This window comes from Erythrolamprus reginae, chromosome 2 (assembly GCF_031021105.1).
Source record: "Erythrolamprus reginae isolate rEryReg1 chromosome 2, rEryReg1.hap1, whole genome shotgun sequence".
Lineage (NCBI taxonomy): Eukaryota > Metazoa > Chordata > Lepidosauria > Squamata > Dipsadidae > Erythrolamprus > Erythrolamprus reginae.
Genome location: NC_091951.1, coordinates 43,569,735 through 43,703,161, shown reverse-complemented (window position 1 = coordinate 43,703,161; position 133,427 = coordinate 43,569,735). Strand labels below are relative to the sequence as shown.

Here is a 133,427-nt window from a genome sequence, read left to right as displayed (position 1 = left end):
CAAGCCCTCTTTTGGTATAGCAAAGAGCACTCGTCTCCAAACAAACTGGTAATTTGTACAAGTCCCTTAACAGTTCTGTGATACTTAGCTTGCAGCTGTGAGGCAATTCACAGTCCTTCTTCTTTCACAAAGCGAAACACACTTTGCTCTGGTTTAGTTTCAAAGTGGGGGAAAATCAGCACACAAAAAGTCAAAGTCAGCAAAGCAGTCACGAAACACAACGATCAGATAATCCTCCACAATGGCCAAACCCACAGGCTGCTATTTATAGCAGCCTCACTAATTACCACAGCCCCACCCAACCACAGGTGGCCTCATTTTCTTTGATAATAATCTCTCAGTTGTTGCTGCCTATGCATCGCTCTCCGCATGCGTGGCTGTATCATTAACTCTTGTTCTGAATCCAAGGAGGAGCTAGATAATTGATCTCCTTCTGAGCCCTCTGCCACACTCTCCTCCTCCCTGTCACTCATGTCTTCTTGGTCAGAGGAGCCTTCATCAGCAGATTCCACCAGGGGAGGGGGCAAAACAGTCCTGCAGCATGTGGATGTCTCCCCCACATCCACAGTCCTTGGGGCAGGAGCTGGGCCAGAGCTAACCACAACATATACCACTTCACAGTGCTTTACAGCCCTCTCTAAGCGATTTACAGAGTCAGCATATTGCCCCCAACAATCTGGGTCCTCATTTTATCCACCTTGGAAGGATGGAAGGCTGAGTCAACCTTGAGCCTACTGAGATTCGATCAGATGACCTGGTAATCAGCAGGAGTAGCTTGAAGTACTGCACACTAACCACTGTGCCACTGATAAGAATTAACAGATCTCAAAATTGAGACATCTCATAAAAGAGAAACCTGAAGAATGTAAATTGGAACCTGTGCATTTTGACGTTAGGGTACTATAGGGTATTATACAATCCGGAGTATGATATGTGACATTTACTGACATCTTATTCGGAGTGATTTTAAAAAAAACAACACTGAAAAACTTTGAAAGCTTTTTAAAAAATGGAAATATCAGTCTCAACAGAGCAAATGTGGATCAGGGTGCACAAGTGAAAAGTGCAAAGAAATCTAACAGTAACTTCCTATACATGTTGATGAGGTTGAATTAGTAGGGGGTCAATCAGCCGCCCTGAATAAATAAATAATAAATGCCCCTCTGACCTTCCTGCCAATCAACTTAAAGATCTGTTGGGAGAATTGGTGCTAGACTTATGGTTGGGGGTCACCACAAAATGAGGAACTGTATTAAGGGGTCGCGGCATTAGAAAGGTTGAGAACCACTTCAGCATTCAGACTAGCAGTTTCTGAATGCTGTCCATGCTAAATGGCGTATAAGCATGCAAATTCACATACCTAGATGTTTAAAATAAGGCAGACATCACACAGGCTTCATTTGGGAGGGGGGGAGCTTTGTAAAAAAAATAAAACCACTCTCTCTCACTCATCCCTCAGAGATAAGGATTCCCTGCCTGTAATCTGCATTGGTTGCCAATCAGTTTCCGGTCACAATTCAAAGTGTTGGTTATGACCTATAAAGCCCTTCATGGCACTGGACCAGGATATCTGCGAGACCGCCTTCTGCCGCACGAATCCCAGTGGCCGGTTAGGTCCCACAGAGTTGGTCTTCTCCGGGTCCCGTCGACTAGACAATGTCGTCTGGCGAGACCCAGGGGAAGAGCCTTCTCTGTGGCAGCTCCGACCCTCTGGAATCAACTCCCCCCAGAGATTAGGACTGCCCCCACCCTCCTTGCCTTTTGTAAACTCCTTAAAACCCACCTCTGTCATCAGGCTTGGGGGAACTGAGACACCCCCCCTTGCCTATGTAATTTTGTGCATGATATGACTGTGTGTGTGTATTCTATCTATTGGGGTTTTTTTTCTTTTTAGACTTTGTAATGTAAAACTGTTATTTTAGATTTTAATTATTAGATTTGTTACCAGGTGTTCTGTCTGGGTGCCCCCAGACTTCAACACCAACTGAAAAAAGCAGCCAGACATGCTGGTAAAAGCAAAGGCACTTTATAGTTTGAAAAACAAACACAGAGAAAGCCTGTTCTTCCAAACAGGCAGGCTATGAGGCTTCACAGCAGAGTCATGACGGCCAGACAATACAGCAGACTTCTTGCTGGCACACACACCACTGTAGAGAATAAAACCCACGCCTTCCCCCCCAAGGTTTCAGCCTTCAAGGCCACAAGCCGGAATCAGAGATACCACAGATCACAGCCAGGTCCCAGGACTCCCAAAGATAATACTCCACAATACAGGAAGGGTGGGCCTGCCTTTTCAGCCTTTCTGGAGAGAACCACACCCAAACCCAGCTGTTGCCTATTTAGGGCTGGAAATACCTGGCTAATTGTCCCCTTCGTTGTGCTGCTCTTCTCTGCCTGAGATCGATGATGGCTTGTTCATTCTCATCTAAGGACTCCAGGCTGCTTGCTGGGGAGAGCTCCACCCCGGGGTACTCAGGCTGTTCTCCCTCTCCCTTGGCCTGATATTCCTCCTCCCTGTCTGCCTGAGCCTCCTCCTCCTCCTCCTGTTCCTCGTCCTCCCCCTCTGAGCATGGAGCTGGCAGAGGTCCAGCCGTTCCCTGAGGAGCCTCAGACTGAATCACAACACCAGGTATTGTTTTTTATCACTGTTGTGAGTCTACGGAGAGGGGCGGCATACAAATCTAATAAAATAATAATAATAGTAATAGTAATAGTAATAGTAATAGTAATAGTAATAGTAATAGTAATAGTAATAGTAATAATAATAATAATAATAATAATAATAATAATAATAATAATAATAATAATAATAATCTAAAGGGATGCATTTAAACCAGTGCAGTATGTCCAGTCTCAATGCATGGGAACCATAAGCCACTTCCCTAAATTTTCCCCATCATGGATTTCTCTCTCTCTGGATGACCTGATCGATTAACCAGCCTCTGATTCCATTTAAAAAAAAAACCCTTAGGTTACTCATCATTACCTCCTATTCTTCCCCTCTCCTGCCACCGTTCACCATGGTGACTTGGTGATACACCTTGAGCGGATGCCCACCGCTGGCTTTCTCCCGCTGTCTCTATAGCAACCCTGCCCGCGTAACTATGGAGACAGCTGATCACGATGCGGCTGGTGCCAAGGGCACATACTTAGTGGCGAGCAAAGGGCAGCAGGTGTATCGAATATTCTCCGCACTTCGCTCTCCTGCAGAGGCAACAAAGGAGGCCAAACAAAAGCGGTCGAAAGCTGGGATTGAGGAAGGAGGTCCACTTACAAGCATGTTGGTGAGGAGAAGGGGATCACTGCGGACAAGGGGAAGCCTGGCAACCCAAACTTCTTGGGAGATGAATAACAGGGGGGGGGAATGACAAGAAAATCCTTCCTTCCCACTGTGGTAGCTTCTGTTTACTATGCCACCCTCTGGAGTATCCCTTGCCTCACTCCAGTTCTCTCCACCACCACCACCAATGATACCCAGCACGTGATAACTTCTAAGAAAGCTTAGTGATCCTTGGGCTGTTGTACTTTTCTTTCTTTCTTCTTTCTCTTTCTTTCTTTCTTTCTTCTTTCTTTCTTCTTTCTTTCTTTCTTCTTTCTTTCTTTCTTCTTCCTTTCTTCTTTCTTTCTTTCTTTCTTTCTTTCTCTTTCTTTCTCTTTCTTTCTTTCTTTCTTCTTTCTTTCTCTTTCTTTCTTTCTTTCTCTTTCTTTCTTTCTTTCTTTCTCTTTCTATATTTTTTCTTTCTTCTTTCTTTCTTTCTTTCTTTCTTTCTCTTTCTTTCTTTCTTCTTCCTTTCTTCTTTCTTTCTTTCTTCTTTCTTTCTTTCTTCTTCCTTCCTTTCTTCTTCCTTTCTTCTTTCTTTCTTTCTTCTTTCTTTCTTTCTCTTTCTTTCTTTCTTCTTTCTTTCTCTTTCTTTCTTCTTTCTTTCTTCTTTCTTTCTTCTTCCTTTCTTCTTTTTTTCTTTCTTCTTTCTTTCTTTCTCTTTCTTTCTCTTTCTTTCTTTATTCTTTTTTCTCTTTCTTTCTTTCTTTCTTTCTTTCTCTTTCTTTCTTCTTTCTTTCTTTCTTCTTTCTTTCTTTCTTCTTTCTTTCTTTCTCTTTCTTTCTCTTTCTTTCTTTCTTCTTTCTTTCTCTTTCTTTCTTCTTTCTTTCTTCTTTCTTTCTTTCTTCTTCCTTTCTTCTTTCTTTCTTCTATTTTTCTTTCTTCTTTCTTTCTTTCTCTTTCTTTCTTCTTTTTTTCTCTTTCTTTCTTCCTTTCTTTCTTTCTCTTTCTTTCTTCTTTCTTTCTTTCTTCTTTCTTTCTTCTTTTTTTCTTTCTTCTTTTATCTTTCTTCTTTCTTTCTTTCTCTTTCTTTCTCTTTCTTTCTTTCTTCTTTCTTTCTCTTTCTTTCTTCTTTCTTTCTCTTTCTTTCTTCTTTCTTTCTTTCTTTCTTCTTTCTTTCTTTCTTCTTTCTTTTTCTTTCTTTCTTTCTTCTTTCTTTCTTTCTTTCTTCTTCTTCCTTTCTTTCTTCTTTCTTCCTTTCTTTCTTCTTCCTTTCTTTCTTTCTTCTTTCTTTCTTCTTTCTTTCTTCTTTCTTTCTTCTTCCTTTCTTCTTTCTTTCGTTCTTCTTTCTTCTTTCTTTCTTTTTTCTTTTTTCTTTCTTTCTTTCTTCTTTCTTTCTTCTTTCTTTCTTCTTTCTTTTTTCTTTCTTTCATTCTTCTTTCTTCTTTCTTCCTTTCTTCTTTCTTCCTTTCTTCTTTCTTTCTTCTTTCTTTCTTTCTTCTTTCTTTCTTCTTTTTCTTTCTTCTTTCTTTCTTTCTTTCTTTCTTCCTTTCTTTCTTCTTCCTTTCTTTCCTTCCTTCCTTCCTTCTTTCTCCCTTTTTAAAAGAGAGACGTTGCTTCTTTAGGATCGTTCTTTTAAAAAAACCCTGTTGTCTATTCTTTCCAACTTCAGGTTTGTTTGTTTTTTTACAAACATGCAGACTTCTTTCCCCGCCGCCTTTTAACCGCCAGCGCTGTATTTTTACTCGATGAGTGATTTGATCCTGGATTATTTGAAAACCTTAAATGGAGAAAGGAGCACAGATTTCCCAACCCCCAACCCAACATGTAGAACAACTAGATTAGCTCAGGTTATAAGTCAAGTTGATATATCAGGACGCGAATACATACATGGCCATGATACTTAAGATAGTTTTCAGCTTATATAAAGTTATGTTGCAATAATCCCCCATAGAGCCCAACTTCTTGTAGGTGTTCTGGTGCTTCCAAAAAGAAGCATCAGTCCTGAAAATCTGCTGTGCTTGGTTATGCTGCCATGTTTGGTGCAATGCATCACCTCCTGCCGACAAAATGTGAAGTGTTAATACCACTTTATAAGACCATGGTAAGGCCACACTTGAAATGCTGCATTCAGTTTTGGTCACCACAGTGCAAAAAGAATGTTGAGACTCTAGAAAGAGTGCAGAGAAGAGCAACAAAGATGAGCATTCGCTGGATGGGGGATTCTGGGAATTGAAGTCCAAATATCTTCAAGTTGCCAAGGTTGGGAAGCACTGGTCTAGGCCTACCTCTTTCTCTCTCTATATATATATATATATACATACAGTGTTCCCTTGATTTTCGCGGGGGATGCGTTCCGAGACTGCCCGCGAAAGTCGAATTTCCGCGAAGTAGAGATGCGGAAGCAAATACACTATTTTTGGCTATGAACAGTATCACAAGCCTTCCCTTAACACTTTAAACCCCTAAAGTGTAATTTCCCATTCCCTTAGCAACCATTTAGATCATTACTCACCATGTTTATTTATTAAAGTTTATTCAAAAATATATTTATTAAAGTCGGATTAAAGTTTGGCGATGACATATGATGTCATCGGGCGGGAAAAACCGTGGTATAGGGAGAAAACCCGCAAAGTATTTTTTAATTAATATTTTTGAAAAACCGTGGTATAGACTTTTCGCGAAGTTTGAACCCGCGAAAATCGAGGGAACACTGTACATACACAGAGGTGTAAGCCAGTGCTTTAAACTAACATCAGAAGCATGAAAATGGTAGTTTTGAAAATGAGGAAAACAGAATTTAAGTGCTTCTAGCTGTTCCATTACACCCTGCAATCACTCCAGAAGCAGCCCACTTCTCCTGCCACAAATACTCCGTGACAGGAGGAGGGAATTGGAAGTACCTTACTAACTAATCTTGAAAATTAGTATAATTTGCCCCCCTGTCCCCCTTTTCACTGGAATTAAATGATATAGATGGTGATACATTTGAGGCACCCAACGAAGTATGTAACAAAGAGGGGTAGAACAAATGTATGTTATTCCTGTAAAGTAAAGAATAAAGTATAGCCAAACTGAAAATATTGAAATGAAGGTAGCCCTCCACTGGCAAGTTCATTTAGGGATTGTTCAAAATTACAACGGCATTGAAAAAAAGTGACTTACGATCATTTTTCACACTTACCATCATAGAAACATAGAAGACTGACGGCAGAAAAAGACCTCATGGTCCATCTTATACTATTTTCTGTATTTTATCTTAGGATGGATATATGTTTATCCCAGGCATGTTTAAATTCAGTTACTGTGGATTTATCTACCACGTCTGCTGGAAGTTTGTTCCAAGGATCTACTACTCTTTCAGTAAAATAATATTTTCTCATGTTGCTTTTGATCTTTCCCCCAACTAACTTCAGATTGTGTCCCCTTGTTCTTGTGTTCACTTTCCTTTTAAAAACACTTCCCTCCTGGACCTTATTTAACCCTTTAACATATTTAAATGTTTCGATCATGTCCCCCCTTTTCCTCCTGTCCTCCAGACTATACAGATTGAGTTCATTAAGTCATTGCAACAATTCCCCCGATCAAAATTCAGATGTTTTGAGATGGTTCCTATTTGTTGTGGTTAGCTCTGGCCCAGCTCCTGCCCCAAGGACTGTGGATGTGGGGGAGACATCCACATGCTGCAGGACTGTTTTGCCCCCCCCAGTGGAATCTGCTGATGAAGGCTCCTCTGACCAAGAAGACATGAGTGACAGGGAGGAGGAGAGTGGGGCAGACAGCTCAGAAGGAGATCAATTATCTAGCTCCTCCTTGGATTCAGAACAAGAGTTAATGATACAGCCACGCATGCAGAGAGCGATGCATAGGCAACAACAACTGAGAGATTATTATCAAAGAAAATGAGGCCACCTGTGGTTGGGTGGGGCTGTGGTAATTAGTGAGGCTGCTATAAAGAGCAGCCTGTGGGTTTGGCCATTGTGGAGGATTATCTGATCGTGTTTCGTGACTGTTTTACTGACTTTGACCTTTTGTGTGCTGATTTTTCCCCGTTTTGGAACTAAACCAGGGCAAAGTATGTTTCACTTTGTGAAAAAAGAAGGACTGTGAATTGCCTCACAGCTGCAAGTTTAGTATCACAGAACTGATAAGGGACTTGTACAAATTACCAGTTTTTTGAGAGACAAGTGCTCTTTGCTATACCAAAAGAGGGCTTGGTTTAAGTGAATTTTCATTATAAAGAACATTGTTTTGAATTTTCAAACGTGTGTGTGTCTGAAATTGTATCTGTGCATTTTTGGGAGGATTCTACCAGAGAGCTCGACAGAACACCTATTTTACACCAGGGACCTACACTCACCTTTTGCGATCTTCTGACGAGGCAAAGTCAAAGGGGGAAGCCAGATTCACTTAACAACCATGTCACTAACTTAACAGCCAGATCCACCTAACAATTGTGGCAAGAATGGGGGCATTTGTAAAAATCTGTTAAAATTTCATTTAACACATTGGTCGCTTAGCAACATCAATTTCGGGCTCAACTGTGGTCATAAGCCAAGGACTATCTGTATTAAGGTAGTCCAAAGGTATATATGTGTGTGCGCGCGCATGAGTATGGAGAGATCGGCAAGAACAAGGATCTGTAAGTAAATGCTGCCCAGTTCTAGCAGAATCTTTTGCAAGACTTTATTTTATTTATTTATTTATTAGATTTGTATGCTGCCCCTCTCTGAAGACTCGGGGCGGCTCACAACAGCAATAAAAACAATATAGCAGTGGAACAAATCTAATATTAAAAACATATAAAACCCTATCATTATTTAAAAAAACCAAACAGCACATTCATACCAAACATAAAACAAAGTATAAAAAAGCCTGGGGGAGAGGTGTCTCAACGCCCCCATGCCTGGCGGTATAAGTGAGTCTTGAGTAGTTTACGAAAGACTTCTACTGAATTTTGGAGTCTTGAAAAAAAACAATCATTCGAAGAAGCCAGCCTCCCATTAAGAGCATCAAGGCTGCCCTCTGTTGTGATTCCGTCTGAGGCCCCTCAGGGAATGGCTGATCCTCTGCCGGCTTCCTGCTCAGAGGGGGAGGATGAGGAACAGGAGGTTCAGGCAGATGGGGAGGAGGAATCTCAGGCTGAGGGAGAGGGAGGACAGCCAGAGTCCCCCTCCGGGGAGCTCTCCCCAGCAAGCAGCCTGGATTCCTTAGATGAAAATGCACAAGCAATCATCGATCTCCGGCAGAGAAGAGCAACACAACGAAGGGGACAATTAGCCAGGTACTTTCAGCACTAAAGAGGCAACAGCTGGGTTTGGGTGTGGTGCTCTCCGGAAAGGCTGAAAAGGCAGACCCACCCTTCCTGGCTTGTGGAGTATTATCTTTGGGAGTCCTGGGACCTGGCTGTGATCTTTGGCGTCTTGGAATTCTGGTTTGTGACTTTGAATACTGAAACCTTGGGGGGGAAAGGTGTGGGTCTTATTCTCTACAGTGGTGGGTGTGCCAGCAAGAAGTCTGCTGTATTGTCTGGCCGTCAGGACTCTGCTGTGAAGTCTCATAGCCTGCCTGTTGGGAAGAACAGGTTTTTCTCTGTGTTTATTTTTCAAACTATAAAGTGCTTTTGCTTTTACCAGCGTGTCTGGCTGCTTTTTCCAGTTGGTGTTGAAGTCTGGGGGCACCCAGACAGAACACCCTCCAGCTAGAGCATATATACACTCCGATCAGTGAAAGATTGGAAAATGTGCCCCCACCCTACTGGCCTTCTGGAAAACCGTAAAGACCTGGCTTTTCCAGCAGGCCTAGAATCGTTGATCTGATGGCACACTGTCAGGATCCGATATTTAGAGATATGTTTTTTAAACTGTTTTAATTTCTGGTTTTGTATTGCTTTGATCTGTTTAATGGTTTTTGTATAATTCTTTTTGTATATTTGGTTGTGAAGTCTTCCAGAATCTTCCGGGAGTTGGGCGGCACAGAAGTGCAAATACTGTAGTAGTAAAAAAGAGATAGGCACTTATTATCATCAGTGGTGGACCTGCTCCAAAGCTAAATATTACTGGAACCTAACCGAGAAATGGCTAAAAGAAATAATACAAGAGGAAGTGGGAAAAACTCCAGAATTCTTCCTACTAGGTGTACCTTCTCAAAAATATACGCACAAAGCTGGAAGGATGCCAAAATCCCAAAAGAAGAAATAATTAATAAGATTACTGATTACGCCGAAATGGATATGATGACATGGCAGTTAAAAGGACAAGAAGAATCGGAATAAAATAAATTTTGGATAAGTGTTATGATTGGTTGAACAAAAGAATACTTATGTAACAATATATTTTATATTAGTTGGTATAAAATTCTGTAAATTCTGTAAATAGTAGTAATACTTATAGCTTATATTTTTTCTTTCTTTACCTTTTTCTCTTTTTTAATATGTTTTTTAAGACTCTTTGAGACTTCTGAGAAGAATGGAGCAGCTTGGCTCCTTTTTTTGTTATGTGTTTTGTTTGTTTTGTCTTGAAATTAAAAATCAATAAAACTTTTTTTTTTAAAAAAAGAAAGTGTTGTATCCCAAAGGTGCTTTTTTCCCTGGAGTTTCTGGGTTTTTTTTTGTCTTTTGAAGATGTTTTGCTTCTCCATCCAGGAAGTTTCTTCAGATCTGACAGGATGGTGGGGAACGGAAGGATTCAGAATCCAGTCAGAACTGAAAAAACTACTTGAATAGGAAGAGAAACATCTTCAAAAGAAAAAAAAACAAAAGGAAATCCAGTTGCCTCAAAAAAAGCACCTTTGGGACAACCATGACCTGGATGACTGAGTATCTCTGTAGGCGTTTACTTTGTTGTATTTTTTAAAAAAAAATATTAGATCCTTTTCTTTTGACGTAAAGCTACACCTGTTCTCCAAAGCACCTGAAGGCAGGACAAAGAAGCAATGGACAGAAATCAATCAAAGGAGAGAAGCAACCTAGATGGTGTTGTGGTTCCGTCTGAGGCCCCTCCGGGAACGGCTGACCTTCTGTCGGTTTCCAGCTCAGAGGGAGAGGCTGAGGAACAGGAGGTGCAGACAGACGAGGAGGAATCCCAGGCTGAAGAAGAGGGAGGACAGCCAGAGTCCCACCAGGGGGAGCTCTCCCCAGCAAGCAGCCTGGATTCCTTAGAGGAAAGTGCACAAGCCATAATTGATCTGCGACAACGAAGAGCTAATCAGAGACGGAGTCAATTGGCTAAATACTTTCAGCATTAAAGTGGCAGCAGCTGGGTTTGGGTGTGGTGCTCTTGGGAAAGGCTAAAAGGCAGACCCACCCTTCCTGGCTTGTGGAGTTTTATCTTTGAGAGTCGTGGGACCTGACTGTGAACTTTGGTGTCTTGGAATCCTGGTTTGTGCCTTTGACTATTGAAACCTTGGGGGGGTGTGCCAGCAAGAAGCTTGCTGTATTGTCTGGACATCAGGACCCTGCTGTACTGTATTATATCCTGTCTGTTGGGAAGAACAGGTTTTCCTCTGTGCTTATTTTTTCCAGTTATAAAATACTTTTTGCTTTTACCAGTGTCTGGCTGTTTTTTCCAGTTGGTGTTGAGGTCTGGGGGAACCCAGACAGAACAGATGGGGGCAAAATTTCCTGACAGAAGAATTAATCAGTGGAGATTTTAAAGAGACTGGACAAAATGATAATAAAGAGGACAGGGGGTCTCCAACCGTGGGCTACTTTAAGACTTGTGGACTTCAATTCCCAGAATTCCTCAGCCAGCTTTGTTGAGGGGAGGAATTCCTCAGCTTTGCTGATTGAGGAATTCTGGGAGTTGAAGTCCACAACTCTTTAAAGTTGCCAAGGTTGGAGGCCCCTGATATAGTTTCCTTGCCTAAGCAGGGGAATCTTGCAAGGTTTCCTTCCAAATAAACTCTTTTGTTATTCTGTTACGCCTCCCCAGCCAACAAAACGACTCTTAGAGAGGCTCTTCTCAAGGTCACTCATACCCTTATCACCTCACGGCTGGATTATTGCAATGCGCTCTGCATGGGGCTACCCTTGAAGAGTGTTCGGAGTGTTAGTTGGTCCAGAATGCAGCTGTGCAAGTTGTGATGGGTGCGCCGATACACCCACATTACACCAATTCTTCGCAAGCTGCACTGGCTTCCTATTGGTCTCCGGATGCAAATCAAGGTGTCAGTTATCACCTTTAAAGCCCTACATGGTTCAGGGCCAGAGTATCTTTGAGACAGCCTCCTATCACTTACCTCCCAGTGACTGGTTAGATCCCACAGGGTTGGTCTTCTTTGGGTCCCATCAGCGAGTGTCGGCTGGCGGGTCCACAGGGGGGAGCTTTCTCTGTGGTGGCCCCGACTCTCTGGGACCAGCTGCCTCCTGAGAGCCGCACTACCCCCACCTTATTGGTCTTCTGGAAAGTTGTAAAGACCTGGCTTTTCTGACAGGCCTGCAGGGTGGTTATCAGTGAGGTCGGCCCATGAATGTATGGATGCCTGCAATTATTTTAAATTGAAATGTTTCTGTTGATCCATGTTTATTGTTGTTGTGAGCTGCCCTGAGTCCCTAGGGCAGTTTTTCTCCTCAGGTGCCAAAAGCAGGTGCTTTTTTTCCTCAGGTGCCCTGTCTGGGGAGGGAGAAAATGGCTCCCCCCTCCCGAGGCCCTCTGGAGGCCAGAAATGGCCTGTTTCCTGACTTCCATTGGGCCCAGTAAACCTGTTTTTCACCCTTCCAGGCATCAGAGGCTTCCCTAGAGCTTGGGGAAAGTGAAAATGCCCTCCCGGAGCCTTCGCGTGAGGCGAAAACCAGCTGGCTGACACACACGTGAGCTGGACCTAAGCTAGGGAAAAAGTTCGTGTGCCGGCAGATATGGCTCCACGTGCCACCAATGGCACACGGCGGCATACACTGGCATGCGAACCATTGCCCTAGCTCAGCTCCAAAATGCATGTGTGCGCTAGTCAGCTGATTTTTGGCTCGCACAGAGGCTCTGGGAGGGCGTTTTTGGCTTCCGGAGAGCTCCCGGAGGGTTGGAGTGGGCATTTTTACCCTCCCCTGGCTTCAGGGAAGTCTTTGGAGTCTGAGGAGGGCGAAACACAAGCCCATTGGCCCCATCAGAAGTTGGGAAACATGCCATTTCCGGCCTCCAGAGGGCCTCTGGGGGGGCGGGGGGAGCAGGCATTGGATTATGGGTGTGGGCACTCACGCATGCGTGATAGCGCATACGCGCACACACTTTCAGCATCCGAAGAAAAAAATGTTCACCATCACTGCCCTAGGGAGTTCGGCCTCATAGAAATACAATTAAATAAAATAAGTAGATAAATAAATATTCCAAGTGGTGGGGGTTTTTTTCCAAGTTAAGTATTTTATTATCAAAATTATTACATCTCTTGTGAAAGTTCAAATATTACAGCACAGTGTACAACTCCACTTGAGGGTAGCACTGCAGCCCCCCTGCGCTCCCGACTTCCCGGTGAACTCCTGCCCTTTCCCAGCGCCCTGAATCGGGGCGGTGCTTCATTATCTCTGCCTGACTGACGGTCTCCAGACGGATCCTTGCAATGCTGAGAGGACGCTCGACAACATGATGAGGGGAGGGGGGGCCATGGTTTTTTTTTTTTAAAAAAGAGAGGACGCTGCAAAGCCCAGTGAAGCTGATACACCCCCTTTTTTTAATACAGTATATAAAACACCCACATTCTGGGTGACGGGTTCCATTTCCCCCAACACGCTCACAGCCAGATACTTAATTTTTTTTAAAAAGAGGAAAGGTTTTTCTTGTTTCTTCTCCACTTTTGATTTTTTTTTTAAAGTCTCCCCTAAATTGAATGAACACCTGATTTTCAATGAGTTGAGAAATCTGTAAGAGCCCTAATTAAAAATACAAATGGCAAACAACTCCCCCCCCCCCCCCAAAAAAAATTATAATATTTTTTCGCTTCTGAGAAAGGAGGGAAGGACGAGCTCGCAGCGTCGTCTTGTCCAAGAGGGGAGGAAAAAGGTCCGTGGCAGCACTGAGGATGGGGGGGTGGGGAGGGGCGTTAGACCTGCCTGATTTATTTGCTAACCTACTATGGTTATAACTGAATATAAAATTAGATAAATAAAAACACACGCTTGAGAGAGTAAACAAGTGAGAAAAGCTGGCAACGGTATGGAATTGGGACAGCGCCACCAGTGGGGCTGGAAGCGCCGTTGGACCTCAGAGAGGTGGTAGCAGGAGCCTCTTCGCAAACGCACAAGGACACGCGTGACAAAAGAGCAGCCCTGTCGCCCGACCCAGAAGACGGGGCGTTTTCCTTCTCTCACCGTCATCCACAGACTAAAGCAATCAAACCACAGAACAACTTGTCACACGAAGCTGTTCCCTGTGACGAACCACCGTTTTTCACGCGGCAACCATGCTTCGATGTTGAGAACGGATTTGCCCAAGGCTCCGGTTCTTTGGAGCGACCTTTAGCGCTGCGGCAACACTGGCTTGTGCATCCAAGTCTTCACTCACGCACGCGGACTCACACTTGAACGCACACACACGCACACACACTCTACCACCAGCCCTATCCCATGAGTCTCTGCCCAGAGCCTGGGAGACAATAAATGCTCTTTGCTTACGATTGGAATGATCAGAATGGACTACACCACCCACCCTCCCCAGCCCAGAACATTCTGGGAACCCAACTCTGCAGAGAACACTTTGGGAATTTTTTATTTCTTTTTCTTAAAAAAAAAAAAGGAATAGCCCCGCCCGCCCCCAAATCACCCTTCCCTAATGTTCTGATTTGCACGGTTTCTTAATTCAAGCTTACCTACCTGCCCAGGTGGACTACAAAGCTAAGGGCACAGGCAAGAGACAGAGGCCACGCCACTCAGCACCACTGGCTTTCTCTACAATGTACCCGGGCATCGTGGCCATGCTTTGCTACAGGCTCTGCCACCGCCATTGCCGCCACTTCCTCCTGGTTTCGGAGCCCAGAGGGGGTGGCTGGCGGTGCTTTCGCTTGCTCGTACGTCCTGAAGCCCCGGCGGCCTCTGGCCCCCCCTTTGCCGTTCCAGCATCCTTCCTTTCCAAGCTACTGCTGGAAGGAACAATAGGCAATTCTGTCCTGCCCTATGAAAGGCCCGTCTGAGTCTTGACGCCTGACCCCGGAAGTGGCTGCAGTCTGTACGGGTGAATGCTGCTTCCTCCCCCTCGGTGAGAGTAGTGCTGCGGGTTGGAAAGTGCTGCTGTGGCGGCGGCGGCTCTGGAGCTCTGGTAGAGAGCAGGTTGCCCGGAAGCGGCAGGATTGATAGTCCGTAAGTCCGACTGAGAGGGCCGAGAGGAAGAAGGAGTGCAGCTGGCAGTTCCCAGGCAGGGATGCGACCCTGATTCAGAGGACGGCAAGCAGTCCGCAACTGTCAAATGGGCGGGGCTAGGGGCTGCCGTAGGGGTGGCGGGACAGTTCTTCTTCAAGACTCCATTGCCAGAATGGTGCTGGTTGCTGTAATAGCCGGAGGTCCCTGCAAACGGAGCCGTTGAGTCCGTGGAGCCCGACGGGGTGGAGGACACGGAGGGTTCCGAAGAGCCGAGGGAGGGAAGGTGCCCAGGTCTCTGGGAATGAGGCCGGTGGCTGTATCCAGGGGACGGGACCGGATGTCCTCGGTAGGGTGAAGGGCTCTGGAGAAGAGTCTGAGATTCTGTACGTGGACTGTCAGACTGCAAGAGCTGGGAGGGAAAAAACCAAAAGAGAAAAATATGATATTTGGCTGTAGCTCAACTACCTCCACACTCCTCTTAAAGAAAGTTGTTTGGATCAAGGAACTCCAAACTTTTTGAACCAGAACGTACATCTGGAATCCAGCATCACAAAACTATCTGCGAGACCGCCTTCTGCCGCACGAACCCCAGCGACCGGTTAGGTCCCACCGAGTTGGCCTTCTCCGGGTCCCGTCGACTAAACAATGTCGTCTGGCGGGACCTAGGGGAAGAGCCTTCTCTGTGGTGGCTCTGACCCTCTGGAACCACCTCCCCCCAGAGATCAGGATTGCCCCCACCCTCCTTGCCTTTCATAAACTTGTTAAAACCCACCTCTGCCGTCAGGCATGGGGGAATTGAAACATCTCCCCCTTGCCCATGTAGGTTTTGTGTATGATTCGATTGTGTGTTGTTTTTTATATATTGGGGTTTCTTTTTTTTTTTTGACTTTTCAATCTAAAACTGTAACCTAGATTTTTAAATATTGGATTTGTTGCTATTTATTGTTCTTCACCATTGTTGTGAGCCGCCCCGAGTCTGCGGAGAGGGGCGGCATATAAATCCAATAAATCTAATCTAATATTATTACTATTATTACTATTACTATTACTATTACTATTATTATTATTATTATTAATTAGATTTGTATGCCGCCCCTCTCCGGAGACTCGGAGCGGCTTATAACAACAATCTATCTTTGAGCAGAAACAGGAAAAGCTTTTGATGTGTCCACCAACCTCTAATTTACGTTTTAGTTCTCAATATGTTCCAAACAGCCATTTGTTAAGGTAGTCCTTGACTTATAACCACCTTTTATTTGTTAAGTGAGATTCCCCCGCCCACCATTTTACAACTTTTCTTGCCACAGCTGTTAAGTGAATCACTGCATTTGGTTAGTTAGTAACCCGGTTATTAAGTGAATCTGGGCTTTCCCATTGCCTTGTCAAAAGGTTGCAAAAGGTGATCACATGACCTTAGGATATAGCAATGGTCTTAAGTATGAGCCTGTTGCCATGCCTCTGAATTTTGATCACATGATCATGGGCATCCTTCAAAAGTTGTAACTGTGAAAAACGGTCCTAAAGTCACTTTTTTCAATCTTTGAAAGGTCACTAAATGAACTCCGGAACCGCCTGCTACCGCACGAATCCCAGCGACTGATAAGGTCCCACAGAGTTGGCCTTCTCCAGGTCCTGTCGACTAAACAATGTCGTTTGGCGGGCCCCAGGGGAAGAGCCTTCTCTGTGGCGGCCCCGGCCCTCTGGAACCAACTCCCCCCGGAGATTAGAACTGCTCCCATCCTCCCTGTCTTTCGTAAACTACTCAAGACTCACTTATGCCGCCAGGCATGGGGGAGTTGAGATATTCCTTCCCCCATGGCCATTACAAGTTATGCATGGTATGTTTGTTTGTGTGTATGTTTGGTTTTATAATAGGGGTTTTTATTTGTTTTATTATTGGATTGCTGTTTTTTATCATTGTTGTTAGCCGCCCCGAGTCTGCGGAAAGGGGCGGCATACAAATCCAATAAATAAATAAATAAATAAACTGTTGTAAGCTGGGGACTATCTATCATTTGTATTCTTCTAAAACAAATTTCAAATGCATTTAAAAGACTAGGAGAGGCTGGGTCCCTTGTGGAAAACCTGGGAGATTGATGAAATTGCTACGGGAAGAGACTGAAGTACCCAAATGTTACTGTTTCTCATACCTGGTAGCTGTATCGGGAAGGACTGTAAACAGCTGGCCCCTTAAAGGAAGAACTGGACGATTCTGACAAGTCCCCTTCTACAGCATCTAGAGAACCAACCAGAGATATAAGGGTAAGGAGGGCACATTCTTTTCTGGATCAGGCACGAAAGGCACTTTCCCTCAGAAAAGGCATGAGTTGAATGAAAGAATAAACTGAAAGATCCTCCATCACTCATTCATCTTGCATGCCACTGCAATCATTCAGACGCTTGACAATTTACAAAAATATATATATATAATTGTTGTGGTTGGCTCTGGCCCAGCTCCTGCCCCAGGGAATGGGGAGGTGGATGCAGGGGAAACTTCAACATGTCACAGGCCTGTGTTATTGCCGACAGAGTCAGTTCAGAGTTTAGTTTCCTCGGACTAAGAAGAAGGTGGGAGTGACTCAGAAGAGGGGGGCTTGGCACACAGCCCAGGCAGTCAATCTCCATTATCTTCCATTGATTCGGATGATGACATTTTGGACCCACGCAAGCGCAGAAGAGACCAAATAAGGACATATTACAGGAGATAAGGGAGGCCACCTGTGGTTGGGTGGGGCTCCAGTAATTAGGGCTGCTGCTATAAATAGCAGCATGTGGGTTTGGCCATGGTGGAAGAGTATCTGATCACAGTTCGTCAGGAATCCTGTGTTGCTGGTTTCTGGACTTTGTTTGTTGATTTTTCACACCTTTGAAAACAAAGCAGAGCAACCTGTGTGTGTGTGTGTCTCACTTCCTTGGAAGAAGAAGGGGTGTGAAGTTTATTCACAGCTGCTAGCTAAGTACTTAATGACTGCTTAAAGAAACTGGTACAGACTACCCGGTTGTTTTGGGAAGAGTGCTCTTTGCAATACAAAAAGAGTGCTTAGTTTATTTTGACTTTTGGGATAAAGAACATTGTTTTGAATTTTCAAACGTGTGTGTGTCTGAAATTTGTACCCTTGAATTTTCGGGAGGCTCCTACCAGAGAGCCCAGCAGAACAATAATAATGCAGTGAAAGCATTTGTGGTAAAAAAAAAACCCCTGCCTGAATTAAACCAAATTAATAAAACATCAAAGCAAATATTAACTTTAAAAAAAAAAAAGAAATAAGGTGAAAAAATGTTTCTGTGAGGAAATATAACCTCAAGAAACTTTTCCTGTCAGGAAATGTAACCTCCAGTCCTTTTCCTCATGGACTCAGGGTGGCTTACAAGAATAAAATATAAACAAAGATAAAATAGTACAACAATTAAAAAGTTAAGAAAAGTTAAAAACCATGTATAAAACCAATCAGTCATCCCTCATTCACACTACTGGCCGCAGGAAAGACTATTGTAGGCCCCAGGCCTGCTGGCATGGATGTCATGAGAACAATGAGATTCTTATAGATCAGGGGGGTGTCAAACTGGCGGCCCACGGGCCAGATGTGCCGCGTGCAGGCCACGCCCACCACAGCTCTGTAAAGGGGGGGGGAAACATTGTGATATGTCACATGACGGCAGCGTGATGTGGCAAGCTTGACACCCATGTTTGCCAGCCAAAAAGGCTGAATCAGATAGTGACAGGATTGGAGATGACCAAGCTATGTCCGTCCAGTCTGAGGACTGAGTCGTGACTGGGGATACCAGGCAAGGCGGAGCCCCAAATTAAAAATTAACAGACTTCAAGTCCTCAGCTGATTGGACGTGGTCAACCCATCCTGGATGATAGCTCCACCCACAATGGAGAATGGGAAGATACACAACAACTTCCTTTGGCCTGCTCTGTTAACAGAAAGAAAGGGAATAACTACTGGAAGAGTAATAGCTCCAGAGCAGTTCATAACAATGGAAACAACCCGCAACTCATTTTGTGTTTCTGTTCCCATGACCACACTTTAAAGGTGGAACATGGGTGTGGGGGGTGTGTAGAAAGATACACCCTTCATTCAAAATGGTGACAATGTTGATTGGGTTAGGATTAGGGCTTTTTAAACCCTCTTTTCAAACTAGGATTTGTAAGATGCATGCTCCTTATTTAAGTGACTGTGACCTGCTACTGTGTGGGAACAAGTGGTTACTTCCTGCCAGCCCTGTGATTTCCTTATGGTCCCTTTATACTTATGATAACAATGGGAAATAGGAAACAATGGGTGAAAAACATTGTTTCACCTTTGATTGGTGAAACAATGTTTTCCACCAAAGGATGAGTTTGCAGACCGTATCTTTCAAGTAAGAAACATTGTGCAGAAAATTTACAGCTAGCTGTGTAGCATCCTTAAAAAACTAGTCGCCTTTAAGTGGGTTACACATTTCATGCGGACGTGGTTCCACATAGAATAGTGACTCCACAAGTAAAGTCCTAATGTATTTTCGGATTTCCAAGTTGATTCATTCTCAGGGCTCCTTTCTGATATACGTCCTCACTTACCTACTTCTCTCTCCCCTACGCTATCTCGAGAAGGCGAGGGTTCTCCTCTCTGACATATTTTTGCACTGCTACGTAAAACCTTCTCCAAAATGCCACGTCCTTCTCGAAGTCGCTCAACAGAAGTGGGCACCATCCTTTAACACGAGACGAGAGAGAACATGAAAAAAAAAAAAAAGAGTGAATGTGGGAATTTCAAGTTTTTTGTGCAAATAAACTCTTACTAAGTTTACAGTAATTTTAAGGCTTGTAAAAAGAGCAAATTTCATGTTGTTTACTGAAAACATTCAATTCTAAGGTGGGATCAGGTACCTACATATACTTTCACACGCAGGTGATGCCACGTTGTTGGCTGAAGACACCAATGATTTGCAATAAATATTAGACCTGCTGCCAAACACAATGAGGACTATGGATCTCAAAACCAACGCATTCAAGAAGAATGGATTGAGAGAAGGGGGGCTTGCGAAAGTCATAGAAACATAGAAACATAGAAGCCTGATGGCAGAAAAAGACCTCATGGTCCATCTAGTCTGCCCTTATACTATTTTCTGTATTTTATCTTAGGATGGATATATGTTTATCCCAGGCATGTTTAAATTCAGCTACTGTGGATTTATCTACCATGTCTGCTGGAAGTTTGTTCCAAGGATCTACTACTCTTTCAATAAAATAATATTTTCTCATGTTGCTTTTGATCTTTCCCCCAACTAACTTCAGATTGCGTCCCCTTGTTCTTGTGTTCACTTTCCTATTAAAAACACTTCCCTCCTGGACCTTATTTAACCCTTTAATATATTTAAATGTTTCGATCATGTCCCCCCTTTTCCTTATGTCCTCCAGACTATACAGATTGAGTTCATTAAGTCTTTCCTGATACGTTTTATGCTTAAGACCTTCCACCATTCTTGTAGCCCGTCTTTGGACCCGTTCAATTTTGTCAATATCTTTTTGTAGGTGAGGTCTCCAGAACTGAACACAGTATTCCAAATGTGGTCTCACCAGCATTCTATATAGCGGGATCACAATCTCCCTCTTCCTGCTTGTTATACCTCTAGCTATGCAGCCAAGCATCCTACTTGCTTTCCGTACCGCCTGACTGCACTGTTCACCCATTTTGAGACTGTCAGAAATCACTACCCCTAAATCCTTTTCTTCTGAAGTATTTGCTAACACAGAACTGCCAATACAATACTCAGATTGAGGATTCCTTTTCCCCAAGTGCATTATTTTACATTTGGAAACATTAAACTGCAGTTTCCATTGCTTTGACCATTTATCTAGTAAAGCTAAATCATTTACCATATTACATATTGGATGAAATGGATGGGATTCTCAAAAAAGGGAGTGTATGAAGCACCACATGGGTTTGGTGCAAGAAGAGAATGGTAGGCAGAGGCACAATGAATGGTGTGGTAAAAAACAAAACTGATTACTATAGTTTTTCAAACTATAAGATGCACTGGTGAATAAGATGCACCAAGATTTCAAAGAGGTAAGCAAGGAAAAAAGTTGGCAAACAACTGCAGCATCTTGGGACCACGCGATTGCCATTTGTGACCTCTGCAGCTGGATTTTCAACAGGGAGACTCAACGCAGAAGCCGGCATAAAAGTTGCTTAACATGACCCACGGCTTAACTCACTTCCAGCCGCAGCCATTACGTGAATCACAGGTGCTTTATGACCTGTGTTGGCTCACGTAATGGCTGCGACTGGAAGTGAGTTAAGTCAGTCATGGGACTTTTCGCTATATGGGTCAACCCTGAAACTGACTAGACGGTGGTCATCTTTCTATTCTAGTGAGGGTTTTCTTCTTCTTCTTCTTCTTCTTCTTCTTCTTCTTCTTCTTCTTCTTCTTCTTCTTCTTCTTCTTCTTCTTCTTCTTCTTCTTCTTCTTCTTCTTCTTCTTCTAAGCTTCACTGCTGACCCAGACAGGAGATGAGGGGGAGGGAGGGAGGGGTGTAGAGATAGCTGGGGTGCCATAACCAAAACAACGTTCTTTGACCCTGGGAACCAAGGCCATATGGGCAGGTGGTTTGGGAGGTGAAGACTGGAGTCATCCAACGTCTGGACTGTATGCTGATTCTACCATGTGACTGATGCCTTGGGTGTGTGTGTGTGTTAGTTCAGAGGTGTGTTAGTTGGAACCCTGACATTATGACCGGGTCACTTGGCGGAGGAATTACTAATCCCAATTGCAATCAGTAAGTGAGGACTATTCCGGATAGCTGTATTTTTCTTCCTTTTATCTCATGGACCAGGATCTTTGACCCCATATTTAATTGCTTCCTTTCAACACTTTGCACAATGTTGCTTAACCTTATTGGATATGTGGGTACCTCGTAACTATTTATCTGAACCAAGCTCTGGTTTGCCTTCAGTGAGGCAGTTCACTGCTACTTCTAGTTTTCTGGATTAGATAGGTTGTGAAGGCCGGTTCCCAGCCACAGAAATCTACCCCACCAGTACCACCCTCCCCATTTGTGCTCAATAGGCCACTCTGGTTCCATAGGGCAACTCCTCTTGTGAGGGGAAGAAGAGCAGGAAGGGTGGTTCTTGCCAGGAACCCCATTAGCTGCATCCCTGCTGTAGAATTTCTGCAGAGTGACGCATTCGTTACTGGAAAGCCAATCTGGCCCTTGTGCTGCCCGTAAAATGCTTAGCATTGAGGGATTCTTCCCCAGGCTACAGTAATGTAACATTAGCAGCCCTGGAGGTAATCACTTGGCCAATAATGTCAGCCACGATGGACAAGATTGTCCTGCTGTATTGCACAGAGGGATTTCTAGATGGAGGATGGGAATTGCATAGGTTTTCTTCTAAAGACTGGGTAATTGAGTCTCAGCAGAAGGGCAGCATGGTAATCAAATGAATAGATAGATAGATTAGATAGATAGATAGATAGATAGATAGATAGATAGATAGATAGATAGATATAGATAGATAGATTAGATAGATAGATAGAAATGATAGATAGATAGATAGAGATTAGATAGATTAGATAGATAGATAGATAGATAGATAGAAATGATAGATAGATAGATAGAGATTAGATAGATAGATTAGATAGATTAGATAGATTAGATAGATAGATAGATAGATAGATAGATAGATAGATAGATAGATAGATAGTTAGATAGATAGATACAGATATAGATAGATGGATGGATGGACGGACGGACAGAGATAGATAGATAGATAGAAATGATAGATAGATAGATAGATATGGATGGATGGATGGACGGATAGATAAGAGATAGAAATGATAGATAGATAGATAAGATAGATCTCGCTTACCACCTACTGCTGATGCTCTCGTGCGATTTGCAGTGACTACTCGTCGCTCTCGGCTCTGGGGGGCTCACTTCCTCTAGATGAGACAGGGAGGAGTGTGAGGGGGAGAAGCCATGTTGTGGAGACGACAGGGTGTGACTCCCGGAGCTTGGCGCAGCCCCAACGTCCATTTCTGGCCCAGAGCTGCTGCTACTCAGTCGATTAGATGTCACTGCGCATCTGGCAGGGTCCCCGCCCTCCTTGGCATCTTGCTTTCGTTTGCGGTACTCCAGCAGGGACACCTAGGAGGGAAACACGGTTATCAGCCTAGCTGGTGCCGAGTTTCAGTAACTTAAGGATGATGCAATTGACTGTTTTGCACTGCAAATACTACAAATGCCTTAGAAGTAAATTTGGAATTAGCTTAGCAGCTGAGTTTTGCTCAGATTTTTAAAAACAACAACAACAACCCTATTTCAAGCCCACAATCCCTTCAATGCTCCTTCGCTTACTCTTTTCTTTAAGGAATGAACATTTCTGCTCCACACTCACCTTTTTCCTCCCCTTATTTCCCTCCCACTCTCTCTCTCTCCCCCTCTCTCATGCACGCACTCTCACTCACCTTTTTCCTCTGGGGAGGGTTCTGGGGGGCCGGTCTGATTCCTTCACAATGGGCCACCGAGCCACGTCCCGCTTCTTTAAGCATCACCTGCTCGTGTCTGCCGAAGTATCCCTCTGCAGGAGAACTGCAGCTGCCCATATCTGGATTCATAAGCTTCCCGTCGGCCATCTGGGGAGACTCTCTTAACAATCCATCGGCCCGGGGCATCGCGTTCAAAGGGGAAAAGGCATACATTAAATTAAACTCTGTCCGAAAAGCTTGGTCAGAGTTTCTGAGAGGAGTCTGGGTTTCCATGCTCTTTGCCAGGAAGGTGGCCTCCGAGGGCTGGGATGCTGCGTCAGGATGTCCCACGGCGAGTAACGAAGTTCTCTCCAGGCAGTTGTTAGCGCCAGCGTCCAAGAATCCCGCCTTTGGCGTCTCCAGGTCTGTCCTGAGGCAGAGCTACAGTAGCCAGCAAGAGGGCACGGGAGGGCAGGAAGGGAGATCGAACAGGGTGGAGAACCAGGGAAAAAGGGACACAGAGAGAGAAAAGAAGAGAGGTTGCTATGAAATATTTCCCCCATTGGCAGAAACAGCACACGCTACTTCCCCATTGCTTGCTCTCTCTCTCTTTCTGCTCTATTTAGCTTCTTCACCTGTCCTTCTACCTGAACGGTCCTTTTTTGTGTGTTCCTCTAGGCAGCAGATTTATGCACAATCTCCCTCCCCACCCGGGATGAAAATGTCAATGCCCCCTCCCCCCAAAATTGCCTTGGTTTATTTATTTATTTATTTATTTATTGCAAGGTCACCCATTTCACATATAACATCACAACCATTTCAATAAAAGGGGAAGAATCAAACACAAATTTCAAGGCAAGCAACTGCGCCACGCACCAGGTGTTCTGATCAACCCACTAATTTACGGTACGACTATGGCAATCATGCAGCACGTAAAGCACACCTTTTTCTCACACCACATCATTCAGGAATCTCAACACAAGAGACGGACAAGAGCGGGTGGTAGAGTACAAGATGATGGAATCCTGGGGGGGTTCTCTACGTAAAGAATGTTAGCCTGTCACAATGATAAGATTCCTTTACCGGAATCCTCCCTTAATATCTGTAGAATGGTTTTAACTAGCGTTCGAATCAAAAGAGATGCTACTTTTGCATCCTGTACTCCCCCCCCCCCCCGTGGCTTTCAAGCCCCATCTCGATCCAAGCTGTTATAAAAGGTCTCTAGGGTACCGCAGAAGAATCAAGATATGCAGGCCTCAGTGTTTCTCAACCTTGGCGAATTTAAAGATTGGTGGACTTCAACTCCCAGAATCCCTCAGCCAACATGGCTGGCTAGGTAACTTTGGAAGTCCACACAGCTTAAAGGGGCCAAAATTGAGAAGCATTGTTCATTTTACTATTTAAATTTAGAAAAAAAAAATATTTGAATTAATCTCTCCAATCTAAAGCCATGCAGAATTAGTGGGGTACATTATCATTATCTTTAACCCATTTAGTCTTTTAGTAGCAAACCTCCGGCAGACGTGGTTGGTAAATCCACAGTAACTGGATTTAAACATGCCTGGGATAAACATATATCCATCCTAAGATAAAATACAGAAAATAGTATAAGGGCAGACTAGATGGACCATGAGGTCTTTTTATGCCGTCAGGCTTCTATGTTTCTATGTCTCAGGAACAGCAGGCATCATAAAGGTACCAAGGCCTGCTGGCTAGTGTCCTGCTTATCATTGGTATATTACTACATCTCTTCTAGAGGTGTAGGCCATTTATCAGGATCTACCTCTAGTTTTCCCTTAACAACCCCCCCCCTCGCTTGCCGTTTTGCTACGTTTTCACAGAGCCCTTTCATCCCAATGCTTTGTTTGCAGGCTGCCAAACTTCAAATGTCGGCCTTCCCTCAGCTAAGAGCCTCCCTTGTGGGAGGCTTAAGTTCTTTATGCAACTTGGCCTGCCTGCATTTATACTGGGATCTATCACGGTTGAAGAGGTGTGGGAACTGAGAATTTGCTCAGAAGTGGCATTTTTCTAAGCATGGCTCAACAAGCTTCTGCTGGCTATGGGTAAAGCCACCGTTTTGGTTTGAAATAAAGGTAGACAAACACAAAGACCACATAGGATATCCGGGTAGGTTACAAAAATGAGAACACCATACAACAACCACAGCAAAAAAATTGGCAATTTCTAGAATACAGACAGGCAGAGCGAAATGCCATCTTAAACAGCTTATTCTTTAAGCAGAAATATTAAGGCTAACCCCTTTAAGAGGCTTTCCTAGTCTGCTGGCCAGCTCAGGTATCTTAAGTGTTAGGAATTTAGAAGGCAGCCTTGAAAGCTTCATAAACACTGTCTTAAGCATCTGACCATAGAAAGATCCTTTTGATCTTTATATTACATTACTTAAGCGTTCGTTTTATGACTGAAACTGACATAGTTTAATACTAGGCAGTGAAGTGGAGTTTAATCATACAGGTTGATATGAACCTACACTAAAACAACCCTCCCACCCACCCACCCGGCATCTGCAATAGCGAATCAAACTAATTATCCCTTTGAATTCTATTATGTTTTTATCTCAGATCCCTCAAAATCTAATGAAGACTTCCTTTGTGTTCCCTAAAAATGGCATTACTAATTTGTATCTCGAAGAATTTGGACCTGGGGGTAGAGCAGGGGCAGAATAATCTTTTGTTGTAATTAAACAAGGAGAATAAGGGGCTGATTTGAGCTTACGCCATTTTTGTTCAATTTTCCCCCCTCTCTGCTTCAGGATGGATGGACTAGCGTGTATATCTTATGTCCCCCTGTTTTCTACCCAACCAGAACTTCAAAGAAAGCGGACTTCCTCTCTTCCTCCCCATCGTTTTCCTTCTTCTCGTGAAGCTTCCTCCCACCCACCCCCAGCCCCCCTCCCTCCGAGACACACATTTGCTCAACACACAAACCCAAGCGCACGCACTCTCCCGCCTCCAATTGAGATGGTGTGATAACTACCTCGGGCGACAGGGATTCGGGCCTATGCGCAGGGGTACTCTCAGGGGAGGATACGTTCTAGGAGGGAAAAGCATCTTGTTATTCATCTAGTTTTACAAGTCAAGAGGCAAAATAAAATGAAGTGAGAAAACAAACAAAACCCCAAACGACAACCTCCCTGCACAGAGGTTAGCCACAGCTATTCTGGAGCGAAAAGAAAAGGAAAAAAAGGAAAAAAAACACTCCTGGGCAAGTCCTCAGCAGTTGGGGACGATGGGGGGGACGGGACTACAAACATTACACAGACTTTAGGATAAGAGTTATCACATCTCATGATAGGCCCAAGTCAAAGGACCACATAGAAATCAGGATATTGTCTGGGTTTTGGTTTTTTGTTATAAATTAACATTATGTCTAGACCTCAGAAAGTCAGCTTGGACTAGCATAGGACACCCTTGAGTGACAAAGTCCCAAACAAACCCCGACTTATACACAGTGGAGTCAGAACTCACTCCACATAAGAGTCTTGCTGTCAGGGAGGGACTGAGTAGGGGAGCTTTTGCTGGATTTGAGTCAAAGGGCTCCTAAAAGAGGAAGCTTAGAACATGGAAATGTTTCGTGGAGCTCAGAAACTGGTATTGGGAGACAAACCTCCTGACACTGAAGGCAAGGGAGAGCATTCGTCGACTAGTGAAGTAATATGTAGGAATGATGTTACTTCTCCTACGGGCAGCCACAGTAGACATGAAGTTAGCATATTTACTTCACAGTGATGGACAAGATAGACATGATGTCTAAGAGAGGTTTCAGGGGGCAATGCTGCTGCATTAAAGCTTCCTTCGTAGAAGCATTCAGTTATTTAGATGTATACAGGGGTTGGGGATATTCTTTCTAGTACGAATTGTATGCTGTGGGGGAGTGAGGCTATCCTCAATATCTGCTGTCAGTCATGAAAATTAGGGCACAAAATTAGGACACTCAACCCTAATCTTCACTTTATGCTTTTGTGTGAATCTTCATCTTATGACCCAACCTATTTCATAGGACTTGGGGGGTGGAGGGGAGGTGTTTAAAATTGAAGGCTGGAATACAGGTAGTCCTCAACTCACAACAGTTCACTTAGTGACTGTGAAGTTTCAAGGGCACCAAATAAAGTGACATGGCCAATTTTCATACTTATGAACACTGCAGCACCCCCATAATCACATAATTTACATATGGATGCTTGACCCTAAATAACTCGACCCTAAATTGATGATGGTTACCATGTCCTGGGGTCATGTGATCCCCCTTTGCAACCTTCTGATTAGCAAAGTCAAAGCCAAATTCACTTAAAACATGTGACTAATTTAACAACTGCACTATTCGCTTAACAAACATGGCAAGAAAAGTCATCAAAGGGCTCTTAACAAATTTCCCCCTTAGCCACATAAATGTGGGGCTCAATTGTGATCGTAAGTTGAGGACTACCTGTACTATCTATGTTGACTTGAACTTCTATAGGAAAGTCAGAAAAAAGTAGTGAAATAATTAAAAATATAAAATCTGAGAATAGGGGTAAAACAGCAAAATGTTAAGCTGTGTAAGCTGTTAAATTACATTACAAGAGATCTTGTTTTCACTTTCTTTACTTCAAGTATATCCCAAATGTTATTAGAGTAATTTAATTCAAATATGGGGGCCCAGGAATTCATTATGTTAGAAAAGAGATTTCACACTGTAGGATTACAACAACTGATTTATCCCTAAGCATAGTTTCCAGGACTGTACAAATGATATACACAATATAACATATGGGAAGATCTGCTTAAGATGACCTCACACTGGCTCTAGGCTAGTTTGGAAATTTATTTCACAACTAGATAAAATAAGGGATCAGGCAAACACTTAACTAATAGTATACATTCTGATGATAAAATCTTAACTATTGTCATGTTTTAATATACAGTATGGCATTTTCTTCAACAGTAGTACAGTGATACCTCTACCTACAAACGCCTCTACTTACAAACTTTTCTAGATAAGAACCGGGTGTTGAAGATTTTTTTGCCTCTTCCCAAGAACCATTTTCCGCTTACAAACCCGTGTCTCTGAAACTATAACCGGAAAAGGCAGGGAGAAGCCTCCGTGGGGCCTCTCTAGGAATCTCCTGGGAGGAAACAGGGCCGGAAAAGGCAGAGAGAAGCCTCTGTGGAGCCTCTCCAGGAATCTCCTGGGTGAAAACAGGGCCAGAAAAGGCAGGGAGAAGCCTCCGTGGGGCCTCTCTAGGAATCTCCTGGGGGGAAACAGGGCCGGAAAAGGCAGAGAGAAGCCTCTGTGGAGCCTCTCCAGGAATCTCCTGGGTGAAAACAGGGCCAGAAAAGGCAGAGAGAAGCCTCTGTGGGGCCTCTCTACGAATCTCTGGGGAGGAAACAGGGCCGGAAAAGGCAGGGAGAAGCCTCTGTGGAGCCTCTCTAGGAATCTCCTGGGAGGAAACAGGGCCTCCACCCTCCCTGTGTTATCCCCAATCACACACTTTGTTTTTACATTGATTCATATGAGAAAAATTGCTTCTTCTTACAAACTTTTCTACTTAAGAACTTGGTCACGGAACGAATTAAGTTCGTAAGTAGAGGTACCACTGTATATGTTAAATTAAATGTGACACTAGCTATAAAACTAGCTTGTTTCCTCAAAGTATGTTAGCTGATTTTTGTGCAGTCACTGCATTTTGTGCTTGTTTTGTATAGTTGATGTTTTTGGCCTGGTTTAATAGCTATTTGAATTTCTTCAATGCTTTGGGGCAGACTAATAATGTTTTACTCAATGTTTATTTTAAATTACATCCATACGTATTTGTTTTAATTTACACTGGTCATATTTATAAACTCGTGTGCTGCCTGTATTTCTAGGCAGCATTTTGGAGATCTACAGTTTAAGGATTGAACAGTCTTGAAAAGGCAGCAGAGAACAGTTTAAATGAAATAAAATGCCACAATAAGCAGAATAAATAGCAAAGCTTCAATACAGAAAATGTAGATGGGAGAAGTTTAATGCACCCCAGATATTTCTTACAAAAATATGGGATGGGAGGACAAAAGACTCACTGATACACAGTAAAAAGCAGTAATTTTGCTTCTGCTAAAGATGAAAAGCTTTGTAAATTGACTAAGACTGATTCTGACAAATTCTCCTCCGGTGCCAATTTCAAATTAGAAACATTTCAAATTGGGAGCACAAACTGCCTCAACATACACCTCATCTATAATTTCTTCACATCCTCTCATGTCAATAGCTATAAGACTGGCGGAGTAAAGAGGTCTGAGTGAAATGTGAAACTACGTATGGAACTACCACAACAGCACATTTATTTTTAAAAATGAAACAAATATGCTTAAGAGCGTAACTCCTAAACTCATTTTAAAAGAAAGAGTTCTTAAGTATTTCTTTGGGAGCAGTTTTGTGGTTTTCTTCCACACATGAAAATAAGTTTTGAAAATATCTGAAAAATACAGAATGAAATGTGAGAATGCAGAGGTTGAAGAAGAAATGGGGACCCCTGCTGTCTTCTGGGTAACACTAAGAGAATAAACCACAAAGAACTAGTTAAAAACTGCCAATTCTGGAAAATAAAGGAGAATACAGTGGTACCTCTACTTAAGAACTTAATTCTTAAGTATCCCAGCGGCCGTATCCCAGTATCCCACGAATCCCAGCGGCCGATAAGGTCCCACAGAGTTGGCCTTCTCCAGGTCCCGTCGACCAAACAATGTCGTTTGGCGGGCCCCAGGGGAAGAGCCTTCTCTGTGGTGGCCCCGGCCCTCTGGAACCAACTCCCCCAGAGATTAGAACGGCCCCCACCCTCCTTGTCTTTCGCAAATTACTTAAGACCCACCTTTGTCGCCAGGCATGGGGGAGTTAAGTTATCCTTTCCCCCTAGGCTGTTACAAGTTATGCATGGTATGTTTGTGTGTATGTTTGGTTTTTTATAATAAGGGTTTTTTAGTTGTTTTTATTAATTGGATTGTTCACATTGTTTTACCACTGTTGTTAGCCGCCCTGAGTCTGCGGAGAGGAGCGGCATACAAATCCAATAAATAATAATAATAATAATAATAATAATAATAATAATAATAATAATAATTCGTTCCCTGAGCAGGTTCTTAAGTAGAAAAGTTTGTAAGTAGAAGCAATTTTTCCCATAGGAATCAATGTAAAAGCAAATAATGTGTGCAAACCCATTAGGAAAGAAATAAAAGCTTGGAATTTGGGTGGGAGGAGGAGGAAGAAGAGGAGGAGGACAGTCGCTGTCGAAGGAAGAAGGGGAGGGGAATCAAAAAAATCCAAAACTTTAAGGCTTTAAAAAAAAAAGAGGGACTCTGAGGCTGCGAGGAGGAACACGTGCCTTCCATACACCCGGCGTGAGGCTGCCTCCCATACACTGCGGAAGAGAGAGAAACCCAGGGGGAATGGCAGGAAACTGGCCGGGCCTTCATGCCGCTCTCAAATTTCCTAGGAAATTTTTCTGGGCTCGAGTTCTTAAGTAGAAAATGGTTTTTAAGAAGAGGCAAAAAAAATCTTGAACACCCGGTTCCTATCTAGAAAAGTTCTTAAGTAGAGGCATTCTTAGGTAGAGGTACCACTGTTTTAGTAGCTCAGCATCTGTGGCACTTTCTTGCAGATGTTTCATTACCCAAACTAGGTAACATCAATGCAATAATATCACTAGCTGGGTTTGGATATTGAAATGTCTGGGAGAAAACAAGCAAGCTCAGAGAACACTAAGGACCCCTCAATTCTAAAAAAAATAAGGGTTTTTTGCAATTTAAATATAACAAATAAGATTATGAAGTCATGTAGTTGTTTTAATGGGGTTGGGTTTTTAAAAAAAATAATTGCAGAGAAGTCAAACCCATCCCTAAGTGAGCAGCTGAAGCTGGATCATAAGCTATGCTAGCATCTATAAAAAACAAGGGTCAAAACATCTGAATCTTCAGTGAGGACTGAGTCAGCAATCTAGAGCAGTGTTTCCCAACCGTGGCAACTTGAACATATCTGGACTTCAGCTCCCAGAATTCCCCAGCCAGCATTTGCTGGCTGGGGAATTCTGGGAGTTGAAGTCCAAATATCTTCAAGTTGCCAAGAAAAACTCTAGTCCCTACACTACGATTGAGTTTTTAAGACTGAGCTATTGGGGGTAGCTAAGGGGCGGAGCTAATTATTCTAATTTAACTCAGTCCCTAACCAATCAGGCTGAACTCTCCGCAGCAGTGCATTGGAGAACCACATCTTACAATGCTGAAATTTCAAATCCGCCTCACACAACAGATGGGGCATAACCATGGGAGACTTGAGAATGAACACATTGAATTTTGGGTTATTCTGTTAAGAAACCTACAAAACTACTAAATCTTCCATGTTCACATCGTGTCTTAAAATCTTAAAAGTTTCCAAAAGGTTTGAAAAACAGAAGCAAATATGAAGTGGATGGTTATCTAATGACACAGTCTAATGCAGACGGCACAACATGGGCTCAATTGCTGGTTTGCTAGGCAATGCACATGGGAGAGGATAAAGGATTCTCTGAACTTGACAATATGTCTGAAAAGCACCAAGAGAAGGAGGGAGAAAAGAGTTTGAGCAGCTCTTATGAGAGGAAGCACTAAGACCAGTGACTCTGATATACATAGCAATAAGGGAACAGATAATTCACCCTATTAGTACAAGCAGTCCTCGACTTATAACCATTCAAAAGTTGTAACACACTGAAAAAGTGACTTTTGATGGTTTCCACCCATAGGACCACTGAGTCTTCGGAGAGGGGCAGCATACACAAATCTAATTAATAATAATAATAATAATAATAATAATAATAATAATAATAATAATAATAATAATATCCCCAGTCAGGTGTCCAAACTTCAAACGCTTGTCAACTGGCATATATTTTTTGCAGTCGCAGCGTCCCAAAGCCATGTGATCCTCCTTTTGCGACCGACTGAACAAGCAACATCAATAGGGGAAGCCAGATTCGTTTAACAACTCTGTTATTACAAAGTCATCCAGTGAGCTTCCGGGAATTCTAATATGGCTTCATCCAGTGTTTCCCAACCTTGGCAACTTGAAGATATTTGGCAGCGATTCACTTATGGGCTGCAGCAAGGGAGTTTGTAAAGTGGGGCAAAGCTCACTTAACCGTCTTGCTCAGCAGTGGAAATTTGGGGCTCAGTTGTGGTGGTGAAGTCGAGGACTACCCGTATCTAATAAAACCCAGAAGGTTCTCGCCATCCGTACGCCTCTTGTGTTAACTGTTCTTCTTCCAAATAATTTTGATGCACGTTCTCCTAAGTTTTTCAAAGCAGAGTGGCTTCCCACCGGCCTTCTAGCTCGGCTTACCTCAAACTGTAGTGGAGTATTGCAGCGACTAGCAGCCAAGGAAGGGATTGGGGAGAAGATCACACCGCAGCCGCTGCGACTCTCCTCCTCTGGCACAGACGAGGAGGACGTGGTGAGGTGTGGGCTCAGCGAATCTGGAACCAGGGAGTCGGGAAGCGGAGGAGTGACCGGAGACAGCGGCCGCAACAATTTAGTGACGCTCTGCTCCATCAGGTAGCGAGACTTCCACTTCTTCAGAGGGCTCAATACGTCTGAAATTCAACATACGATCTAGATGACGTCCTCCTATTATAAAGCCCTCATCTGTGCTCAACATTTAATCCCTCTACACGTACCCCGTGGCATTTTACAATTTGGCTCCTGCCACTTTAACAATCACTCAAAGCTAATGCAAAAGTTGAAACCAGGGACAATGTTCAAAAAAGAAGAACAATCCCAGGACTCAATGGATGTTTTCAGGAATGAAAAAAGCACTCAACTGGAAAACAGTCAAATTCAGGCCCTTCAGTAGTTTTTAAAAAAAGAAAAAGCAAACAACTCCAAATGATTTGTTTTTTGAGACTAATTCAGCAACAGGAACCTTGTCGCAATTCAAAGCTGTAGTCAAGACGGAAATACCTTTATACAAAACCAGGCTCGGCCCTATTCCTTACAAATTCATATTCATTTTCTTCACCTTCTGAGATGGAGCTCAGCTGATGGAAAAACTGTCCTGGACGTATACATCAAGGCTGAACCAGGAGCTAACCACCAACCTAACACCATGCTTTTAGCAGCCTATTCGTTTATTCGATTAGGCTCATATCCTACTTTCCCATCTCCAATTTTCCTCACAACCAACATCACATAAAGAGAATGGACTGAAAGTGACTGACTGATAGATTGACTGACTGACTGAGCCAAAGTCATCCAGTGAGCATCCGAGGATTCTAATATGGCTTAATCCAGTGTTTCCCAACCTTGGCAACTTGAAGATATTTGGACATAGAAACATAGAAGACTGACGGCAGAAAAAGACCTCATGGTCCATCTAGTCTGCCCTTATACTATTTCCTGTATTTTATCTTAGGATGGATATATGTTTATCCCAGGCATGTTTAAATTCAGTTACTGTGGATTTAGCAACCACGTCTGCTGGAAGTTTGTTCCAAGCATCTACTACTCTTTCAGTGAAATAATATTTCGTCACGTTGCTTTTGATCTTTCCCCCAACTAACTTCAAATTGTGTCCCCTTGCTCATGTGTTCCCTTTCCTATTAAAAACACTTCCCTCCTGAACCTTATTTAACCCTTTAACATATTTAAATGTTTCGATCATGTCCCTTTTCCTTCTGTCCTCCAGGCTATACAGATTGAGTTCATTAAGTCTTTCCTGATATGTTTTATGCTTAAGACCTTCCACCATTCTTGTAGCCCGTCTTTGGACCCGTTCAATTCAAAGCGAATGCTGGCTGGGGAATTCTGGGAGTTGAAGTCCAGATCTCTTCAAGTTGCCAAGGTTGGGAAACACTGGCTTAATCAATAAAGCATTACAGTGAAATTCTTCCACAGCTGAGAGTATGCTGGACCTTAGAATTCCCTGATCCTAAACGAAAATCTCATCCACCATATAAGCAATGGCTTCCCTGCACGTCCTCCATTACTCTTCTACAGGTAAGTTCCTGGTACCGACAACCGGGCTTCATTGTTGCACTCTTTTCAGCTCCCAATTAATTTGAACTTTCCTCAGGATTTCCCCCCCCCCTGTCAATCCCAACCCCAGACTCCACTCAATGAGCTCTTAAATTTCATTATCTCCTATAATAGTACTACAGTACTATTTTTGGGATAAGGGAAACCACTTCTTGAGGACAAAAAGACTTAAAGGTCCCAGCCTTTTTCAATGGAGGCTGTTTTCCTTGGCACCCAACGTATCTAAACTTTCACAACAGACCCAAACCTTTCATATAACTCCATATACATCCAGAAACATTTTTTGGACTTAAAAAAAAACAACTCACAGCATTCTGTCCTTATACGATCTCTAAAGAAAATTGATAAAAATCCACGCAATCGGCCCTGATTTCCATCGCTGGATTATTTACAACACTTTGCCAGCTGTGCAAGCAAGCTGTCTACAGGCTCCTGGGCTGCCAATATGGGAATTCCAATTTCTCCCTGTTGCAACGAGACTTGTTAACTCCCCACTGGCTGAAACACACAACGAAACAGGATTGTTCCATTGCTCTCAGGTTTGTCTTTCTACTGGTGGTGGGGGGCAAAAAAATTGGTTCTCATCCTCCACAATTCAAACTCTTGTTCAACAGAGGCCCCTAGATACCTATGAATGCAAAGAAAGACGTTAACTACTAAGACGTCTTCTGTGGAATAGCTCCCCAGCCAAGTCTCATTAGTTCCTATTTCGCTAACTGCTGCAAGTACTTTGAGATGTTCCTCTCTCTCGAGATGCTGCCTTTCAGTCTACAAACAATCTTCTCTAAACAATCGTTCACCCAGCTTTCTTTCATTCTTGGGTCACAAAATCTCCTCGTGGTTACACATAAGCTGCTCTTCTCAACTATGCACCAACACACTAGAATATAATATAAATCTGAGTTGGGACAAAAGACAAATATTTGTTGAGGGTTTTTTTTTTTAATGCCACCAGACAACTGCAGCGGGTCTCTTAGAAACCACTCCAAATTCACACAAATCTTTTAGATCCCGAGAAAACCGTCTGGATTTTCCTTTTGCTCTCACTCACTCAACATTGCAAATTTGCCCAAGAACTGGTGCTTTGTCTACTTTAGATGGCTCTAACCTTTGTGTAACACACAGTTATCTGTAAACTGCCTAGGGCCTCGTCTGACGTCCTTGGAAAACTGATCCCTGACTTGGGTAGTTCGCCACCCTCTTCCTCTGCAAAGACAGATGTAAAGTTACTATTTTTAAAACTCAGCTTTTTGCTTCGCTCACAGATGTAGCAAGGTAGCTGCTCTGCTGCAGAGCGGCTGCTCTGTAACCAGGTGCCCACTGGTTAATCAATTATCTCCCTAGAAAGCGTTAGGAGAAAAGCATTAAGCATCAAACTCTTTGACTTTTCTTTCATGCAGTACACTTTCTGTTATGAGTGCCCATCTCTTGGTCTTGATGGGAGAAAGGGGGCCCTTTTACGCATTAAAATGTATTCATCTCACCCAAGGCAACCGCCCAGCAAGAGGAAAAAGATGCCACCTTGCACAGGTTTCCCACCTGTCTTTACGGCAGCAGCTTAACCGGTCAACTAAGAAATGCAGAGCTGCCCACGATCGTGTAGGGCAGGATTTAAGCAATTGGGCTTTTAACACTCCTAAACTCTCCCTTGTTACAAAATCTGCATGTCTTATCTATATTATTATTATTATTAACCTACAATTGTGGCAAGGTGTGGTTTTTTTTGAAGTACATGGCGGCCATGTCTGAATAGCTGTAGGACTCTCTCTTTATAAAAGGTGGTTTTAAACTTTTTTTTTAAAAAAAATCACTGTTTGGGACTTAACTCCCAATAGTTTTCCTCCTCGTTAATGTTTCAATGGTGAGAAGAATTCACAACCAACCTGTATTTTCTGTGCAAATGCCAGAAACGCTACTAGTCTCGTTGCTTTGGTATAGACACTGGGGTTTGTTCTCCTGGGAAGCAGGTGACGTCTGAGTCATTCCTTCTTCCAGAGCCTGCTTTATCCAGCGCTGTGAAAGGGAAAAAAAGAAAGGGGAAAAAAACATACCCCTACTGAATGCATAGTCTTTCTGAAATTTTCAGCACATGGTCTTAATTCTACTGGTAGCATCCACTGACACCTTATCCCAAAGATAAGTTAAACGTTTAAGTGACATCTCATTTTGTACAGCTTCTCTTTCTCTCTCCACATTTATGTACAGTGATCCCTCGATTATCGCGAGGGTTCCGTTCCAAGACCCCTCGCGATAATCGATTTTTCGCGATGTAGGGTTGCGGAAGTAAAAACACCATCTGCGCATGCGTGCCCTTTTTCCATGGCCGCGCATGCGCAGATGGTGGAGTTTGCGTGGGCGGCGGGGAAACCCCGATCTTCGTCTGCTCGCTGCTGCTGCGGCCGCCCAGCAGCTGATCTGCTCAGCGGCAGCAGCGAGGAGCCGAATCGGGCTTTCCCCTTTGCGTGGGTGGCGGGGAAACCCCGATCTTCGTCTGCTCGCTGCTGCTGCGGCCGCCCAGCAGCTGATCTGCTCGGCAGCGCAGCAGCAGCGAGCAAACGAAGATCGGGGTTTTCCCGCCGCCCACGCAAAGGGGAAACCCCGGCTCCTTGCTGATGCCCCCGCTCGCCCGCCCGCTCGCCCGCCGCCCACCGCCCGCCAGCAAGAGGGGGAGAGATAGAGAAAGAGAGAGAAGGAAAGAAAGAGATGAGAGAGGGAGGAAGAGAGTGTGAGAGAGGAAGAAGCAAGATAGAGAAAGAGAGAGAGAAAGAAAGATGAGAAAGGAAGGAAGAGAGTGACGTCATCGGGTGGGAAAAATCGCGATATAGCGTTTCGCGAAGATCGAGATCGTGAAAATCGAGGGATCACTGTACTTAGAATATTCATTTGACTTGGCAAATTCTGGACAAGGAATTAAAAACAACGAGGAAAGTAGCAATAGCTTTAGTGTAGGGGAATCCAACTACATGGAGTTGAATATGGAAAAATAATCAGCGCAGACCTAGATCTACTGCTCCACAAATACAAAGCAAGTGACATTTCATATTTATTAATGCTTTTCTAGACACATTTTTTAAAAAATGAAGAGACTTTTAATCAATGGCATTACCAGTTTGTGCTAATGTGTTGTATGACCAAATTTTTAAAAAACCACACTGCTACATTGAAAGTCTCAAGGTTGCAAAACCAGAACCACAACTTTCTCGTTTTAATGAAGCATATGTTTATTTTAAACCTGTCTCTCTCAACTTAGGGACCACATAAATGCACTGGAATTTAAAGAGTCAAAATTCCCAAAAGGATTTGGAGTGCAGATTGGAAAAGGCTATTCTAAACTAAAAACAATAAACACAAAGAAACTTACTGGTTCATGCCCTAAATCAATGAGCTATTTAGTAACCAATTTCATATGGAAATTTGAATTTAATTCAGCAGAGGTAACTAATCTTTTTATGTCAGATTTCATACAAGCCAAGAGAGCTGTTTACCATTCAATTATGTAAGCTAGAATGCAGCATGGAACATACAGGGGAACAGGGAGAAAGTATGTAAATCATATTGGTTCATGTGTATTCTTAAGTGTGATATGAGAGAGATTGTCTTTTTTTTTAAAAGTAAATAAACGATTGACATTTATCTTTAGAAAGTTTGAAAATCCATGGAAGGGAATGTGTAACTTTTGGGTCAATGTACAGAAGTTATCAGTGTTCCCTCTATGTTTTTTTGGGGGTGGGCGGAAAAGTATAGTGTCTGAGCGGCAGTCCCTTTGGGACTGGGCGGCACAGAAATAATACATGAATGAATGAATGAATGAATGAACGAACGAACGAACGAACGAACGAACAAACAAACAAACAAACAAACAAACAAACAAACAAAAAACCCACCCTGTTTTGCCTCAGAGAATTTCAAAATAAAATACTGTACTGTGTGCCTATAACAGTGAGCTCATAATAGGGCAACTCTATCAATATCAAAATGCCACTTAAATAGTTGAGCTAGTTTCAAACTAGATTTTGATTTTCTTTCTCTCTTCCTTACTCCCATTCTTTTTCTTTCTCTTTTCCTTCCTCTCTTTTTTCTATCTGTTTCTCTCTCTTCCTCTCTCTCTCCTTCCCTCTCACTCTTTCCCTCTCGGCTTCTGGGCAGGTTTGGAAAACTCTGAGTTGATGATGATTTTTAAGTGAGCGATTGCTCACTGCTCAGCTTAGAGGGAACTATGGAAGTTATGACTATTTTTGATTGCACCTTTTCCCTATAATGCTTTAAAAAAACACCTCTTAATTTGCTCTCCTGCTTGATCCTTTCTAAAATACACTGCTCAAAAAAATAAAGGGAACACTTAAACAATACAATATAACTCCAAGAAAATCAAACTTCTGTGAAATCAAACTGTCCAATCAGCATATTGCCCACCTCAGAAGGATGGAAGGCTGAGTCAAACTTGAGCTGGTGGTGAGATCTGAACTGCTGAACTACAGCTAGCAGTTAGTTGAAGTAGCTTGCAGTGCTACAGTCTAACCACTGCGCCACCTCGGCTATTGTATCGGGATTTTTTTTCCCCTTTGCTAAACGGGGTGTGGGAGTGGCCAATGCGTGACACATCTGGGCTGAGAGTTTGACGGCCCTAATATAGAGAGATATAGAAACAATATTCTACAGTTCCTGGACACCAAACAACATGGTTTCTCATGCAACACATTAGACATACATCTGGAACAATGTTTCTCAACCATAGCAGCTTTAAAGCATGCAGATTTACACTCCCAGAATTCCTCAGTCAGCATGGAAAATGAGTTGAAGTCCACATATTTTAAAGCCACCAAGGTTGAAAAATATTGGCCTACAAATGTAAGTCTGAAGTCTGATTTTGATTTAAAACTCGGATATCTATTCATCTTTTTTAAAAAAAATTATGGGTTTTTAGCTTTCTAATTATTGAATTTGTATTATATATTGTTTTCTGTTGCTGTTGTGAGCTGCCCCGAGTGTGCGGAGAGGGGCGGCATACAAATTAAGTAAGTAAGTAAGTAAGTAAATAATACATAAATAAATAAGGAATCATAAAACAGCAGTCTCCAAACTCTCTGGCTTGGTGGGAGGTGGGTTCTACTTGCCTTCCCCACCATTTCGCATTGCAACGGAAGTGCATGTCTCCACGTGCTATTTTGCTTCCACGCATGCTCAGTAGCTTGAAATCAGCACAGAACATAGCTGAGGAGCTGATCAGCTGGGCTTTGGAAGTATTGTTAATATATTGTATATAAATATGTTGGGTGTTGCAATACAGAAGTTAACAATGTAAGTTTATAACTGTACCTTTAAGAGTCATTTGCTGGTTGGCCATAAGAGGGCGCCAACAATGTTCCTCTTGGGGGAGTTATACTAGAGAGATTTATATTTGCTGTGTGTATATTTTGCTGTATGCGTTAACCTGGTTTGTAAACCATTATTAGGATTATATGTATATGATATTGGACTGTGTAACTATTATTATTTGCCTATTTGAATATAATAATTTGTATATAATAAAAACAAGGTTCAGGAGGGAAGTGTTTTTAATAGGAAAGTGAACACAAGAACAAGGGGACACAATCTGAAGTTAGTTGGGGGAAAGATCAAAGGCAACATGAGAAAATATTATTTTACTGAAAGAGCAGTAGATCCTTGGAACAAACTTCCAGCAGACGTGGTTGGTAAATCCACAGTAACTGCATTTAAACATAACTGGGATAAACATATATCCATTGTAAGATAAAATACAGGAAATAGTATAAGGGCAGACTAGATGGACCATGAGGTCTTTTTCTGCCGTCAGTCTTCTATGTTTCTATAATATTGTTGTATTTTCTACTGTCTGATTCATTGACTGATTAACCCACATTGCTACATTAACTCTACTTAAAGTTTCTTGAAGGTTTATTATATTACCTAGACCAGTGTTTCCCAACCTTGGCCACTTGAAGATATTTGGACTTCAACTCCCAGAATTCTCCAGCCAGCGAATGCTGGTTGGGGAATTCTTGGAGTTGAAGTCCAGATACCTTCAAGTGGCCAAGGTTGGGAAACACTGACCTAGACATTCTAACAAGTATAAACCCGGGAGTGGGAGGGAGGGCCCTCTTTCAAGCAGCAGAACAGGAAAAACCTTCAAAAAAGTAAAAAAATCCTCCACCCCCACACGAAATGGCAGCGCCCACAGATCCAGTTCAGTGACATCATCAGCGGGTTTGGGTGCTGATCCAAACCAGGAGGAACTTACCACTGCTCGGTGGACCAACGGTGGTGGCAGGGAGAGGAGAAGGGATAATAGTTTTGTGTGTGTGTGTCTGTGTGTGTGCGTGTCACTTTCATATATACAGCTTCACGTGTATGTACGCACACACAAACACACACACTCACCCTTCACTTTTGCAGTCTGATTCAAAATGGGCCGTGGCCTGACGCTGGGCCCCAGATCCGTGTTATAAAGCTTTCTCCTACTATGTTGTGTGTGTGAAGTGTGTCAAGGTATTAAAAGTGTAGACACAGTGGAAAAATATACCTTTTTACAAGAGCTGTAATTCCCATCCAGCTGAAATGGCTGCCTTCGCCTTTCTGGGTTGAACGGAGAGCCAAAACGGATATAATGTTTAGGGGTGGTACAAATGAGTGGGGAGTGAACAAGGCCTGGCAACATGTTCAGGGTGGTAGCCAGCACAGTTGGGTCAGTGGTGATACGTAAAGGGCACTCAATGGGACACTCCTGCTTCTCTGCTTTGTCATTCAGCCACTCTGTAACCAGGTACTAGAAACAGAAACAAGACGTATTTTACTATATAAAGTTAATAAGAATGTACAAGCATTAGTGGGATAATGAAGATAGGCAGAAATGTTGTGGTGTCAGCAGGGGATTGGAATCTGACTTTTTCAAAATGTATTTATTTATTTTGTTCATTCCTGCCTGTCGGCGACTACTTCAGCTTCAACCACAACAACACAAGAGCACACAACAGATTTAAACTTAATATTAACCACTCCAAACTTGACTGTAAAAATATGACTTCAGTAACCGAGTTGTCGAAGCGTGGAACTCATTACCGGACTCCATAGTGTCATCCCCAAACCCCCAACACTTTACCCTTAGATTATCTACGGTTGACCTATCCAGATTCCTAAGAGGTCAGTAAGGGGCGAGTACAAGTGCACTAGAGTGCCTTCCGTCCCCTGTACTATTGCTCTCCTATATCTCCTATACCTTTCTTCTATTCCTATATTTCTTCTTCTATTCTTTCATTGATATGTTCTATTACTTCATCTTCTTTTCTATTATTTCTTAGATATATTTTACTATGAGTATTTCCTCTATAACCTTCATCATGTATTTTATTATGTATATATAGATATATACCCACTAAATCCCTCATTGTGTATTGGACAAAATAAATAAATAAATAAAATAAATAAATAAATTAAATGTACAGGCTGCCATCTCACTCTGAAAATGACTGTGAGGCTTGCAGGTGTAATCATAAATATATAAAAATAAGATGTAGATATTAAGTTTGGAACTTTGCCTAAAATTGGCTTCATCGTTACTTCCCCCATCGACTTCACAAGTTGATCTTTTACTAAAAATTCTGACTTACAGGGATCTCTCAGAACCACAATGTTTTACTTCTTTCAGTCAAATCCCCATTTTGAAGCAAAACCAACTCAATATCTTTAAAAAAATGACACTAAGATATAATTAAATGCCACATTGATCGATTAATGAAGTTCAATGTAATTTAATTTTGTGTTCAAATGTAATATTTACTTATGCAGCTGATTCATTATGGTGAAATAATTCTCATAATGGATTTAATTCAAAATATAACATTTATGCAAAAAGATTTTATATTCATATTAATATGCCAGTTCCTAGGTCTTCCATAAGCCTTCCAGATCTCACACAATAAGGATAACCTGATACATTTTCCCTCATATTGAATGTTATGTGTGTTACAGTATTTTTAATATCACTCTGTGGATTCTATAATCCTGGAGGCTGCATATTTAAAGTTATTTTAGACATCACATGCATCATATTTAAAAAGATATTACACTAACTATAACTAAAATATAAAGTGATGAATTAAAATCTGATTATGAAAATATCCTCTTTGATGTTTGAATTAAAAAAAACCATGTCATTTTTCCTTGGCTTCAATAAATCAAGTATAAGATTTCATTAGAGCACTTGCTTCCCAGTTCAATAATTCTTGAGTTGGCATCACTTAAGACTATTCAGAGTCTTGGATCAGCTTTTACAATTCATGCTTTATTTCATTCAACATTGCCTTTCATAATTCTGTGGGAAACTGCTGATTTCTGTGCTGCAGTGCCAAAAAAAAAAAAAAATCTTGTGGGGGGAAAAAAGTACACCAATGGCATCTTTTTTTACATTTTGTAAAGTTCAACTTTAACACACTCTTTGAATTAACACATTGAGAGTATCGGTGATCCCAGAGCAGTTGCAACAAATTTTAGATGCAAAAAAATGGTTGCAACTGCTCTGGGATCACCGATACTCCCAATGTGTTAATTCAGACGTTTTGGTTTAGCTGAACGCTGCTAACCTTTTGGTTTTCTAATTAAGACTGCTGACTAGTTATAAAAATCAGTGGAGGAAGACTGCATCAAATCAAGAAGTATCCTATAAAGCCCTTCATGGCATCGGACCAGAATATCTCTGGGACCGCCTTCTGCTGCACGAATCCCAGCGACCGATTAGGTCCCACAGAGTGGGCCTTCTCCGGGTCCCGTTAACTAAACAATGTCGGTTGGCGGGTCCCAGGGGAAGAGCCTTCTCTGTGGCGGCCCCGACTCTCTGGAACCAACACCCCCCGGAGATTAGAACTGCCCCCACCCTCCTTGCCTTTCGTAACCTCCTCAAAACCCACCTCTGTTGTCAGGCATGGGGGAACTGAGATATCTCCCCCGGGCCTATACAATTTATGTATGGTATGTTTGTACGTATGTCTGCTTAGTAATGGGGTTTTTAAAATATTTTAAATTCTAAATTATTAGATTTGTTATGAACTGTTATATTCTGTTGTGAGCCGCCCCGAGTTTATGGAGAGGGGCGGCCTACAAATCTAATTAATAATAATAATAATAATAATAATAATAATAATAATAATAATAATCCAAAACTTTACATTTTGATCTCTGTGCCCCCCCCCTCCACACACACATTCTGGTTTAGATTTAACAAACATTAGTAAACATAAAAGCAAGCAAGCAAACTAAAGCAACAGGCCACATTATAGGAGCTACATGAAGCAAGATTATCTTCTTGCTGTTACAAGGAGAGATGCCTTCACCCCATCCTTTTCCCATTCTGCATTTACCTTTTTCGTTTTAGGGTATTTGGGTGCTGCCCGGTTGGCCTGGGATCCTGCAGCCGCTGTCACCACTGGATCACAGTTCACCACCTGTGGTCTCCCCTCTCCTGGGCCTTCTACCCTGCTCACTTCCGCTGCTGTGCTGGTACCACTTCCTTCCTCTGGAGCAGCTTGAGAAAGTTCATTCTGCTGGGCATTGGCCGCTTGTTTTTGCCTTCTTAGTCTCTGGGCTGAGGTGCTCCGATAACGCGAGAAGCGGCTTTTGGGCCTGGGCCGCGGTGTTTTTGGTGGTGCCGGTTTAGGGACTGGTTTATCTATACTCGTCTCCTGCAATGTAAACAACTATTGAAGGCAAGGAATTCTCAGTTTACGCTGCACGTTTTGGCGCTCTGTACTCCTCAAAGAGCTGGCTATACAGGTTTACAGTATGAAGGCAGCGTCTTGAACTTTAGGATCTAAGCTTGGAAAAGACATTCTAGCCCCCCCCTTTTGAGGGACTAAAACCACGGAACGATGAATGAATTATACATCCCAGGAAAGTGTGCACAACTTTTCGTTGACGCTTTCCCAACCAAAATGCCCTGATTTCTAATCTTTGTAGACAGAAATTCAATTTCACAAGGTGAGATAACCTTAAAAAAAAAAGACCAACATGATAGATGAAACCGCTTCTCCAAACCTAGCATTCGTTTGCCAATGGTGAATTGTCTGTGCCAGCTCGGTAACCAAGCTAAGGACTCATAGCAAACTGCCTTGCTAAGAAAATTCCCCAGCAATATTTGATGGGAAGACAGGAGACAGACCAGAAAACCGAATTATATTTTCCAAACAAGTGGCTGGGTTTTTTTTTTACTCTGCCAATGAAATCAACCCTCCAAATTCTGCAGTTTTCCAATCTGATCCTCAACAGTTCTATTGTTCTTCTTACCCCAGCCTGTGAAGATCTCCGGGTGTTCACCCCGACGCTGCTGACACAGGTTGGAGCACTTGCCACCGGGACAATTGAAGCCGAACTGTTATCTTCGCTTTCATTTGGCACGGGTTTCACTTCTTCTGGTTCTGGGGTCTCTGCGGTAACCACGATCTCTGCGTCTGTGCTGCTCCTGTCGGACGACGGCAGATCTCTCCTCCTCTTTCTCTTTTCCAGATTCTCAAATACATGCATGATAGCTTCCACCTTTCTGTCTTCTCGGGTCTAGCAGGCAAAAGCAGAAACCGAGATTAACACAGCTCCGAGGGGAAGAAAGGGAGGAACGGGGCATAACTCAAACCACAGATTATGGAGGGCATAGAGATAAACTGTAGAAACAACACCCTAATACCCAGACTTCCTGTCAGAACAGTGACGATGACAACAGAAGATATGCACTTTTAGGTATGTACTATATTACAAAGTAATGGACACTTAGCTTAGTTTACAGTTGTTCTGAGAGCAGGGAATACAGAATTAGTATTGTTTGAAACAATGCATATAAAACAGACACACACTTTTGAAGTAAGTGATTAATGGTTAGGGCTAGACTGGGGGTTGTAGGCCTCCCTTAACCAGGCAAGCCAGCTGAGTGATTTTAGATCAGTTATTTTTTTCTCAGTCCAACCCACTGCACAATGTTGTTGTAGTAGGGGAAACAGGCGTCAGGAGCAGAAGTTATATCTGCCTTTAAGGTGATTGTAAAATATAAAAGGCAGAAGTTATGGTTGGTCACATAGTCAGCCAGATGTTTAGACTGGCTGGGTCATTTTTATCCACCTATCCAGTCCTTCCCAAGGATCTGGGATAAGTAGTTGTTATTTAATGTTATCAAAAGTATCGTTGCAGGATGTAAACTTATTCCAAGGGAAGCTGCCTTTTGCCATTGACTTTGTAATACCGCGATGGTATTCTAGATGTTTTGGAATTACACCTAAAGCACTTATTACTATTGGTACACTTTCTTTTTTCTTCTCTCTTTCCTTCCTTCTTTTTTCACAGTAAATCTATTTCTATTTGTAGGTATAACTATTTTCCCCCTTTCTCTTCTCTCCTAATGCCTTCCTGGTATGGCAATGGCTACTATGCAGACTTTATTTTTGTCTTTCTTATCAACAACTGGTAACCCTGGGGTATTGTGTGGCAGATGCTTGCTTGTTTAAATTCTACTAATCCACATCCTGATTAACAACCAAGCCTGCAGGTAAGTACTGACTTTCAAAAACTATCTGGATCCAAAGTCTTCTGGAGTTGATTTTTCCTACATGTTGTCCTACATATTGTCTAAGTAGAGCAGTGTTTTTCAACCAGTGTGCCGTGGCACACTACTGTGCCGCGAGACATGGTCAGGTGTGTCGCGAAGAAGGAAGCTCAGGTTCTGGTCTTGCAACTTTTTGCTGAGAGAGAGAGTAACTGTGAGATAAAGAGAAAGAAAGCAAGAGAGAGGGAAAGAGAGAGAAAGAAAGCAAGAGAGAGAGAGAAAGAGAGAAAAAGAAAGCAAGAGAGAGAAAGCAAGAGTGAGAGAGAGAGAAAGAGAAAGAAGGCAAGAGAGAAAGAAAGCAAGAGAGGGAGAGAGAAAAGGAGAGGAAGGGAGAGAGAGAGAGAAATGAGGAAAAAGGGGAGGAAAAAAGAGAAATGAGAAAATGATTGAAACAGAGAATGAGAGGAAAGAGAGAGAAACAAAAGAGAGAGAGAAGTGACTCTTGATTTAAAGCATATGATAAACAGCACCCAAAGAATAAGAGAGAACCCCACCCCCCCACCCTTCACCTGTTTTTGGAAATGGTTGAAGAGTGTGTATACACACACACATATACACACACAAGGGGGGGAGGAGACATGGATGGAAAAAGAGGAGAGTGTCTTAGAGTATCATTTTGTATCATTTTGGTTGGTGGTGTGCCCCAGGATTTTGTAAATGTAAAAAATGTGCCGCGGCTCAAAAAAAGGTTGAAAATCACTGAAGTAGAGCACTGGTACTCAATCTTTCTAATGGAATATATGGAGAAATGTAACTCAGCAACAACCTATCAGAAAATTCTAGGAAATACCTATGCCCAATGGGAGACAATAGCCATCACAAAACATTAGAATAAATTAAATATTTAAGAAATACTTGCCCGTCTGCCCTGGCCTCCCAGCTCATCGGCAGCAGTTTCCTTCTCCTCTTCTGGCTTCTCTTCCTTATCTGCAGCCTAAAGAGAAAGAGAAGAAAACCTCAAAAGCCGTCACAACTGCGAGTAGCTATGAGGAGCCAGATTGTTAGGGCAATAGGATGACTCTATAAACAGCTCAGAGAGAGCTGTAAACATTGTGAAGCGGTAAATAAAGCCGTACGTTTTATTGCTATGAGGATCAACGCTGAGACCTTTCAGCTTTATCCAGGAAAAACCCCCAATTCATTCTGTGATTAAGTTTACCTAGAATTAATTACCAATTCTCACTTATCCAGAGTAATGGGGACATTTACCTCATTATCACTCACTGCAGCCGGACCCTCAGAGACTTCCTCGTTTTGGGGATTGCTGTTCTCATCTGAGGCTGCACCCTGCTGCTCCAGTTCCTTACGCCGGGCTTTCCGGCGCCTAGTTTCTGCTCCAATCAGAGTGTCCAGAATAGGTGGAGGTAGTTGTTCCACGGGGTTCAGGCTCCGCTTTTGCACAGGACAATTCCGGTTTCCTTTGTGGCAGGCACAATCCACTTTATAATTGCTGTTCCACCATGAAAGATATAAAAGCGTTTTTAGTACCATTCTTCAAAACCTCAAGAAATTATGCTATTTATTTCTTTAAATCTATATGCCGCCCAATTCACCATCACACAACCCCAGGCAGCTTATGACAAAATAAAAGTGACATTATGAAAACGCTACAACAATAAATTTGAAGGTTAAAATTATTTGGCGGCAGAAAAAGACCTCATGGTCCATCTAGTTTGCCCTTATACTATTTCCTGTATTTTATCTTACAATGGATATATGTTTATCCCAGGCATGTTTAAATTCAGTTACTGTGGATTTACCAACCACGTCTGCTGGAAGTTTGTTCCAAGGATCTACTACTCTTTCAGTGAAATAATATTTTCTCACGTTGCTTTTGATCTTTCCCCCAGCTAACTTCAGATTGTGTCCCCTTGTTCTTGTGTTCATTTGGGCCAAATGTCTAGGAAGGAAGGGGTCCTATTGCACAACATGCTTCAGAACCCAACCACCCCTAAAAATAAATAAATAAATAAATAAATAAATAAATAAATAAATAAATAGAAAGTAAAAAAGTATAAATATGTAAGGAGTAAGAAAGTAAAAATATGGAAGGAAGGGTAATAACAAGGAAACAACACCAAGACAACTTACCAGATACTATACTCATAATCAAAGGCAATGGTGACCTCTGCATCTTTGGCAATGGAAGCGACCGCATATATGCACAGGTGAATCATCCCATCTGCAATCACATGACGGACCTGCAATATAAAAGCAGCACTGCTAACACACTACAGCAAGGCATTGGTCTTGCTGCAAAGGTGAATTGTAAAAACCAGCTCCTGCAGAGTGTCTGGTTATTCCTGAAGAGCAAGATTATATACACACACACACTCACACACTGCATCTAAAACTGAAAAGGAGTGCTTTGCCATCCAACACAGAATTTTATTAATGAGAAATGCACCAGCACACATACAAATCAAAATATCACCTATTAATGACACCATAAAAGTACGAGTCCTCCTGCCTCCCCCCGCTGCAGCAATCCCACGAAACTATTTTCCTCTCTCTCTCTACAGCTCCGGCATTATAAAATTCACAGGGCATAGTCTGAGTCCTCTGCGCTTAATTGGCATGGGATTATCTCTGCTTGATTTGTAGAGCATAAACTCAAAATCACACTTGCCAAATACTCAAGGCCACCTCAGCACCGCCGTTTACCTCAGCGTTGGGTGTGCAGGAACGCCTGATGAATCTGGCATCATTTCCGAAAGTGCGGGCATCCACACACATCTCGACACCATTAAATTTGGAGTAAAACAGCACAAAGGGATACGGCCTGAGGAAGGTAAAGAAGAAGGGGGGAAGGTGAAAAAAAAAACAACAACAACAGCATTTTAACCTCGTGGCAAACATCACCCACTCGGTACAAACTTCACAGACGACCTGGTGCACCCCTGCATGGATTTGCGCATGCGCACCTGATCTTTTAGTTCAGCATAAAATTCCCTATAGAAAAAAAAACAACCACTGGCTGACGTTATCTTCAACTAATTCAAAATCTCAGTGGGAGGGCATCGTGTTTGATTTTCAAGAAACGGCAATGACAGAAAAACGCTTACTTTTTGAAGAAGTGACCATTGACCTCGAATTGCTGCCTTAGCATCACCTTCCCACGATATTCAATGATAAGGGTATCTGCAGCCAAATCTCTCGCGGCCCTCAAAAGCTTTCGGTGCTTCTGAACCCTTGTGACTCTTCCCAGCTGAAGCTGTACGGTTGAAAAAAAGAATGGAGGACCCAAATTCATTTAAAAAAAAAACCCCACAAGCCTACTTCTCTACTTGAAAACAACCTTATTGAATGTGTAAGGTTGAATTTATCTATCTATCTATCTATCTATCTATCTATCTATCTATCTATCTATCTATCTATCTATCTATCTATTTGATTTGTATGCCGTCCCTCTCCCCTCTCTGTAGACTCGGGACGGCTAACAACAATAATGAAACAACATGTAACAAATCTAATATTTAAAATAATTTTCAAAACCCTGATTTAAAAAACCAAACATACACACAAGCATACCATGCATAAATTTTATAGGCCTAGGGGGAAGGGAATATCTCAATTCCCCCATGACTGACGACAAAGGTGGGTTTTAAGGAGCTTACGAAAGGCGAGGAGAATGGGGACAATTCTGATCTCTGGGGGGAGTTGGTTCCAGCGGGTCGGGGCCGCCACAGAGAAGGCTCTTCCCCTGGGTCCCGCCAAATGACATTGTTTAGTCAACGGGACTTGGAGAAGGCCAACTCTGTGGGACCTAACTGGTTGCTGGGATTCGTGCGGCAGTAGGCGGTCCCGGAGATATGAATGTGGATAATTATACCACTTCACGGTGTTTTACAGCCCCTCTCTAAGAGGTTTACAGAGTCAGCCTATCACCCCCAACAATCTGGGTCTTCATTTTACCTTGAGCCTGGTGAGATTTGAACTGGTGAACTGCAGTCAGCAGATGCAGCTTGCAGGACTGCACTTTAACTGCTGCCCCACCAAGGCTCAAAATTATTGGTATAATAATTAAACCTCCTTAAACTCTTTCAGGCAAGGAAAAGTGTGCATCTAAGTGCAGAAAAAGCATATTCTCAATTGCCCCCCTGTAAGAATACCACTGACTTCTCTCTCTCTCTCTCTCTCTCTCTCACACACACACACACACACACACACACAACTTTTGGATAGACTTCTTACCTGCATCTGGGATCCAATGACCGTGTTGTTACAGGCCAGTTCAGTCTTATTGATTGTGTCCAGCACAGCCGCCTTGCCCGCAAATTCTTTATTAGCATTTAGATGACGCTCTAGGAGATTTTGCACGTCGGCGCTGTATTGGTTTGTGAAGGCTTCTTCATACTGATCAGTCCAGAGTCTAATGCGGTTTTCCCACCCCTCTGTGGTATTCTCATCCAGGGCGTGGGCTTCTGAAGGAGAATTCTGTATCAAACCACAGAGTCAGTTCAATGGCTGAATGGTTTGGGGGCCCTATAAAAGACACTAAGGACTTTTTGAAATGGCCCTTTGCTTTAAACCAGTGATTTTCAACCTTTTTTGAGCTGCGGCACATTTTTTACATTTACAAAATCCTGGGGCACACCACCAACCAAAATGACACCCTAAGACACTCTCCTCTCTTTTTCCATCCCTGTCTCCTCCCCACCCTTGTGTGTGTGTGTATACACTCTTGAACCATTTCCAAAAACAGGTGAGGGCTGGGGTTTTTTTCTCTCTTATTCTTTGGGTGCTTTTTATCATATGCTTTAAATCAAGAGTCACTTCTCTCTCTCTTTTGTTTCTCTCTCTTTCCTCTCATTCTGTCTCAATCATTTTCTCATTTCTCTTTTTGCTCATTTCTCTCTCTCCCTTTCTCTCCTTTTTTCTCTCTCTCTTTCTTTCTCTCTTGCTTTCTTTCTCTCTCTCTTTCTTTCTCTTTTCTTTCTCTCACTCACTCTCTTTCTCTCACACACTCTTTCTCTCTCTTGCTTTCTTTCTTTCTCTTTTCTTTCTCTCACTCACTCTCTCTCTCACTTGCTTTCCCTCTCTATATCTCTCTCTCTTGCTTTCTTTCTTTCTCTTTTCTTTCTCTCACTCTCTTTCTCTCTCACACTCTCTTTCTCTCTCTCTTGCTTTCTCTCTCTCTCTCTCTCACTCTCAGCAAAAAGTTGCGAGACCAGAACCTGAGCTTCCTTCTTCGCGGCACACCTGACCATGTCTCGCGGCACACTGGTTGAAAAACACTGCTTTAAACAACAACAACTATAGAAACCAATCTCCTCAAATAATTAGCCTTGATCAAGCACAATTTAAAAGCTCTCCTGAAAAACCGGCAAGAGGTGAAAAACTACTAGGAAATTAAGAACTGGGAGAAAATGCTTGCAAACTCATCTCCAAATATGATGAAATATCCCCAGCCATCTTTACCGCTGCCTCATTCTTTCATATGCAGCAAGCAGGATATTTTAAGTCCCTGACAATGACTTACTAAATTAATGCTAACCAATTCCATGTTACAGAGGAGCTTTTAAAGTGATGGTACTATTCATAAATCAATGGCTGACATATGTAGTCTATTTAGAACCTGGTTGCAAAGGTGTTTATTAGGTTTATGCATGGATACTCACCTTCATCCGCAAAGATTTCCGTGAACCTTCTCTAAAAGCCTGTCAAGCGCAACAAGAGAAATCACTATCAGTATTTATATCCTGGATGTCTGAGCTTCTGTTCAATAAAGGTTACATTTTCTTTAATATATAAGGGGAGGGGCCGAGAAACTACAATGCATAACACTGGAAAAGCCATCAACCTCAGTCTATTTTCATTATGCTCCTTCCACACAAAAAATCCTTCTCTTCCAGGACTTCACCACCCTAGAAATATTGATGGCTCTCTTTTCATTTATGCTAATCGTCAAATATCTGTCCCATTAAAAAAACAATTATATGCAGGAAGAATAGTGTACAGGTAGTCCTTGAGTTATGACCACAACTAAACCCAAAATTGAGGTTCCCAAGTGAAAAATGTGTTAAGAGAGTTTTGCCCCTTTTTCACAACTTTTTTCTGCTTAAGTGAATCACTACAGTTGTTAATTGAATCTGGCTCTCACCCATCACCCATCCAAATATGAATCACATGGCGGTAGGGGTGCTAAAATGGTCACAAGTGTGAAAAATTGTCATAACTTTTTTTCAGTGCCACTGTTAACTTCGAACGGTCACTGAACCAACTGTTGTAAATCACCGACTACCTGCATTTCACTCCATTTTCCCTATGAAGCCTCCTTCAAGCCCTGCTATGCTACATCATTGTGGCCTTTGGATAAATGATTGAAGAACACTAGAAGCAGATGCCAAATCGTATATACAGTGTTCCCTCGATTTTCGCGGGGGATGCGTTCCGAGACTGCCTGCGAAAGTCGAATTTCCGCAAAGTAGAGATGCGGAAGTAAATACACTATTTTTGGCTATGAACAGTATCACAAGCCTTCCCTTAACACTTTAAACCCCTAAAGTGCAATTTCCCATTCCCTTAGCAACCATTTAGATCATTACTCACCATGTTTATTTATTAAAGTTTATTTAAAAATATATTTATTAAAGTCGGATGAAAGTTTGGCAATGACATATGACGTCATCGGGCGGGAAAAACCGTGGTATAGGGGGAAATCCGCAAAGTATTTTTTAATTAATATTTTTGAAAAACCGTGGTATAGACTTTTCGCGAAGTTCGAACCCGCGAAAATCGAGGGAACACTGTATTCCCACCAAGGTCAACTGACGTGCGAGGCAAATTTTGTCCCATTTTACAACCTTTCTTTGCCACAGTTATTAAGTGAATCACTGCAGTTGTTAAAGTTAGTAACATGGCTGCTAAATGAATTTGGCTTCCCCGTTGAGTTTGCTTGTAAGAAAATTGCAAAAGGTGACCCCATGACCATTGTCACTGTTATAAATACGGGTCATTTAAAAGTGTCCAAATTTTGATCACGTGACCATGGGGATGGCACAATGGTCATAAGTGTCAAAAACAGTCATGACTCACTTTTTTCAGTACTGTTGTAAAAAACGGAATGGTCACTAATGAACTTTGTATCTGTATTGGGCAAAAAGCTACTGAAAGATGCTGGAGGCCGATTATTATTTTAGTGATAATGGCAAATACATAATTTCTAACTGTTCAAAAGGAGGGCAACGGTATATCACTCCTACATTTTACAGGGAAACCACATGAAGAGGCAAGATAAAATGATTGACAATATTAGAAACATAGAAGTCTGGCGGCAGAAAAAGACCTCATGGTCCATCTAGTCAGCCCTTATACCATTTTCTGTATTTTATCTTAGGATGGATATATGTTTATCCCAGGCATGTTTAAATTCAGTCACTGTGGATTTATCTACCACGTCTGCTGGAAGTTTGTTCCAAGGATCTACTACTCTTTCAGTAAAATAATATTTTCTCATGTTTCTTTTGATCTTTCCCCCAACTAACTTCAGATTGTGTCCCCTTGTTCTTGTGTTCACTTTCCTATTAAAAACACGTCCCTCCTGGATCTTATTTAACCCTTTAACATTGGGTGACCAGCCCTCAGGTTGTTAGCATTCAACATGCTACTGAGGAAGGGCTGAAAACCTTTTGGAATGCTAACCATTGTTTAATGTCCTGGAAACATTCAGGTTTTTGAGACGTCTTGCTGTCAATGTGGCAAACCAAAAAAATAAAAAGAAAAGAAGATCTGAAGACACAAAGACAGAATTACAGTGGGAAAACAAAGCGTAAGAAGCATGAACATGAGAAAGCTCAAGCCAACGATGGATTAAGTGAATCAATTACACATCCACATCTCAGGAACCACTGAATCGAAATGGACGGGAATTAAGACATTTTTCAGTCAGAAGATCACACTGTTTTACTACACAGGACATGGAAACAAAGAAAAGAAATGGCACTGCTTTCATAGAGAGGATACAGCAAATGCAATATTGGGGTACAACAGAGTCAGTGACCATATAATATAAATCAAAATCTACAGACAACCCTGCAACATAATGAAGGCCCACATTTATGCTCCAACCACTGTTGGAAAAGAAAAAAAGAGGAGGGAGGAAGGTTGATTTTATGGCCAAGTTCAATCTGGTAAAAATCGTGCAAACAAGATATGTTTCTTAAGGTTGGAGACTCAAATGCCAAAATTGGAAGTAGTAAGGAGAAAAAAATGCTGTTGGAAACAGCAGGAAAAGAGTCAGAAAAATGCTGGCTTAGGAAACAGAAATTAAGCAGGAGAATGACTACCCAATGATTTCTTCACTGCTAACACAGCTTTAAAACAACCAAACCCACAACTAGCTAACATTGCCAGATGGAATACCCAGAAATCATGTTGACCATGTTATTGGTACCAAAAAATGAGGTGGAAGAATTATTCTCCTTTCTAATAGCAAAGATGTGACCAGGGGCTGGATTGTGGGATTCCAAGCCAAGCTAGGGAAAAAGAACAAAGCCAACCAGTTTTCCACAATAGGATTTTGAGCACATACCCACCATTTTCAAGAAGAACATCAGGAATCACTCTGAAGGGCTGAACCTCATTGATAGGGAACCAGAGGAACTGTGGAATGAAATCAAAGAAGCTGTTAAGGATGAATGTGAAAAGAAAGCGCCAAAGACCAAGAAACAGAAGAAAGCAAACCGGGTGTCAGAACAGACGGTGGAAACTGCTAAGAGAAGAGAAGCCAGAATGAAGAAAGACAAAGATCTCGGGAAGAAACGTAACAAAGAATTTCAAGGGAGCTGTTAGAAGAGATAAAAAGCAGTATTATAGTGGAGTCTGGAAACGTACTGAACATGGCAATATGGAAAAACAAGAAAAGTTTTCTCAAAGATCTCCAAACTCAGAAAGACGTTCTAATATCAAATTGGTATGTTAAAGGATACCAATAGGAACTGATTCTAAGAAAATAAAACAATGATGGATGGAATATATTGAAATTATGTAGAGATGTCATCAATGATTTAGAAAATGTTCCCTATTTACAAGAAAATCTAACACTAGTAGTTGAAGTCAGAGATGTACTCCAGCCATCACCAGTCAGAAGGCTATAGAAATTGATGGAATGTCTACAGAATTTTGGCAAGCAACAGAAGAACTGGTAAAGGTTTCAACCAAATGATGCCAGCACGTCTGGAGAATTACACCATGGCTAGGAATTTGGATGATTGTTAGTCAACCAATACCAAAGAAAGGAAACTTAATTTAGTGTCCAAAATATGCTAGCAAAATAATGCTTAGGATTAGGCAATGTAATTTAGAATCCTACAGAAAAAAAGAGATCCTAGATATTCAAATTGATTGCGACTATTATAGATAGATCTTCATGAGCACATCAAGTTGACAGGCATCCCATAGGTATTCTGATTTCATTGTCCTCACGAAAAACCCATATATAAGACAGGAAGTCACAGCTCATAACATAGCAAAACAGACTGGCTCCAAGTTAGTGAAGGGGTGAAATCACAGTGTAAACTCTATTGGCGCAATTTATATCTATGCTGAAAGTAGCTGAAATTGGAAGATGAGCATGGTTTTAAAACTGGAAAAAGACATATAACACCACGCACCATGCTGGCGGCACTGTTCTGATAGCTGAAAATACAAATGAATCGCAAGCTCCAGTAATGAAAGTCCAGGATCACAATGAAAAATGAAACTAAGAATAACCATAATTTAGGATTCACTATCAACCATAAAAGAACCAGCAGACAAGAAGTATGCTGCAGACTTAGCGCTTGGTAAATTAGCAATGAAGCCTTTGAAAAAGCTATTCAGATGCCATGATGTATCTATACCTACAAAGATCGGGATTGTGCTGCAGGCAATGGTTTTTCCTCTGGCACTCTACGGAAGTGAAGGTTAGATAGAAATGACAGAAAAATATCAATGCTTTGGAACTCGAAAGAGAAAAACCAGCAGCAACGTGGATAAACTTGAGTACAATGTGACTGACACATCCCTGGGAGACCCGAATGGCCAGGCTGGGCATCCAGAAAGAGGTCCCTCCATGCGGTTGCTAGGAATCAATCCCAACTTTACACACAAATTTGAATCAAATCAGACAATTCATTTGCAAAATGCAATACTCGAACCAAAATATTTTATAGGATACATAGCTTCTACTAAATTAAACAAAGCTAGTGCCTGTGAGCTGCTGCTTGATGTACTAAAAGCAAATTAGTTTACAGGCAGAACCAGTAAAAATTTGTTTACTTTGTAGCTACAATTCTAATAGGTACCAACATAACAAAAGGCACCTGCAACTGCCTGTTGCAGTGATTGTCCCATTTTCTAAACTGGAAAAAAAAAACGGAGTTAGAATGCATTGCAAAGCAGCAGTTTTCAGTACATCCTCATAGAAACATAGATGTCTGACGGCAGAAAAAGACCTCATGGTCCATCTAGTCTGCCCTTATACTCTTTTCTGTATTCTATCTTAGGATGGATATATGTTTATCCCAGGCATGTTTAAATTCAGTTACTGTGGATTTATTAACCACGTCTGCTGGAAGTTTGTTCCAAGGATCTACTACTCTTTCAGTAAAATAATATTTTCTCATGTTGCTTTTGATCTTTCCCCCAACTAACTTCAGATTGTGTCCCCTTGTTCTTGTGTTCACTTTCCTATTAAAAACACTTCCCTCCTGGACCTTATTTAACCCTTTGACATATTTAAATGTTTCGATCATGTCCCCCCTTTTCCTTCTGTCCTCCAGACTATACAGATTGAGTTCATTAAGTCTTTCCTGATACGTTTTATGCTTAAGACCTTCCACCATTCTTGTAGCCCGTCTTTGGACCCGTTCAATGTCTAAGAATATCTATGTTTAATCTAGAGATATTTTCAGAAAATAATGTGTGACCACTTGGGGGGGGGGGGAATGAGGAAAAGCCAAAGGGAGCAAATAATAAATACTGTATAGGATTAGAAAGTAGGGAAGGTCTCAGGGACCGAATGGTGGACCTTCAAAACCCTTCCCGACACTCCTCCAGTTTTCAGAGAAGTGTATAAAATTCTGTGCTCCAATCCTTCTCTGCACAGGATGGCTGTTTTCAGGTGCTCCGTGGTTGAACTACAATGATGGAGGGGGAAGAGCAGGAAACAAACCAAGGGCCCCTCAAGCCGCTGAGGGTGGAAAAGGGAAGGGCGAGGCTGGTGTTTATCATCCCTCTGTTCACTTAACAGCAACCTAGCAGGGTACTCTTTTCTGACTGGCTGGTCAACCAGCCTGCTTTTCCAAGTATCACATCCTTGGGTTGTTTTTCCCCCCTGCTCTCCACCCAGAATATGGGTTTTGGGTCTAGACAGTCATCAGAGGACGTAGTACATAATACCTGAACAGAATCAATGATTAACCAGTTTATAAGGTTAAGTCTCCAAATGGCTCAGTGCTTCTAAGCACGAGCGCTTAAAAATAAAATAACAATAACAACAACAACAACAATAATGGCATTTTGTTCTAATGACAAAGCATGATAATATAAATCCAATAAATAAATCATCCTAAAATAATACGATGGATAAGGATATCAAAAAAAACATTCCCTCTGGAAGAGTGTTTATTTCTTGTCACAAATTAAAAACATGCTTAAAACGTTTGTCATGAGCTGGTGCAAATGTAAGCCGCTCACCAGGCACCAGAAGACACCGCACTTCTTCTTACTTTGTATATTTCCAGACTTGAATAATTAAGCTTACAGAGATTAACGTCACAATTTAAATGCTTTCGAATGATAGCTGTTATTAATGCAACTCCTTTGTGAAAGTCTCGGCTGCATTTCTATAGCTTGTGCTCTAAGAATTTATCAATCATTAGCTTATAAGCAAGTTTAAAATTGCAAGGTTGAGACACTAATCACTTTACATTCTTCTGTGCTCCTGCTGTATACATATTTGCTTCCTAGTACCTACTGTGAATGGACAGGACATATCAACACAACACCGAAGGATCTTTTTTCCCAATGTTCCAGTAAACTTTGCAATTCCCATCAAACATCATTTTTGCAAGCAATAAAGGCAACATTAAGAGACCCCTGAGGTCATTAAGTTTAACTTCCTGATTGGTGCAAGAACCCAAATTAATGCATATACTAAAATTGGTTGTACAGCCTCCATCTAATCTCTGCAAAATTACTTTTTCTTTCAAACTGCTGCTTTGTGGCACCTCTATTACTGTCCATAATTATTTCTGAGACACCTTTAGAGACATTTAAAGCATGTGCTAGGCCAGTTTAAGAGTGTTTTGTAACACAGGCCTCAATTTATGTCATTGCTGGGCAAACTACTTCCAGGTTTACCCTTCTGGGAAATGTGACTGCCCACACCCATCATGAAATAATGCTGTGATCCTGACAGTAATTTTATGAATGGGTAATTCCAACCATCCACTCGCCCACAGAGCCACAATTTCCTCAGCATGTCCACGAAATTTTATTTGAATTCCAAATCATTATTATTTATTAAATCCCATCCTACCATAAGGCAACTTTGGCCCCAAAGTATAAACTTTCAAAATTTGTACTTGCTACATCAGCCATAGTATGTATTCACCCTTTGGAAATTCAGATCAAAAGTCTGAAATTTTGATCTAAAGAATATATAACAGGGCAACAGAGGGTGCAACTAGGGAACAAATTTAAATGACAACATTATATTTAACCATTTCCCATTGAAATACTGGTAACACACTCAAAAAATCTGCAAAGTGCATAGCACTAATCTCAATAGACTAAAATCGTATTAGTCATTTGTCAGGTTATTCTTATAAAAATATATATAAATTATGCTTCTTTTTTATGAAGAAATGTTCCTTCTTGGCAAGCTATGCCCCCTGCCCTCATTTACAGCTCTGCAAGCGGTCCCCTCCCTCGCCGGTCAAAATGAAACACAGAATCATTCTTGTGCATTTGGTCAGTAATGTTTACTACTAGTCCACATGAAGAGAATAGGCGTTGATTACTTACCTGAACGCCTCTTCTCGTACGGTGAGCGGGTACAGCAGTCACATGGGTTGCTCATGTCCAATCCGGTGGAACTGAGCCTAGTATTAAAAAAGCTTGCCGGATCCGCCCCTTCCCCAGAATTCGCGAATCCATAGACTAGGCTCAGTTGTGAAGCTCTGTAGTGTTCAACTCTCATTGTTAGAGGAAGAAAGATATAGAAAGGTAAAGAAGACACATACAAGGGCGGGAAGTGACTGCTGTACCCGCTCACCGTACGAGAAGAGGCGTTCAGGTAAGTAATCAACGCCTATTCTCCGTACTGAAGGAGCGGGTCCAGCAGTCACATGGGACATACCCAATAGATGGTCCCTAGGGTGGGATTAGCTTGCTATCGTGTGAGATAACGGATTGGAGTACCCTTCTGCCGAAGGCAGCGTCCGCTGAAGCGTAAGAATCAATCTTGTAGTGCCTGATGAAGGAATTTGGCGAGGCCCAAGTGGCTGCTTTGCAGACCTCCTCCAACGGGGCTTGAGTCGCCCAAGCGGCCGAAGTGGCTGCGCTCCTGGTGGAATGCGCTGTGATGTTCCTTGGAACTGAGAGGGAGGCCGACTCATAGGCCTTAGATATAGTCCCTCTGATCCAACGGCCTATTACTGTTGAAGACACTTTGGCCCCCATGACTCTGGGATGATAGGCTACAAAAAGTGCTTCTGACCTCCGAAAGGGTCCTGTGCGTTGGATATAGATTCTCAGCGCTCTGGTAAGATCCAGGGTGTGCCATCTAATTGCCAAGGGATGGTCTCGTTGGAGGCAGAAGGAAGGTAGGACAATATCCTGAGCTCTGTGGAACATGGAACTGACCTTGGGTAAGAAGGTGGGGTCCAGTCGCAAGACTACCTTGTCCTGATGGAATTGGCAAAGGTCCTGCCTGATTGAGAGGGCAGCCAGCTCCGAAATGCGTCGGGCAGAGGTAATAGCCACCAGGAATGCTACCTTAAAGGATAGGTACCTGAGGGACGCCGATTTTAGGGGTTCGTATGGTGCCTGCGTGAGGGAATGGAGAACCCGTGGCAAATCCCAGGATGGGTACCTGTGGACCTTGGAAGGTCTGAGGTTGGCTATGCCCTTGAGGAATTCCTGAACTTCAGGGAAGGATCGGAGAGGCTGTCTGCGGGGACCTCCTAGGACAGATGAAATGGCTGCCAGATGACGCCGGAGGGTGCTGGTGGAAAGTCCTTTGTGGAAGCCTTGCATAAGGAAGGAAATTATTCTGTGTATGGGGATGCACAGAGGGGAGAGACCTTCCTGTAGACACCACTGGTGAAACTTGGACCACGTGTGGTCGTAGATTCGATTGGTCGAACCCCTTCTGGCCTTTAAAATGACCTCCACTGAATCGGGGTCATGACCACGCAGTTCTAAATCTCTCCTGATAACAGCCAGGCGGTGAGGTGGAACCACTCCGGGTCTGGATGGAAGGAGGCCCCCTGCCGCAGCATATCCCCCGAAACGGGGAGTCGCCAAGGGTCCTGGACGGACAGCTGTTGGAGATCCGCGAACCAGGGCCGGCGGGGCCAGTGAGGGGCGATTAGGATTACTCGGGCCCTCTCGGTGAGGACCTTGTGAATCACGTCCGGGAGTATTGGAATTGGAGGAAATGCGTAGAGTAGGCCTGGAGGCCATGGACTCCGGAGGGCATTGATTGCTTCCGCTCCCGGGGATGGAAATCTGGAATAGAAGCGAGGGAGTTGAGCGTTCGCATTTGTTGCGAAGAGATCCAGAATTGGTAGGCCGAATCTGAGGGTGATTTGATGGAACAGGTCTTGATGGAGGTTCCACTCTCCTGGGTCTATCGTTGCCCGGGATAGCCAATCCGCCTGGACGTTGAGACTCCCCGAGATGTGATCGGCTAGGAGCGACTGGAGATGTTTTTCCGCCCAAAGGCCCAGCTTGAGGGCCTCCCTCATGAGAGCCTTGGATCTCGTGCCCCCCTGTCTGCAAATGTGGCTTTTCGTGGCAATGTTGTCGGTGAGAATGAGAACGTGCCGGTTGGGAAAGCGAGGAGAGAAATGCTTCAGAGCCAGGGAAACGGCTCTTAACTCTAGCCAATTGATTGGCCTGGAAGCTTCCTCCGGGGACCACGTGCCCTGGGCTATCATCCCCTGGGCGTGGGCGCCCCATCCCGATAGACTGGCATCTGTGGTGATGACAAATTGATCCGGGCACCTGAACGGGGATCCTTTGTCCATGGCCGGAGACTTCCACCACTTGAAGGATCTGCGAACACTCAGTGGGATGACAATGCGTCGATTTGAATTGCTGTGCCCTGATCTCTGAAAAGGTAACAGGAGCCACTGGAGTTCCCTAGCATGAAGGCGAGCCCAGGGAATGATGCCTATGCATGACACCATCTTCCCCAAAAGGGAAGATAGAGTGACTATGGGAACTGAAGAATTAGATAAAATGCTAGAAATTAACTCCACTATACTGAGTTTTCTCTCGGGAGAGAGAAAAACCTGGGAAGATTCTGAATCAATAATGGATCCCAGGTGAGAAATGGATGTGGAAGGTTGGAGGTGGCTTTTATCAAAGTTGATGGAAAATCCATGGTCCTGAAGGACTGACATGGTGACAGAAAGGTCTGATTTCACTTTCTCTAGGGAGTTCCCATGAATCAAAATATCATCAAGATAACATAAAATGTGGATGGGAAACGCCCTGATATAGGCCGCCAGGGACCCCAAGAGCTTTGTAAAGACCCGAGGGGCCGAGGAAAGGCCAAATGGCATCGCCCTATACTGGAAATGCCTGCCTTGAAAGGAAAAACGTAAAAATTTTCTGTGGCATTTGGCTATAGGAATGTGAAGGTAGGCCTCAGTGAGGTCTAAGGAGACCATAAAATCTCCCGAGTGAATGGCGGCCAAAATAGAAGACAAGGAGTGCATCTTAAACTTCCTATATTTGATGAATAAATTTAGTTTCTTCAAATCCAAAAAAGCTCTCCAACCTCCGGAGGACTTTGGAACCATAAATAGGATGGAGTAAAAACCTAGGCCCTTCTGACCGGAAGGGACCGGTTGAATGGCTCTGATGGACAATAGATGAGAAATGGCCTCCTCCATACGGTTACAATCTGAGGATGACCTGGGAGAAGGGCAGGAAATAAAACGTTTAGGGGGAGGAGAAATAAATTCTAAAAGAAGGCCTGTTTGAACAGTGTCAATGACCCAAGGGTCCTTGGAGGTGAGACGCCAATTAGAGGCGAAATGAGCTAGGCGACCCCCTATGGGAATAGAGGTAGGATTACCATCTAGGTTTTTTTTGAGGCCCTGTTAGAGGAAGCTCCCCTTTGGAAGCGAAACCCTCTACCCCTGGAGTTCCTACCTTGGGAACGAAAGCGGGGGGAATACTGACCTGGAGATCTCTGGTAGGAAGCCGCTTGATCTTGCTGGCGTCCTGGGCGACGAAAGGACTGCGTTTTGGTAGCCTTTTTTGTGGTTGGACCCAAAACTTTCTTCTTGTCCGTGGTTTCCGTGAGGAGTGGATCCAGAAGATCACCGAAGAGAAGGTCGCGCTTTAAGGGGCCCTGGGATAACTGCCACTTTTGGCGAACTCCCGCTTGCCAAGGGCGAATCCATAGGAGTCTTCTTGCCGTAGTAGAAGCTGCAATAGACTTAGCAGAAAATCTAGTAGATTGCAAGGTGGCATCAGCCACGTACTGGGCAGCTGCAAAGACCTTGTTGAAGTCTTGTTGACCTCTCAAGTCATCGGGAGGAATATGCTGTTGAAGTTGGCGAAGCCACAGCAGCATGGCTCTGGAGAAAAAGGAAGCCGCTGCAGAGCTTTTAGTGGCCCAGGAATCAGCGGTGAATCCTCTTTTGAGCATTTGCTCAATGCGCTTGTCCTCTGGGCGGAGGACTTCCTCCGCCTCGCCTGGCACAGCCGCTGCCGAGTGAAGAATTTTGACAGGTTCATCCGGTTTGGGAAAGGATAGAAGCTCTTCATAGGAAGAGGAAAGTTTGTACAACTTTCTGTCCTTGGTGGAGGGATTAAGGCCAGAGGTTGGAAATTCCCACTGTTTGAGTAAAGCATCTTTAAACAACTTAGGCATAGGAATTACCTCGTTATCCTCCTGTTCCTCTGTGAAGTAAGGTAAATTCTCCTCCGGGGGATCAGTGGAAGTGGAGGCTTGTTTCTCCTGGGCCGCTAATCCCGTAGAAATTCTAGCTTTGAGGAGGAGAGATTTGAATAATTGAGAAGGAAAAATAGTAATTGGAGGAGGAACCTTTATTTGGGATTCCTCATCATCTGATAGGCCTTGAAAGGCATCCTCATCATCCTCTATATCCTCATATTCATCCTGGGAGGAATCTGAATCTTCCTGAATAGGAGCTCTGACCGCTGGGGGAGAACCCAAGGGGCGGGAGGAGCGAGAAGGAGGAAGAGGTAAGGGAAGCTCATTGATGGTGGAGAGTTTGGCATCAATGGCTTTGGACAACACAGCAAAAATAGACTGGAACTCAGGAGGTAAGCTGGAAATATCAGCAGAAATGGCAGAAGAATTCCTAAAGGCCTGGGAGGATCCTGGCTGGGGGGAATCTTCAATAATATCTGGTTCCTCTGGACCTATGCCCCATAGGTTAGGTTGGGGTCTGTCTAGGTTTGGCTCATCCAGAGATAACACAGGGACCCCAGAAGGAGGAATACTAGAAGCCTCTGGTGGGTCTTGACTACTGATTACTTGGGCCTGCACTTTCAAACGTTTTGCTGATTTGTCATGAATTTTTTGTAGGGCTAGGTCCCTTCTCTTCTCGGCCCTGGTGACCTAGGTCGAGGGGCGGGCCCCTGGAGAAGAGGAGGAAGAGGCCTGGGGGATACTAGTAATCTCATCGCCTGTAGGCCTGGCCTCTCTGGGACCTTTAGTTGTGCCTCTCTTGGGAAAAGTAGCCATAGTCTGACAATTAACAGAAGACAAGGCTGAGCCAATAACTGAATAAATAAGGAGAAGAATTTCAAGGACTTCCCAAGAGGAATGGATCCTGCTTCGAGGCCTCGAAGCTGCTGAGACGTGAGGACAATCTGGGCAAACCCAGAGTTCGTGCCCCCAAATCCAGCGGGGCCAGCCTCCCTAAACTTTATAATTAAGTAAACCAAGGCACTCTGGTTGGAGGCTTAGCCGGTGGAGAATTTAGCCTGGGACCCCCAAGGCCCGCTCCGGGATCCACGCGGTGGACTGAGGCCTACGCGGCTGGCAGGAGGCCAACACGAGAGGCCTAGATTTAAAAAGGGCGCGAAGGCCTTCGCGCCGAAAAAATCGCTCCGTAATTTCTTAAAGGGGAAGCGATCGACTAAGTCCAGGAGACTAGAAGGCGTCTCACTCCGCAGGAGGTATTTTTTAAGCCCTTAAATATATTGTATACAATAAATAATCAATAATTCAATAGGATAATACTTGCACCAGGACCTCCAGGCCAAAGGATTAGAAGAATCCACAAGCGGCCGCAGGAATCGTAACCGGCAAAACCGCCGGGGGAAAACGAAACCGCAACTTCTCCAAAGGAAAAAAGCCGAGCCGCAAACGGCTGGCGCTATTGGTGCAAGTAAATAATAATGATAAAACAAATCTTACTACTTTTGAAGAAAAGGAACGAAGGGAAGGTGTTAGAATGTTGAACGAGCTATCACAATACAACCGCAGGATATGCGAACTGAGCGAATTCTGGGGAAGGGGCGGATCCGGCAAGCTTTTTTAATACTAGGCTCAGTTCCACCGGATTGGACATGAGCAACCCATGTGACTGCTGGACCCGCTCCTTCAGTACGGAGAAAGTCTGGCCAACCTAAAAGCTAATACCTGTGAATTTATTCTTTCTCCGTAGTGGAAGGTTATGCATCACTCAAGGAAGATGAATGAGGGGGGGGGGGGGGGGGAATCTAAGCCAAACTCCTGATCAATTGCTTAGCAAATGCCTTGAGACTTCGACAGCCTTTTCTGTTCACATACCTTGATTTTTTTAGCTTTTGGTGCTGTACGAGCTCTCTCTGTATTCCTTTTTCTCTTTTTAGGTTTGGTTCTACAAACTCGATTGACTGTCAGAGTGATGCTCGTAGGAGTGTGTTGTGTAGCAGTATACAACACTGTGGAGGGAGAAAGCTCCTCATCCCAGCTCTCTGTTGCACTGCTGTCTCCACCTACAAAGGAAAATATCACACTGACAACTTTCATAATTTGGAGAAATCGTCACACTGCTCTTCAACTTGACTTTAAAGAGGAGATGCCACGCTGCCCACCTTTCATGATAACAACTTGAACTGTATTACCATAGGGAAGGAGACATAGTAAATACTTTCTACCAGGACAAATGCTGATTCTTAAATCTCAGTGATCTGTTTGCAGTAAACAGACTGAACTTACCAGACACGTTGTCTTGCTTCCGGCGACGAAATCTGATTACTTTCCCCCTGGCAATTCCCCTACAAAAGAAAGACAGACATCTGATACTGGTACTGCCAATGGCAGCACTGCCTAAAAATGAAAGTGGACTAGTGACTTGGATCTTCAGTGGAATGCCAGCTGACTTCATCTTCAAGAATTACATAAACCTTACATGCCTTCAATGGATATTAGCATAGAAACATAGAAGTCTGACGGCAGAAAAAGACCTCATGGTCCATCTAGTCTGCCCTTATACTATTTTCTGTATTTTATCTTAGGATGGATATAGGTTTATCCCAGGCATGTTTAAATTCAGTTACTGTGGATTTATCTACCACGTCTGCTGGAAGTTTGTTCCAAGGATCTACTACTCTTTAGCACTTTATTTATCAACATGCTAGGCCAATTAATGAGTTATGCAACCAAAGCACTTTCCATACTCCCAAAGAATGCTGTCTCCTGATTCTAGAAAGAAGACACTCATCAGCTTAAAGAGTATGAAAACATGACACTTAAAATATTCTGGGCTAGGTAGGGATAATCTGAATGGGTAGGAAAAATTCCAAAGTGTCCCTCTGAAACCAAGACTCCAATTTCACCTCTATATGAAAATTTCTAGTAATGCTAATCCCTTCTTGAATTGTAATTCTAAATGTGATTTTAAAAATATATCTAACACCACAATAAAATAGAATGTCTTTAACACTGCAGAAATCTACAATAAATTGCTTTACCAATTATATTTGGCTGGCTGAAACAAGGAAGTATCTTGCAAATTTCATCCAATTAAATTGCACTGTTTTGCCTCTTGTGTTGTGGAATTCTGTTTTTCTTTTTTCTTTTTAACTTGCTGCCAATGAGTTCTTTTGCTCCATACCACAGGCTGAGTCAATGGGAAATTAAGAGAATGGTCCACAAGATATAATCATGGAAACCTCCTTCACATTTCTCATCGAGGTGGTTAGCCACACACCTAGAACTTACTTGCATTTTTCACACTTGATGAGGAAGCCATCTTGGGAGAGACTGCAGTGACACCAGCTAGGAATAGATTCTGCCTCTGAAGAGCTCTCTGTGTCACCAGAATTCTCCTCATCATTAGAGTGCAGGCCATTCAGTTCTGCACGTGGGATGATGGTCTGGACAGGGGGAGAAGCAGGAGGGGTCGGAGGAGGTGGAGCTCCATAATTATGATCCTAAAAACAAAGGTTTGCATCAGTGCTGTTTTAAATTTCGGGGAAGGGTAACAGTAAAAAAAAAAAGGAAAGGAACGGCTTACAAAATTCCACAAGCTTTACTAATGCATTGCAAAGCCTAAAGGAGCTCACAGAGGTTTGGAAGGTGATCAAAATATATGATAACAAGGATCATATACTTAATCTGGGATTCAACCTAGAACTAAGTGAATAATTGTGTTTCCTCTGTTCAACCCAAGGAGTATCCTGAAAAATTAACCCATTTTCTAAGCACCTAAGCAAAAGGGAACCAAAAAAAAAAGGGAAAAGAAAAGTGGACTTTGGGAACTTCAAGATTGGTTTAAAAATGCACACAAATACACACACACACAAAGCTAGCACATTAGGAAAGGAAAAAGCCCACAAATCAACTGAATCAGGATGGTATATAAGTAGGAGTACATATTAAGATGCAAGAATTTTGCACAATTGAACATAAGAAGCCTGCAAGCAAAAGTCACACAAACCTCCTGATTCTGAAAAATATTACGGTTTATGATCACACATAAACATAAATATTTTCCTTTTAAAATAAATAAATAAATAAAACAGCTCCTAGAAATTCCCCTATCGCTTTTGTCTCGGTAAAACCACAAAAATGCCTCTTTTGTCTAAGCTAGTTTGCAATAAAGCTTTCCACAAAATATATAATTTTGGAGGAGAGAATAATCTGAAACTACACTGCAGATGCCCTCAAAAAAAGATCTCTAGCTCAGTCATGTTGAAGCTGGGAGGGGAAGAAATGGGCTTGATACAAGTACGAATCTACTGCAGATAACAGAGAAGGTACTCACTGCATAAGGCAGCCCCCGGTAGCTGTGCCTCTGGGAGGCCCCGTAGCCGTGATTTGCATACACATTCTTCTCACTAACAGCTGGGCTAGCTTCGACAGACTCTGGGCTGCAAAAAGGGCCAACAGCAGATCCCATCAGTAGAGGAAGTGGGTCTTTCCCCCCATAATTAGCCAGATCTCAGTAGCTCTCTCAGGATGCTAAATCATCATCTAGCCAAGAAGGGACACACCTTGGGAGAACAGGAGGGACAGAACCCATGAAGGCTATGGCACAAGGAAGGGAGAAAAGGGCTCAGGACTGACATATATGGTTTCAAAGTTGGTATGCAGTAAGAAACAGTGGGAAAAAGGTACTCATACCGATCTTTGAATGGTTTGTTAGTTGCTTATACATTGCACCGGAAGATGGATTTTGAATTATTTGTAATCTTTCTCATCTACAGTGATACCTTGTCTTACAAACTTAATTGGTTCTGGGACGAGGTTCTTAAGGTGAAAAGTTTGTAAGATGAAACAAAGTTTCCCATAGGAATCAATGGAAAAGCAATTAATGCGTGCAAGCCCAAAATTCACCCCTTTTGCCAGCCGAAGCGCCTGTTTTTGCGCTGCTGGGATTCCCCTGAGGTTCCCCTCCATAGGAAACCCCACCTCCGGACTTCTGTGTTTTTGCATTGCTGCAGGGGAATCCCAGCAGGGGAATCCCAGCATCGCAAAAACAAGCGCTTCGCTGGCAACGGAAGTCCAGAGGTGGGGTTTCCCATGGAGGGGAGCCTCAATGGAATCCCAGCACCGCAAAAACGGGTGCTTCGTTGGCAACGGGAGTCTGGAGGCGGGGCATCCCAGCGGCAGCGGTGGGTTTGTAAGGTGAAAATAGTTTGTAAGAAGAGGCAAAAAAATCTTAAACCCCGGGTTTGTATCTCAAAGAAGTTTGTATGATGAGGCGTTTGTAAGATGAGGTGTCACTGTACTTGACTTATTTTGTTAATCACAACTCTGTATCCAGTCAGGTTACAAAGTTTATAAACCTCTGAATGTGCTGATTATTCCCTTCCAGGCCACAAAATCTTCCCCTTAATGCATACGTGTCCAGATACAGGTTTCTTAGTGACGGGAATTTGAGTGAAGTTGGCAAGAACAGACCCTGAATATTTCATTTGGTAAAACCTGCAATGTGTGGAGTAATCCAGCTTTCTCACACAATCATGTGAGGAACAAGGGTGCCTGTAATCTCTACCACTGGGAAGAGGAAAAAGCAGGTTTCTACCACAAGAGGGCAGAAAAAAGCAACTTAAAATGTACAAAACTAGCGGGTTAGTGAGAAGCTACGGGAGTCCTTGTGGCAGGAAAGGAAGCAGGGAAAGCTTTAGAGGAGGAAGCCAAAGCTGGAAGCTAGAAGGAGAAGCTGTTCTCTGTGGAGGATGGGTGGGAGAGGAAGAGAGACGACTAAGAAGAGGGAGAACAGCCAATGCTGCAAACACACATTGGGAGTGGAAGTCCAGAGAAATGTCCCTTCTGCCACAACAGTACGTTTTCAAAGGCTATTCCTATGAAGAAGAGAGCTATAATTATACCACAGTTGTTTACTTGAAATCTTTTCCCTCTGCAAAATCTCAGCATCACTTTTATCTGTAATCGTTGCTTTAGTAAATCAAGGCAGGTTATGCCTTTAAAGCGCAACTGATCAATCGTATACAAGGCTTTGTTTTGAGGCTCTCTGAGGTTCCTTCACAGAAGGAGCCTATCCAGTTACAGGCCTTTGTTTTATTTATTTATTTATCTATATAGTGTTCCCTCGATTTTTGCGGGGGATGCGTTCTGAGACCACCCACGAAAGTCGAATTTCCGCGAAGTAGAGATGCGGAAGTAAATACACTATTTTTGGCTATGAACAGTATCCCAAGCCTTCCCTTAACACTTTAAACCCCTAAATTACAATTTCCCATTCCCTTAGCAACCCTTTAGATTATTACTCACCATGTTTATTTATTAAAGTTTAAAAAAAAAAATTTAAAGGTGGACGAAAGTTTGGCGATGACAAATAACGTCATCGGGCAGGAAAAACTGTGGTATAGGGGGGGAAAACCACAAAGTATTTTTTAATTAATATTTTTGAAAAACCGTGGTATAGGCTTTTCGCGAAGTTCGAACCCGCGAAAATCGAGGGAACACTGTATTCATATTTATTTATTAATTTTATTTATTAGATTTGTATGCCGCCCCTCTAATGTCCGGACATTATGCTAGAATAATTATGTAGCTTGTCCTGTTTTTCAAAACTGTTTTTATTTGATTGAAAATAATTAGTGGATCGTGGCAGAATGAAGAACTATAGGCTGATAGACCTTATACCAACAAGGATATGAAGTTTAGTGCCAGGGAGTTTTTTGTTTTTTTAAAAAAAGGTGACTACTATTTGTAGTCACCGCTGTTTCTACCTCCATATTCCTGAGAAAAATGATAGGAGTTATAAATAGAAAACGGCTTTCTCGGGCCAGACGACAAGATGCAAAACCCACTGCAACTGGCAGTTATCATAAAATGCCACCTCGTATGCTCTTGAGCAGCCCAGGAGAAAACACAGCAAGTAAAATGAATCGGAGTGCAAAAGCCCCCTATGACGACAACAACAACAGCAGCAGCAGCAGCAGCAGCAACCAGTATTAAATTAACTTCTGAGCTGGGAAGAAAAGATGTGCATCTGAGCTAAACCTAGCATCAATCAGTAGTAGCCTCAGTTGGGATTCTAAATGGGATTTTTCTTTTTCCTCCTGCAGAGCACACAGCTGAAGCTGCATTGGTTAAACCCTACGCTTATCAGATTCAGGCTATGAAAACAAACCAGAAACAATGCCTGCTCATACTTTGCATCCACTAAAAAGAAGCAAGGAAAAGGAAAGCTCTGTGTATGCAGGGGCCTCAAAGTCTAGCAAAGAGGGGGAGAGGGAGGGAGGGGGAGAGAGGGGGGGAGAAAGAGGGAGGGAGGGGAGGGAGAGAGACTATATATACACATAAGGATTAGTCCGCCTTGAGTTCAGACTGTAAAACAGATGGCTCAAACAGGATGTCTGGCTTTCTAAGTTACGCTGCTCACCCTAGTGTTACAAATTGAGGAAGACAAGTCTAAGAACATAGAACGTCCATCTCATTTTTGGCCCTCCTCTTTCCTATGGACACTTCACTTGGGTTCCTCCACCAGAGGATGTCCTTGGCAAGCCACTTAAATAACCCTTCCTGAGGAAAAGAACGCTACACACACACACACACAAAAAAAGGATGAAAATCCACGTTGAAGAGTTTGAGCTAGGCAAGAGGTCTGACGAGGCCTAAAAGATCCTCCTTACCCACATCACACAGCCGTCTGTATCAGCAGCGCCCATGCAACAGGAAATTAAGGGTACTGCCAGGGATCATTTCTTGCAAGACTCCTAATCAACCAAGGCGTGTGACGCAACAGAACGGGGAAATAAAAGACCTTTGGGAAAGCAGTGTTCTAGCAAAGTGCTTTTCCTTGAATGCAGTTTGGAGGATGGAGAACAGCTTCTCCTTGGTGTTTCGTCTTGATCTAACTTGTATAGGATAAACCCGCAAACCGAGGCAGCGTCTGCTGCAAAGCTAAATGCTTTCTATTATCCCAGGCTCACCGGAAATAGCCGGGATATGAACACCAAGTTCTGAATCCATACCCTCCACGTTTTCAGACAAGGAAGCACTTACTCAGATCCAGCAGCCATATCTGAATAAGATGTATCTGGTGTAGTGACTCCCAGAGGGATTGCAATGCTCATGACGTTTGTCAGGGATCACGGAGTCCAAAGGGTAGTGACTGGCAGCTCCAAGGGCGGGGAGCAGCCGCAAAGCCTCGGCCAGCACGTCACGGACATGGGTGAACCTGCCAAAGGAAAAAGAAACAAGACACTGCACTTGTGTTCCTCACAGCCACCGCCATAGGATTTATCCTGCAAATCATGCTGGAGTCGAGTGAAGAGCGAGAGCGAAACAGGAAGCAGTAATTTCAAATGAGGCATGTCGTCTCTTGCCTGAGAATCCACACGCTTACATAATTTTCACTCTTAACATGGCCACCAATTTCATACCCAGATTTTTCATAGAAGAGAATGCTGAGCAGAACAAAAGGCTCGGAGGCCTATCTTGCAAATGTCGGCCGTATGGTCAAAATTACTAATATTGAAAGGGGAGAAGGAAACACACCTGAGGTGAAAATGACAATGGCATATTTGTTAGGGGAAAAAATGTAATTATTTTAACTGGAAAAAGGCACAGAAACAGACATCAGGAAAAGAATCAGGGTTAGACTTCCATTTTTCATGTATGCTGCTGAGAAAAACCAGCGGCAAATACACAGCATTCAAATATGGCATGAAATTTAAGAGGCACATTTTTCACACCATAAGTATTTAAAAAGCCACCTGAGCAGACAGGCCAATCAGGAAGAAAGGGGCACATGTTATGAAAGAAGAAGAGTGTATGTTGCAAGTGGTAGTAAATGAGTCCAATCTCTCTGCACCGGCCTGTCAAGAGCTGGGGATGGACAATAATAATAATAATAATAATAATAATAATTTATTAGATTTGTATGCCGCCCCTCTCCGAAGACTCGGGGCGGCTCACAACAAGCGATAAAACAATATTGTACAGGCACAAATCTAATATTAAGAAAAAACTAAAAACCCTATCAATTTAAAAAACCAAACAACACATACATACCAAACATAAATTATAATAAGCCTGGGGGAAAGGTGTCTCAAATCCCCCATGCCTGGCGGTATAGATGGGTCTTAAGTAGTTTACGGAAGACAAGGAGGGTGGGAGCAGTTCTAATCTCCGGGGGGAGTTGATTCCAGAGGGCCGGGGCCGCCACAGAGAAGGCTCTTCCCCTGGGGCCCGCCAGACGACATTGTTTAGTCGACGGGACCCGGAGAAGGCCGACTCTGTGGGACCTTATTGGCCGCTGGGATTCGTGCGGTAGTAGGCGGTTCCGGAGGTATTCTGGTCCAATGCCATGTAGGGGAAGGAGAGGTATCTTTTTCTACCTTTCAGGGGCTAACTACAGCATGAACCCTGCTAGGAAGAACTAGCATGGCTATGGCAGACTTCTGAACACTTGTGGGAATGATTCAACAGGAATGCATGGATTAAAGCATTTGTTAGTATTGCCGGTTTGAAAACTGCAATGGTTGCATTGCCCCAACTTGTTTTGTCAAACCAATATTTTTTTTCTCCCAAGACGATCATGCAAATAACCAATCATTTGTTTATGAGGCACAATTTCTACCCTTTCTAAATAGCCTTTCAAGTATTTCCCTATCTCTACCATCTGCCAATAACGCAAGGCCAACGTGTGAGACGAGCAACAGAAATTTTCTCTTCTGTCCTAGAATAAATGACAGCGTTTCCTTTCAGCTCTGTACAGCCATTTGCGCAAGAAGCCGGGCTCTGAATTCTGTAATGATTCCTGAGATAAATGTTGAAAGCTGGAACTTCAAACACATCCCATTTCTCAGCAAGCAAGACACGTCAGACCGAGTATCTCTTATCTGATAGGTCAGCCTAGAGAAGGCTGTTATTTGTTCTCTCCTCGGCGAGGGTGGAGACATAAGATCACCAGCCTGCTAAGAGGGCTGGGAATTCCCTTCAGGACATTTCTGCACAGTTGAGAGCTATCTGCAGCCATAAAAGGAACACCCATGCTCAGGGGCTACGTTAGACACTGTTCGTATTTCTGAAAAGGAAACATTTAAGTGGGGCTACATTAGAGGTGTATTTGTAAATATGTACATGTTTACATGAGAAAAGCAGGTAAGGCTGCAGATCCTTTCTGAAAGCTCTCTGTACATCAGTGATTTTCAACCTTTTTTGAGCCATGGCACATTTTTTACATTTACAAAACCCTGGGGCACATTGGGGGAGGGGGGCTAAAAAAAGTTTGGACAATTTTTTCTCTCGCTCTTCTTCCCTTTCGCTCTATTTCTCTCTCCCTCCCTCTTCCTTCTTTTTTCTCTCACTCTCCATCCCTCTTTCTTTCTCTCTTCCTCCCTCCCTCTTTTTTGCTCTCTTTCTCCCTCCCTCCCTCTATGTCTCTCTCTCTACCACCATCCCTCCCTCTCTTTCTCTCTCTCTTTCTTTCTCTCTCTCTTGCTTTCTTTCTCTCTCTCTCTTGCTCTCTCTCTTGCTTTCTTTCTCTCTCTCTCTTTCTTTCTCTCTCTTGCTTTTTTTCCCCCCCTCTCTCTTTCTCTCTGTTTCTTTCTCTCTTCTCTCTCTCTCTCTCTTGCTTTCTCTCTCTATCTCTTTCTCTCTCTCTTATTTTCTTTCTCTCTCTGAGCTTCGCGGCACACCTGACCATGTCTCACGGCACACTAGTGTGCCGCGGCACACTGGTTGAAAAACACTGCTGTACATCACCATAAAACTGTATACGTGAACTATACTAGTACTGAGAGAAAAATGCTACTTCATGTATGCACACCACAGGAAATCTGTGTGGAAAAAACCCCTAATGAAACATTTTGCTCAGATCTGGCAAACAGCCCAAATATGGTGCTCTTTTGATGCAGTCCTGCGGAGAACTGGCTACCACCTGATACAAAAGGTCTGTTGTCGTTATTATCCAAAAATAACCAACTAGAAATTCATGAAAGGAAGGACATCAAATCCACACTTCAGAAACAAATGAAATTTGTAATATTGTATCATAAGGACTTTGGAAAGAAAATGGGAGCTGAATCAATCTATATCCCTGGTCAATCTGGAATTCCAATAATTGTACTATGTAGCATTCAAAAAATAACACCAGCTCTGTGTGAAGGAAGGCTCAGACAATACAAACGACACAAAGGATAAAGGAGAGAAAAACGAAAGAGATCTTGGTAAGTAAATGTCAACAGCATCTTCTGGCTCTTGCAGATAGAATGCTGCAGAAAGCCTCAGTTTTAGACAGGCTGGCATAGCCCAACTGGAATTTACCAGAAAGCTTTACCTATGCTGCAAAATCAAGTTACAGAATAGCATGGATAGCGGTTTAAGCCAGGCTGGGGGATATATAGGCAATTGATTTGTATAGGGAAAAAAGGTGGTATATTCTGAACAGAAATGGGCCCATATAAATGGACTGTCCAATAACCAGGTAAACAAATATAGAATCTAAAGCGTCCACAGTGTTCAAGATGTGATCAGAATAGTGTGATCTTTGTTTCAACCTTTATTCTCCATTGGGTGGGTGGGGGGATTGAAGACGAAGAGCTGGCTGAAGTGTTTTGTGTATAAAAACAATAAAGACAATGAAGCTGGGTGCCCCTTTGCCTAGAACAGCCCCAGTTCAAACCAAAAGAGCTGCTCTGTGGGGGATTAATCCCCTTTGCAGAATCCCACAAGCTGCATCTCTGAATTCGCAGAGGCTGGGCTTTCAGCACAGATTGAGCCCCAGACAGGACAACAGAAGGATGCCCCGTCAGTCATTAGTATTCTCTCGTGCCTACATAATACATCAAGAACAAAGCACTACGTTCCTTAGAAATATTTAATGTCCAACAAAGGGTGATATTTATCCATCTTTTTTTAAAAAAAACAAAAACAAAAAGGAACTCTAGGTTGCCAATCACAAGGCCCACAATAGGAAATGGATCCCAATGTGTTTTCTCCTGATCAACAACGAAATGGACTTGGGAAAATAAAATAAAATGTTAATCTACATACAATTTCCAACAGCGATCTCACTTCATCACTTGCCATTATCTGCAGAAACATAGAAACATAGAAGACTGACGGCAGAAAAAGACCTCATGGTCCATCTAGTCTGCCCTTATACTATTTCCTGTGTTTTATCTTAGGATGGATATGTGTTTATCCCAGGCATGTTTAAATTCAGTTACTGTGGATTTACCAACCACGTCTGCTGGAAGTTTGTTCCAAGCATCTACTACTCTTTCAGTGAAATTATATTTTCTCATGTTGCTTTTGATCTTTCCCCCAACTAACTTCAGATTGTGTCCCCTTGTTCTTGTGTTCACTTTCCTATTAAAAACACTTCCCTCCTGAACCTTATTTAACCCTTTAGCATATTTAAATGTTTCAATCATGTCCCCCCTTTTCCTTCTGTCCTCCAGACTATACAGATTGAGTTCATTAAGTCTTTCCTGATATGTTTTATGCTTAAGACCTTCCACCATTCTTGTAGCCCGTCTTTGGACCCGCCGTTCAATTTTGTCAATATCCAAGTATTCTATGCAATTTAATTTATTTGACTTCTATGCCACCCAATCCCGTAGAACTCAGAGCGATCGTGTAAATCATGTAAAATAACCGATTATTTTGTTTTATTTTTCAAGTCTTTCTGACTGTGTGACTAACTTGTTGCTTGTATCCTTACGATTTATATTAATATTGTTCCCCGATTGCTTATTTGCACCCTATGACAATCATTAAGTGTTGTACCTCATGATTCTTGACAAATGTATCTTTTCTTTTATGTACAATTAGAGCATATGCACCATAGACAAATTCCTTGTATGTCCAATCACACTTGGCCAATAAAGAATTCTATTCTATCCTGCAGTAAAATTAAAACAAAGGCAGCTTACAAATTCACAGAATCATTTGAAAATATTTACAAATCAAAAAGCCATCTTCCTAATTTCTACATCAAGCACAAGTTAATCAAGTAGATCCTGATGTTACATTCTGGAGAACATTTTTTTAAAAATTAATACAACAGTCAGATGCCTCAGATTGGCATACTTACTAGTAATATTTGAGGCTGGTAGACACATCTGGAAAATATTAAGCCGAAGATGCAATTTTTTATTCTATAACCCACAAAAACTCCCACTAGTACATTTTAGGGATAAACTGGGCCTCTTAGAATATTACTACTTTGTACTTATTCAGTTGATGAAATGCTATCATAAAATCAAGTTTCATGGCAGTTAATTCAACTTTAGTGTTTTTTAAGGCAGATATTATTCCTGTTTTGGGCATTTGGTCAGCTAATAGTAGTTGTGGAAGAATCAACTAATGGGTCTCTATTTTCATAATCAAATGAAATAACTGATGATAAATATATTTTTTCATACTATTCTAAATTATCATATATTCAAAAAAATTGGGGAAGGTTATGAGAGTGAGATAATGGTAGCCACAAGTCATACACTACCACCTCCACAGCTTGAGCCAGACCTTATTGTACCCTTTTTCTTTTTTCACCCTTAAAATTATTATGTCACTCTTCAAAATCGTCCAAGTAAACAATTTCTAGTTTCTGTCTCTAAAACTTATGCAAGGATTTTTCCCTAACCATGCCTCAGCATACTTCCTGTTTTCGTGTCCCTACTTTCACTCAGATTTCTTGTATGTAATGTGCATATGAATACTTTTTCTGTTTTCTCCTTGTCTAGATACTCCCTTTGCTAATTTATTTATTTATTTATTAGATTTGTGTTCCGCCCCTCTCCGTAGACTCGAGGCGGCTAACAACAATAATAAAAACAGCATATAACAAATCTATTATTTAAAATAACTAAAAATCCTTATTAAAAACTAAACATACACACAAACATACCATGCATAAATTGTATAGGCCTAGGGGGAAGGAATATCTCAATTCCCCCATGCCTGACAACAAAGGTGGGTTTTAAGGAGCTTACGAAAGGCGAGGAGGGTGGGGGCAATTCTGATCTCTGGGGGGAGCTGGTTCCAGAGGGCCGGGGCCGCCACAGAGAAGGCTCTTCCCCTGGGTCCCGCCAAATATTGTTTAGTTGACGGAACCCGGAGAAGGCCCACTCTGTGGGACCTAACTGGTCGCTGGGATTTGTGCGGCAGAAGGCGGTCCCAGAGATATTCTGGTCCGATGCCATGAAGGGCTTTATAGGTCATAACCAACACTTTGAATTGTGACAGGAAACTGATCAGAAACCAATGCAGACTGCGGAGTGTTGGTGTAACATGGGCATATTTAGGGAAGCCCATGATTGCTCTCGCAGCTGCATTCTGCATGATCTGAAGAGAAATGACACAGCATTTCTCTTCTTCATATATCTTTTATAAGAATACCATGACGTATTGTTACCCCCAAAATGAAAATTTGGAAAATTTTGTTGATATAGCGTAAAGTAAAAACTAAATGGGAGACAACCGTGATATATAAATGTCATACAACAAACATGTTTATGCATTCATACCGGTAATTTGTGCAGAAATTGGAGGCCTGGTTCAATATCAACAAACAACTAAAAAGTCTAAAATGACAAATCATTAATACATAATATCCTCAGCTTGTTGGAAGTTAACTTAAGATGGAGAAATATCCAAGGATTGTTCTGCTTCAGAATTTAGAACCACAAGTGAATATTTCTCTGTGTCATGTTTTATTGCTATGTTTCCTAAAATGCTCCACCCAATGCTTCCGTATACTGTATATCTTTAGTTCTCCAGGCCTAACAAAGCATCTCATTAGATACAATGTTCACTATAAGTATGAAGAAAGACTTTCAGAGAGAGGTATTCTGCAAACAAATATGTATCAATGCAAATTTCAGTTCAAATCTAAAATTCTTCTCTTAGAAAACATGGGTTCAATGAACAAGTACATGATGTTTGATACCTGATTGTCAATGGTTCTTTTAAAAAGGTTCTTGAAATAGGCATTATTTACGAGTAGACTGAACACCACTATCAGTTATAAATTTGCATTAAAAGAGGCATCATTAATTTTATGTTTATTAACGTAAGGATTGGGAAGGTGGCGTTAACAAAGGCAGCTGTGTTATGCATGTACATGGAGAGTCAGCTGAGAGCCGATTTCAAAGCAGCTGCCTGATCCTGGGAAGAAGTTGAGGCTGGCTTGACCACCCCAAAAGTGATGCTTCATGTGTGTTCCCTTCACTCTACAACACTTCCTTCCAAGCATCTGCACTGTGCTAATAGTTCTGGGACCCTGTGTTAAGTCAGATTCCATTTCTAGTGTTATGTTTACTTCTGGATACCACAGCCTTCAGTTACTTTGACACAAACTCAGAACAGAGCAATGAAAATGATTCGGAAAGAGATAAAGTCTTATGAACCAAGTTGGGTCATGATCTGTTCTATATCATCCCAGAGAGAAGGCAGGGGATAATGGCTCAAAGTTATGGGATGACCAGTCTGGTTGAATGGGGTTTTTTTTGGTGTGTGTGTGTGATTTTATACTGTAAGTTTATAGTAAGCAGCTCTAATAACTGTCTCCAATATGTTAGAAATCTAATACAGTGGTACCTCCACCTAAGACCGCCCCTACTTACAGACTTTTCTAGATAAGAACCAGGTGTTCAAGATTTTTTTGCCTCTTCTCAAGAACCATTTTCCACTTACAAACCCGAGCCTCCGAAACTGTAACTGGAAAAGGCGGGGAGAAGCCTCCGTGGGGCCTCTCTAGGAATCTCCTGGGAGGAAACAGGGCCTCCACCCTCCCTGTGGTTTCCCCAATTGCACGCATTATTTGCTTTTACATTGATGGGAAAAATTGCTTCATCTTACAAACTTTTCTACTTAAGAACCTGGTCACGGAAGTTTGTAAGTAGAGGCACCACTGTACTGCAAAGGAAAACGTATTCTTTCAAAAGGGCTCTACTTCTCCACTCTTGTTTCTTTCAGTCCCTTGCACGGTCTCCGAGTTTGCTCCTGAGAGTTGGGAGTATCTTCCAGAGCACCTTTGAGGAGATGTAGAACTCTGCAGAGAAATCACTGCTTTCTATTTCCATATATGAGGAAAGCCTCATCAAGTTGAAAAAGTTTGTGCAATAATTGAATAGAAATGTTGAAGAGGTTGTCCAACTTTCAAGGTCTAGTGATAATTTAAACATAGTCTGCATAACAATCACAAAGAAAGACAGAAACGTAACTAGTTATGTAAGCAGTGATTTTCCACAAGGTATACCTTAAAAGCTTTTGCAGTTCTGATAGTTCTGCAAAAATCAATAGAACAAACAGTTATTTTGACATAAGCTTTAGATTCTTTGTCAAATCACTTCTGAAAGGTGATACTGAAAACTATATGGAAGCAAACAAGAAAGCGAGGCTGAGAAAAAAAAGCAAGAAAAAAAATCAAAATAATGACTACTGTGTCAGTCAACAAAAGAGACACCATATTGTATTTATTTATTTGTATCCCACCTTCATTATTCAGGAATAGAAGAAAAAATCAAGGCACAAACATACCTAATGTTCCTCCTACTATTGTCCTCACAACAATCACTTTAGGTGAGTTGGATTATGAAAATGACTGGCCCAAAGTCACCAGCCCACGCACTAAATTTAACGAGAATGGAAATTAGAGCAACTAGCAATTTTAGACACAGCTCAGACTAAACCCAAGACATGTTTAACCAACTTTTAACAATGAGGCAAACGGTCCATATACAGGTAGCCCTTACAAATAGTTTAAGTGACCGAAGTTACAATGGCCAGACTTATTACTCTTTTTTCCACATTACAACATTGCAGTATCCCTATGGTCACATGATCAAAATTCAAATGCTTGGGAATTCACTCATGCATATTAATATTTATGATGGTTACACTGCCCCAGGATCATGCAACTAACTTGCAACATTCTGACAAGCCAAGTCAATGGGGAAGCCAGATTCACTTAACAACCGTGTTACTACAGTGATTTCTCTTAATAACTGTGGCAAGAAAGGTCATAAAAGGGGGAAAAATTCAGCTGTCTTGCCTAGAAGAGATTTTGGGCTTCACTGTGGTCATAAATCGAGGACTAATTATAAATCCTTTAATGACTTGAACTTTTATGAATTCTGATGCTACTCATATTTTTTAACTAACTAAGAAACTACTTGCACATCTCTCAGGGACATGAACATGAGACTTCTGCAATGCAGAAATAAATGCCACATGTCCTTGTTTTTTTATATCTGAAACCTTACTTAGAATCTGTTTTTTACATATAGGTATTAGATGCACAACTAGCACATAATGCAACATTTGTCCTCATATGTACTAAACCATATGCACAAAATTAATATTAACTTTCAAACATGTTTTAAATTTGGAATACATAGGGCAATGTCACTATGGGTCTGAAGTAGATATCTGGCAATCACAGATTTACAATTCATTCATAATTGTATAGCTATTCAAGATTGTTTGCCAATAAAGGAATGAAACAAACCAGGGTTGACTATAAACCAGAAGAACCACCCAAAATTAGACCATATTTAGATGAACCTATAAAAAGGACTGAACAACTTAAAATATTAAAGACAGAGGTAAAAATATTTTGGATGCTTGAGGACTGCAACTTATTATTCACCTATTTAAGATCCATCCTTAGTATCCAGAATATGGTATTGTATTTATTCTACAGCATCATCTACAATTTAACCAAGTGTATTAGAACTGAAAAAATGATTAATTTCCTTTAAAAAAAATTCACCTTCAGACTAAGAAAGGTATATTTACAGATTCTGCATGTTTTGTGTCATTTATAAAATAAGAACTGTAACAGTAACAGTTAAATAGTAAACATTCCTGTGTCTTAAATCTTTTAGATTAACAAAAATGAAACACAAATAAAAGGATTTAATAAAACAATTGATTTTGAGTGATAGACCATGTAGCATCAGGACTCAAAAATTTGTCCATTTTGTCTGATAAGATTACTATTAATTTCCCCAAGGAATAAAAATCACAAACATATTATTGAATAACATCACAATTATTTTAAAGGTTTTTTAAAAAGAAAATTCAAGTATGATCAAGGAAATAACTGAAATATGATATTTTTTGATACATTCTACTACAGCGAAAAACGCACAAGGCTTTTAAAAGCAAGAAATGTAGGTCCCTGGATTTACTATTACTTTTGCAAATGTGAATTCATTAAAAATCGGCAACGTAAAATGAATTTGAGATTTAAAAAAAACATGCAATAGCCTGGGCTATGGAGAAATGTTGCAATAAGCCCTGCCTGAAAGCCAAGTTCTTATTAGCGGCACAAGAATTCCTTATGCTGGACTTAGCAAATAATCAGATACAACGCCACCAACCATAATGTAAACCCATATATTCCATGTCCTCTACAGCAGTGTTTCCCAACCTTGGCAACTTGAAGATATCTGGACTTCAACTCCCAGAATTCCCCAGCCAGCGTTCGCTGGCTGGGGAATTCTGGGAATTGAAGTCCGTATATCTTCAAGTTGCCAAGGTTAGGAACTACTGCTCTACAGGACTGACTGGTTGCTGGATGAGAAAGGAAAAGGCTCTGCATCTATTAGTCTGGCTTTGGATTTTTTTTTTTAAACATTCAAGGACATCATGTGACAAGCATACTGGTTGCTTGGCCACTCCCAGAAAAGGCAAACAAAACAGCTCCGGAATAAATTCCAGCAGGGATTTCAAAGGCAGACGATTGCATCAGCCAGGTGTACAGGAAGCAGCTGGGATTTGAAGTCCAAAGAGCATCTGACCCACTTGAGAGTCTCTCAGAGCGAGGCCTCTTTCCGAAGCCCCGTGGGAAGGAGGAGCAGGAAGGAGGAGGACCCGCTTCAGCAACCAGAACAGGCCGCATCTGCCTTTGTACAGCGCTCCCGACCCTGGCTGCTCTGCCAGGGATGATGCAATCCCGGGGAACAAGGTCTCTGCGCCAGAGAGGAGAATGCACAGCCCAATGCAGAGGGAGAGCCAGCCAAAGAATCTCTGATGACAACACGCCCGAGCCAATCGGGAAAGCGGCGCCCGCCCTCCCTCCCCCACACACATTACCCCACCCCAACATTTGCTAGAGAGGACGGAATCCCACATTTCATGTCATCAAGCCGTGACTGAGGGAAGACCACAGAGGGGGGTGGGGGCAGGAAGCAGAAAATTCATCCTGTTTTAAAAACCCTTCCCCACCTCCCTTCAGAAGGGGAAAAAAAGGAATGCTGTAGAAAACGGGCCCATTTGGAGGGTGGGAAATACCCAATCGCCACTTCTCCTTTTAATCACTTCCCTGCCAGCACAAATCTCCCGAAAACACGTACGCAGCGGCCGCTGCTGTGAGTGGCTGCCTTGCCCCCATTCTCGGAAATCATGCAGAGACACAGGCCCTGGGAACCATAGCAACACGACACAGTGCTGCAATTATGGAGCGGTAGCAACCGCTCCATATGTAAAGTTCAGCCCCTGCTTCCATGAGAAGGCTGGTTTTAACCCTGGCTTCTTCGTAAAAAGTTAGCGGCGAGCCTTCCTTTCGCTTGGCCAGGCGGAGGGCTTTGCATTCTGCAGAGGGAAGGGAAAGCATGACCAGACGCACGTACTTAAAACCTTACCCGTCCTCCTACATTATTTGTCCTGGTCTCACATGCCTTTCAAAGACCTACGCTGGTATCCTGATATTGCGTATACATAAAGTAGTGCATGGCTCTCAAGAGTCAGCTTACCGCATCCCCCTCCCTCCTGGTTCCCCCCCCCTCACAAAAGCTGTAGGAGGTCATCTGTAGTGTGAGAGAGAGCACGTCTGGCCATAGATACTAAGTGACCTTGTGGGGCTGACCGTGGCGTGCTAAGAACCAGGATCTCTCAATGCCTGTACTAACCAGGGAGACCATGCTTAGCTTCAGAAGCCAGTCCCAGCCAGATGCCACTAGCTGAGACTATTCAGTACACTTAGGAAGGCTAGACAGAGAGGAAGCTGAGTGCAAGGAAGGGGGTCATGTAAAACAAAATTAAATGCCTAGCTGTGGGGAAATTTTCTACAGGGTCCCTCTTATTGTGCTGCCTAGCATTTGTTTTAATGATATGAACACTTTCTCTCTCACCAGAGAGTTTGGTTTCCATTCTTCCTGGAGTTGAATGGAGATTATGTTGTTGATGAATCAACGTCTAAGCATTACATTCTGGTCAAAACTATTTGAAAGTTTAATAGAAGGGATGTGCACACACACACGCATGCAAAGTCAGCTACTTCTAAAATAATCACATAAGCTTTGCAAATGATATGAGGGCTATTTCAACCATTCAAAAAGAGGTGCCTTGTATGAGCTTAGATAATTGCAAATCATCCATTTGGAAAATTTTGCCCTTTTCTATTTCACTGAATTTTGCTCTGAAATAAGAACTTGTTCTTTTAGGCAGGTTTTTGAGAAATGATGGTGTTTCTATGTGGTTAATACAACAATGCAATTACATACAGTACTGTATGACTACATAACCAAGCACAACAAAACTGCTCAAATCAACTGCTAACAATGGAGAATATTTTGAAACAAATTGTCAAAGGCCTTTTAAACAAAGGTTTGGAAGGCATGGAACAAATGTACCTGTCCAAATAAAAACCATTTCCTTTTAAAAATACAAGGGGTTATACAAGAGAACTTGCCTGCAGTGAACCCAAGCGGAGGTGAGGCAGCATCTGATTCTCCAGATGTTGCCATGACTAAACTATCAGAGCCCTGGATCATCTGGTCCTGTTCCCACAGTGGCCAACCAACTGCACAAGAAAGCCCACAAATCTCCTGGAAAATGACCTTCAGAGATGGTTGCATTGCCATCAAGGTTAATACCTGTTAATCATTATCAGCTACTTTCAACAATGTCAATGTATGTTGAGGAGCATAGAGTAACATCTATTGCAGTGGTCCCCAACCTTTTAGACACCAGGATCTGGTTCAGCGGGGAGAGATTTTTCTGTGCACCCGAGGGGGCATGTCAGAGCCAGGTGTTGGACCATGGACTGCGGGCCGAGGACCCCTCATCTATAGAGTATACCTTCTTCATACCTGGCTGAAGCCAAAAGCTACATTAGGACTAGAGCGATAAGAAACAAACTTTCAGTGTTGCTAAAACATCACAAACTTTACACCGCTTTTATCCCTTAAATATTAGAATTGTATATCATTTCTTCCTTCAAATCAGATTTTTTAATAAATATTTTAACGTTTGGGAATGGTATCATTAATACACACTATCCTCATAAAAAGTGATTTGAAAAAGTATCACTAATGCAATGTTAGATAGTCCAGCTTCTCAATTATTGAAATTCAGACTTCTGATCTTAAGCTGAAAAGAATAACTGAATTATGTTTACATTAGTTATTAGAGTTAAGATGCTGTGGAAATATTTCACTACAAGAACATTAAAATATTTAGTGATTAACCATATGTAACAGCAATTGGATCATCTGCAAAATCGCCACGTTTTGATGTAGCTTCTTTGTTCTCTCAAAAGTCAGCAGTAATTTAGCTACAATAAAAATTAAATGGGCGTGTATTTTACAGAATGTCTTTTTTGTTTTATTTCAAGTTTTTTATTTTGTTTTATGTACATATATCAATGCATGAACAGTGTGGCACCTGGGTGTCATCCATTCTAATAGAAACATAGAAACATAGAAGTCTGACGGCAGAAAAAGACCTCCTGGTCCATCTAGTCTGCTCTTATACTATTTTCTGTATTTTATCTTAGGATGGATATATGTTTATCCCAGGCATGTTTAAATTCAGTTACTGTGATACAAATAAAACTACAGTAGTTGAAATAATGATTATTACATTCAACCAACTTTATATATTTCTAGTAATAATACACATTTATATTAAGTTATAGTCTATCATTATTTAATTAGTCCATGTTTTTTTTCATTTTGTCATGTGAAAGTCTATACACTAATATTCCCCTTTCTCTTATTTCTCTCTCATTCTAACTTTTAATCATGTCAACCTATTAAGATGTTTTCTTTCTATCCTAACTTCTAACCATGTCAACTACCTTAAAAAAGGAGAAATAAAAAAGCAAATCAGAACTACAAAAAAGAAAAAAATCATCTATCCATCGTGTCTTGTCCGCTTTGCGTCAGTGCTTTAGTTGCTATGCTTTTTCCCCCCGACTTGCTTCCCATATTCCTCTCTTGGATCTTGATCTGTCTGCATCTACTTCTTGACCAGGGGTCGGCAACCTTAAAAACTCAAGAAGAGCCATTTGCACCTGTTTCCTAGAGAAAGCTAAACACCTGGAGCCACACAAACTGGGTGGGAGTAGCCAACTCAACGTCATTCCCACAGTCACATGAAACCCCCCCCCCCCCAGCTATACCTATCCAAGGCAACTACAGCGCTGCTTCTCTCCTGTCCTAAGGATCCGGCCATTGCCTTGCTTTGGCACCCCGTGCCCGCATGAGGAGGGGAAGGAGGGTCAGTGCAGCAAAGGCAGCCTTCGCTTCCTGTCATTTCGGGCTGGAGCTTACGCCCACCCCGCTCGGCCAAAGAGCTGTGGGGGGAGGGACAGGACACAGCAAGGCAATGGCCAGATTCTTAGGGCAAGAGAGAAGCCACATCCAAGAAGCCACCTTAAGCAAGCAGCTGCCCACCTTCCGAGCACGCCTTTGCTGCAGACTGGAGCTCGCTTGAAGATCTCCCCACGCATGCACCCACTCTGGGCCCAGCCACAGCCAGCCATGGAGTAGCGAAAGGGGGAGGAGGGTCGCCCGAAGAGAAGCGTCGGCCAGGGTGGCTATGTTCTTCAACCAGTGCCAAAGATTCAGCCATAGCCGCTTCTCCATTCACACCATTGCCCTTACCTTCTCAGGCCAGGGGAGGGAGGGAGGGAGGGAGGGAGGGAGGGTGAGGCCAGCCAGTGATGGGACAGGGAGCCACATCAGGGGTCCAAAAGAGCTGCATGATCTGGAATTGTGGGTTTCCGACCCCTGTCCTCGGCTATTCAATCTAAGTATTGCTCCCATCTTTTATTATTATTATTATTATTACCATTATTATTATTATTATTATTATTAATTAGATTTGTATGCTACCCCTCTCCGTAGACTCGGGGCGGCTAACAACAATAATAAGACAATATAAACAAATCTAATATTTAAGTTAAATTTAAAAACCCTGATTTAAGAAACCAATCATACATACAAACATACCAAGCATAAATTTTAAAAGCCTAGTGGGAAGGGAATACCTCAATTCCCCCATGCCTGACGACAGAGGTGGGTTTTAAGGAGCTTACAAAAGGCAAGGAGGGTGGGGGAATTCTGATCTCTGGGGGAAGCTGGTTCCAGAGGGTCAGGGCCGCCACAGAGAAGGCTCTTCCCCTGCATAATTTCCAAACTTTCTGCCCAAACCCCTATCTCCCTTTCAAAAGTGTCCTCCTTTATCTCTTTTCAACTGTCTTAAAATATTTCCCCCTGGTTTAATTTGTCAATCACTGTAATTTTCATTATCTCCTCATCTTTTATTCGCTAGTTCTTTGGTTCAATCTTTTCCTCCATTTCTTCTGTTAGTTCCTCCTTTTCCTGAATCTCTCAGTCTTTACTCACCATCCCTCATATAGTACTTTCCATTTTTTCCATAATCTCCTCAAATCTTTTTCAAGATGTACTTTGCGTTTTGAAAAAGCAACACCATCTCCTTCAAGGTTCCACATATTTCATCCTTATAAAGCACCATATTTTGTTTTTTAAAATCCAATCTTTGTCCAGTAGTCCAAGAACCATTTATTCAGTCCTAAACTTGCCCTTCAAGGAATACAGTAATCACATATACCATAGGTAAATAATCAGTTCCATTTAAATAGTCCCAGAAGTTATCAAAAGCCTCTTTACGTCCCCTTTACAGATTCAATCTTCTAGAACAGTGGTAGAGAACATTTTAGGCACTGAGTGCCCAAACTGTATGCATGCGAATGCACAAACATGTATGTGTGCAAATGTGCGCATGCGCAGACATGCACACCTATGCAGCAGAGACCCGAAGAGCAGCTGGCCAGCAGGAGGTGGGGCATCCCAACACTGGCAACATGGCAAGAGGTAAGATTTGTTGTGTGTGTGTGTGTGTTTGTTTCATTTGCAGGGAAACAAGCTCACAAAAGAAATGCCATAGAGATCTGACCTGGGGTGATGGCGCGCATGTCAGTAGAAAGGGCTCTGGCATGCGTGCCATAGGTTTGCTATCACAATTCTAGCATAACAATCCAGGGTCCCTTTAATTAAATAACTTCCTTGTTTTCAAATTTGAATCTCCAGTAGCCATGGGGTAGTTAGGTATAATCTAGTAAATATTTTCACAGTCCTTCATTTAAGTATTTCCAGACTTGTATATTTTCCTTCCATCGGCAGATGGTGTTTTCAACTTAAATTTCAGTGTTGCCATTAGTCAATCATTATTGTAGTTCGATTATAAAAGCAGGGTAATGCATGTCTGAATGGGTATGATTGATTTTTTAACAAAATTTAGGATTTTAGTTTAGTTTATCTAGTTTTAATTAATTGGATTTAGCTATTGTATTTCATTGTCTCCTTTTATATATTGTAAGCTGCCCTGAGTCCTCAGAGAGAGGAAGCAAGCAAATAAATAAATAAATAGTTTTTAAAATAAATAATTCCAGCATTTTAAAATGCCTTCCCATTACATCTTCCTAGTTTAAGAGTCCAATTTTCTGTACATTTAAAAAATTATTATTTTTCTCTCTTTGTATATTTTCCTTCCAGTCTGGTATTTTCTTCAGAAGGCCTAGCTGCCGCTTTAATAAATAATTCTGAGCAAATAGTTCTAAATGATTTCTTAGGGATAGGTTTTAAACAAAAAGGAATCCTCTCCCCCAGTTCCAGTCACTGTTCACCTACTTTGCTCTAGCACTAGTCTTAATGTTCCTCGGTTGTCCCAGCTTCGTGGCAGCCACCTTTACGCTGCCTCTTCTCCTTGCTGGGGCCAAGAAGGAAAAACAGCCCTGAGTTAAGAGAGCACCCCTCTTCGCTTCACTGCTCCTACAGGGTGGCTTTGGTTTCTTTTGGAGCCCACTGGCAGGGAGAACTTGGCACAGGAGTGTGGAGACCCGTCCTGCGTGCCCAATCCTGCCGCGATGTCAACCGGAAGCACTTTATAGAATTTCTAATAGGTGTCACGTGGCTAAACAGCTAGCAGATCTTATGCTTGTAAGAAAAGTTTATTCTCAGAATTTGGAGCTGAAGTATGAAGCATGGCTACAGCTCTGGTGGAACTGACACAATACAATCGAAGCACCATAAAAGGGAACATAAGGGATAACCGGTTCTAAGGAAACTATGGCTGGACAAAATGCTTTCCCCCCTAAACCTATTGAGAATTTAGTATTGCTGTTTCTAGATCTTCAGCTGGTAGATACAAAGGGAGTCAAGTTAATGGCTCGGAATGTTTAGGTTACCATCCTATTTTCTAACGGTCAAATTCCATTAAACAATATGGCACCGATCCAAATGCAAGCAGAGGCACAAAGGAGACAGAAGCGAAAGAATCCAAGGAGGTCATATATCCGTTTACCCTAACTGTGTCTCAGTTGCTTTCTTGGAATATGGAAAGATCCAGACTAATCTATGTCATCATTTATTTGTCAAATGTATACAGGCTAAGTACATAGACAACTGCTGAAGGAGTAACTATTGATAGCACAACTAGAACTCACCATTAACAGTAGTCTAAGCAAAGTATTTAACTTTAATAAGAAAAGCTCTGCTGAATCAGACTGAACACATCGAGTACTTTGTTTCCCACTATGATAAATCAAACGCTTTTGGAAAAACAAGACATTAAAGGCCCTTTGGAGTTGCTTCTTTCCCAATGAATACCATTCAGGAGAAAGTACCAATATCTCTCCTTATGATAAGTAGCCTCAACAACTTTATTTTTTATAATACTCTACAAAATATCTACAACTATAATATTCAAATACATTTAACTTTATTCATTCAACTTTATTTTCCATAAAATTGTGTCCAATCATCTAAACATCTTCTACATTTGATGGATATATTTTCATTTGTCTGTTGCAGTTCAACCTTTCCGTTTTCTGTGGATTTCAATATAATAAAAAAGAGCTCAAAGTTCACATTTTAAAATATTTAGTGTTACCTGTCATTTGATTTAGTATCTTGACCCCAAGTTATTTATGTCACTGATCATGCTTATTCAAATTAAAATTAACATCACACTGAAATGATGAATTTATTTAATTTATTTATTTAATTGGATTTGTATGCCGCCCCTCTCCGAGGACTTGGGGCAGCTCACAGCATATATAAAAACAGAACAATAATGTAATCCAATTAATACTACAATTTAAAAACAATTAAAAGAGAAGATTAACCAAACAATTAACTTATTAACCAAACATTCAGCAGTCATACTAAGGAATTCAGTGGTCAGGAGAAGATCTAAAAGTCTCAAGCCTGGCGGCAAAGATGAGTTTTTAAGCTCTTTCGGAAGGCAAGGAGGGAGGGGGCAGTGTGAATCTCTGGGGGGAGTTGATTCCAGAGGGCCGGGGCTCCCACAGAGAAGGCTCTACCCCTAGGTCCCACCAACCGACATTGTTTGGTCGACGGGACCCTAAGGAGGCCAACTTTGTGGGACCTCACCGGTCGCTGGGATTCGTGCGGCAGAAGGCGGTCTCGGAGATAATCTGATCCTATGCCATGTAGGGCTTTATAGGTCATAACCAACACTTTGAATTGTGACCGGAAACTGATCAGTAGCCAATGCAGTCTGTGGAGTGATGGTGAGATGTGGGCATTTCTTGGAAGGCCCAAGATTGCTTGCATGGCTGCATTTTGGACAAGTCGAAGTTTCCGAACACTCTTCAAAGGTAGCCCCATGTAGAGAGCATTGCAGTAGTCGAACCTCGAGGTGATAAGGGCATGAGTGACTGTGAGCAGACTCCCTGTCCAAATAGGGCCGCAACTGGTGCACCAGGCGAACCCGGGCAAACACCCCCATCGCCACAGCTGAAAGATGGTGTTCTAAAGTTAGCTGTGGAGTGAGGAAGACGCCCAAGTTGCGAACCCTCTCTGAGAGAGTCAATAATCCCCCCCCCCGGTAATGGACAGACAGATGGACGTGTCCTTGGGAGGCAGTACCCATAGCCACTCCGTCTTGTCTGGATTGAATCTGAGCCTGTTGGCACCCATCCAGACCCTGACAGCCTCCAGACACCGGCACATCACTTCCACTGCTTCGCTGAGTGGACATGGGGTGGAGATGTACAGCTGGGTGTCATCAGCGTACTGATGGTAACTCACCCCATGCCCTTGGATGATCTCACCCAGCGGTTTCATGTAGATATTAAACAGCAGAGGGGAGAGAACCGACCCCTGAGGAACCCCACAAGGTAGGGACCTAGGAGAAGACCTCTGGCCCCCCACTAACACCGACTGCGATCGACCAGAGAGGTAGGAGGAAAACCACCATAAAACCGTGCCTCCCACTCCCAACCCCTCCAATCGGTGCAGAAGGATACCATGATCGATGGTATGAAAAGCCGCTGAGAGGTCAAGAAGCACCAGGACAGAGGATAAACCCTTGTCCCGGGCCCGTCAGAGATCATCCATCAGTGCGACCAAAGCAGTTTCCGTGCTGTAGCCGGGTCTGAATCTTGACTGCCAAGGGCCTAGAATGCAATGCAATACTGTACATTTTCTAAAAACTAGCTTCTTGCTTATGCCAACATTTTAAAATATATAATTTAAAGAAGGCAAGTTCATAATTGAATAGTTATTTCTTCTCACTTTCAAAATAAATTGTTCATTATACAGTGTAGAAACTTAAGCCAGAGGAAAGAGGCGGTATCTGCTTCTACTAAAGACAGACTGCTTAGCTGACTGATGTTCTTTCTTAACTATATTTGGTATTAGGAAACTACATCTGTCATATTAAAACTGCTTTCCATCCCTAGAGTACAATATATACTCCCTTTGTGTACATATATTTATATCTATCATAGAACAAATCATCTCTCTAAATAGTAACTGGGTTCAAGTTTCATATTAAGGCATACTAGCTTAACAATGGTTTGATGAATATGTCACAATTAGCTGAGTTCACAAAATACACTAGGCTAAAAACTGCATTAAAGCAAATCATTTTTAATCTTAATGAAATGTGTGGACCTAGCTTGAGGGATTTTTAGGCATTTGTTACTCAGATCCCCCTTTAGTAAATAGTATGATCATAAATTCAGTCTCTTCTGTTATTCATATACCAGTCCTTTTACATAAGAGTCAACAGAATTGAGATTTGTAATACCATACGAATACTTACAATAGTAACAGCAAAAGGGTAATTTTTTACTTTAAGAAACAAAGCTAATTTCTGCATTCATAGCTAAGATTGATCACACAAATGTCTTTCATGTCTTCTAAATGGATGTATTCTATTCCCTGAAATGAATGCTTTTTTCCCTGGGAAGGAAGAGCTGCCACACTTGTACTTTAGTTGCTGCACAAGTACTGATTGTAAGGCAGCCAATGCACTTCCTAGTCTACTTCCTTACCTATTCAGATGGTCTCATTAACTGGGCCCACATCTAATCAAAATGCCCAAGGCAATATAACTTTCTAATATGCATTTTTAAAACCTGCACAGAAGACAACTATTTTCACCAAGCTTAATTATTGGATATCCAAAAACGAAAAACAAAGAAACCCAAATGTTTACTTTTATCAAATGCTTGTTGTGAAACTTATAAGGATCTGGATCTGTACCTCCTAGATAACTGTGATATTGCCAAGTATTCCTTGCAATACCACTTGTAGCTCTTTGTTCTAATGGTTTGAATTCTCAATGCAGTAAATCAGTCGACTAAACAATGCCGTCTGGCGGGACCCAGGGGAAGAGCCTTCTCTGGGGGGGCCCCGACCCTCTGGAACCAGCTCCCCCCTGAGATTAGGATTGCCCCCACCCTCCCTGCCTTTCGTAAACTCCTTAAGATCCACCTCTGCCGTCAGGCATGGGGGAACTAAAACATCTCCCCCTTGCCCATGTTGTTTTGCCATTTGATTGATTGACTGTGTGCCTGTTTTTTAAATTGTAATTAGATTGGTGGGCATTGGATTTGTTATTATGTACTGTTTTTTATTATTGTTGTGAGCCGCCCCGAGTTTGCGGAGAGGGGCGGCATATAAATCCAATAAATCTAATCTAATTTAAATCTAAAAGCTACCTGGTTCATTTTTCTTAAGAATATGAATTCATATTCAGTTACAAATCTTCAGAGAAATGAAGATTTTTGACCGAGTAGAATTGCAGCTTTGATAAGCTGCAAATTAAAATGAAATCAACATATAGGCCGTAAACAAATTGAATATATACAGCAGGCTAAAAATGTGACATTTGAGAGAAATGTACAGTATCAAAAAATTTACTAGGCCAAATCTTCACCACCTCTTAATGTGAACAGTACATTATTGAACAATAATAACTATTAAAGGGTGGAATGAAATCTACATCTGTACAAGCACCCTGTCTTGCTCTCTCATCCCAGTTTAAATCCTCCATTCCTTTATACATTTTGTGAATTTGATGAAGCTTATGCAGTTTAATAAAATCTGTTAATCAGAAAAGATACTACTACAGTATATTCATTCTGAACATGGGTTTCCTTCCACAGTAATAATTCTGTTTAATTACCAACCATAAATAACTGTAACATGATTGATGTAAAGGGACATGGTGGCTCAGTGGCTAAGACGCTGAGCTTGTCGATCCGAAGGTCGGCAGTTCAGCGGTTTGAATCCCTAGTGCCGTGTAACTGAGTGAACTCCTGTTACTTGTCCCAGCTTCTGCCGACCTAGCAGTTCCAAAGCACACAAAAAATGCAAGTAGAAAAATAGGGGCCACTTTGGTGGGAAGGTAACAGTGCTCCATGCGCCTTCGGCATTGAGTCATGCTGGCCACATGACCATGGAGACGTCTTCAGGCAGCGCTGGCTCTTTGGCTTAGAAACGGAGATGAGCACCACCCCTAAGAGCCGGAAACAACTAGCACTCAGATGCGAAAGAACCTTTATCTTTGCCTTAGACCAGTGGTTCTCAACCTGGGGGGTCGGTACCCCTTTGGGGGTCAAACAACTGTTTCACAGGGCAGGGGAAAAGACAAATTTCCCATGGTGTTAGGAACTGAAGCTTCTGTTCTGGCACCTTGGAACGTATTTTGACAATCTGACCAATCAGGTGTTTACAGTGGGGGTGTCCCACTGACCTTCCTGCCAATCAGCTTAAAGCTCTGTTGGGAGAATTGGCGCTTGACTTATAGTTGGGGGTCACCACAACACGAGGAACTGTATTAAGGGGGTCGCGGCATTAGAAAGGTTGAGAACCACTGACTTGTGTGTAAATTTTGCTTTTTGGGATATTTGTTCAGTTAAGTATCTTCAGTAATGAATCAAGCAAGTAGTAAAATAGATCCTGGTGCAAAAAACTTTAGGTAACATTTGTTGTGTCTCTTATGACTCTACTGACTAATTTTCTTAAAAGCAAGTTTCATCTGACACTAATTTTAAATAAAGAACTAATTTAATATCTTACAAGTTACAACGAAAGCCTAGACAAGATTTGCATATGAAACACCACTGTTAAGCAAATGGTTGGTTTTACTTGAGAAAATATGAGCCTACATGTCCCAGCATGCAATGTGTTTTAAGGCAGAGTTCAACATGCTTGGATTCGTAGTGTACATTAGCCAAAAATGCAGAAGAAAAACAAGCTACTACAGATCTTCTATAACCATCATTTTAATTTAATCTTGTTGAAATTGACCCATTTATAGCAGAGAGTAATATTTAGTATCTTGGGCATCATTCCCTACTAACCAGAAACATTCATGGGGATAAAATACAAAAAACCTGTAGTTGGAAACATCTGGCAGCAAAAAGTTGATTAATAAAGTATAGACATATTTCAGTATCTTTATTACAGAACAAATGAGGCTGTACTGAAAACTCTTCCACTTGTATGCATGATAGTTTTTTCATGCTGACTGAAAAAATAAGCCACATAAACAATGTTTTCATATCATGTTAATAGAACAAATGGTTTGTTTCACTTACAGCAAACAGAGTTCAAAATCATAATTTCATTTACTGGCACTGAACACAAAAACCCCCCTCTAACCTATACAATGCAAGTAAGACAAAACAACCATTTTTAGAAACGGGGGTGGTGGTGGTGATATTTGCTCAGCATAGTAAAGCTGACCCAGCTAGAAACTGGAATGGCTTGACCAGAGAGCCTGTAGCATTCCAGCAAACAGGAAATGTTGACTAACAGCTATATAAATCAACTGGTAGAACCCTTTGTTTGAAAATGTATTTCTGTTTTAGCTACACTATTTAAATGATAGCAAATAAGTTAGGAATTTTTTTATATTAAAAAAATAAGCTATCCAAAATATCAGCATTACTACTTGTAGTTAAATATAATTCACTAAATGAGAATAAAGCATGATAATACAGTACTAAGAAATTACCGTAACTTCAGTTTCAGGAACCAAGTTTCAATACTAGTGTTCTGGCTCTGAAAACAACCTTCTAAAAAATTCACAACTGCTTTAACACGACTTCCTTGCCAATCCATTTTGTCCAAATTTGACTTTGGTTACAAATCTTATGACAACATTCACAAATAGCTAATTTTTAATCTCAAATTCAAAGTGAGAATTACAAGATACACTACAGTACAATGATTAAAAGGCAACATAAACTGTCATAAGTCATTCAGGAAACAGCAATAATTTTGAGATGGGAAGGAAATAACAAAGTTGTGATCATTTTTGAAAAGAACAAAGGACTGACTAGTATTCACTTAGTAGCTTGCTTCTCAAAAACAATTTGTTGTGAAAGTTATAAGAATAGTCAGTTTGGTCTAATGGTTAAGGCACCAGGCTAAAAATTAATAGTTTAGCCATGAAAGTCAACTGGGTGACCTTGGGCCAGCCATTCTCTCTCAGCCAAACTCCCAGTACAAAATTGTTGTGAGGAAAATAGGAGGAAGGAATATTATTATTTATAAAAATAATAAAAAGTGGGATAAGAAATCTAAAATTAATAAAAATGAATTTAAAAATTCAATTCTCACAAACATCGGTATGTTGGAATTGATTTTGTGCTTTGAAAACAGTTTCAGATACATGCAGATTAAAAATGGTGGTTTCAAGCCATAAATCAGGCATATTTAATCTAAACTGAGCTTTCCTACATACCATGCAAATCAAGGTAATTTGAAATTTGAGAGCCAGTCTTTCAAGTTAATGGGGGGGGATTGGTAACTTTTTACCTAAAATAAGTTGATATTAAGACATTTTTATTTATATCCAGTGAATAGAACATAAGACAATTGTACAAGTGACTTGAGAATAAGAAAATGCTCACTTCAACCTTCATTGTCATACTCTCACATATATTCTCTCTAAAGTCCAGTCCAATGCAAAATTTGTATATCTATATTATGACCTATATTATATAACTTGATGTCTCACATATAAATGAAGCATGATAACTTGGGACAAAAGTCTTATTCGCCTGGATTTTAGCCTGGTGCCTTAACCCAGTGATTTTCAACCTTTTTTGAGCCGCGGCACATTTTTTACATTTTAAAATCCTGGGGCACACCACCAACCAAAATGACACCCTAAGACAATTTCCTCTCTTTTTCCATCCCTGTCTCCTCCCCACCCTTTTGTGTGTGTGTGTGTGTGTGTGTGTGTGTGTGTGTGTGTATACACACTCTTGAACCATTTCCCAAAACAGGTGAGGGCTGGGGTTTTTTGTCTATTATTCTTTGGGTGCTTTTTATCATATGCTTTAAATCAAGAGTCACTTCTCTCTCTCTTTTGTTTCTCTCTCTTGCCTCTCATTCTCTGTCTCAATCATTTTCTCATTTCTTTTTTTCCTCTCCTTTTTGCTCATTTATCTCTCTCTCTCTCTTGCTTTCTTTCTCTCTCACTCTTTCTCTATCTCTTTCTCTCTCTCTCTCTCTTGCTTTCTTTCTCTGTCACTCTTTCTCTCTCTCTTTCCAGTTGTGAGACTGGAATCTGAGCTTCCTTTTTCGCGGCACACCTGACCATGTCTCACGGCACACTGGTTGAAAAACACTGCCTTAACCATTAGACCAAACTGGCTATTTTTGTATAAAATAAAATAAGTTAAAATTTAAACATGAGATAAACTTTTTAATTACTTCTAAACATTTCCCTTTAAATATTAAAATTATTTAGTTCAGCTGTCTTTCTATTCACAGAGTGGGTTTTCAGTGAGAGCAATCAATCAGAGGTTTACTTTTAAGCTGCAAGTTTCATTAAAAAAAATATTTTTTCAGTAGGCATCATTAGAACAAAAAACTGGAACAAATTTAATCTCTGGAGAAATAATATGAATGTACAAGCCTTCAGCACAACGCATTTGTAAAAGAAGGGCATCTATAAAAATTTTAAATCATGAAAAAAGTTAACTTGAAGATTTTGTATTATTTGGGTATGTTTTAAAAGTAGGCTGATATCCTAGCAATTCATTCAAGTCCTTAGGGTTAGGTTTACCCTTAGGCTGAGTCCAGTGGAACAAACATTACTTCTGAATATTGTTAATGGGAATGAAAAATGTCAAACTTCATTTATGTGACCTGAAGACTAAAAATGTTCAAAAGGAAAGATATATATATTCCTAAATTTGCGAAAGCCTTCTAATTTCAGCCACTTGGACATATAGAAGTATATATTCTAACTCTGTAGTCAGATCAGATTTAGTTATTTTCAAAATTTTGCTATGGGACTTTTGAAGCAATAGTACTAACTTTCCATCCATGAAGTGGAACCAACAGTTAGAAAATATAAAAGATGTCCATTACTATCACAGAAGCAGACCGGAATGTTCTCCATTAAGAATCCTGCATCAAGTAATATATCAAGATATAGGTTTTTTGTATACTTACATCAAGATGCAAATTACAGTCTCAAAAATGAAATCCAAAATTTCAGTAGCTCCTTTTGCAAGTACTCAAAATCAGATTTTTAACTTAAAAGTTTAAAAAAAGTTTAGGCCACATGATTTATTTAATGTAGACAGCCCTCGTAAAGAAACTAAAAATGTGATAACTATATCAGTTAAAATATATTTCTGTCTTTTTAAGGCAAACAAATTTAAGTTGCCAACCTTCAGAGCTAATCTATCATAAATTCTGAACACTCATTTTTAGTTAAAGTATTTAATAGTTACTTGCGATTTTCATTTAGTTTATTCCAATTTATATTTTATAAATTTGTTTCCCCCCCCCCCCATTAGATATAGAGGTGAGTTGGATCAACTCTCCAGTTCTAAGAAATATCCCAAAACAGTACTTCTATTACCATATTCTAGTTCCATTACAGCAATGTGCTCTCTGTATAACGGAGTAGTGATCCAGAACTGTCTTTAATATAAATAAATAAGATAGGTTAGCATGGTGAAGCTCTTTTTGAGATATAGTCAGCTTTACGAGCTTGATAAATATATTTCCAATTTTCCAAATACTGTGCATTTCTTTCAGTTCCTCATCCCTTCACATTGGGAAAGAAATGATTAAATCATTTCTACTGGTTTCTACCATCTTAATTTTTGTAAACATGATTAGAAGTTCCAAAACAATGCATTGTTATAGTTTCAAGAACCACAGCGTCCTCAAAAGGTGAGTTTAAGGATTCATTAAGGACACACGTAGCCTTTTGGACAAGTTGGTACACTTGAAGTGCAGTGAGAGTTCTTACAAAATGGCTGCTATGTCTGTTTCCCAGTTCACAAAGTGATAATCAAGGAATGTGTTTGGCTCTCAAATGCTCACATTTTGGGGGAAGGAAACCTGGTGGAATTCATATCAACTCTTTTTCCTAGTCCTCAAGGATTCAAATTGTTTTTTAAAGCAAAGCTTTAGGCTGAAGCCATCCTCCATTTCAAATTTCTAAGGAAGCCTCAGCCATTCTTTGAAGTAAATATCAAGTTGAAGAGTTTATGTTTTGCTTTGCAGAAAGAAGCTGCAGCAGGGGAATAGGCAGGAACTAGGAGGGATGAGTCAGTGGCCACTTTGGTATCAATGGGCATCAGGCTGCCTGCCTCTGTTATGAGCCTGATCAACTAAGATTATAATCTCATATTTCATTTAATATTTTCATTGTGGTACCTGTGATTTTAGGGAGAGAAAGGTAATTCAATTTAAAAGATAAATGACAACACATATGCAATTCAATTAGTATACTGTACTTTTCTTATACTTTCTTAGTAAACGGCTAATTAGTGGCCATGCTGACAAAAACCAAGAATGTTCATTATGATTAAAAATAGTTTTCTTTCAGTTTTCTCAACCACTTAAGAAGTTACTTCCAACCCCCAACCCCCCTCCCCACATTGATACTATTACTGCCTGCAGACAGGCTCCCTTTACACCATTCCTATGATGAAAATCCAGCCTGTGTTTAATCGGCACTTCATAGACTAAGCAGGCCACCAAATATCAAGGAAGAAGGAAAATTCACTTATCAACTATCAGAGTTTTCTTAGGAAGTCCCCTCCACCCTATTTGTCTCTGGAATGAAACTAGGATAATTATCAAGATTTTGAGACTTTTGTATAGTAAATCTACAAGACATTGCCACTGAAAGCACCAGAAAGATACTATAACTATTGTTTTGTACTTATGAGATAAGATCAGATATCAAACCTGGCATAAAGCAATGCAGCATACTGTTGTCTAGCTAGGTGTAATTCCCCTTCACATTCATGAGACTATGTTCTTATGACATTTGGAAGGGCAAGATGTGCTATATTTTGGCTGCACACGCCACAAATGGAAAATCTTCTCAGTGCAAAACTTGTGTCTGCTGTACACACCCATGACACAAAGCAGAAATTCCTCTCAATAAGGCAAGTGAGGCCCAGGCAAAGCAAGGGGAGGAAGGAGACCTACAAACAATAAGGAAAGCATCTGGCTTTCTGTTTACTGGAGGGAGGGTGAAGTCAGAGAGAGACTGCAGCTATAGGGACTGTATGTCTCCAACTTAAGAAATATAGTATCCGATCAATTCTCACGATCCTGGATCTTGCAAATGAGAGAAGAAGACATGTCTTGATTTCTAAATGACATCCAAATGAAATTCAGGAAAATATTTGTGCAGGGAGTAGGAAAAGGCATCTTCTGGTTCTGAATTTCATGCCCTAATGAAAAATCCCTTTTTCAGTACGTGAACCAGCCATCTCCTAAGTGCAGCACTAATGGAGGTTGTGCTGTTGTCCTTCCCTAGAGACAGCAGCCAACACTATTGAAGCTTCTCACATAGCAACCAAAGCTCCAGAGCCAACATTAGCTGCTTGTCACTGCCTTGAACACACACACCCACAGGACACAAGGCAAAACACCCTCAGTCACCTCTGTGCTGTAGGAGACAGCTGCAAAACCTACTTCCTAGGCGAGCTGTGTTCCTGTGTGGGAGGGGCAGTGTCTGATGTCATCATCTTCATAGGTGAAAAGGGATAATCCTACACACCATTAAGGAAGTAATACAACTTTGTCTTGCCGTGACCCATATCCATAGTCCCCCTACAGAAGACTCAATTAGAAAATGCTTCGGCAAGCCAAGAGATATTTGTAAAAAAATTAAAATAAAACTGGAGCTGCAGCCTCATCCCCCTCCGCCACAAAATCAATATATTGGCTCTGCCTATGAACCTGAAATACTATCAGGGAGAGAATTTTCAGGAGGCCACCCTGCAAGGGCTATTATTTACTTAAAGAAGGAAATTAAAGCAGAAGATTCAGTAGTATGTTTTTGTTCTTTATTGCAAAAATCTCACTGAACAGGGGGGGGTGAGAGCGCCACTTCTTTGATACAGGTCCGTCCCCCCCAAATTAATTTTATGCACCAAAACGTCGCACATCTGCCTTTCCCTGCCTCCACAAACCCCTTCCTTCAAAACCTCCAATTCCAAAAAAAGACTCTCCCTCAGGCTCCCTTTCAAATCTTAAGCTGGCTGGCAGCACCAAGGACAACTGTTGGGAGACTAAGGGGGCTCTGACGACCTTGCTTCAGCACTATTAACCGTGTTTACAAGGGAACCACCAGAGTCGCCAGTTAAAAAGTGCGGGGAATCCAGACGTGCCAACCGAAAACAGTTTCCTTTTTAAAAAAAGAAAAGAAACACTGTACAACACAAACGACGAAAATCAGGCCACATATTCGGCTTCGAACAGCAGAGAGGGGGAGGAGGGGGAAAAAAGAGACACACAGAGAGAGAGAGAGGAAGGGACGATTGAAGTGCTCCACCATGGCTTACACTAGCACCATGAGAAAGCAGAAAATGCAGGTCAAACACCTCCTCCTCCCCCCACTGCCTGAAGGAGCCAGCAAGTCAGAAGCAGACAGGGAGGAAGGGAGGGAAGGAAAGAAGGAGGGAGGGAAAGAGGGAGGGAGGAAGGAGGGAAGGAGCAGCTCAGGGGAAGCTGTTTCAGCACATGGAGGAGGAGGAACGAGGGGAGGCAGTGGTGAACTCGCCCATGAGTAACCGACGCACGCGCACACGCGCACACTTTCCTGGCACACCAGCTGCTTGGAAGCGGGAGCCCTCTTCCCTCCCTTCCCCCCCCGCCTCCCCAGCCTCGTCCCAAGGAAGAATTTCCCCACGTTTCCCTCCCCCCTCCTCAAGACCTCTCCCCCCACAATAGCAATAGACTTATATACCGCTTCCCAGCCCTCTCTAAGCGCCCCCCAACAATCTGGGTCCTCGTTTTACCTACTGATCGGATTGCCGTGCGATCGGACTGGGCTTGTTTCCCACCTCCCCTTGCACCCAAGTCTGGGAACCCGCGATACGTTATACAGGACGTGCATGCACTGGGTTCCCTTCAACCCAGCCTCCCACTCACTCACCCACCCACCCACCCCACGTTCTCCTTTCCTCCCCACCACCAGCCCACCCACATCCACACACACGCCCTTTCCTCCACCACCACCACCAGACACCCCCCCTCCCCAAAAATCAAGACAGGTGGAGGTGGGGAGGGGAGAAAGCAAGGCTGCCCTGCCATAACGCAATATGTGTGTTGTGTGTGTGTGTGTGTTCTCATCCCCAGCCCAAGGAAGGTGGTGAGGAGGGGGATGGGTGGGAGCAAAAAAGGAAAGCAGCAACTCTACCTAAGACGACCCCCCCTCTTCCTCCACCTCCTCCCCCCCCGTCCCCGACTTCCCTCCGTGAGGGGGCTCGGCGGGGATTCCCCCTCCAGCCTTCCCTCTCTTTTCATTTCCTCCCTTCCCCCTACCTCGCCTTCTCCCCCTCACACCCCTCTCTTCTCTTCTCCTTGCACCCTCCAGACGCCTCCCAGGCTAAGGAGGCAGACGAGAAAGGGAGCACGACCTCGGCTTTTCCTCCACCTCCTCTTCTTCCTCCCACAAAAATGCAAGGGGGCTCAGTTTTCCCCCCTGCGAAAAAAAACCCCCGAATCTTTTAAATACTTGGCTCCCTCCACCCCACGTTATACTCAATTCCTGGGGTTGTGAGGAGGGGAGAGCCATAAGGGTGCATAAGAGAAGCGGCCTGAAGGGCTGGAAGAGAAGCAAGAAGTCCCCCCTCTAAAAAAAAAGCCCCCCTGTAAGTTTCCCGCCCCTCCCCCTCCGCATCCCCCTGCTTCTTCCCAAAGAGTGTCCGGCCTCCCCCCTTCAGCCCCCCACAGGCACCTTTCCTCCTCTTCAATTGCTTTTGGCTGACCTGTCCGGGCCCCCGGCGTTAGGCCCTGCTCGGCGCCACGGCGTTTCCTAGAGAGCTCGGGCCGGACGGGAAGCTCCAAGCTCTCCCACAGAGCAACAGCTACGGCCCCTCCCCCCCTCCCCTTCCGCGGCAACAGTGAGGCAGCCAGCAGCTCCTCCTCAGCAGGCCGGGCGGAAACGGCACTGAGCGCACGGGGATTCCCAGCGCTGGCGCCAGGGGCGCCCCGGGCACGCCCACCGGGCGGGTTCATTGGCTGGCCTGCCCGCGCGATATCCGCCCACTTCGTTCTTCTCGGCAACACCTCCCGGCTCTTCCACCCGCCTCCTATTGGCCACGTCTTATCCTCCTTCTCTAGGGGAAAAAAAAAAGAAACGGCTCTCCGTAACCCGAGCGTCTCGGGCAACCTCCGCCCCGCCTTAACGGAACCACGACTCCATTGGCCGCTAGAGCTGCCACTCTTTCCCGCGTCCGCCTCGGCAGCGCTATAAAAACAAAGTGCGGGTCCTTTCCCCACTTTTACACAACCAAGCCAGCGGAGGTGAGAGCGCCGGGCTTGTTATTAGGAGCGAAGTGTTGGAAACGGCTCTCCGCGCCCGGGTCGCCTCCGCGCCTTTGCGCACGTGGTGCCGCTGCCCTACGTGCTCGAGGGCGAGGCGATCCTCTGATTGGTTCGGCGGCGGCCAGTCCCACGTGGGACCGAGTGCTGCTTGGGGACACGTGGCATGGAAGGGGAGCGGAAAAAAAAAGAGAAGAGCGGACGGGAGGGGCCGGTTTCCAGTCCTGGGCTTTTCCGGTGCATGCGCACACTGAAAGGACCGCTCCTGGGAGGTAGAGCGGGACGGCGCATGCGCGAGCCTGGGTGGCGGACGGGGCGGGGGACTGCGGGGAAGATTCGCGCGCCAGGAAGGAAGGGGGGGGGGAGAGAGAAGGGGGTGTGGGCTTATTATGAGGTTTATGCTTGGACGTGCTTTAAAGGAAAGAAGGCAGGTTTAGAGCCTGGCTGCTGCAAAGCCTCGCGGGTGACCCTGAGCTTGTCCTTTTTCCGACGTGGCTTTGGCCAGCTCTGCGGGCGGCGCGCCCTTCCTCCTCCTCCTCCCCGAGCTTGCAAGTTCGATCCTGGCTGGTAGCAACAACCCCCCCCCCCCAAGCTCTGCGGAGAGGCCCCTTGTTGCATCCAAGATGGTAGCTCGTAGCATGTATTGCCTGCTTACCCGGGTGCTTTCCACCCCACCTCCCCCCGTTCTGGATCCGCTGGGCGGAGATCGGGCATAAAAAAAGAGTGTGGGGGGGGGGGAGTAGGACAGCTTGACTTCCCTTCGGTACAAAGTGGGAGCTTTTGAGAGCAGCCTTCCGGTTAACTTGCAGTACTTCCCTCCCCCCAACTCTAGTTCTTGGCGTTGCGTGTTGTGTGCTGCAGCTGAAAAAGAAGAGAGGGGGGAAAAATCCTCATGGGCGTGTCGGGATTCGAACTGCTGGGAAAAAAAAAAAAGGCCTCCCCCCCCTCCTCGGGTTTTTGCCCTGCGAGGACCGCCGGGCCCTTTTCTGAGGCTGCACCTCGTCAAAGGTGTTAGTTTTTAAGATTGACGCGAAATGCTTAATAATAATAATTATTAATAATAAGGACCGTGGTGAAGGTTTCACGCCAAATGTTATAAATAAAGGTCGGGCGTTGGATCGATCTTGACATTTAAGGCGATCTGTTGCCTTTATAGGCGGGCAGGCAGACGTTGTTTGGATTGCCATATTATGGGAACTCCCTCAATTTAGGCTTGAGTTCTTAAAAAAAAAAGAAATCGCATTTAAATCGGGTTTGCTGTAGGGCGCGCAAGTCTAGTTTTAAAAGTCACGGTAAACACATTTCTGTTTTAATCTTTGGTGCAGTTTGGTTGAGTATCTTGGAGCCAAAAAAAAGCTATAAGGCTTTTAGCATTCGAAGTAGTAATAGTAATTGTTATCATTATTATTTAGCAATAATACTTATTATTTAGCAATAATACATATTATTTAGCAATAATACCTATTATTTAGCAATAATAATATAAGCTAAGCATTATTATTGCTAAATAATAACTACTATACTAGTATACTATATTATACTATACTGAATTATAATATACATAGAAACATAGAAGATTGACGGCACAAAAAGACCTCATGGTCCATCTATATTATTTCCTGTATTTTATCTTAGAATGGATATATGTTTATCACAGGCATGTTTAAATTCAGTTACTGTGGATTGACCAACCACGTCTGCTGGAAGTTTGTTCCAAGCATCTACTACTCTTTCAGTCAAATAATATTTCCTCACGTTGCTTCTGATCTTTCCCACCCCAACTAACTTCAGATTGTGCCCCCTTGTTCTTGGGTTCACTTTCTTATTAAAAACACTTCCCTCCTGAACCTTATTTGACCCTTTGACATATTTAAATGTTTCGATCATGGTCCCCCCTTTGCCTTCTGTCCTCCATTCTATACAGATTGAGTTCATCAAGTTCCCTTTAACAATAGGTAGCTGTGTAGAAATGTGCCCTCTCTTCTTTTGATTTTGTTTTATTCCCAAGAAATCATGAAAACTGAATTCTGCTGGATTATTGATAAGGCTGAGGTGCTTCTGGATCAAGTGGCATTCCAGTAAAATTTGCACCCAGTAAAATTTGCATCCATGTAAGGCACAGTTGCCATCCTAAATGCTTACCCAAGAGGTTCCTGGTTAAAACTCCATTGGAGTTTTTAACTTCCGTGTGCATCTCTGTAGACTTGCATCAGAGAGAGCCATGATGCACTACGATAATTTGAACTGTGGGTTTATCTTTAGGGTGTGTGGCAAAAGCTTGGCAGATGTTGCTTTCAAATCCCAGCCCTAAAATATTTATTTATTCATTTATTTGGACTTATATCCCGCCCAACTCCCAAAGGACTGCCAACTTACAACCAAATACACATAAAATGTAACATAACCACCCCCCCCCCTAAAAACAGCTCAAAACAATTTAAAACCAGCAAATTTTTATTATTATTACAACACTGTATAGGGAAAACTACACTGCTCAAAAAAAAATAAAGGGAACACTTAGATAACACAATATAACTCCAAGTAAATCAAAGTTGTGTGAAATCAAACTGTCCACTTAGGAAGCAACACTGATTGACAGTCAATTTCATTTTGTTGTCAGCATACAGTATTCAACTTTCTACAGAACAAAGTATTCAATGAGAATATATCATTCATTCAGATATAGGATGTGTTGTTTAAATGTTCCCTTTATTTTTTTGAGCAGTGTGTGTGTGTGTGTGTATATATATATACTGTATATATATATGCCTTATGAATTTTTAAAGATTTTTCAAGAGAAAAGCCGGCGCCGAAGTTGTAGCTCTCCCAAAGTACAGAATGTAAGCCTGGGGAAAACAAGACCTGGGAGGAAGCTACTGCATAGCAAACTGTATTTTTCTCAGCCGGCCATTTTCAAAGGTCTGCTGTCCCCTTTCATAGTTGTGTCCTCAACACTGTGTTACCTAAGGCACACTGAACCGACTTAATTCTTAAGGCATGGAAACTGTAAGGAGACCGACACATCTTAATACTCTGCAAGTATTGGGAGTTCCTCTACAGATGCCTTTCCTTATCTATTTTGTGTTGGCAGTCTTAAAAGAATAGTTGGCTAGAAACTCAAATCCTTGTAGTCTGATGCAATGTATGCGTAAGGCTTTTTTTTTTGGTCTTTGAGGACTACTGCTTTTTTTTTAAAGCTGGAAGCAAAATCATTTTTAAAGCTAGAAGCAAAATCAGAACATCTTTTCCCCCCTGTTTTTATGCGTGGGAGGAGATCCTTGGGAGAGGGGAACTGATATTATTATTGCAAGCCGCCCAGGGTCCACTGAAATGGGGCGGCATATAAATCTTATTAAATAAATAAATCTGCTAAAAGCCCTGGGCAATTGTGTTCCCTCCTCCATAAATCAGAAAAAAGGTACAACAATTCTTCAATTTAATGATTTAAGGCCTTATGGAGTTCGATGTCTCTCAGAACAGCAGTATTTTTGGGTATGCGTCTGACTTATTATTAATGATAATCATTAAGTGTTGTACCACATGATTCTTGACAAATGTATCTTTTTCTTTTATGTACATTGAGAGCATATGCACCAAGACAAATTCCTTGTGTGTGCAATCACACTTGGCCAATAACGAATTATATTATTATTATTATTGTTATTATTATTATTATTATTATTATAGAAACATAGAAGACTGACGGCAGAAAAATGTCACTCATTATTATTATTATTATTATTATTATTATTATTATTATTTAGATTTGTATGCCACCCCTCTCCGAAGACTTAATGAACTCAATCTGTATAGTCTGGAGGACAGAAGGAAAAGGGGGGACATGATCGAAACATTTAAATATGTTAAAGGGTTAGATAAGGTCCAGGAGGGAAATATTTTTAATAGGAAAGTGAACACAAGAACAAGGGGACACAATCTGAAGTTAGTTGGGGGAAAGATCAAAAGCAACGTGAGAAAATATTATTTTACTGAAAGAGTAGTAGATCCTTGGAACAAACTTCCAGCAGACGAGGTTGGTAAATCCACAGTAACTGAATTTAAACATGCCTGGGATAAACATATACTGTATATCCATCCTAAGATAAAACACAGAAAATTGTATAAGGGCAGACTAGATGGACCACGAGGTCTTTTTCTGCCGTCAGTCTTCTATGTTTCTATACAAGTGGGTGGCTGTAGTGGCCTTTAGAATCAGCACAGGAAATGCTGAAAAGCTTGCATTTTGCAGGGCTGAGAATACTGTGCTCCTCCCTTTATTTTTAATACTAGGAAAAAAAAATCCCACATCAGCCCGCGTTCCTCCCTCCCATTTCAGATCCACAATGCAAGAGAGCCGCCAGGATGTGGTGAACAGGAAGCTGGCAGAGCCGTTGACCATATCTGCGGCCCAGCAGACAGGAGAGACACCTGGTGGCTGAAATGTCTTATATGGGCAGCAGACCCAGATAATTTTGAAAAGGATAAAATGTTGGAAAGGGGACCCGGGAGGACTTCCAATCCGACCCCCCCAGCTCAAGCAAAGAAACCCCATCCCATTTCAGAAAAATATTTTTAAAAAGTGTCTTGCCTTTAAGAAAACTCACACTAAATAGGTTAGTTTTTACTAATACTGCCATTTCCTTAGTAATCGTCCATTTTATATTATTTATTTATTATTTATTTATTGGATTTGTATGCCGCCCCTCTCCGTAGACTCGGGACGGCTAACAACAGTAATAAAAAACATCATACAAATCCAATACTAAAAACAACTAAAATACCCTTATTATAAAACTAAACATTCATACAAACAAACATACCATGCATAAATTATAAAGGCTTAGGGGGAAAGAATGTCTCAATTCCCCCATGCCTGACGACAGAGGTGGGTTTTAAGGCGCTTACGAAAGGCAAGGAGGGTGGGGGCAATTCTAATCTCTGGGGGGAGTTGATTCCAGAGGGTCGGGGCCGCTGCAGAGAAGGCTTTTCCCCTGGGCCCCGCCAAGCGACATTGTTTTGTTGACGGGACCCGGAGAAGGCCCACTCTTAATCCTATTAATATCCTCTTGCACTTTTTGCCAAAAGTTCTGCACCAGTGGGCATTCCCAGAGCCTATGCATAAACACTCCTTTATCTTGACACCCATGCCAACAGATGCCTTTAACGTTCTGAAAGTGTGCAAGTTGAACGGGAGTATAATACCACTTATGTAATATTCTCCTTCTCATTTCCCTAACTCTTGTATTCTTGATTTTCCTTATATTCTCTACTGTATTTCCTTATATTCTCTACTGTATTTTCCATCTCTTGCACCTCTACTTGTATCTAATTTTGCCACCATAATCCATGACTGCTTAGGCACATAACATCTGTGATTCAGAACGGGATGGAGAAAGAAAATATCTTCCTTTTTCAAATCCACCATTGGCTGGCCAGCAAATACACGTTTAATTAAACTGGTACAAGATTCAGCAGCATCAGCAGTTATGGGTGCTGCTATAATGAAGGACAGGTGTTACAACCTCTGTTTCACGACCAGTTTGCTTCCAAATCAAGATGCTGATTTTGACCTGGCATGGGGCCAGGTGAAGAGGCTTGCCTCTCCCCAATTATATCTCCCCACCCCAAACAGGGCCCATCAGGAGATGGCATGCTGTGGATCCTGCCTGAGAATTCCACCTGATGATGATGGGACTTAGGACGGGGAGCTTTTCACCCACCCTCTGCAACATTGTCCGTGTCTCAACCACCTGTAATTACAGGCTAATTAGTCCAGGAAGACACACACCACAGGATAGAAGGAAAACCCAAAAGTCTTTATCAACAGAAAAACCGAAACAGCTCCCTTTTTAAATGTCAAAGGGATTTTCTGGTACACACAAGGCACAGGTGAAATGCCATCCAAATGCTCACCCAATAACTGGGAAATTGAGTCCAATTCTAAAGTCCAGAAAGTCCACACACAATCTTGAACAGCAAAAACCACGATCTTGACGAAAACTATGAATCAGATAAACTGCCATGAGGCTAAACCAGCAGGCTGCTCTTTTATCTGTAGCACTAATTACAGCAGCCCCACCCAACCACAGGTGGCCTCACTTATCTCCTGTAATAATCCTTCAGTTGTTGTCTCCTATGCATCACTCTACGCATGCGTGGATGTGTCATACATTCTTGTTCCGAATCCAGGGATGATAAGGATGATTGATTTCCTCCTGGGCTGTCTGCCAAGCCCCCCTCTTCCAAGTCACCCCCACCTTCTTCCGAGGAAACTTCACTACCTGACTCTGTCGGCAATAAAACAGGCCTATGACATGTTGATGTTTCCCCTGCATCCACCTCCACATTCCTTGGGGCAGGAGCTGGGCCAGAGCCAACCACAACATGAACCTTTGAGGTTTGGTGGCCCAGCCGTTACTGGGGGAGAAAGAGGGGAACTGGGTCGCATGAATGACAGGCCAACACACACAGCTCCACTAACATGAGTGGCAGATCAATGCACATATATGCACAGCTGGATTGCCGGCCCACCACTTGCGCGAATGGAGCTTTGTGCAAACGCATGCAAGCCTGCCATTCATGGCCTTCAGCCCAGGGGTTTGCCTTAAAATGTGCTTTTTTAAAACATCTGGGGATCCCCTGGTGGTAAGGAGCTCATGGATGACTGCATCATGTACCATGTTTACGACTGGTAAGATCCCACACAATTGGTCTCCAGATCCCGTCAGCTAAACATTGTCGGCCAGCAGGCCGGCAGGGAAGGGCCTTCTTTGTGGCTGCCCCGGCTCTCTGGAACCAACTACCCTCCGAGATCCACTACTTCCACCACTCTTCTGGCCTTCTGGAAAGCATTGAAGACCTGGCTTTTCTGGCAGGCTTGGGGCCGTTGATCTCGCAATTTTACGAGGTCCAGCCTGAATGAAATGTATGTATGTGATTTTTTAAACTTTTAAATCTTTTACGATGTTTTTAAATGTATTTTCTATTTCCTGTTGTAAGCCACCCAGAGTCCTTTGGGAGTTGGGCAGCATAAAAATACAATAAATTAAATTACATTAAATTAAATATTCTCCCACTTGTGATGTTTACTATTTTAATTGGTTTGCAGTATATTATATTGTACCTTGCCCGGAGTCATTTTGTGTGAGAAATAAAACTTGACAAATACTTACTACTCGTTAACATTAAGCACAATCCATGGGTGTTTTTTGTTTGTTTTTTAATGTTGACCACTCTTGTGTAGTCTATTGAGTAGGCAGTACAGATTACTGTAAATAAATGAAATACACTGCTCAAAAAAAATAAAGGGAACACTGAAATAACACATCCTAGATCTGAATGAATGAAATATTCTCATTGAATACTTTGTTCTGTACAAAGTTGAATGTGCACAACAGCATGTGAAATTGATGGCCAATCAGTGTTGCTTCCTAAGTGGACAGAAATTTGATTTACTTATATTGTGTGGTTTATGTGTTCCCTTTATTTTATTTTTTTGAGCAGTGTGAATGGAATCCTGGTTAGCACCACCATGTCAAGCTAATTGAATACATGGGGTACCAACCCCAGGGCACTGAAAGTACAGTGACAAATTTCCCATGTTGTTAGGAACTAAAGCTTCTATTCTGGTGCCTTGGAACATATTTTTAAAATCCAACCAATCAGGCGTTTACAGTGGGGGTGTCCCTCCCACCTTCCTGCCAATCAGCTTAAAGCTCTGTTGGGAGAATTGGCGCTAGACTTATGGTTGGGGGTCACCACAACATCAGGAACTGTATTAAGGGGTCGCGGCGTTAGAAAGGTTGAGAACCACTGGCTTAGATGCAGGGTCCAAGACCATACGGACATCTTTTTGTTACTAAATCAATTTGGGCCTTGGTGCAAAAATGTATTAAAAGATGTAACCTCCCACAGCACAAAAATAAGCAACTTTTCAGTCTATACTTAGCTGAAAAGGGAAAACTGGTTTTTGGGTGTGTGCACGTAACATACCTTTATCCTGTCTAGCACTGCCTGTGAATAACTTGTTTATCTTGTGGCAGGCATCCAAGGAAATCAAGGCTGGGTTCAGATAACATCCTAGACCTCGGTTAACAAGATATAATTGTTGTGTTCACATGCCTTGTTCAAACAGTAAACCCTGAGCAGATTGTAGTTTAATATGGTGGTTCGGGTTCGTGTAACCGGCTAAACCACTGGGGTGTGTGTGTCAAACTCGTGATGTCACATCACTGTCACATGACGTTTCATGGTGTTCCCCCCTTTTGCGGAGCTGAGGTGGGCGTGGCCTACGTGTGACACATCCTGCTTGCGGGCCACCGGTTTGAATCCCCTGGGCTAAAGTGAGCTTAGCCTCATCTTCGTCCAATGTGTTGTATGAACCAAGCCCATGGGGCTGTGGGGTGGAGGAGTAGGAGAAATAAAGACAAAACACCTAACAAAATTATTTTTTCAGACTGCTCAAGGTTCCCACTACATAGAAACATAGAAGATTGACGGCAGAAAAAGACCTCATGGTCCATCTAGTCTGCCCTTGTACTATTTCCTGTATTTTATCTTAGGGTGGATATGTTTATCCCAGGCATGTTTATATTCAGTTACAGTACTGTGGATTTACCAACCGCGTCTGGTGGAAGTTTGTTCCAAGCACCTACTACTCTTTCAGTAAAATATTTTCTCATGTTACTTCTAATCTTTTCTCCAACTAGCCTCAGATTGTGCCCCCTTGTTCTTCTGTTCACTTTCCTATTAAAAACACTTCACTCCTGGACCTTATTTAACCATTTAACATATTTAAATGTTTCAATCATGTTCCCCCTTTCCCTTCTGTCCTCCAGACCATACAGATTGAGTTCATGAAGTCTTTCCTGATACATTTTATGCTTAAGACCTTCCACCATTTTTATAGCCCGTCTTTGGACCCGTTCAAAGTTTCTGTAAGTTTCCCTTAAGGTTACCAAACTGTTACTTGAAAGAATCCTCTCTTCTGGATTCAGCTGATGAGGAAGGTTAAACCTGGAGTACTGAGTGGAATTTTGGCCTTGTAACCAGGCATGGCCCGAGTTTGCAGGATTATGCTCTTGTGTTGAGACCACTATTGACCTGGTAAAATACACATGGCAAATGCAATGATTAATGCAGTGAGTAAAGTTCCATGCTTTTAAGAGAATCCACTTATCATCAGAGGGGGTGTGGCCAATCTCACAGCGCTAGGGGTATCTTCCACACTTTGCGGGAAATCCCGAATCCCAACTGTTTGGAAACTTGGATAGAAACATAGAAGACTGACGGCAGAAAAAGACCTCCTGGTCCATCTAGTCTGCCCTTATACTATTTCCTGTATTTTATCTTACAATGGATATATGTTTATCCCAGGCATGTTTAAATTCAGTTACTGTGGATTTACCAACCACGTCTGCTGGAAGTTTGTTCCAAGCATCTACTACTCTTTCAGTAAAATATTTTCTCATGTTGCTTTTGATCTTTCCCCCAACTAACTTCAGATTGTGTCCCCTTGTTCTTGTGTTCACTTTCCTATTAAATAGGATAAACTATAGCAGTGATGGCGAACCTATGGCACAGGCGGCACACAGCCATACCTGCTGGCATGCAAGCCGTTGCCCTAGCTCAGCTCCAACATGCATGTGTGTGTTGGCCAGCTGATTTTTGGCTTGCACAGAGGCTCTGGGAGGGTGTTTTTGACTTACAAGAAGCCTCCCGGGGGATGGAGGAAGGCATTTTTATCCTCTCCCAGCTCCAGGGAAGCCTTTAGGGCAGTGTTTCTCAACCTTGGCAACTTGAAGATATCTGGACTTCAACTCCCAGAATTCCCCAGCCAGCATTCGCTGGCTGGGGAATTCTGGGAGTTGAAGTCCAAATATCTTCAAATTGTCAAGGCTGGGAAACACTGCAGTAGGCGACTCCATTCCGGTAGCAGCCACCAGATTGCGCAATTTGTGGGCGACCATTCCATTGCCTATCCATTGGGCACAGCCATCTTTTTTGCTTCTTGTGCACGTGTGGAAGTCAAATCGTGTGGGGGACGCAGGCGCCCCCGAATCAAGAGGATGCGCACTCAATCGTACCGATATGGCGGTAAGTGCAATCTGCCGCGGCATTATACCATCCATCAAGTCTTGACGAGCATGTTTTTTAGGGTGGGGAGAACCCATACAGTTGTTATTTGCAGTTGTGTAACAGCAACATAAGGAAGCTCACACACATTTCAAATAATAGTTACGCTGAATTTAGTTAAGGCAGGAGTCCCCAAACTTGGCAGCTTTTAAGACTTGTGGACTTCAACTCCCAGAATTCTCCAGCCAGGCTGGAGAATTCTGGGAGTTGAAGTCCACAAGTCTTAAAAGCTGCCAAGTTTGAAGACCTCTGAGTTAACCGCCACGAGTCTGTGGAGAGGGGCGGCATACAAATCCGATAAATAATAATTAAAAAATAATAATGGAAGGTCCCATCAAAAGCATTCTGCTATATGTGTTCAGAGGGGATATTGTGACCCAATTTATCCATCCATCTGGAGTGTACCCCTCCTTCCAGTTTCCTTGGCTACGTGGTACCTACTGCTCAGCTGTAGCTAGTGCAACCCCATACACTGGGTATCTAGCAATCACCCAATAGAAACAGCTACATTGATTTTCCAAAGTGCTAACGTTTATATCACTCATGGAACGGGAGATGGCTGTAGTAATGCTGTCCCTACACCCCTACCGTGGTGTCAAGAGGAAAGGATTAAGTTCAGCCTCAGTCTTAACAGGAAGAGGCGGTAAAACGATAGAGAGGAGGACTAGTTTGTAAGAGCAATTGTCACAGTTCTGCTTGAGTGTATGGAAGGAAGCTGTAACGATCCAAGTGGGATTTCCTGCCACATAAACATCAGATTCCACAAACGCTCGTCACCTTGGCTGTTAAGAAAAGTATGAATGGGTCAGCAGCCAGATCTTTTAGATTGGGGTAAGTGTTATATATTCTCTCCCCCCCCCCCCTCACCCTTCTTTGCAGAGTCTCTACATTCTTCTAATTGGCTGCTTATTTGTACTTCCCACTTAATGCTTTGGAACAGTGTTTCCCAACCTTGGCAACTTGAAGATATTTGGACTTCAACTCCCAGAATTCCTCAGCCAGCACATGCTAGCTGGGGAATTCTGGGAGTTGAAGTCCAAATATCTTCAAGTTGCCAAGGTTTGGAACATAAAAGGCAAAGCAAAGAGAGAGAGAATATGCCACCTCCTTTCAGGGGCCCTAAATAGCCCAGGCAATTTGTTTCTTTACTTTGGAGCTACAGAAACTTAAAACGTCAATTGCATCCCCACTAGCAGGATTTACTCTTTTGCAACTCACTTCAGACCACGGTGTGTGTGTTGGGGTGTGTGTTACAATCCAGCCATAAACATCAAGTCTTTATTTTCAAGAGGCTCTTAACCTACATGCAGCTTTTTTAGTCTTTTCCTGTTGGTCTGCAATGTGGGGTCCTGCCAATAATACGTGTGTTATTGTGTGGCCAAATACTTGACTTCAATGGCAAGATTAGAGAGAGAGAGAGCGAAACTAACATTGCTATTGGAGGAAAGAAAAAGATCCATCCAAGAGCTTCATACTCCCATAAACAAGGCCAGGGGAATAATAATAATAATAATAATAATAATAATAATAATAATAATAATAATAATAATAATAATAATATGGGATCGATTGTTTCATCTGTTTCTTTACAGAGTCTGCACTTTGAAAAATCAACAGACGATCCAAAGTGCAGACTCTGTAAAGAAACAGATGAAACAATCGATCACATACTCAGCTGCTGCAAAAAGATTGCACAGACTGACTACAAGCATAGACACGATGCTGTGGCACAGATGATCCACTGGAACTTGTGCCGGAACTACCATTTACCAGTGGCAAAGAACTGGTGGGATCATAAGCCGGAAAAGGTGGTCGAAAATGAGCAAGCAAAACTACTGTGGGACTTCCGACTTCAGACTGACCAAATTCTGAAGCATAACACACCAGACATTGTGATCGTGGAGAAAAAGAAAGAATGGATCATTGACATCGCAATCTCAGGGGACAGCAGAATTGAGGAGAAGCAGCTAGAGAAATTAGTGAAATACGAAGATCTAAAAATCGAGCTGCAACGACTCTGGCATAAGCCAGTGAAAGTGGTCCCAGTGGTACTTGGCATGCTGGGCGCAGTGCCAAAGGATCTCAGCGGACATTTGAAAACCATCGGAATTGACAAAATCTCCATCTGTCAATTGCAAAAGGCTGCTTTACTGGGATCGGCACACATAATTCGCCACTACATCACGCAGTCCTAGGTGCTTGGGAAGCGCCCGACCGGTGATGAAATACGAAATCCAGCATAGTGATCTCGTTTGCTGTGTTGTACTGACATAATATAATATAATAATAATAATAATAATAATAATAAGTAGTAGTAGTAGTAGTAGTAGTAATAGTAGTAGTAGTAAATAAATGTTATGTTTAGGTCCAGGGTAGGCAAAGGTGGCTTTTATGACTTGTAGACTTCAACTCCCAGAATTCCTGAGCCAATCATGCTAGCTCAGGAATTCTGGGAGTTGAAGTCCACATGTCATAGAAGAGCCAACTTTGCCTACCCATGATTCAGGTAGTGGGCCAAAATCACAGTACTATGGCGTGTTTTGAAGGCAGCAAAAATATCCGCCTTATCAGCTGCACAAATGGGATATTTGTGCGGCTCTAGATGACGTCGTTCCTGTAAGCAAGTAGATGGGTCTGGCCTTCAAATTGATCCAATGGCAAATGGAGGCAAATTCATCAATGAATTGTAGGCCTGGGGGGGACTCTCTCTCTAGCCGATCCATCGTCAAGCAACCACTGGTACTGCTTTATGTTTAAAAGTCATTCAAAGGGAGCTTAGATTTAGGTGCTTTGTCCTCTTATTTTCTGAACCACTTGTACAGCAGATTGCACATATTTCATCATCTATGCACAACTCTTTCATCAGCATGCACTAAGAGGTACAAGGCATCACAACATGCATAGCATGTATTGACAGTTAATAGCTGGAGGAGCTAAAAAAATCCAACCCTTTTCTACAAGCTGGAGAGGGAAATGATAAGTACTGTATTAAATTTCAGATTGCCTGGTGCTTTTAAAAACCAGAGAGAAAAAAATCTTTATAACTATGTCGGAACACACCACATGAGCTGCTGCTCGATCACAATCAGCCATTCCTTAAAAAAGCAAAGCTAAACTCTGCAATTCAGGTTTTCCTCAAATTCTCTAGGCGTTCCTAGTCTCAGGACACACAAATCTAGAATTTCCACGGGAGGGGGGGGGGGTCTATGCAAAAATTAGCAGAGGGATCTTTGGGTCAATTGGCATAGGAAGGAGTTACCAGGCCAACGTTTGGAAAAAGCTCAGCAAAGAATGTTATCACTTTAACAAAGAGACAGGGAAAAAAGACACAGTCACACGCCTGCTACATAATCTTGGCTTTTTCTTGTTCTTAATATTTTGAGAACAAAGACACAAACATTTATAAAGGGCTGTTTTTAAGGTGGGAAAATCTAGGCCAGCGGCCCCCAAACGTGGCAACTTGTGGACTTCAACTCCCAGAATTCTGAGAGTTGAATTCCACAGATCTTAAAAAGTAGCCAAGTTTGAAGACCTCTGTTCTAGACATTGCCGCACATTTCCCCACTCCCTCCCACAGTAACCACTATTGTAATTTAATTCAGCTATTTGTTAAGAGAAATGTCTGAACCGGGACTAGCGGCTGCTTTGAAAATCCAGGTTTGTTTGTTTTTTTCAAAGTCGTTTGGAAATTGACTCAAAGGACGTCGTAAAAGCAAAAAACACAGCCCACTTGTGGGAGTTAAAAAATAAAGATACAAACAAAGACGCCACCAATTACAATGTACACTAGCAAAACAAGAGAAGTTTACAGCCTCCTAAACAGGAACGACCATCCTGTTATCGGAGAGGATGCCTAGCAGATAAATCAGATTAAAGCTTTCCAAGGATTGCAACACTTGTTCCTTTTCACATCACAGAAGGTAAAAAAAAAAGTTGATATACTGTTGGCACAAGATATCCAAATGGATGTGAGAATTTATACACTTAAAAGAGTAACCTGCACTTTCTCACTTGGGGAAATTAAGGACGGGCGGGGTTTGACCATACTTGACCGGGGATAATGGATTATGTGAATACATCGGAAGGGGAAGTCAACCTTGCAGTTTCCCCTTTAACTGAAAACGCCTCTAAGCATTACTTTACTTATATATATATATATATAGAGAGAGAGAGCAGCTTGGTTATAAATGGTGAAGAATGAAGGGGTCCGACCTTCACACAGACCCACAGCTTGAGAGTCCATTAAAAATCTGGATCAGGAGACCCATCCCTTCCGTCGTCTAGCTCCTCTTACAAAAGACACCTGCTGGTCTTTTGGGGTTTTCTGTTCGGCTCGGGTGGATTTTTTTTGTGGTTTTATTTTTTGGGAGTTGTTGGTGGAGGAGGAGGAGAGGGCTTCGGATCTCCTCCCTGGGATCCCACAGACGGCCAAACGTCACATCAGCATCTCAGTTCAGCAGTTTTAGCTGCCCAGTCACCTGATTCACCAGCTCTTCTTCGCCTATAATGGCAAGGACCGTCTGTGACCCAGCTGGGACCTAAGAAAAAGAAGGAGGTTTTATTTATTTTTTTAAAAATAATTTTAATTGAATATATCAATATTTAAAAAGACATTACATAATTTATCGTGTGTTTACATATTTTGTATATATTTATGTCTTAAACTACAAAACAACACAAAACAACAAAACATGTCCCTAATCTTCCCCCCCACCTGAACTGTAATTCAAAAACAGTTCTTTCTTTGTATGTTTTTACAGCCTGTAACAGCAGCGGTGAAGACATGCAGCCCTCCCCCAGTGGGTCGCCCTCTAGGGAGGCACAGCATGCCATGATTGCCACATCAGAATGAAGCGACAGAGAAAGTTTTCTCGATGAGGCGACCTCGAATGAATCAAGATCTCTCCTTTTTATTGTGTTTCACTCTTCTGACATGTGGTACAGAATAACCAATTCGCGAACGCCACATACATTAAGCCATCCTCCAACTACTATTCACTCTTGCACCATATAAGGCAAGCTTCTCCTGACTTCCCTATAGATAATTAACGGAAGCTACATTCTTTGCCTTTTCCCTGGATTGTGTGTTTGCAAAGGAATGTGAGTATAAGGCATATATTTCCTTATATGGAAGTTAGCTATAGGTTTTGTTCATATTGCCTACCAAGTTAAATGCTTTCCATACATGGTCATGGATTCTGCAGCTTGCTTACTCAGCCTGGACTTTGCTGCCTTTCCATAGAGGAAGAATTAAGGTTTTATTCAGCGCACAATTAGGCTTAAAACATCACTCTTCAGTAATATTTTATTCCTAAATTTCAGTGCCTATAAACCTATGATTACAACACAGCGGATCCACAGTTTAATTTTATTCCAAATTCTCCTAATTTCGGGACAGGTCTACCACGTGTGGAAAAAGGTTTCATTTTTCTTTCTGCATCTCCAGCAGTCAGGTTTTAATTTGGGGTAAATTTTGGCTAGTCTTGATGGTGATATATGCCACCTATAAAACATTTTTAAAATATTTTCTTTGTATGCGGTGGATTTAGTTAATTTGTAATTTTTTGTCCAGATCGTCTGCCATTGATCGAAGTATATACTGTGTCCAATGTTTTTTGCCCAACTAATCATATTTCCTTTGACTATTTCTAATTCCATTTTGTATTCTACCAGGAAACTATGTTTTTGTTATAAAGTTTTTTTCTCCTCCTAGTATTAATTTGTCCAGATTTGTAAGTTTCTTTTGAATCCCTAAATTATTTTATGATCAACTCTATATCTCAATATTATAAGAATTCTAAGATGTGAGGGCGATCTGGCTGCGACATCTGTCACTCCATTGATCACTAGGGTTGATTCGGCTGATCTGGCTGGCTAGGCGGCTGTCCCTTTCCTCCCTCACCGCTCCATGTGCGTCCCCTCCCGAAGCTGCGCACTCGGTGGAAGAGGACGACCTTCCCAGATAGAAGGAGTGTACCGATCTTCGCTCAAGGGTATACGATAGTTGCGCTCCCCTGCTAGAACCTCCAAACAAGCTCAAGGAGGTTTTATTTTTATTTTTTTCTCCATGCTGTTCTGGTCAAGCTGAAGCGACTCCAAAAACTCTCTTTTCAAGGTTTTGATTTTCAAAATGAGTAAATCTTTATTTCTCTTCTTACACTGGAAAGATCGTCACGGTTACAATGCTGCTATGCAAAGGCACATATCCAAATGTAAGGAGCTGAGTTTATATAGCTATAAATCCTTCCTAATGAGCAGAGGATAGCCTCCCTATAGCGTCTTATCTCTGAGTCATATTAAATCTAAATTTTGCAGTTTATCATAATACAGTAATACCTCTAGATACGAGTTTAATTCGTTCCAGACCCGAGCTCGTATGTCGATCAACTCGCATCTCGAACGAATGCCTTTAGACTTTGTTTTTCCGCGCCGAGATAACCAGAAGCAAGCATTCTTGCGCCACCTAGTGGAAGCTCGGCTCGTATCCCGAATTTGAGATCGGGTGTCGAAGAGAAATTTTGCTCACGTCGTGGCTCGTAGCTTGGAATATTCACATGTGGAGCAGCTCGTATCTAGAGGTACTACTGTATATCAAAAGCTTACTTCTCGGAGGCGAAGAATGCGGCCACATTCTAACACGCAATTTGACCGAAAGCGGCTTTGTTTCCAAAACATTTCAGGATATGACGCATTGATTGATCTACACAATTCTAAACTTGCAGATTCAAATCTTTTTCCCAACTCTCTCTTCCCTTCTTTTTGCCAATCTCCTAAATCTCGGGTTCACCCAGGGGCTGTCAGCTACCTCCCCACTCTCTGAAGATGAACTGCCTTCCATGCTAAAGTCTAACTCATTTTCTCCTAGGCCCTCATCTCCACTCCGGCAACTCACTTAAATCAGGGTACGTTAAAGCTTCTGTCTCTTCGTCCTCCTCTGAATCTGACACTTCCTGAGGCTGACAGGGAATACTCACAACAAATGCGGAGGTGCGTTCTTACTTACCTTGCTGCCCGTTCACTTCCTCACGCAATAGCCATAGCATTTAGACTTATGTACCACTGCACAGTGCTTCCCAGCCCTCTCTAAGTGATTTACAGAGCCGTTTATCCAACAATTTGGGTCCTCATTTTACCCACTGATCTGCTGGGCTTTTGGAAATTAGCCCCCAATGAGTTCAGAATAAGTTTCAAACACACACACACAAGTCAAAAGGAATAAAGTAAGTTTTATATCAGACTTGAAATGCAAGCTCCGAGAGGAGTCAAATTACTCTCACCCGAAATTCCTTTGATGCGGAAGCGTACCAAAACAAAGGAGTAGATAAGACAGCTGTAAACCCACTCAGCGACACACGCCAAAAGTCCTCAAGAGTTATTTGACCATGAAATATCTACAGCCCACCCACAGCCCATGCTTCCTAATGTCCGTATTTATCACAAACTCATTAACATAATTACCCCTTGAACAGGTGTGCTCACCTATCTTCTGAAATGCCTGCGCAACTGTTCCCTTCGTGCCACAAGCCTGCGCACACAGGCATCCACAAATGGGTCCTCCTCCTATTCTGATGACTCACTAATTGGAGCACTGACTGGAGGGCTGGCTGTACCCATCTCCCTATCTGTTTCCTCTCCCCCACTGTTTGTCCCTGATTGTGAGCCAACTTTACTGTCTGATTCTGCTGGCAACAAAACAGTTCTCCGATAAACCGAGGATTCCCATAAATCAATATCAAAATTCTTCGCTGCAGGAGCTGGCCCAGAGCCATCCACAACATTCAGCATTCAGGTAGCGTATTACAGCGTGCACTTCGCACTTGGAGGGAAACGGAACGAGGATGCTCATCTCTAACCTTCACCACAACACCAGTCGATGATCTACTGACCACCGGCACTGCTCGTTCTCTTCCGCTGACTTCCCACTACGCAATAGTAATACCAAATTCCCCCGCGAACATTCCCTGCGAGAGCTACAGGCATTATAACTTTACTCTCTGGATAACCATCGTACTTCCAAGATGAATTCTTCACCGTGCCACATCTCAAGACAGAATCCTGCCAAACTGAAGCATTTTACTATCTGCACCTATAATGTATGCTGAGAACTATTAGTGGGGGACTGTCTTCTCTCACACAAAACATCTGGGCTGTGGTTGTCTCTCATTCCTATGGAATGTTCCCTTCACTCCTGGGTATACTGTATTCCATCACATTTGGTTTTCAATATCGACTGCGGTAGAAGGTTGCTTTCAGATGCATAAACGCAGGAGATGGGCTATTGTGTTTCCATTCTTGTTCAACAGTGTCAATAAAACCTTGCCAACTTTAAGACGTGTGGACTTCAACTCCCAGAACTCCTCAGCCAGCTCTGAACTCTGGGAATCGAAGTCCACAAGTCTTTTTTTAATCTATAATTTTTTTATTATTTTCAAAAAAAGACAATACATCACATACAAACATAAAAAGAACCAATCAAAACACCTAACACAAAGAGGAGCTACAATCGCTCCACTCAAAATAGAAGTCATCATAATACAATAAGGAAAAACATTTGTTGATTAGATCAATTCAGAGGAATAAAAACTTCTATTACATATCTCTATTTATACACATTTCAAAATGGCAAATTTAAATATTTTTAAATTCATTGAGAATTTCTTTTGTTCAACCCTAACCCAAATTTTATAAAATTCTGATTCTCCTTGGTTATTCAACAATGTCAATAAAACCTTGGCAAATTTAAGACGTGTGGACTTCAACTCCCAGAATTCCTCAGCCAGCTCGGAATTCTGGGGATTGAAGTCCACAAGTCTTAAAGCTGCCAAGGTTGGAGACCCCTGGTAAATTACGCTAGGAAATGAGACTAAGAACTACAAATAATTTTTCACTGAAATATAACTAATAATCAAGCGCCAGGTTTTTGTTTCTAAATTTGGGCAGTTCCCAAGATTTGTTATAAAGCCAGAGTTGTGATCTTTTTTTTAAGACAGATGGCTAGATAACGTCTTTTAGATACGTGCCAAAACATCTCTTTTTTTAGGAGAAATCTTCAATTGCTCTATCCCTATTACCTTGTACGGACCACACAATAGAATCTGCCAATTACAGGTTGTAAGACGTGATGGTCATAAAGTGGCTCATTGTGTGACCGGATCTGATTTTAAAAGTGTTTTTGCAACCATTTTTAAGGAAACTCAATGCTTGCAATGGGCTTTTTTGGTGGGGGGTGAATTGGAAGTAAATAGTTTTTTGTGAAAAAAGTAAACATAGAAACGTAGAAGACTGATGGCAGAAAAAGACCTCATGGTCCATCTAGTCTGCCCTTATACTATTTCCTGTATTTTATCTTACAATGGATATATGTTTATCCTAGGCATGTTTAAATTCAGTTACTATGGATTTACCAACCACGTCTGCTGGAAGTTTGTTCCAAGGATCTACTACTCTTTCAGTAAAATAATATTTTCTCATGTTGCCTTTGATCTTTCCCCCAACTAACTTCAGATTGTGTCCCCTTTTTCTTGTGTTCACTTTCCTATTAAAAACACTTCCCTCCTGAACCTTATTTAACCCTTTAACATATTTAAATGTTTCGATCATGTCCCCCCTTTTCCTTCTGTCCTCCAGACTATACAGATTGAGTTCATGAAGTCTTTCCTGATGCGTTTTATGCTTAAGACCTTCCACCATTCTTGTAGCCTGTCTTTGGACCCGTTCAATTTTGTCAATATCTTTTTGTAGGTGAGGTCTCCAGAACTGAACACAGTATTCCAAATGTGGTCTCACCAGCATTCTATATAGCGGGATCATAATCTCCCTCTTCCTGCTTGTTATACCTCTAGCTATGCAGCCAAGCATCCTACTTGCTTTTCCTATCGCCCGACCACACTGCTCACCCATTTTGAGACCATGGCCATATGACTACAGGATACTATAATTGTGGGCTAGTTGCTTAGCACTCAAAATAGAGTCACGTGATGTTGTAACTTTGAAACTGGGCCTTAAGAAGCTTTTGGAGGAGGGGTATCTGTCATAATTTGGAACTGTTGCTAAGAGACAGGTCATAAGTCAAGGACTGGCTGTATTTCTCAAAAAGGGACTTTCTCATAAAACAGGTTTCAAGCTTTTTTTCCTCTCAGGTGCTGAAAATCTCGTCAGTCCACCATGACTCATAAACTATGGCATGAATTCCAACCCTCCCTTCATAACGCAAGAGCCAAACTCGGTTCAGAATGAGACATTTTTGGAGATACAATTTTTTAAAATTCAGAATAACTGATTTACCTGTGTCCTTCCAGCATCTTGCACTAGGTATGTTGGCAATTCTAAACTCAGGGCGAGTGCATGTAGCTCCAGCAACTGGTCTGTGTTCACTCCTTGAAGTACAACTTTCTTCGCACTAAGAAGGGCAAAGCATATTTCATTGTTAAGACCATCATACCACCCTCCATGTTGCCCGCTTGGCTACGTATCTAACGAAAAACCCATTATAAAAGTAGCTGGATGAAAACCTTGGACGTCCAGAAAGTCCACACTTTTCACTGGCAAAATTAACCCATTACTCTCCAGAAAAGTGCATTTGAGTATGTTATGTAAACTGGGCTTTAGAGGTTTAATTTATGGCTGAGTGTGAAGTATGTATGAATCAACCACCAGAGTAAACAAACCAGTATGATCATTCCTACACCACATCTGTCCCTGTTCAAATCACTTCTGTCTTAGGAGAGGCAAATCCGGCCTTTTTAAAAAATATACTGCTCAAAAAAATAAAGGGAACACTCAAAGAACACAATATAACTTCAAGTAAATCAAACTTCTGTGAAATCAAACTGTCCACTTAGGAAGCAACACTGATTGACAATAAATTTCACATGCTGTTGCGCACATTCAACTTTGTACAGAACAAAGTATTCAATGAGAATATTTCATTCATTCAGATCTAGGATGTGTTCTTTGAGGGTTCCCTTTATTTTTTTGAGCAGTGTATATGGGGCTTAAAAACCATATAGAAGTCCTTTTATTTCTTAAACCACCTTTCCCAAGAGTCAAGCTGATTTAAGGGCCTACTGAAAGGTTGTTTTTGTCCCTAGATCCCAAAAGAGAGACCTTCAAATGGAGCTTCTCCTGTTTACCAGACTTTGCCCCTACAAACACCACAGAAGGTAAAAATGCCACTCTGAAAACTCTTATAAGTCACTGAACCAAATGTTATCAATAAACACAATTGAGCTTAGTTCACAAACTGTTGTCTGCTGTAAATCATGGCCTAAAAAGTAAAATAGCTGGACTAATACAGCATACTAAGCCCTGATCAACCAAGCTGCATGTTATGTCTCTATGTATTGTATGTCTTATGAATAAAATCAGAAAGGTGACCGAATTTCATTTATGAACAGAACCGAGACTGAAGACTGAAGAATCCCATTTGGGTTTTTGGCCTAGACTTAGACCATACCTGTATTGCCCAGTTACGATTTCTTTGCACCCTAATTTGAGTAATATAAAAGAATTAAGAGACGATCTTGGGGAAGGCATGAACCATTCATTGTAGAAAGGATGACATGGAATAGGTATTGAAGCAAACAAAAGAAACTCAAAATAACTCTTCCTTGATTTTGTTTAGATTTAATGAGACCGAACATTTTGGACAGGCTTTCAAGGTTCTTTATAGCCAACAGTATTTCCCAACCTCAGCAACTTTCAAGATGTGTGAACTTCAGAATTCCCCAGCCACATAGCCTATTATATTGAATTAACACGAACACTCTTATTTCATTACCTTGGTATCAGCTTTAGCATATCACGTGCATCCGTCCACTTGGAAATTTAAGTGGCTTAATCTTAAACTGTGCTCATTCAGTTTAGTGGTTTACTGCAACACAACTAAGCCACTAAGTGGTTTATTTGCTTTGGGTTTAGCTGCATCTTAGGGGAAGCCAGCTGTTGTAGTTCAAAAAAGAGGAGCTTTCCATCCTGTGCAAACTTGAGTATAAACCGGTGCAATATATATTTTTATTTATTTATTTATTGGATTCATATGCAGACTCGGGGTGGCTTGCAATATATAAAAAGAAACAATAAAATACAACAGCTAAATCCAATTAATTAAAACTAGATGAACCAATCTAAAATTCCCCAATTATGCTAAAAATCAATCATAACCATTCAGACATCGACCATAGATAACATTCATTGGCCAGGGGGGCAAAATCTAATCGCCCCAAGACTGGCACCATAAATGAGTCTTAAGACTCTTACGGAAGGTGGGGGGGGGGCAGTGTGAATCTCCAGGGAGGCTCATTCCAGAGGGTTGGGGCTCCCACAGAGAAGGCTCTTTCCCTAGGCCCCGCCAAGTGACATAGTCTAGTTCAGTGTTTCCCAACCTTGGCGACTTGAAGATATCTGGACTTCAACTCCCAGAATTCCCCAACCAGCATTTGTTGGCTGGGGAATTCTGGGAGATGAAGTCCAAATATTTTCAAGTGGCCACGGTTGGGAAACACTGGTCTAGTTGATGGGACCTGGAGAAGGCCAACTCTGTGGGACCTAACTGGTTGCTGGGACTCATAAGGAAGAAGGCGGTCCCGCACATAATTCAATTCAATTTTCAATTCAATTTATTAGATTTGTATGCCGCCCCTCTCCGAAGACTTGGGGCAGCTCACAACAATAAAAACAGTATAACAATGGAACAAATCTAATAATAAAATTACATTAAAAAACCCCAACAATTTAAAAACCATACAACACATACATACCAAACATAAAATATAAGAAAGCCTGGGGGAGATGTCTTAATTCCCCCATGCCTGGCGATATAGGTGGGTCTTGAGTAACTTGCGAAAGACAAGGAGGGTGGGGGCCATTCTAATCTCCGGGGGGAGTTGATTCCAGAGGATCGGGGCCGCCACAGAGAAGGCTCTTCCCCTGGGGCCCGCCAAACAACATTGTTTGGTTGACGGGACCCGGAGAAGGCCAACTCTGTGGGACCTTATCGGCCGCTGGGCCCGATGCCATGTAGGGCTTTATAGTAGGACATTACCATCACTTTGAATTGTGTCTGGAAACCAATCGGCAACCAATGCAGTCCGCGGAGTGCTGGAGAAACGTGGGCATATCTAGGGAGGCCCATGACCGCTCGCGTGGCTGCATTTTGCACCATTTTTAGTTTCCGAACACTCTTCAAAGGTAGCGTGTAGATAGCATTGCAGTAGTCGAATCTTGCAGTGACAAGGGCACGAACAATTGTGAGTAGAGACTTCCTGTCCAGATAGGGTCGTAACTGGTGCACCCGGTGAACCTGGGCAAACGTTCCCCTCGCCACAGTCGAAAGATGATAATCCAAAGTCAGCTGTGGATCGAGGACACCCAAGCTGTAGACCTCTCTGAGAGGGTCAAAAGTTGTGCCCCCCCCCCCCCGAGTAATGGAGGGGCAGATGGAAGTGTCCTTCGGAGGCAGAACCCCACAGCCACTCCATCTTGTCGGGGTTGAGTCTGAGCCTGTTAACACCCATCCAGACCCTAACAGCCTCCAGACAATGGTAATACATATATAATATGTATGTAATTAACTTTAGCCGAATCCTGAAAAGTGGCCCAATCTTATTTCCTTACCCATGCTCATCCCATTGGTTGATGAGGCCCCTCTGACTTGGCTTTTCATGCACCAGCTGGAACAAGCCAATGGCTGCATGCCCCACCTGAGCAGCAATCTGTGGAGGAAAACATTCAAAATTAGGGGTTTGTCTTGCTTCCGCCGAAATAATTCTGCTGCCCCGGTGGCTCAGCATTTAGACTGCAATAGAAACATAGAAACATAGAAGTCTGACGGCAGAAAAAGACCTCATGCTCCATCTAGTCTGCCCTTATACTATTTTCTGTATTTTATCTTAGGATGGATATATGTTTATCCCAGGCATGTTTAAATTCAGTTACTGTGGATTTATCTACCACGTCTGCTGGAAGTTTGTTCCAAGGATCTACTACTCTTTCAGTAAAATAATATTTTCTCATGTTGCTTTTGATATTTCCCCCAACTAACTTCAGATTGTGCCCCTTTATTCTTGTGTTCACTTTCCTATTAAAAACACTTCCCTCCTGGACCTTATTTAACCCTTTAACATATTTAAATGTTTCGATCATGTCCCCCCTTTTCCTTCTGTCCTCCAGACTAGACAGATTGAGTTCATTGAGTCTTTCCTGATACGTTTTATGCTTAAGACCTTCCACCATTCTTGTAGCCCGTCTTTGGACCCGTTCAATTTTGTCAATATCTTTTTGTAAGTGAGGTCTCCAGAACTGAACACAGTATTCCAAATGTGGTCTCACCAGCGCTCTAAATAGCGGGATCATAATCTCCCTCTTCCTGCTTGTTATACGTCTAGCTATGCAGCCAAGCATCCTACTTGCTTTCCCTACCGCCCGACTGCACTGTTCACCCATTTTGAGACTGTCAGAAATCACTACCCCTAAATCCTTCTCTTCTGAAGTTTTTGCTAACACAGAACTGCCAATACAATACTCAGATTGAGGATTCCTTTTCCCCAAGTACATTATTTTACATTTGGAAACATTAAACTGCAGTTTCCATAAGTCTAAGTGCTATTGCTATTGTGATATCTCTAAGGAAGGGTTCATTCATTACCTGCAAGTTATGCGCAGGAGTCTAGAAATCCTGACAAAATTAATCTTGTAAACATGGATCAACAATGCAGGCAGTTCTGGATTAAGATGTTCCATTCCCTAAATTAATTTGTCCCAAAGGTGCTTTTTCAGGATTTTCTTGTTTTTTTTCTTTGAAGACATTTTGCTTCTCCTCCAAGAAGCATCTTCACCTCTGACAGGATAGTGGGGAATGGAAGGATTTATATTCCTTGCAGGAAAAGCTGGTCACTTGCGTCCTTTTTAGAGGGTCGTCGAAGCACTCGGGAGGTTTCTCTGTGCCCTCACAGGATCACCTGAGTGGTGCTCCTGGTTCCTGCAGTCTGCATTTTTTTCCCTCTGGAAATCCATTCCTACTCCCACACCATTCAAAAGGTGCTTTTTCACAAGGCAACTGGACTTACCGTATCTTTCAGACTATAAGACACACCAAGATTTCAAAGAGGTAAGCAAGAAAAAATAGTTTTTGTCCTCCCTACCCCAAGGAGCACTCTGAAGGCCTCCCAAATCCTCTGCACACCCCGTTTTTCAAAAAACTGGACCTACTTTTTCACCCATTTTTGCAAAAAAAACCAGGGCATGCAGAAGGTTTTGGAAGCCTGCAGAGTGCTCCTGGAAGGCGGGGGAAGGCAAAAATGCCCCTGGTTTTGCAAAAGAACCCATTTTCCACAAAAATGGGGTGCCCAGAGAGTTTTGGAAGCCTGCAGAGTACTCCTAGGGGCTGGGAAAACGTAAAAACAGCAAAAAAACGCAGCTCCATTTTTCACCCATTTTTTTCACAAACATGGGGGTGTTTTTGCCTTCCCTCAGCCCTCAGGAGGACTCTGCAGGCCTCCCAAACCCTCTGCACCCCCAATTTTTGCGAAAAAAAGGCTCATTTATAATTATTGTTTTGAGCCGCTCTGAGTCTTCGGTGAGGGGCAGCATACAAGTCTAAAAATATATTATTATTATTATTATTATTATTATTATTATTATTATTATGTGGGGGCGGGGCTTTGGGAGGCCAAAACCCGCTGTATTTGGTACTCTTTTTTGGGGGGGGGATAGGTCTAATAATAATAATGATGATGATGATGATAATAATAATAATAATAATAATAATAATAATAATAATAATAATTTATTAGATTTGTATGCCGCCCCTCTCCGAAGACTCGGGGGCGGCTCACAACAATGATAAAAACAATATTATAGTGGCACAAATCTAATATTAAAATAAATAACTAAAACCCTATCATATTCAAACCAGTCCGAATACGCCGAAAAAATGCGATACTCATTTTTTCTTCAAAGATGTTTTGCTTCTCATCCATATTTCTTGCAGACAACTGGTTATTTGAATCCTCTTAGAAGGTCATTGAAGCACCTGGAGGTTTATCTATAATTGTGATTCACTTAACAACCGTGGCAAGAAAGATTGTATAATGGGACAAAATTCACTTCACAACTATCTCGCTTAGCAACGGAAATTTTGGAGTAAGTTGTGGCTGTAAATCGAGGACAATGGTTGACGACAAACATCGTCCTTTCTTGAGCTGATGAACCACTGAAGCCACACATTGTTTTCAGAAACTGCTAAAACCAACCGGTATATTAAAAATGTGTTACTTTTTCAGCGGTTCCTGAAAGCACTGCATGGCTCCAGTGCTAGGAAAAAAACAATGAGGTCTTACATTTTTATTAATAGGCAGCCTGTTTGTAACTAAGATTGTTTTTAAGTTGGACAATCTTAATGTGGCGTTTAGACATTTTGAGTACTGGGGATTGCCTGTACTTGGAGGACTTAAGTAATCCATTATGCACATTTGTTAGTGAGCCATAGTTTTTATATTTATCATATGAGAAGAAAATGAACTAAGTTTTTTGAAAAGTTTTTCAACTTATTGAATGATTCTCCAGATGACTATTAGTTTCAGCCTTGGCTCTGCCCCTCAAAAATGAAATCAGATTGATTGATTTAGATTTATATGCTGCCCAACTCCAGTGGACTCTGGGCAGCTAACTATAATAACAACAGTAAAGAAAAACAACTACAAAAGGTACAATATCAATAGTAAAAATATAAAAAATATAATAATAGCCCTTAAAACCATAGTCATTCATGGTCCCAGGCCTGCCAGAAAAGCGAAGTCTGAATGGTTTTCCGGAAGGCCGGTATGGTAGGGATAGTGCAGATCTTGGGAGGCAGTTGGTTTCAAAGTGTTGGAGCCACCATAGAGAAGGCCCTTCCCCGCGGTCCCACCAAACAGCATTGTTTGGTGGACGGGCCCTGGAGAAGGCCAGCTCTGTGGGCCCTTATTGGCTGTTGGGAAGTATGAGGTAGCAGGCGGCCCCGTAAACACTGATAAAAAAAACTAAGGTAAGTTTAAAAGGGTAGAACAAGGGTCGGCAACCTTAAACACTCAAAGAGCTGCAAAGAATCCTAAGAAGAAGCCTCCCATTCAATTCTGGAGCCGACTGGAAGTTTGGTTCCCCAACCATAGTGCGGTGTCCATTTTCCTCTACCTATCCTAATCGAAAGCCCTATCAACTGTGGAGCTGACCAGCGACAGGGAGTCACAGCAGAGGGATGAAAGAGCCACATGCGGCTCCAGAGCCAAGGGTTGCTGACTAGAAAACAATAATACCTGAAGAGAATTTACCTTTCCAGTTCCCATGGAGAGTTCCATATTTACCACAAAGACCATCTTCTGCTGTCTGCTTGGAAGGACATCACTGCCCTGTGCCTCATCTTCATCCTGGAAAAGAGAGTTTGACCACAATAAAAGTTTTCTGTTGTAATAATATATATACATGAAATCACACAGGTTTGATATTAAAATGTCAAGACTATGACTGGGGACACCCAAGTTTAAATCTTTGGTCACCCATGAAGTTCACAGGGGAATTCTTGGCCAATCACCAGCTCTATGTCTATCTTACTCATAGACCAGTGGGATAATGTGCAGAGGAACCAAAATAACCACGGGCGCTACTTTTGAGTTTTTTAAAAGAACAATGGGAAGTACAGTAAGTTCTTGACCTATGACCACAATTGAGCCCAATATTTCTGTTGCTAAGACAGTCATTAAGTGAGTTTTGCCCCATTTTATAACTTTTCCTTTTTTTATATATAAAACCTTTCTTTTTTCTTTCTTGCCATGGCTGTTAACATCACAGTTCTTAAATGAATCTGGCTTCCCCCATTGACCTTGCGAAATGTGATCACCTGACCCTAGGAAACTGCAGCCATCATAACCATGAGTTAGTTGCCTGGCATTTAAATTTTGATCATGTGATCATAAGGCTGCTGTGTGTGTGTGTGTGTGTGTTAAAAATGATAAATCACTTTTTTCCCAGGGCGGTTGTACCTTCGAATGATTTCTAAATGAAATGTTGTAAGTCAAGGACTATGTTCTTCAATATACTACATCATAAGCACTTGGGTGATTCATAATTCTTTGAATAAATTTAGATAATTAAATTATAAGAATACTTAAAAAGTAGGATAGATTGGTAGACTCAGGTTTCAGCACATTTTATTTATTTACTTCATGCTGCTCCAAGCAAATGAATTTTAAAGTTGGATACAAGTTAAAGTGTTTTTTTTTATTATGGGGTTGTTGTTTTTCAAATAAAGCTACTCAGAACACAGGGATAGTGACAGCTTTTTTTAAAAGAGTGACTTGAAGTAACATCACCTTTATCAGGCAAACAAATCTGATACGAAAATAAATATATTTATCTTTCAAGTGCCATTAGACTTTTGCTGCTTTGCAACTACAAATTAACACCCATAGAATCCAGGAAATGCACCAAAACATAGTCTCTCTCTCCCTCCTCCATTCCATTAAAGATAAAATAAATGGAATAGAATAGAACAGAATAGAATTATTTATTGGCCATGTATGATTGGACACACAGGGAATTTTTCATTGGTGCATATGCCTCATGGTGTACATAAAAGAAAAGATACCTTTGTCAAGAATCATGAGATTTGACACTTAATGATTGTCATAGAGTACAAATAAGCCACCAGGAAATAATCAATATTAATTATTATTATTATTATTATTATTTATTATTATTATTATTAATAATAATAATAATAATAATATATTTATTTATTTATTAGATTTGTATGCCACCCCTCTCCGAAGACTTGGAGCAGCTAATTAATATAAATCGTAAGGATGCAAGCAACAAATTTGTCATACAGTTAGTCGTAAGATTTGCAATTCGGAGCTTTTAATATTCCTACAAATATGTGAATCCCTTTAGCTCTATCATCTCTCAAAGAAAATATTTCTGGCCCCAGGTTAGCAAATCGGGGCATAAATAAAAAGCATTTAGCTGCCCAGTTGGAGTTGGGCGGTATGTAAATCTAGAGATAGATAGATAGATGATGGATAGACAGATAGATAGATAAATAGATAGATAGATGATAGATAGATGATAAATAGATAGATAGATGATAGATAGATGATAGATAGATAGATAGATAGATAGATAGATAGATAGATAGATAGATGATAGATAGATAGATGATGGATGGATGGATAGATGGATGGATGGATGGATGGATGGATGGATGGATGGATGGATGGATGGATGGATGGATGGATGGATGGATGGTTGGTTGGTTGGATGGATGGATGGATGGTTGGTTGGTTGGTTGGTTGGTTGGTTGGTTGGTTGGATGGATGGAGAGAGAGAGAGAGAGAGAGAGACAGACAGACAGACAGACAGATGATAAACAGACAGGCAGGCAGACAGCGATCATTATCACTGTCAAGTCATTTGTCAGGCAGGCTTGCTGATGACTGCGTTTCAAGCCCCAGCCTTGTGTATGGTGCATACACATTAAAAAAAAGGCAACTAGGCCAGAAAAAGATCTTTAACTGGATCACAAAGGGAAATGAAGATCACAAAGGCAGATACCTGGGAATCGAGACCGCTACTGAAGTAAAGCTGCGCCGCCGCTTCAGCCGAATGACCCCCGGTGAGAGCCAGAGCCTGCAAGGGGGGGGGGCAAGAAAAGAAGAGGGGGAGGTTAGAAACAAACCAGACGGAACGGATCCCAACCCGCGCCGGATCCCGACCCACTGATAAAGGCGACCCACCCTCCGCGCCGCAGCCTCTGGAATCCCCAAGTCCAGCAAGAGAGCGAAGAGAGACTCATCGACGCTCGCGTCTGAATCAGGCGATTGCGACTCCATTCCTTACACAGCTACCGGCGCTCTGCCCGCCTATTGGCCGATTCGCTCGTGTCTCCACCAATTAAAGGATGCCTGCTCTTTTCGTCATCGCTCCGTGACCAATAGCCCTGCCTGGTCCTTGGATTACAACTATTCTCTGCGCCCGTTAGCGGAGCGCGGGCTGGCTCTTTTAGCGTTTCGGATTCCACGTGAATTTCTAGGAGCGAGGACCCTTTGCAGCTGGGAATTGTGGGGGTTGTAGTGCAAGGTATATGAAAGATAAGGGGATAGGATAGAATAGGATAGGATAGAAAATAGAACAGAAAATAGAATGGAATGGAATGGAATAGAATAGAGAATACAATAGAATAGAAAATGGAATATAATAGAGAAAAATAGAATAGAGAATAGAATAGAGTAGAAGAATAGAATAGAATAGAATAGAGAATAGGATAGGATAAGATAGAATAGAATAGATTTCTTTATTGGCCAAGTGTGATTAGACATGCAAGGAATTTGTCATTGGTGCAAATGCTCTCAGTGTACATAAAAGAAAATATGCATTTGTCAAGAATCATGAGGTATAACACTTAATGATTGTCACAGGGTACAAATAAGCACTCTCTGAAGTGCAACTATCCTATAAAGTAGGTAGCCTTAAACATCAATGTGGCTGGGCTGTAATAATGGCTGTTATGTTATTAACATAGCTGTCTAGAGAAGCTGAAATTGCACAAGAGACTGTAGGCGGTCTCTTGTGCCAATCCATCCCCTGTAGTCAGCCTATGGTTTCATTTTCTAGGCCAAGCACTGAAAAATGTTTCAACTGAGCAAATGATGATCCTTGAACTATGGATGGCCAGAGTGATTTGTTATGGACTTTCTGAAATGAAGGGACATCGAATGGACAGCCAGTTTCTTCACTCACTCCCTCTGGAGCTGCCATTCTGGGTAATATTGAGAGTGACAATTGCAACCACCCAAGCCTGTACTTTATAGCAAGGAGTGAAAGACGTTCCTTGAGAGGGATCTTGGAAATCCTAAAATATATATGAGCCAGCAGTGTACAGCAGCAGCCAAAAAAGCCAACACATTAGGCTGCATTAACAGAGGGATAGAATCAAGATCATGTGAAGTATTAATAGCACTTTATAATGCCTTGATAAGACCATGTTTGCAATACTGCATCCAGCTTTGGTCACCACAATATAGAAAAAAAGATGTTGGGACTAGAAAGAGTGCAGAGAAGAGCAACAAAATGATTGGGACTGGAGGCTAAAACATGAAGAACGGTTGCAG

General features: G+C 42.2%; 2 protein-coding genes across 4 annotated transcripts; both read right to left on the bottom strand.

Annotated features, from left to right (window-relative positions):
* Positions 1 to 12,592: 12,592 nt before the first annotated feature.
* LOC139160303 (histone-lysine N-methyltransferase SETD5-like) lies at positions 12,593 to 101,723 on the bottom strand. 3 transcript variants are annotated; one of them, XM_070738028.1, is made up of 23 exons: positions 101,598 to 101,723; positions 70,805 to 70,979; positions 67,092 to 67,197; positions 66,047 to 66,258; positions 65,042 to 65,100; positions 64,631 to 64,818; positions 51,258 to 51,296; positions 49,831 to 50,073; positions 48,702 to 48,850; positions 48,301 to 48,418; positions 47,728 to 47,837; positions 46,846 to 47,086; positions 46,496 to 46,570; positions 44,334 to 44,600; positions 43,412 to 43,732; positions 40,582 to 40,824; positions 35,924 to 36,053; positions 32,349 to 32,599; positions 23,001 to 23,441; positions 22,403 to 22,680; positions 19,108 to 19,241; positions 16,691 to 16,776; positions 12,593 to 14,949 (listed from the first exon to the last, which is right to left on the bottom strand). In XM_070738028.1, exons 2-23 carry the CDS (start codon positions 70,873 to 70,875, stop codon positions 14,356 to 14,358), a joined length of 4,356 nt encoding a protein of 1,451 aa, XP_070594129.1. In that variant the 5' UTR covers positions 70,876 to 70,979; positions 101,598 to 101,723; the 3' UTR covers positions 12,593 to 14,355. The 3 variants fall into 3 exon arrangements, with proteins under 3 accessions (XP_070594129.1, XP_070594128.1, XP_070594130.1); XM_070738027.1 differs by lacking the exon at positions 101,598 to 101,723 and adding an exon at positions 25,995 to 26,051 and having other exon boundaries at positions 70,805 to 70,973; XM_070738029.1 differs by lacking the exons at positions 64,631 to 64,818; positions 65,042 to 65,100; positions 66,047 to 66,258; ... (1 more) ...; positions 70,805 to 70,979; positions 101,598 to 101,723 and adding exons at positions 25,995 to 26,051; positions 54,174 to 54,240.
* A 13,908-nt stretch (positions 101,724 to 115,631) lies between these two features.
* Positions 115,632 to 132,204, bottom strand: LOC139160294 (probable peptidyl-tRNA hydrolase 2). The gene is made up of 6 exons (XM_070738001.1): positions 132,054 to 132,204; positions 131,872 to 131,946; positions 129,594 to 129,689; positions 125,902 to 125,999; positions 122,572 to 122,686; positions 115,632 to 116,825 (listed from the first exon to the last, which is right to left on the bottom strand). Exons 1-6 carry the CDS (start codon positions 132,147 to 132,149, stop codon positions 116,736 to 116,738), a joined length of 570 nt encoding a protein of 189 aa, XP_070594102.1. The 5' UTR covers positions 132,150 to 132,204; the 3' UTR covers positions 115,632 to 116,735.
* Between the last annotated feature and the right edge of the window lie 1,223 nt (positions 132,205 to 133,427).

What these genes read in the sequence shown, in the direction of transcription:
- LOC139160294 (XM_070738001.1), bottom strand. Translation starts at nt 132,149, where the DNA reads ATGGAGTCGCAATCGCCTGATTCAGACGCGAGCGTCGATGAGTCTCTC. An exon ending in TCTCCATGGGAACTGGAAAG is followed by an intron (nt 126,000 to 129,593) that starts GTAAATTCTCTT and finishes TTTCCTCCACAG; the next exon opens with ATTGCTGCTCAGGTGGGGCA. An exon ending in AACCAATGGGATGAGCATGG is followed by an intron (nt 122,687 to 125,901) that starts GTAAGGAAATAA and finishes TGCCCTTCTTAG; the next exon opens with TGCGAAGAAAGTTGTACTTC.
- LOC139160303 (XM_070738027.1), bottom strand. Translation starts at nt 70,875, where the DNA reads ATGAGCATTGCAATCCCTCTGGGAGTCACTACACCAGATACATCTTAT. An exon ending in GGAAATCTTTGCGGATGAAG is followed by an intron (nt 50,074 to 51,257) that starts GTGAGTATCCAT and finishes GGTTTGATACAG; the next exon opens with AATTCTCCTTCAGAAGCCCA. An exon ending in TGGGAGGCCAGGGCAGACGG is followed by an intron (nt 44,601 to 46,495) that starts GCAAGTATTTCT and finishes TTTGCCTGCTAG; the next exon opens with ACCCGAGAAGACAGAAAGGT.